Here is a 144,179-nt window from a genome sequence, read left to right as displayed (position 1 = left end):
TATTCATGACATATTGCTGTTTGGTCAGCTACCTTGGATAAAATGGTGCCAATTGACAGTTCATTGACTTCTGCTCCTCCTAGTTCTTTAAAGAAAACAGGATCCCTATTGTAAAGAGCCAGCTGAGGCTGAAGCTCACTTGGGTCTAGTGAGGGGCTGTCTATAACCAGTGCAGAATTGCAGGCATCTATGGAGTGATAGTTATCCAACCTGAAGCAGAGGATATAAGTCACACTCTGGAGATGTTTTTCTTCTCCTCAGAGGGAGTCTACCCAACTGGTTTCATCACCTCACTTGTAGGTGGCTGAAGTGTTGTGAAAGTTGGTACCTAAAGCCAACAAGGTGGATTAAGATTATCAATGAGGAGTTTCCTCTGTAAATAAACCTGAAGCAGTGTTAACAGAATATTTAGATGTGGATTCTCCATCACAAGCATGGATCTATCCAGGTCCTGCATCACTACCAGCTACATGGTCTTCACACCACTTCAAGGCTATCAGCTGTGGATGACACAGCATTGTGCAGCTCTGCAGGTTCCCTGGCTCAGTGTGACACAAAAAGGACCTGCAGCTACCATTTGGCACCGGGATTTTGGAGAACATCAGTGAAGCTTCTCTGTGCCGCAGTTTCTCCAGCTATCAAGTGCACTGACCTCCTTCACAAAATGCTTTGAGCTCTGTGGCTGTTGAGTGCAGCGTAAGAGCTAGGTACTAGCCTCGCAGAGCAGTTACTGAGCATCTCCAGTTTGTACCATTTTAATTTCCAGTATGTCTCTGGGCCTCATTAGCAGGCTGGCATGCATGCCTGCCTGAAGCTCCTTTTCTTTCTTTGTATCAAGATGATCGTAGCACAAAGGCTGCAGGTTGTAGATGCCCTCTCATGCCATTTCCCACTATCACTCTTCATGAACTGTCATCCTTGCCTTAACAGTGGTGCGGAGCAAAAAGAATTGCCAGATGCAGTCAGCAAGCCCAGTAAATGCATTTATAGGTGAATTCCTCTCCTGGTGCACACTACTTTGCTTAATCCTCCAGGAGCACTTAAAACTCAGAGAGACAGAAGGTAACTGTGCATTTGTAAGCTGGACCAGCAGCAGTAGGCGGTACCAGAGTCTTCTGCATCCCTGCATCACCAAGATGCCCCAGCACAACATACTCTCAAGCTGGTTGTGCTGCCCTTTCCATAACTTACTCATGTTTGGCTTTCTTCCCTTAATTGTGCTGGGCAAAGCTGTGTGTGGCCAGTCAGGGAGCTAGCTAATATCATAATACAGAAAAGGGAGTTGGAGAGCAAAGTTGTTGAAATTAACCCCACAGCCAAAGAGGTGCACAGTGTGCTGCAGCCCATGCAGGTGTTTTCTAGGTCTTTGTTGTTTCCTGAAACTAACAACTTCTGGCCGCTGCCTCTGATAGTTTTCAGTTCCTTTGGCTGGACTGTGGTTCCACACAGATCTTTTAATTTCCTTCTACCGAAGATGTCTGAGACAAATTGCAGCTTCTCTTTCGTGGGCATATTAAAGGAGAAAGCAGGCACAGGGAATGCTCTTCCCAGCCCACCTGCACTGAATCTCCTACTGATGGCAGGTGCAAAGCATCCCCCAGCAGGATGCACCTTGGGGCAGGAGAACAGGAGGGGATGGAGATGACTCCCCCAGCAGTTAGAAATGCTACCAGGTTACCTTTCCTACAGCTACAGCTCTAGCCACTGCACAACAGGCAGGCAGCATTAAATGTTTGAAAAAGCGATTTCCTCCTGTCCCTAGCTGTTGAGTGTGCTCCAACATATACCCAAAGCACCCGCATCCGCATCAGCCGGCTGGCTGGGAGCAGAGGCTTAATGCTGCTTGTGCCTCATCTGCATGGTCCCCCTTGCAGGGGATGTTACCAAAATGCTGTCACCCCTGGCTGTATGACCTGTTTGGGTGGATGCCACTACAGTAAATAGCACCTGTCTTGGAAATGAACCATTTGTGCACAGTTTGCTGGTAGACATTAGCACATTCCCTAATATAACATTTTTGAAAAGCCTCAACCTATATGTTACATTTTCCACAGACAACTTAAATTCATATTCACAGCCTATGTTTTCCACAGACAACTTTAATTCATATTCATTCATAGCCTTCTTGTACTATTTGATTGACTGCAGCTGGATAAAAAGAAAAATGTTTGCTAACTCCTTTTTAGACAAATATGCAACAGATATAAGAAGTGTTTCAATTTTAACAAGCAAGCATATCTTTAGAGGGCATCTTTTTGTTAAGCAAATTATTGTAGATTTTTCCCAATCTATAAAAGAGCAGTTTCACTGTTCTTCTGATTCTCTTTTACTTTTATGATAATCTAAACATTTATAAGAAAAGATATCATTTAGATTTCAAAATAGAATCATATTTTTGGACCATGACATCAGTTTTTTATGCCATTTCACTCTATTTTGAGCTACAATTAAAAGTTCTTTTTAAAACAAACTGTATCTAATTTCTGTGCTAAATCAAACCAGGCAGCAGGGAATGTTTTTACTTTTAACTAGAATGTCATTAGAGTCAAGACATGCAAGTACAATGCAGGATTGTAAGACATCTCTAAAAAAAAAAAATCACTGCAAAGTCTTTGTCTACCCCAGAAGTGGTTTGTGTTTTCTTTTTTTTTTTTTTACTTTTTATTTTTTATTTTTGGTAGAGACATGCCGGCAAACTCTCAAGAAAAACCACCACTTGCACCAAAATAAAGTGATTTCCCAATAGAGCTTGTCTCAGTTTTCTGAGCAGAAGCAGCAATACCAAGAATGATTTTGCCAGCCTAGCAGCATTCGCTAGCACAACTGTACTGCTGAGGACTGTGCATTATTGACTCCTCCTTGACATAATTATTCCAGCAAAAATTTTGGACCCAGATAAATCCTGCAATTAGTAGCTTAAACTGACAGAATTATTGAGTAACTGATATTCATTTTACACATGGAGTGAGTATGCAGAAAATGGGCAACAAGAATATTTTTCTTTAGGATATTAAGTTTGTAGATAGACTGTTGTTCCAGTTATTTTTGCAAAATTACATGCTGGGCCTGAATTCCTTTACAGTATGCCTTTACAGAGCCACACATTGCATATATATAACTTCAGTATTGCTTCAAACATAGCGTTGTTCTCTGAGAACATAGCCTGTGGCAAAATTGAAGTTCTGAAAAGCAACTTGCTTCTTGGGTTTTCTAGACAAAAAAACAACATATGACCAGTGTCTCTTGTTGTAAACAGTGCTGCAGTATTCCCACTCAACTAGCACAGCTAAAGCTTAAACCACATCTAGCTAAAAATCCACCAAAATAGTTTGTGCAAAATTTCTCAGCCATTGATGACCCAGGTCAAAAATTCATCCCCTGTGGAATTGTTGTCTTCAGGGTGATGCTAATACCTCAGGGCCCCAAAAAAGGTTCAGTGTTGAATTCCTCCCCCACATGGTAATAACGAGATGGAGCATTACCTATGACCCAGGGGAAGGCTGCAGTATCTGGGACTTTGATGTCTCTGGCACTAGTCAGCGTTGATTAAAGACTGGATATGAGCTAAACGAGAGGCACATGACTGTGCTTGGTTAGCTGTAGAAAGAGACAAATAATCAGAGCCTAAAATTATACCCTTAGATCTCTACCTTTAATACGACCCATGACTCACGGGGAGGCTCGCAGGATCATTCAAATCCCTCTTGCATTACTGCAGGTCTTGCATTACTTTGGGTCTCTGCAGCTCCTGCTGCCAAAACATCTCTTACTGAGTCTGTCTCGGGTTGCTGGGCACACCCTGCTCTGACTCGTGCCAACCCCGGGCAAACAAGACCTGAATTTGATTAGGCAAACATAGGTGTCAACAGTCTGGTCACAGAAGTGCATTGTTCCTGACATGAAAAGCTATAGCAACGTAGTTACCAGCTACCAGCATCAAAATAGAAGGTCATCATAATCAGTAACTTTCAGGAGCTAAAAGCAGCAATGGCTTTTCCCAGGTTATTTCAACAGCTGATAAATAAGAACAGCTCTGTGGGCATTCAGGGCAGGATGCTCCTCTGAGCAGCATGGGAGAAACGGCTCCCCATCCTGCCTTGCAATGTACATTCAGTTTGGAGAAAGTTGTTCCCTGTTTCCAGTACTCCTAGCAAATCTGCATCTCTGCTAACCCTAGGAAATCTTTCCCAGACACACATGAATTGCCTGCTTTGTTTGACCTCTTTCTTATCTGTTAAGGAGAGTAGACTTCCCCCAGTTGCTTCTTGGTTTCTTTCATCTGTTGGTTTGTTGTTGTTGATTATTTTTTGTTTTGCTTCTCTACTCCATTATAAACAAGAATTTCCTAATTATTTCTCATATAACCTTTTAAAAGTTTCATGTGATGATGACACAGTAAGGAAATGAAAAAAGGAAGATATATTTGTAAATTGATCTGGTCACCCTCCGGCTTTGAAGTGGGAAAAATTTAGTTCTAGGCAATCCATTTCTGAAGCAAATGCTTCAGCCATATATCTGGAGCCCCCATTAGCAAAGGGACAATCTGTCATAGACTCTGTCTAGATGAGATGCTTTGTTCTATGAGGAAAGAGTTGTAAACACAGGAGGTGACTATTACATTGAGGGATTGAAAACACCACTAATAATGATCATTAACAGAAAGAGAATTACTTTTTTTTTTTTTTTTAAATGTAAAAGGGAAACAGAGATTTGTTTTTATTGATATCTACGAGATTAAAAAAAATAATAAACATCTATTAAGTCTACAGATAAATAAATTTCCTTGCAACATGAGATGTGTAATTCCATGGAAACAAACACATAGACATAAACTGCAGAATGCTTGGGGGCATTTTTAACTTATCAGCATAGGAAAAAGGGAAAGTAAGTATAAATGTCACAGAAGCTATAACCAAAATTAAAAGGGCATGCATGGTGTTTAAATCTTATGGATAATGTGCTAAATATTAAGTTGCATACTAACAACACAGCACACATTTTAAAGTGGCAACACAAAATCAGGTGAAAAGGACAAACACTTAGTAACATGATATGTATTATGATCATGCTAATATGGATTTGTAGGTGGTGAAATTCCTGCTCACATTTTTAGGAGGCTGTTAATTAAGAAACTATGGCATTGCACGCTTTTATAAACTGCAAACAAAAGCCAAGGCCACAGTTGTGTGTGAGAAGGATTTAACCTCTGCAAAATCCCGCTGGGCACATTAGACAGACAAAGTTTACTAAAACTGATGTCAGATTATAGAAATAACGATTCTAGCAGATACTCTTCTGGCTGATGCACTTTGGCAGCATTGTTTCATTGTTAATATCGTAGGACAGAGCTGCAGGAGCTTCCCCATGGGAATCCCACTGCAACTTCAAATATTAGCATAAACAGCTGAGTTTTTGCCAGGCTTGGCGACCCCGCGAAGAGCTGCTGCAAGCTCGTTCAAGCTTGGAAAGCAGCAGAGTACTATAAATGAGACACTGATCGTTTGTCCTGACCTCTCATACTGCTCGCGCAAGGTTGGAATAAAGCAGGCTAATAACTACATGTATTTCTCCAGATGAAATAGAGGAGCCTGTGGGCAGGTATATTGCCTGAATCCCATTTATTCAAGTGGATTCGAATTTTATGGGGTCATTTTAATGAGTAGGACTGTGGCTGGTGGCAGGAACATGGATGTATACACGGAAAGGTGGCATTAATTTGTACATGCGAACTGCACATGGTCTTTCCTCACTTTTCTGTTAACTCCTATACCACAAAGCCTGCATTTTGAGAGAATTTCCATAATTCTTGGATAGAAAGTAGAGAGGAGAGCCTTTCTCTGAGCTTCAGCACAGGTCAATCCATGCTATGCTGTGCAAGGCTGGCCTTGACCACCTGAGCCCTGAAAGCAAGGCAGCAGGATCTGAGTACAACATTTTCTTCCAGCAAAAACAAGGACCTAAGTAAAGCTTGGTTAGCTTCCAGATTCCAACATCTTCCTGTCTATTAAGCTGTCATACATCAGTGGCAAGTGGATTCTGCAGCGTGTATTTCCTGCAGAAAAATTTTTGCAAAGAAATGTGAACATGAAGTTCCCTTTCTCTCCCAGGTGTCTGGAAAAGGCACTAAACTTCTGATATGTCCAATATGCCCAGCACCATAACATGCAGTGGAAGCTCCGCTGGGCACTTGCAGCTTCTTCAGACATTGCCGGTCGCTTTTGGATTCAGATATGATATAATTTATTAACTTTCTCTCTGCATATGTTGTATGTCTCCAGCAGACCTAGTTTTGGAGGAAAGCTTTATAATATTGGTTTTACGGAATGCTTTTTACAGACATCTCTAAAATGATGAGGCTTTAAACCAAAGGGAAGTGATTGTGAAGGAAAAGGTGGGAGAAGAGTGAAATTGCTGCAAAGTTCAAAATGTTTCCAACAATTACTAGCAGTTTTCCAATGCATGTGAGTGTTGTAGCATGAATTATGTCTTCAAGCAGTTCTTGAAGCCTTCACAATACAGATTTTCAGATATATTTGTTTATGACTGTGGCTTACTGCATAATGCAAATAATGTAGCAATACAGCAAGCGTGAAGCATGACAGAAAAAATACGATTAATGTCAAGCTTGCAGATCCAATGTCTGCGTGATGCGTCCTCAAAGCGCCCTTCGCCTCTGAGCTACCCATTTGAAATCAGGAAGACATAGCCTAATTTTTCATTATCTTTGGATGCTCAACAGTACTTAATAAGAATGAGACTTGTGCAGGCATTTTCTCATAAAGATCAAATTTTACTTGGGAAACTTGATAGCTATTCTTCGGAGGCTCTCAATTCTTTTGGTAAATTAACAACTGCAGAAAACCTGGTAGTTTGTAATTTGAATTAAAAACAACAACAACAGCAACATTTGATACAGCACCTTACAAAGTCTCACTCTTAAAATGAATTCAGATTAGCTTGGGCATAAAAAATGCTATGCAAATTGAAAACTGAAAGCCTTAAGCATAACCTAACTGGACATTTATAACGTTTTCACAACCAGCAAGCCTTTCTTCCTCCATGGGAAAAACTTTCCAAAACACAATCATTCCTTGTTTGTAGATCTGTGGTCATGACACGAGAACCCAAGTTTTCTTCTAAAGCTTATGAACTGTAACTGTTCTGTACAAGCAATCACAGTATGCTTTCCTATTCTGATGACTTCAGCCAAATCAATATTAGCTGACCCCTTGGGAGATCTAGATTTACCAGGATTCTGTTATTTGGAACTCCTTCAGGTCTCTGACTGACACAAGCCTTATTTCCATTAATTTTTCTTGCTGTTTCAGGGTTCCCTCCATCAGATTGCTCTATTTGATCCCTCATGAATTGAATACAATTATTGTTGGTACCATGATGAGTATACCAGGATGAGTATAAATAAATAAATAAATGTCATGCTTAGCATACCAAGTTTTTAGACATAGTCTTCTGTTTCTGTCCACTTGTCTGAAAAGGAAATTTAGTTTTCAAAGGAAGGGTCTTTCTGGCACCCCCTTTGAAGTATGTTAAAGATACTTTAGAAATGCAGGCGTTATTAATCACTATTATGTCACTGGACTGCTGAGCATTTTCTGCATCTCTAGAGCCTGTGGCAATAAGTCTCAGATGTTCTTCCAGTAACAATTATACCTTCAGACATACATTTCTTTCTAGTTAAATGCACTTGATTATGGACATATATCAAATTAAATATGTACTTTCAGGTGCAGTTTTTCTGGTCAGCTATACATGTATATGGTAGTGTGGCAATCAGGACAAGCAAATAAAAGAGAGAATCTTCACCACTGAAAGAATTGCTTGATCTTTTCTGTAATGTAAATAAACAAGGCAGGAGGTTATAAGGACAGTCAACACTCCAGGCTGATGTAGTTGAGGTACAACAGGAGAGAACTTCCCAGTGGCAGGTAAAGAGCAGGTTACTTCTAACAGGGGTGCAATGATTGATGTTAACCGCTTGCAATTAAAGACGGTTTACCTAGAGGAAACGGCTCACTTCTTTGTCTGTAGAGGTGAGAAAACAAACATTGTGCTCCTAAATAAATGTCCTCCCAGGAAAAAAAAAAAAGAGAGAGAGAGAGAGAAAAAGGAAGGGAAGCTGTCAGGAGTAAATACTTTTGCCCTTCCATTGTAAGACACAGAGGCCAAAGATGTCAGCTCATCCTGAAACTGGGGATTGACTCTGTGACCTTCAGAAGCAGTTCAGAGAAGAGTTTTAGCTCATCTGGGGACTTGTCATTCAGATACAGGACAAGTTTGGTGTAGGGATGGACATGGAACTACATCAGCACCTCAGCACACCTGGAGACCTTGCTGCAAGCTGACTGATAATGCTAAAATTACAGATGAGAGAACCATAGAATCATAGAGTAACCTGAGTTGGAAGGAACTCACAGGGGTCATCAAGTCCAGGTCCCTGGCTCCACACAGGACCACCCCAAAAACGCAGTCTATATATAGAATCATAAAATGTTCTGAGTTGGAAAGGACCCATAAGTAGTCAATGATGCCCAGGAACATCTCAGGGGTTAGGGATGTCTCAGGAAGTGAGGGTTTGCTGTGACTGAGTGATTTTTGAATGGGGACAGGCATTTACTAGCACCTTTATTAAAAAAATATATATATTTGTCAGCAATGAGACAAGAGCCTACTGTGAGAAAAGTTACCACTATGTTTTATCCATGTTTCTATAGAGAAAGAAACTTGTTTGGATCAAGATCCCATAAACCTGCAGCCTCATTGCTTCTTATTCCAGAAGTCTTTGATACAAAGCTTGGAGGAAAACTTTGAAGATGGATTTTTCCACGGCTTTAGCATTTATCAGAAGGGACTCATTACACAGATTCCCTTTGATGAAAATGTGAGGGCTTGCCAGCTTGGTGAGGGAACCGTCACACATTAGCTGTGTCTGTACCCAAAGTTGGCCGGACACAACCCGGATCTCTCAGAGGTCCTTCCAGGCCCTTCAGGCCCTGCTGGGCCCTTCAGTGGACTCACTTGCTCAGACATGGTCTGGGTCATGCTTCCAGGGCTCTGCCACCTCCATGGCTGGAGCAGCGTGCGTGACAGGAGCCTGGCTGGAGAAGAAGCTTGCTTTGATGAGACACAGCAAAATCAGAGCACACTACTTCCTGCCCCCCTGCCCACAGCCTCTGTGGCGATGTGAAATTTTAGGTCTCTTTATGAACACTTTCAGTCACACTCTAGTGATTCTGGCTCTTAAGCTCGGTAATGCACAGCCTCTTTGATGTGCTATAATGGCATGTGGCTGAGTAACTTGCAAATGTGGACAAGGAAAGCATTACTCCTTTATTGCAGGTGACAAATGTTATTTGGCATGGTAAATTTCCCTAGCCAGGATAAGGCCAACAGCTTATCCACTGCAAAAGCTCCGTAATACTCACTATCACCAGAATTCAGCTGTCAGACCCAGAAATTTACCCAGAGCTGATCAGCAATATCTGCAGCCAGTTCTGTACTGAAAAACTTCACCTGTATCTAATACTTTAACTGCCATTTTCAAGCATTCAGTGAGCACTTGGCTGTGCTGGCTCTGCCTGAGTGTGTTTCATTGCCTGAGATGCACTGCTGAGATCATGTGAAAGACATTTATATCTCCCATCCAAACTAGCCCTTCAGCCACTTGTGGGGTTCTCCCTCTGACACAGGATTTCTATATTGGTCCTAAATGATTTTCTTTCCCTGTGTATTTCGATGAAAAAAAATCCATGTTTATGAATCTTCATTTTCTCAGGAGAAAATTTCCCATCAAAACATTCTCTATCAGCTGCAGTTATATTCCACTTCAAAAACAAATGCTATGGCAAGACCTAGCATTTCTATCTATTCATCTATTTCTAGCATTTCATATTTCTAGACCTATGGCTAGAAAATTTTAAGTCAGACGTCTTGTCCTGAATTGTTCTGAATGAAATAAGCTTTTTTTTTTTTTCCTTTTTTTTTTTTTTTTCCTTGTGTGGTATGTCTGTGTGTGTAACACATAATGCCCAGCATTAAGTATTTGAGGTAAACCACATTAAACTAGAATAGCATCGACAGCATGCAACATTTGTCATTACCTGATCGGTGACCCAGAGCACTCTCTTTTTTTTTTTTCCCATCATAAACTGTGGTGTCAACACATTGTTGATGGTTTATAATAATGATTAAACTGATATACTTACTGAATTCTCATTTGCTTGCAAATAAAAAAATGTGGGGGAGGTCAGTGGGGAAAGGGGGCATTGTTATCTGTTGAAATGCTGGCTTGTAAGTGCATTTGTCTGAGTAGGGGCAGTACAGAAGCTATCTGAGTCTGAATATGGCTCTTGGTTTGGACACATGCTGACTCCCACTTTGGGTTGCAGATAGGGACCTGGCCAGTCTGACTGGAGAGGCAAACACAGCTATGTGCAAGGTTACCCATGTCTTCTCTGTGTCTTGGAGGAAAATATACCTGTCAAGGCAAGTGGAAAGCAAAAGTGGAAGCACAGCACCACTGAAGAAGTTACTAAGGGTCTAGATCTCAGAGATAGTGCTAAGACTTTTATCTTGATATTGGGCTATCTCTGATATAGCATTTTGGTCCAGTGTGCATGCAAATTTGCACTACTTTAAATCTGGTGATATTGCAGCTCTATGTGTGGACTAGCATTCCAGGCATGAAGCTAGAAGAAGTCAAGCAGCAGCTACAAAGATTAAACATCTAAAATCAGCAGGTCTGGATAACCTACACCTGTGATTTTTAAGACAGATGAGTGAAGAGATCTAAGGAGCAGAAATGGTGATTTTCAGCATGCTGGAAAACTTCCAGTGATTTCCAGAAGACTGGAAGAAAGTCAATGGCATGTCAGTATTTTAAAAACCCCATAGCAGGAAGCTTTGATATCACAAGCATGTCAGAACTATTTGGAAGCAAAACAAAATGTTGCATTGTGAGTATAGGACTTGATTTTAAGGATAAAAATAAAACTGATTCCAGTCCAAATTAGTTTATGGAAAACAAACCTTGTCAAACTAAAATAATATATTTCTGGAACTAGACTACAGACTATTGTTGGAGGCAAGATTTTTTTTGTCTCAGACTGTATGGCTATTCTTAAGATCTCAGTTATCATACAACAACATACATTTGTTGTTGTTTCCTTTGTTTGTTTTTCTTTTTGAGCTTCTTGTTCTTGTTAGCAGTGAAGGTGCGAATGATATCTTCTAGGTGATTATTGTTTTGTAGGCTATATGTGTTCACCATTCCATATGGCATGAATGCTAGGACTGCATTCACCGATACAAGCAAACTGTTTCATATCAGCCCCCAAATGCAAACATCCACAGAACTGTTACCTGCTCACTGATACTCCCATTCAGATAAAATATATCTTTAAAGTACACATGCATTAGAACAATCAATTACAAAAGTCATTAAAATAAAAGGAAAAGACATAGTAGTACTATTTTTCCAGAAACTATAAAGCATCAAAAATTTCATGTTTAGACTGAAACTGAAAAAGATGTATAAATACTTAAATTGCTTAGCCAAAATTTATAGAAATAGTTCTCAGGTTCCAAAATGACTAAACACTTCTGACAAAACCTCCCCTCCTTTGCAAGCACTTTTGAAATAGTAAGTTTCATCCATACTGCTCACCCATATAAATGGAGTTTTTGCATAAATGAGGCAAAAACTAATGATAGCAGGATGCTGATGGCTTTGATTGTTGTTGAGCAGATCAACTTATGCAAATATGTACATACTGTTTCAACAGATGAATAAAGGGCAGTGGCAGGTAAGTTCACCAATAAGCCTTTGTTTGGGATGTTCTCTCTCATATATTCTCTCTTAAATAGTCAGGCTGTGGCATTATGCTCCAAAATAAATAAAACTTAGTCGTCTGCTGCACATCAGCAATATGCACCAGATGTTTGAAAGCTGTGAATACATTTAAAGTGCCATTTTACAGTGTCTGATTATTAAATAGGATGAAAATTTTGGGCTCCATGCAGGAAGCTGCAATGACTGCCTTATCTATGAAGAACGCGTTTAATTTGTGACAGAATGGCTGAATTTCCCCACTGCCAGAGAAAGTGGAGGAAATTAGTGCAATCACACTGGTACTGAGTGAAGGGGAAGGGAGCTAGTCTGCATGTACACACATAGAGATGTAGGATTTACCTTGGTCTGAACTCACCAGACCTGTAAATTGAGAAAAGGTGAAGGAATCCCTGTTAAAATCCTGTATAGTCATTCCTGTGTGGAATGAAATTGATTTTATTGCTTCTTAATTTAATTCACTGTCAGATGAAGCAGTCACCCCTCAGACTCAGCTGAGAGTTGGCACTAGCTGATGTCCATTTTTGCCATTGCAGGTGACCCCACAAAACAAAACAAAACAAAACAAAACAAAACAAAACAAAACAAAACAAAACAAAACAAAAATACGGTCCAGTGAACACAAAGGATGAAATAAGTACATTTCAAAAAGTTGCTGCTTCTTGGCTGTGGATTGCCATCATGAACAGGAGATGTGGGGAGCTGATTCCGCTTTTTAGTGGCCTGAGAAGCCCAGGTTTAGGGTGATTTTATCTCCAATTCTCTGACCACCACCTGCCACCATCTTACCGCACCCAAAAGGTCCACATCTGAGATCCATGAAGATACTTGGCCACAGGACTCTTCTGGTGGCCTTGCAACTTCTGCATTGAAGTGTACCCCAATCCAGCTCGGGATGCCACAGCACCAGTGTTTCTGTTCAGATCAGAAATTCCTTTTTGATCTGAAAGTCCCTGTTTGGCATGCTTTCTGAAGCTGCATTGGAAAGCACAAACTGGTTTCTTCTGGGATCGATCTAAACCAGATTTTGATGGCCAGGAGCATTGCCACTGGGAAACAAAAGCCACAAAAGAAGGAGAGGGCCACACTAGAGCTAGTCTGAAGTAAAACTTCCATAACCATCTATATCATGAACGTCAGGTCCTCTGCACCAAAACTAAAATGCTTTGCTGTTCACCCTTAGTTTCTGTGTAAAACAAAACTGGACTTTCTGTCTTCCAGCTGCATACGCACACAAACCATATACTATGGATGAAAACTGTTCATTTATTTGAGACAAAAAAAAAAAAACTCCTCAAAAAAAAAAAAAAACCTGTAATAAAATAAGGGAGATTTAGTGAAGAGACACAGGAGAGAGCAAGAAAACACCATGAAGCATTCCTCAGAGAGAAGTCTTGAGTCTCAGCCCATAGAGTGTTTTCTGCTATGGGCTTGCTTATTCCTCTCCAAGCCCCCCAGCATCTGTGGCTAAAAGGAATAACTTTCTAAGGCACCCTAAGGAACTGGTTAGGTAGGTGTCAAGTGTAGTGTCCAAATCTTTTTCATCAGGAAAATGGAATTTTACACTGTTTTTTTTTTTTTTTTTTTTTTTTTTTTTTTTTTTTACAAGAATTGACTGCTTCAAAAAATAGCAACATTTTTTGGAAGGCTGTAAGTTTGACAAAACTCATGAGATTTTTTTTTTTCAGAAGTTTTCAGCCTATGATCAGTTTAGTGCTTAAAATCTGGGGGAATTTTTAACCAAAAAACCTAGCAAGACTTTCTCTCTTGCTTATGCATAAATCTTACTGGGAACAAGATCTATGTTAAAAGAAAACACAGAAGGTCTTTTCTAAAGTGCTATAGTTTACTACAACTGTCACAAAGTAAATTTATGGATTTTTTTCAAGAGCAAAAGAGTGTGAATTTCAATTCAAAGGTGAAACAAAAATGGAGGACAATGTTAGCAATTTTTATTCCACTTGTAAGGTAAAAAAGGAGTGATTTTTAATTCACACATTTAACATATCTAGGTTTTTATGTGTGTGTGTGTGGTTTTTTTAATACATTGAAAATCAGAGAGAAAATATGATGCGCTTTCAGTGTGATAGAGCTAGCTAAAATCTAGATGCATAAATGCAGAAGCAGATGTAGAAATTTACCATTTGAAAAAGCTAATTGTTGGAAACCTGTAAGGATATCCACGTGACATTTGCATTCACTTACTTTTTATTCACTAATAGATACATAATGAACATTCAGATAAGAAGAGAGCACTAAAAAACCAAAGCTGTCATTTCTGACTCTGCTGCCTACCTTTTCAGCAGCCAGGATTTTGCGCATGGACTGTTCCCTTGGCAGACACAGAAATCCTTTTTGTTATATTTTCTCTCTCGCCTGCTTGCTGCTTCCTGTCTGCATGTGATGACGAGATGTCATTTCGGCACAGAGCGCTGAGACGTCTGACAACAGCCACCAAGCCGCCCTAGTCTGCACTGCTTTTACTGCCAGAACCGGGACACCTTGAGCATGAAGACGTTCAACCTGGGGTATAGCACAGAAAAATATCAGCCTGGGTGCTGCAGGTGTGGAAAAGCACCATGCTTGGCTCAGGGAAGAAGCAGGCTCAGGCTGCCAGCTGATGCTGTCCATGGAGCCGCACTGATGCCATAAAGCACGTAGGTATTGAAGTGTTCCCAGCAGAAATGTTGTGTGAAAATTTCAGAGAGGACTCTGGTACCATGCAGGGCTGGGATTGTCCAACGTGGAAAGTGAGGATCCTCTTATCTGGCTGACCATGAAAGTAGACTCCCACTATATTCCTTGTCCTGTGCCCATAAAACTTGATAGTAAAATGCCATATTTAGGATGTTCCTAAGAGTTTCATGCTCCAGGCAAATCTCCCTTGAAAAAAAAAAAAAAAAAAGTAAAAAAAAAAGTTGTCCTGACTTGTACTGCTTAATTAAATTAATTACTTCTATTCTTTCATTAACCCATGGTATTTATTTGGAGTTTGCTGAATGGTCTAGTGGCATTACTTGTGTTTTTTTTATCTATAGCATTGGCCAGTGCAGGAAGGTTGCCTGCTTCTGTAGCATGCATAGCACATGGACATCAAAATGTCCCACCTGTGCCCAACAAAGGCAGCAGCCCCAGCGGTGAGGTTGCATGGCAGGATGTATACATGCAGTGGTACTGCAGCTCCAAAGGGGTGGTAGTGGGGGTGAGGCTGGATTTGGGTTGAGGGCAGATGGAATATACAGTGCAAGAATGGGAGCCAAGAAAGGGCTGGAAAGGGGAATGGTGGTGGAAACTTGCAGCCACCTCTTTTCCTTCCTGCCTGCCAGTGCTACCCCAATGGTACCTCCACAAAATCCGTCTGCCCCTAGGTGATCACAGCAAGCTATGCCCATTTTGACAGTGACTTGTAGTGGAGCCTCAGGAGAGTCCAAGTATGGAGCCCATCTCCCACAGGACACCAGGGCTTGGAAAGAAAACTGAGAGTCTCTCAGCTCTCTCTGGTGTCCTTAGACACTTATATCTTTCCCTAAGCAATTTGCTAGAGAGAATTGTCTGGGCCCGTTTTAAAGACCACCAATGCTAAGGAACTTTTGCCCCCTTTAGCAATGTCTTCCAGTGCTTCATCACTGAGAACAGTCTTGCTGTTGGCTAACATAACCACTCTTGCTGCAATTTAAGCCCCTAAACCATTTGCCCAGCCCACCAGGGATGAGAGGAAGTGTTTTCTCTGTCCTCCTTCCAGCTACTTCTTACATATCTGAAGACAGTTTTATTATGTCTCCCTTCCATCTTCTCTTACTGAGGCAACCATGACAATAGCAATGTTCCTTAAAGTTTGTAATCAATAGACACGGAAAGAAAAATCAATCAGATTGACTTCTCAAGGAAAGTGAATTCTTTGGCCTACTTTGTAACAATGAGATTTCTGACTGACCACAGCATTGCTCTGTGTGCAGGGAAAGGAGAGATGGAAATAGTTCTGGGCTGAGCAAATTGGGAGGGAAGTGAACACTGGTGTGAAAATATCTATTTACCTGCTGGGTATGTTTTATGGTACTTATCTATGGCAATCGAAGAAACAATTTTCAAAAGTACTTTGTTATTAAGTTCATAAAAAAAGACAAACCCAACCTCACACAGGACTTAAAGTGCTCCCTCGTCTTTCAAATTCTTTCTCTGTGTGCTTTTATCAGGGACTCCAGAGTGGAGCCATGAGTCCTGTTCATGCAAGACAATGCATGAAGAAGAACATGGTAATGGTATGTTTCAAAAGGTCTGCTTCCCCCAAATGAAGCCAAAAGAAGCACACTGAGTGTCACCAGGGCCAAGTTTCTGGTGAAATCAAGGCCCTCTGCGTTTCACACATCATGTCCTACCAGCACAGGCTCTTCCATGGTCAGCTCTCAGAAGCAGTTTTTCAACAGAAAAAAAAAAAAAAAAAAGCAGCACAAAGTAATTATCAAGTGGTTTTAGTTTATGCACTCATCATTTCATGCTTTAAATGACAGCTTAACTGGAATAGGATCAGGCAGCAACAAAAGCTGCAATGGTAAGTGCCATGAAGGGCTACAGTACATATACAGTGTTAGGTTGTGTTTAATTAGATAATTTTATTATAATACCATTGATCGATAAAATGTTCAGAGATTTTATAAGAATTAAACCTTCAAAATTTCACTTCAGTATTGGTTTCGTTTTTTAATTCAGTAATTGATGAAGATGGCATATGCTGCCATTCTAATCAATTCATTATTCCATGCAACTACCAGCAAATGTATTAAAATATGATTAATTGAATTATGTTAATACTAACACAGATGTATTCACTTCCATTAATTTGAAATAAGGTACAATCAAGTAATTAAAAAATAGCCTCTGGATATTATGAGATTTTACAAGAACACAAAAACAGTACAATTCTGGGGACTGAGCAATAACAGCACTGCTCACAAGTACAACAGATCTATTAGCAAAACAACCAGACTTTCAACTTACTGTTGGCTATAACCAATGTGCTCCTCAACTGTAATGCAAGATAAGACACGACAGTTATTAATTTCAATGACTCATTAAATAATACAGAACAAGTGCATATAGCTTTACCTCATCTCTATAACCACCATAATCAATGTTCCCACAACTTGAAGGAACACTGTGTTGTCATTGGCTGTCAAAATAAGCTACAGCTGAGAACTGGCTAGGTTTCTGATTATAATAATCTGGCAAACTGAAGCAAGTTAACCCCATAGTGAAAATGATGCAGTCACTTCAGTGGATAAGAGGGGCTTATTATGTGCTATGCTCTGGTCAGTGCTTCGACCAGATTCTGCAGAGCAATGCAAGAGGAAGGGTCACAGCCTGTCACCTTCCTGATGCTTTGAGGAATTGCAGGGCATGTGATTTTGTTTGCTTTTCCACACACCCTCGCAAATAATTCGAGAAATGCTCACTGGATCTATTTCAAAATTATTTTTTGCTGGATGCTGTAACAATGTTTTAATTGGTTTCACTGAAAAATACGTACATCCCATACTGCAACAAATTCTATTTGTGAAGCTTATGGCCCACTAAAGCAATTTGTTAGTATGATTTGTCACAACAATAGCATAATTTGCCTGTTTTAGCAAGGAAAACAGTCTTCTGGAAACGTGCACAATATTTTGTTTTCCCTATGACAATTAAGACTGCATAATGAAGAAGAAATGTATCCCAATAGCTAGGTCCCTAGCCAGAGATTTGTGCCTAGTTTCACCTTTGACGAGTTCTTCCTTAATCTTGCTGTATCTGTAAAATTGTGGTAATGCTACTTTCCACCACTCTTTGTCTCAGGTTTGGACTGTAGCTCTTCAAGGCAAGAGCTGTCTCTTTTTATGTGCAGTACTGCCAACTTAAGATGTTTTTCACATGTCTCATGATATTTGATGTTTTCCCCAGCTCTTGTCATTATGTGAGAATCTTATCATTCATTTAAAAGAGGAAAGTTCCAGTCCTAATGGCTGTAGATAAAAGCTCAGATATGTGCCACACATATACTACAAGCCTCAAAGAGCAGGAAAAAAAAAAAAAAAGAAAGAAAGAAAAAAAAAACAGCAAACAACAGGAACCCTGTGTTTTTATAAATACTGGTAGATCAATGTTGGCTTGTCTGCTTTCAGTTGCTTATTTGTGAACCCCCCATTTTGGGGTTGCTTCCTCGGTAGGTACAGCACAGAAACCAAGGGTGTTCTCACCTTCAGAGACTGATGCAGCAATAGGAGAAAACCCCCACATTGTGAAAAAGCTGGGACCTCAGTCCTACCTCTGGACTTGAGAACATGGACCCCTCCTCCTGGGGTTGAGGCTGCTGGAGTCAGTTTGGTTCCTGATGTCTCCCCAGGGCTTGAGAAAGGGTTTATCCTGTGTAATCAAATGTGCCATATAGTAAAGACTGCATGTCACTGCTTTACTGGGACATGGGGCTCAGAGCTAGCAGCTGATCAGCATCTTTTTTGTTTTCTTTAGAGCAATTCTTTTTCTCTTTGAGTGCAGATTATGATTATGTTTTGGGGGAGTAAGATTTGACACCATATTCATTGTCTGCAAGCACCTACTTCTACTGTTGGTCCACTCAGACCAACTGAGTGGTGTTCAGCTGATAGGAGAGCTGTTTGGTCTGAAGTGAATCTCTCATGTCAAGATTCCCTTGTCATGTTAGTCTTGCAAGGGCTGTATCTGTAAATCAGTGGACATTGCTCTCAGGTGGTGCCATCTTACCTGTGGGGGGAAAAAAAAAAAAGAAAAAAAAAAAACCTCACTTTCTATACTTTAAGAAGCACTTATCCAGCAACACCATACTTTGAAGAAAAATAGTTTAAGGTGCAAAGGAAAAAGACATTTTTGCTCAAAGACAACTACCTTTCACCACCTGCCTGCTGCATCCACACAAAATGAAAGACGTGAAAAATATAATTTTGTTTTCCCTTGAACTCCACTTTAGCTACTCCACAGTAGCTGTTTCCTTTTTCCCTATCTGTGACAAAAGCATATATGTGTATATATACTATTTGGACACTCATTCAGTTACAGCTAGTATTTTTCAGTGTGGATTTCTCTTGTGGTGGTTTATCTTTCTCGTCATGCCCCAGTGAAATTGTTTTTGACAGAAGACGTGTATTCTTTTCCCTTCTGCTGGTTTCTGCACAGAGGCCACGGCAAATTCCAAGCAGTTGCAATACCTGCAATAACAGCATTTTTAGACTGCAGTGTTAACAGTTGACTGTAGTCTGCTGAGGAGCATAACTATTTCTCTCCTTTCTGCTGCAGGAATGTAACTTAATCTTTTCATGCAATTTTTTATGGCAGATTTGCACTGTCACTGTAGCTGAGGAATATGCTTATACATCTTCTGTGACTCCAGTGCAGTACTTCTGCTCCGTGCAAGGTACAAGCTCAAGCTGGCATGGTAATAATATCTTTAACCTCAGTTTCCAAAATACTCTTGATCTATTTTGATTTTAATTAGCATAAACTGCTTTTTGTCTTTCTCCAATTCTCCGTTCCTTTGCTGCAATGTAACTTTTATGTTACTATCTGGGTGAAGAATAAGAAAGTTTGTTGGGTACAATGCACTAGTAATTTAGATTGCAGTACCCAATAACTTGTAGCACATCTGTGCCTTTGTAGGAGAAGCTGAATCATTGGAAAGATCCTGCACAAGTCCCAAGGTCTTATTGTTCACAAGATAGATAGTATAGGAGATTATTTGTTGAACAGCAATAACTATTCCAGGTTTCCCAAACTGTCAATGAGCTGCAGGCAACAGGATAAACTCATCTCATATATCTTTATATCTACAATACAGATGTGTTCCTCCTGGCTACCAATTTTAGAACCCCTAAAAGTCAATAGAAACAGGTATTTTTAGGGAATAATTTTAGAGAATAATCAATATTGTAGACATTTGCTTTAGGATCAAATGAATCATAACCCCAAAAATGTTTCTTTTCTTCCAATGAATATGCTAAACAACCAGCTCAGATGCAGATATTTGCACTGTAGCCATCCACATATGATCAGATAAACTCCACACCAGTGGACTCATTTTTGATCTAGAAGCTACTTTAGACCTGGCGAATGGGCTTTTCCATCCATCAGCCCATTTCAAAGTGGCCTTCCCATCAAGCTCATTATCTTCCCTAAAACTCATGCTTGGCATTGCTTCAGGTGGAAGGCATTATCATTTCCATTTTATCATTGCTGTCTTTCTAATGGCTGGGTAAAGAAGACATTATAAAAAACAGGTAACAGCTATTCCTTTGAGATTTGCACTTTGGACTGTGGTTATAGCCTGCTTCAGTTACAGCTCACCATGATTTATGCTGAAGGAATTTGAGTTTATTTTCTTCATTAACATTTTGCAGCCTCCACCATGTGTGCAGTTAACTACAAGTCACCAACCTGGTTTGCATTACTCTGTCAGCTAGATCTGACTTTTCCCTGACTGCCACTAGGACTGGACTAGATGCCAGAGACTTGCTCTAAATAACAATCCTAGAAGAAATGCTGGACATTTTCCAATGTATAATAACCGTCTCCTTATTTCTTAAGAATCATCACCTCTTTTGTAATAAAAACATGGTAGCAGAACAGCAGGAGCAAGGAAGGATGATAACAGGAAATCTTCTCAAACATATTTCAACTACCAAGTATCTACCACTTGCAGTTCCAGGAGCACTGCCTTTGGATTTTTAACAGGGAGAGGGGCTGCATGCACATTTTATTAAACAATATGAACACTCTTTGTGAAAGTTGTATCAGGCAGCATGATTCAGGCAGTAAGAAGAAGGTTGTACCAGCAACTGCCTTCTTACTAGTGCCTTATCGTCAAGAACTCCTCCGTCCTTCTTAGTCTAGTGACAGCTGTCATTCCCAAAGTCCCAGACATCCCCACTGGCATCTTAAGTGCCAGTACAACTTGTGAAAAGACCAGTAGAGCACAATACTACATCATGTTGTGTTCTTCATGGTCCTGTATCTGTTCTTCTGTAGATACATGTGGCTCAGAAGTACTGTTTTGAGTAAAGGGATTGCAGCTCTTACCAGTTTGCAATTCTCCCCTTGTGAAAGTTAAATGAAGCCTGGCTGACCTCCATGGTTCCTCATAATAGACCTTTTTTCACTCATAACACCAAAACTCCTCTTTGAGTTACATTAAGACCCAAAGCCACAAAGACAAACCAGGGACAAGAGTGCTCAGGGCTAGATGATCTGTTGTGATGCAGACAGAAAAATACAGAAGAAATTGTGGGGTGCATCATGTTGGTATTTCTTGTAGGTGGAGATGTGTTCATGCTATTGTACAAATGACTGCGACAGTCTGATCTACGCCACTCCACACAAGTCCATACTCAAAAACGTAAATTTGAAGTGGGAGAAGAGCAAAGAAGGGTCATTAAAAAGAAGAGAGAAATGGAGAACTCATCACACAAGAACAGAATAAAGAAGTGTGGGCGGCTTAGACTGGAAAATGGAGTTATGATTGCTCTGTATAAATCTGTTAAATGACTAATCACCAGGTAGTCATTAAAAGATTAAGAACTATTTAAGTAAGATGGCAACACTGGCACAGGGACAAATGAGAGTAAAGTGATGATGAATAATTCTGAATGGGAATTTGAAAGCAAGTCCTCATTCTCAGAAGAAATTTCTTGAATATAGGCAAAAGAGAAAAGTCAACATTTTGTTGTTAAGAAGATATTTGTCAATAATGGAGAGAGTAACCTGTTGCTAAAAGATCAGTTCTTCATATTTACAGCCTTGTGACAGACACACTCCTCTACCTGGACCCTAAAGTTTTTGGTTGTTTTTTTTTTGTTTGTTTGTTTGTTTGTTTGTTTTTAAACCCAAAGACCATTGAAGAACCATTTGAAGCTAGAAAATTCCTTTCTGCCTGCTTCTCATAGATAGTCTTTGCCATTTGTAAAATCTGGAGAAAGTAATCTAGAGCAATTAGTTGATGACATGAGCACCCAGGGTACATGAAGGGTTGTGCTGTGTTCAGTAATCTTATTCCCTAGATAAAATTCTGGCTTCAGTGAAGGCAAGGCAGGGTGGGTAGTGTCCTTGAGTTCAAGTTATTTTTTTCCAATGTTTCTGATATCCACACTATTTTGTTTTATGTGACCACATCTCAGAGAAACAGACAGAATCCGGTGGGATGGTCAAAGTCTATTAATGCCCTAAAAGAGAAAAAACCTGCCAAAACAAAGATGATGGCATTAGAATGGAGCTCAAAGAAACAAATTCTCCATCTAACCATGACACAGTAAATGTAATTTTCCTGTGAGTAATGCTTGCTCTCTAAGGGGTGGTTTTCTTGTTTTTGTTTGTCTGTTGTTTGTTTTTTTGTTTGTCTTGTTATTGTTGTTGTTGTTTAAGCTTGTAGTTCTTCATTCTTCTTTTATGTCATTTCTCCTTCAAGCACTCTGCTTGCTTTTTTTTTCTTTTTTTTTGCTTTTTTTTGCAATCTTCCTCCATTCCTTTTACCCAGCTGGAGAAAGATGCCTCTGGAAAGATGAAATATAGAGAAAAGCACCTGCCATTTCTGATGAGTCTGGGTAGTTTAATGTCCCTTCTAGTTTTATATTCTTTAGGGTCTAGCCTCGTTCTTAAATCACACTTCTGATTCACTTACCTTAGGTTATGCAAAACTCTGCTGGACAAAGAGCAGCAAGGATTATTTCCCTGAGTAAAATTAGCAGACATTTATTAGTAAGACACATTTACATCCATGCAGCTCTGGATCCCAAAGCACTGCTGAAATGTAGTAGGACTTTGAAACTGAGGAACATTGTAAAAGCACTAATTCTTCTCCTGTTTTCACTAATTTAGCCCACTGACATTGGTGGGCTACATTTCTACTTCATACCAGTGGAAATCAGAGTAGAACCAACCCATAACTTCTACCAGTCATTTACCAAAGTTATTTCATTCATCCTGGACCTTCCATTACCTGATCATGAAAGATTTCTGCATGTTTTCTACAATTGACTTCCTCTACATATTCACCAAAAAAAAAAAACCACCATGTGATTAAAAAAGAGGGCTTTGAAACTCCAGCCTTTTTTACGTAGCTGGCAGGATATAACTGTTCATCCTGGATTTGGTTTACAGCCTGCCTGAAGTGTGTCCTTCGGAAGTCCGTACTTCCTACTGCCTCAAGATTCTGAATGTGTTCAGCCTGCTTTGTCCCTCCCTGTTTATTCCATTCTTTCACGAGGCTCATCTGAACCTGTCCTCAGCTATCCTCCTGCCCTGCTATCCCTGCTTTTATACTCTACGCTTCACGTTGACCGATAGAGAGACTTATGACATACACACACCTTCATCTACTAGCCGTATACCTAGATCTATGTGATGATATATGCACTAATACAATACTTTTATACAATTCAAATCTATGCTTAAAAGAAAGACAACAGGTACAGCAGAAGCTGTTTGGCACTCTGCAATGGAGGTAAATATTTCTAGCAGACTCAGAAGAAAATGCTGCACCTTGAGTAACTATGGCCATTTCTTGGTGAGATCTTGCTTTTGTTTAACAACAGCTCATTTCATCGCCGGATCAGCCTGGGGTCCCAGTGACAACACAGACATTTTCCAAGTAGTTATCTTTCTTACAAGCAACAATATATCCTGTAGCCTAGAAATAAATGCTAATGCCGTCGTGATGTCTACAAAATCGGCCAAATTTTAAATCTGTTTTTCTGAGAGTTCAGAGAAAAGGAGAATATCTGTTGTGATAGAGCCTATTGTGCCAAATATTAATCTAAAAAGACTTAAACTGGATTATTGATATACCTGTCTGGTTTCATTAACATGCTTTTTGTAGCTGTCCCTGCATTTTCCTGAATATGTGCATTAGACTCCAAAAATTGGCAGACAGCAGAGCTTTCTGATAAAGATGTAAGCCTTGAGTCGAAGCCAAATGTCAGCAGGGGCCTTTTTTATGGTCTTCAGTAGGAACTGGATCACGCCTCACTGGCATGAAAATGTCATGTATCACCCAGCGTATTTGGAGCTCTTACATTAAGAGGCCCTGAACAGAAAAATCTCCAAACGCTCTTTGTTCCGTGCATCACATAGTAGTTCTGTATGTGCAGCCTTTGTTGCTGGTACGTTCACGAGAGACACCTAATTAGATTAGGAGGGCTTTAAATAAGATAGTATTAATTGGCTCGGAGAACCCTGTGCAGACTTGCCAGCGGTGGGGAAGAGCAACTTCTCCAGTTACCAAGACTACGAGGAGCTTTAGCGGGTGAAACAGGAGCAGAAACCAAAGCACAGAGTTTAGGGCTGAGGTGGGAACCAATGCCTCACAGGACAATGTGTTGAGGCATCAAGTATGGGCTTTTCATGGTGGCACATCTTCCCTGCTGTATAACCACAGACAACTGCCCCCTGCCTCAGTTTACCCCCCTGGAGAAAGAAGACAGGTCACTCTGCAGCATTCACTGCTTAATGACCCTTATCAGAGCACTTTGTAAGGAATCTCATATAAAGCTGAATGTTTTCAAGATGTCTGGGGAAATGTTGTCTTGCCATACAACATGAAGCTGTCCCAGTGGCCTTGGAGCCGTGTGGGAGGTGAGCATGGAAGAGAAGGCCCCAGGTTGGGTGCCAGTGGATGGGGTGGGAGCAGAAAGGAGAATGAAACAGAACAGTTTAAAGCACTGTTCATCATAAACACCCTTTGTATTCAGTCACAGCAGATAGGAGACAATAAACTTGAAATGCTAATGCCATTTGTAAAGCGTGAGAAAAATAAATACTCTGCTATTTGACTGCAGCTAAACACACGTCTAATTAATTAACATGGCAGTTAATTAACAGGACAGTTTTGATCTGCTGTAGCAAAGCTTTGAAATGCAGTGGCTCACTAAGTCATTTATTTCAGTCAAAATTAAAAGCAAATATTATTTTATTGGCCCGTTTGCAGTGCTCTATATTACCCTGATGGCATCAGCCTGGTGTCCCAGTCATCTGAATCCAGCCAGAATTAATCCAAGATTATAGAAGGTAAATAAAGGTTGATGTGGGTCAGGGAACACAAAAGTGGCCAGGAGACATCCCCAGATAAGAAGCTGGGTGCCTGGTGATGTGCAACCAGCCTCTGTCAGCCTGTTGTGAGCTGTCCTGGATTGTTCCCCTCTCAGAAGCCAGACCAAGACTCAACAAACAGAAGACGTTGGAATAATTTTTTCTCACTCAGCAATGTGTCATCTATCTTGGGATATTGTATGTTAAAGGAATCACCACTAACGTGGACAAAATCCTTGGAGAGCCCAATTTCCCACAACCTTGCGTGGTAATACTGGGGTGGTCGGAAGAGCTGGAAGAGAAAGAAAAAAAAAAAGGTGGATAAAAGTACCTTTGACTTTTCAAGGGTTTTGTGCTGCACCCACCAGAGACACAGAACGGAAACTCACCTTACGTTTTAATCAGTCTTTCCCTCACTTAATTTTAATCTGACCCTGAGTAATGCCCCTGAGAAGATTCATTTAGAAGCAGATTACAACATCTAATTTGCTAATGATGAGACATCATCCTCAGAATCACAATCTTCTGTCAGGACTTAGTAGGTGCATCAGGAAATAAGATTAAAATGCCATGCCCTTCTTAGCATTGTCTTGCAGCTGGAACACTCATCACCAGCCCAGGCTTCATCCACAGCTCAGGTGCCTTGGCATATACACAACAGATTGACCGGACTGCAGGAAATAAGAAGGAAAAGCCTGGATAAGACAATGCTTTGGTCACCTGGGGAGAAAAAGGTGGTTCCTGTAGCTTCACGCTCCAAGTCCAGCACACTCGTGTGTACAGGTCACAGCAACCAGGTGCAGCTGGCCCATGCAACTGGGAAACGTCTTACCAAGAGATCCTGATTTCCTGCAGGGAGATTAGAGATCAGATGCTCCCTGTTTAGAGGGAGAGGGAAGGACAGCAGGTTCTTCACCTGGTTTTGTGGTCAGGCATATGAGCAGGATTTTCTGGGAAAGGCAAAGAGTAATCACAGGACACCCCTGGGGAGTGAAATGCAGGAGAGCCTTGTCTACTTGCACTGGGGCAAGGAAGTGAGAAGAGGTGCTCTAGGGAAGTGATCAGAAAAAGTGCTTAGATAATAAAGAAGTCATCAGAAAATGTAGATTATACTCTATATATTCTGGTTATAAAAAGTGGCTCGTGATTACAACCTGATTCAGCTTAAATTCAGTGGAGGACTTAAAAGTTTTTCAATTTCTAAAAGGTACCTTTTGTGGAATGAAATTAATTCAACTGACTGAAGAAATAGATGACAGGAATGGAAAGTAGCTCACATTTAAACCAAAGTTGCTGTAGTATCTGCGACTTTTATTCTAAGCAAAAGAAAATCTTTTATGAAGGACTCCAGACTAAGCAAACTGAGTCAGCATCTCAGCAGTCATATTAAGAGTAGCAGAGAGCTCAGAAGTATTGCAAAAGGATTTGATCAGCAAAGAAATCTGTGTTCAATAAAAGGAGTATTGCCAAAAGTCAAGCTGAGTCAGACCTGTGGAGAATATTAAAAGAAACAGCAAAAGGTTCTCCAGCTGCTTGAAAGAAAGAGGAACAGGTAAAGAAGAAAGTTGTAAGAGTAAAGTGAAGATCAAGAATCAGCTTCCCAGTATTTCCTGGACCAAGCCCTGCATACCCATTCACTATCCAAAATCCAAAAATATTCAGAGAGACATCCATAGACAACCATAGACATCCCATCTCATGGCAGACCCAGCCCACAGGTTGGGTCTCCAGCTCCCTTCTGGTCTTCCCCACCACAGACATGCAAGCAAGGAGGGCACATAGCATTAAGCTAAAATGCAAATAGCATTAAGCTAAACATGACATTTTATGTAATAAACTTCAGAATTGCATTACTGAAAAAAAAAAAAATCTAAAAATAATCGCACTCAGAATTCACCAAAATAATAGATGTGAGTTGATATGGTATCTTTCATATTCAGGAAATTCCTCACGGGCTTCTGTGATGACACATGGTTGCCTGATCCGTTGGTCTGTAGCAAATTCAGTTATAACATAGTTACCTGTACTCGCAGAGACATTTCAATATACAGCTAAGGGAAGAAATACAAAAGTGGGCAGCATATTAAATTTAAATCTCTGTCTGCAATATTTCTTTGCCTAAAGAAAGTCACAAGCTCTTTAATATTAACTTTTTGTGACTTCCTTTTGAAGGAAGAAGGAAGTTATGGCACAAGGTTTGACTAAACTGGAACTGGGATTGAGGAAACAGGGTAAGCCAGATGGGTTGGGGCAAGAGGAAAAAGTGTTCTCTATTGTAATGAAATGAGATCTACTTTGACTAGCAAGATCTGAACTAAATGTGTATGGTGTAACTGGTGGCAGATGATAGCTGTCTACCTTAAGGGAAGGACATTCAAAATGAAGTGATGAAGAATTTCCAGGAAGATACAAGCACATGGTTTCTAGTGGTTAATCACTTTCACCTTTAAAAACCTTCTCATTTCAAGACTTATCAAGTTGATCATCGATTTCCTGCCACTGGATCTTATTACATATGTATCTATTGGGTTGAAACCCGCTGGTGAACATCAAAAGCCACATCCAGCTTTTGCAAAGACCACATTTCCCAGTGACCACGCACAATTTTCCAGAAGTTGCTCAGAATCAGCCCTAGTTCACAGTGAAGTCCTGACAAGTTTCTGCACAGCCTCTCCTACCTTGTCTTTCCTTGTGAGTAAGGGGTGTGTAACCATTCAATGAAAGGCAGCAAGGAAGGCAGCTGTATCTTCAGGTCGTTGATGGATGAACCCCTATAGCACTGAGGCACTAGCTTTGAATGCCCACCTTGCTTGGGATGAAGGAGAGACATGAACCAACATCTCCCGCACTAACCACTAGCGAAGTGTGGCTGGAGTAGGCACGGCTCAGCCTCTTCCACCAGAACAACTGTAATTTAACACAGAGGAGCGTGCAGCCCCTGGGAAGGGTTCAGCCTCCGGCGAGGAAGCTGGCTCAGCTCCTAGCATCAAGGATACAATAAAGTACATTTTCCACAACTGCTCAGGGGTACTCATGCCAAGCCTTGCAGCTGCAGCTAAGGTTTTACACATACTGTGGCACTGAGATGAGCACTGGGAGGAGGTTTAGCTCCTGGTCCTCTTGGCAGTAGCCCTGGAGGACCCCAGCTACAACTGAAACACATGACCAAGCGAAAAACTGCTAGGACAGGAGAGAGAAAGGAAGTACCAAACACCCATGTGCAGCAGCTTTGAGGAGCTCAGGCCCCAACTGTGCTCCTAAAGAGCAAAAACCACAAGAAAATACATCTCCAGTACCATTATCTACCAAGAGCAAGAAGCATGAACTTTCCCAAGCGAGGATCAATCTGTGGTGTTTCTGCCTCCTGTTGATGCACACTTTTGGGTGGTGTAAATGTCCGTGACACCCTATAAAGCCTCCTGTGTGCTCGTGTTGGGTAGAAGAGGTGACCTGTCCTTGCTGCGGGGCTGCCATCGGTGTGATTCCAAGCAAGTATGAGCTCAGTCTCAGAGCATGACAGGCTGTGAAAACAGTTTGGATGGTTGTTCTGGGTCTCGGGGAGGGTCTGTGACTTGGTTAGTCATTACAACAATGAGCGTTGTGGAGCTCCAGTCTCATTATGGATCTCACCCCCTGTTAATTCAATATTAAATTTGCCGTAGGAAATGTGCTTCTGGAGCAAACATTGCATTTCTCTTGCCAAGCCAACAACGTAACATTGTAAAGACAACAGCAGCCTAACAAACAGTCTTTTCTCAACATGTGGCACAAAATCTTTCCTCACACATGCAACAAAAATTATTAGAGCAATTTAACCAGGAACAACATTAATCAAAACCCTTTCTATCCTGACTCCTATTTATCTGCTGCCATCGCATTACCCACACATGCTGCTGCAATACTCATTGCTACATCTTTTCAGATAAAAGATTTCCTTTATATCCTGAACATTTTGTATTTGTAAGGGCTGAACCTCTTGGAAGAGGCCAAGGTAGGAACAGCATTTGGTGGAAGGGAAGGGGGACAGAAAGTGCTGTGGATGGGCAAAGAAAAGTGCAGGCAAAAAACAGAGCCAGAAAATCAGAGAAAATAATAGAAAGCAGCAGCTAACATGGGAGGGGGCAGAAACAGTGAAAGAAGTGTGCACGAGTGGAAGATAAGATGGGGAGGAGGAGGAAATGCAGAGATCATGGGGCCATTGGACCACATCACCCTCCTGGACAGGTCTTGAATCTTTTCTTGTCTCAGAGGTGTGCATAAAAAGCATGCCTTTCTTAACCTTAATGTAAAAGCAAAAAAAAACAGAGGATAGAGAATTTGTTATGGATTCAAAATGTCCCAACCCCACTAGTATGAGTCAAGATAGAGTCACGTAATGGATCATGGAATATTTTTTTTTTTCTGTGGTTTGTCTGGATTATTTTTTTTTTTTTTCCAAGAGAGAAAATAGGAAATGGCATTTTCTTCCCAAATGCCACATTTCAAGAATTTTAAATTAATAAATTAGGAAATGGCAAAGTTAAGAGTTCCTGGACAGCTTTCATCTGACTGGCTTTACTAACATACTTCATACCTCAGTCTGTACAACACTTTCTTTTCACCCCACAGGATCTATTCCATTTATTGAAGGTGCTGGAATGACATAATTTGAAGGAGACAGTGGTTTGCAGGAAAGAGGGACAGACACATAGCTGAAGCAGTTGAGTGTTGTCCCAGAGGGCAACTGTGTCTGATTTGTCTGGACTGTGTCTGAAAGGATTTAAGCCTGGTTCTGCTCAGCACCATAGCGTCTGGCTGGACTGCAATACTCCAGCCAGGCCCTCAGTGCAGGGATGGCTGGTGAAGCCATCATGATGGTCATCACGATTATTAGCCAAAGAGTAAAAACTCAGAAAAAAACATGGAGGAGGCATGTTACAGACCTCTAATGACTAACCTCATCAGTCCCCTCTGGACCTGATGCTTGTGGCATCTCAGGGTTTGCCCAGAGTCTTGCAGAACATCTCTGTGGCTGCAGGGACTGTGTGGGAGCATCCTTCCCAGGCAGGATTGCCTGTTTCACCAGCAAACGGCTCTACTGGCCTCTTGCATGCCATCAGCACTCAGTCCTCTCTCCTGCTCCCTTCTGCTGAGCTGCAGCAGCGAGCAGCACTTCAGCTTCTTCTTCTCTGCTCATTCACTGCTGCTTCTGAGACATTGCACCCCATTGCACCACTGCCCATTTTCCAGGGGCTAACCCTGCCTTTTTAGTATAGGACATATTTTAGGCTTGGATTCTAGGACTGATTATATTAATATCAGGAACAGAGATTCTGTGATCAAATAAAACATAAACCATGGAGCTTTTCTGCACTGCAGAAGGCTCCGTGACATTTCAGTGTGTCTCCTCGAGAAGTCCTCCAGCAAGTCCTGGCTGCGAAGATGAGAAGTGAGCGTCCCCGCAGACATCCATCTTCTGTCCTCCCCTTTCCCTTCCTACCTCTTCTCGGCTGAATCATTTGTCTCCATTTCATCTCTTATACAACACTAATTTGTCTTCCTGCTCCTAATTTGCTTACACTGCAAATGTAAACGTAGTGACTTGAACTTTATAATCCCCTTTTATTAGTATCCTTCCCCACAATAAGGTGTTATAACACATTTTTTGTAATCTTTATTAATTTGCCATGGCTTGCAGCAGGCAACTCTGAAACATATTAATAGGTCAAACCTGTTGATTCATGATGATCTTGAAGTTTTTCCAATGTAGATGATTTTCTGAACTCAGCTTACTAGAGACTTGTGTGAACATGACACAGGTGCAGCATCAAGGTGTTTTGTCCACACTAACTATCCCTGTTTTTGGTTTAAGCATTTTGATATCACAGCTGTTCCAGTAACTGAGAACTGAGGTCTTTTTTTTTTTTAGGGAGAGCTACTGTAAAGCTGTATTCATTAATATTCATTAATAATTTTGCACAAGGAAATTAATAATTTTATATTCACTGCAGCGTCTGAAAGGTACACAGTAATTAAGAGATGGGAAGGTTTGAGTGAGTGTCTACCTTTCAAAGACTGAACGAGACGTGGGTTTTGTAGCAAAATGTAAGTGCTATCATAAGGACTGTGTCAAGATGCACACTTGCAAGAAGACATGTTAAGACTGCCTGAGGTGACTTCTTTCAGTCGCTTTCCGATCTGTATTTGATTACACAGTTTTACCATTCCTGTAACTTAGAAGCAACGTTGAATGGATTTTAAAACATTTATTTCCAAGAAAGGAACATTTAGAGAGATTCAGGTGCCTAAATATAAGAGCTGTCTAATGTCATTTGAGATGTTCTGAGCAGCCCGTCTGGCTTGCAGCTGCTGCTCCAGCAGGGCACAAATCCTTCCATAAAACCCATGTCAAAACTGCCAACACATTTAGATGTCTCCAGCAACTGCCGTCATCTCCAAAGGCATTATGTTTAGGTACCTGAATTTCCCCATTTAAATTACATTTGAACAGTGAAAACAGAGAGTCATCAGATAAACTTGGGAATAACTTCAGCCAGGATTTCCTAGCCACAGTGCACATTGCTCCCATTTCTCTATTTCAGTCATTCTTGCTTAGTTTCAAATTTATTGCCTCTTGGGGTCTCCGGTCAATTTTGGTGAAATGGCTGACAAATCAGAAGTGCACAGTCTGAGGAAATGCTTGTCTGCCTTCAGAAACTGGCAGACGTGGCATTTCCAGGCAGCCCGCTAATCCTCGTATAGCAGGGTTTTAAAGTTATAAACATGCAAGCGCTGCCTCCTCTTACCCTGTTTCCTGTTTTATGTGGGTTTGGGGATTTTTTATTTATTTTGGACAGAAATTCATTTCTGAACTAGATGCTACTCGGAGAAGAGACAATGTTTCGGGAGTCTTAAGGCAGGATTGGGAACACAAAGAAGAGACAAAATGACGATGCCAAGGTTACACAGGTACCTGCGATTTTATTCCCATCTGGTGAATCTGGTCTGTAATGTTATCTCTGAGGGGTTAATTTTCCTGTCCAAGCAAGACTAGGCAGGTACTGCAAGAATATTGAAAGCTCAAAAGCTCGCAAGATATACATAGTCAGATTTAAGGTCTCCCAGTGAATTTTGTTCCATCTGTATACATCTGCAATCTTTATATTAACTTCATTTTGAGGCTGCAAAAATAAGGTTTGCCATGTCTTCCTTAGCTCATACATGAGAGTTTATGGAGAGAAACTATGCTAAGGCCTGATCTGCTAAACAGTGTTTCCACCTAACTTCAGTGGATTTACATACCTGGATATCTTTGTGAATTTGGCCTCCAAACCCCGTTTACATTAGACAAAGTTTGCTGTTGTTTTATGAGAACTGCACACCTTTCTTGCTTTGAATCAGCTCATGTTCAGAAAAGAGGTTTTGTGTCAGTGCAGTTTGTATTATTTTGCCAATCAAAATATGCTGTATAACAAAAAGTTGTTTTATTTGTGGTCTTTCTTCTACAATACAGTTTTCAGCAGTTTGCTATGTCAGGATCCGATTTTATTATTTACTCACATTGCTAGCTGCCATCCATGCTGGCAGCACCTTATAAGTGCAGCACAGGCCAAACCAAAGGGTGAACTTTACTCAGAAAAGCGTTAATGTCATCAGTAGCAACAGGCATGAGAAGGATATCTGTAATGTTCGTAGACATCAGAAAGCTGGTGAAACACGCTGAGCTGTTCTAGGTGCTTACCTGGGGACATGTTCATGCCACTCTAACCATTGATACTTGGTGAAAATCAGGTTTACTTACAGTATCTCTGTGTGGATATTCCAGTGGAGAGACACACAACATTTCCAACCCCATTGCAAAGTACGGGTCAAATAAATCTTAAAGAAAGAAACACCATATTCTGAAATTCACTGACTTGGAAGTGTATTCCCCATGAATATGCTTATGTGGTCTGTGTAACGATGATGCTTTCTTCCTCCTTTGTTTTGGTTGCCTTGTGTGTTTAGACTGTGGGATCCTTAGAGCAGGGTCGATTTTTGTATTTTTTGTGCAGCATGACCTTTAACTTTAGCTGTAGCTCTTACAGCCCAAGATAAAGTGAACTGCGGCCAAGAATATCAGTGTAAACAAGGAAGACAATCTCTGCATGTAGGATCTTCCTCTCCCTGTCTCAAAAACATAGTGCATACCCCAAACACACCACCAAATGCAAATAGCAAACACATGCACTGAAGCTGAAAAAAAAAAAAAAAAAAGGAAGAAAAAAAAAAAAAGGTCAGTTCCTAACTAGTTCTGTTACAAATTTCTACTCGTGGTTGCCATGGTAATTATACACTGAGCAAGCTAGGTTATAGCCCAGGAAGTTATGTTCCGGCTGAAAAAGGCAGCACCCCGAAGTCACAGAATAAAATGAAGCCGGAGGACATAGGTGCAAAGGTTCATTTCTTTTTTCATTTGTATATTCTCTGATATGTTTTCAAACTAGCTTTATAAACTCTCATAAACAATATCAAACCACGTTCTTTCTCGTGTCTATCGTTGTACGGTTGCTGTGGGAGCTCAGAAATTAGGGGAAGGCCTCAGGAACCCCATAGGCCTCCTGCTCCAGATGGTGAGAGGACACCAGAAGAAAGAGCTCCGCTCTGACTGCCCTCGCAGGACTCCCTCAGACTTCTAAGAAACCTCGCTAGGCTGCATGAAGCTTAGGTTATTCTGAGAAATGATATAAAAAGATAACTTTTCATATCTGCACATCAGATAGTGTTATTTGTGTATCTGTTATCTGGCGTGTTTTCCCCTGTTGCTCTGTGCGGGTCGTTCACACAACAAAGAGGGGAGCTGAAAAAGAGACCTCAAAGAAAGGAAAATATAAAGCCTCGTAATTTCACAGAGGGGTTCAGAAGGAGGTGAGAAGACAACATGCTTAAAATGTGTTTGCTTTAATACTGCTAGCTTTCATGACACGGACCTTTAAATATCTGCGAGTTTGGGGACGTTTTTATTCCAAGGGCCTGGATTTGGTGACCCTGCAGATGTGGCAGAAACCCTTGTGCCTGTTTTGAAGGGAGGGATCTTTATTTTCATGTGATCATGAACCTTATGTATTCTGACTTCAGTATTTACACTATTTCACCACATTATCTTACAGTATGTAATAGCTTTTCTTTCAAGTCCCAAATTTCACAAATCACAAATAAATTTTGTAAGAAAAGCCCTAAGCCTGTAGCCTCCAGAACATGCCTGACAGCATGGCAAAATAAAACTCTTAACAGCAAATGACCAAATCTGTCCACATAATATCCTTTTTGCTTTGGTCATCCCTAATGGAAGGAGGACTTGGATTTTGCTTTTTTGTAACTGCTTGCCAACTGCGTTTCTTGTATCATAATCCTGCTTTACCTACACCACAAGCTCTTGGGAACAAGAATCACGTTATATCATATGCTTTCACAGCACCCAGCTTGAGGGCTAGCACACTATTGCTATGGAAAAAAATGTTAGAAAGTTAGACGAAAAGCTCACTGAAATAGATATGAAAGGGGAGGTAGCAGAACAGCCTCTTTTTATACTAAGGACGTGGGGAAGCAAAGCATGCAGTATCTGTATCTGACCTTTAAGAATAAAGAGAAAAAAAAAATCTGAGCTTGTTTGCATGACCAATCAACACCAATCTAGAGAAAAACAACGGTTGGAAACCAAGGATTTGACCTCAGCCTGACATGCAGTGGAGAAATTTGCAACACCAACAGTCATTTGACTCATAAAACACACCACACAATCAGCACAGATAAGAGGACAGTCTTCCCCTTCTTATTTCTTCCCTTTAATTCATTCCTTTCATCTTATTTTTTTGCAAATGTCTCTAGCGCCTTGGCATATTGCACTCTAAATGCGCTTCTACCTTTAATGAAATGGGAAAGGGAACTGCAAGAAATTGGGAATGACCTGAAAATGCTGTTTCTATTAACTTGTTTAGCCTTTCCAGGGCTGAATAGAATAGTCCTGCGGCAATGAACTCTTTAATCTGCATTAATTTCTTCAGTTATGCTGTAATGGCTGATGCACTGTAGTAATCACTGATAAATAGGCTTGGTTGGTGTAGGCAAATTGGAGCTGTAGCAGCAGAAGAAAAGAAATCTCGGCTTCACAGAAAATAAAATCACAATTCCTATCTATGCCTCAACGGGATGAACCTGTGTTCTGATCAAAAACATTTCTGTGAACAGGCCATTTTTACAGGAATACAGGCAACGGGAAACCAGCTGAATAATGTTGGCAGAATGAAACTTCATAAAATTTGTCTGCCCAACATCACCAGTCCGTGGAAAAGCCAACTGAACTTGTTGAAGTGCTTCTCTCTGGCGCTCTCAAATCCCTTCCTTCAGACAGCTCAACATAGTAAAGAAAAGGACAATTGGGAGCTAACTGAAATGGACTGTATGAAAATGTAAAACAAACAACAACTGTGTTACACTTGTCATTGCAAATTTTTCTCTTTGGTTGACTACCACAACTGGCTTTGAAAAAGTACCTGTACACATGATGCATTATTTTTCATATGAATAAAGCACGAAGTTTCCTTAAAGACTCAGGAGACTCAGGAATCATGCCTCCCAGGTCCAATCAGACTAACCTAAAATCATGAAGCATGCTTCAAGTAACATATTTTGGATTTTTTTTTTCCTTTTAGAACTTCTAGGTGAAATTGCTTCATGTTTTACATTTTAAAAAAGCTGGAAATGTTACAGAGTCTTTATTCCAAGAATATAAGTTTTAAGAAATGCATCAAAAATCATGAAACTTGAAATTAAAACATGAGACTTGGCAGCAGTGGTGAACAGTAATTCACTCTTCCAAGCACTTCCTCACCCTTTCAAATAGAAATTGCTAATCGTTAGAAAAAAATTCATAAACGCAAATTTATAAAGCACAGATCCAGCCAGCAACATATAATTAGTTCTTCACTTTTCTTTTTTTTTTTTTTTTTTTTTTTTTCACATTTAAAACCAAATGCAACATTAATTTCACTCGTCTAGATCCAGTTTCCCAGCACTGGTCTGAAAATACATGTAAGGAACAAGCCCAGCTTAGCACCACGATGCCCTTGCCTTGTACAAATCTGTGTACACGCAGCAACAAGGGATCACCTGGCTGTTTGCATACAAATCGACCCAAGTCTATTGACTTCCTCTTCTGTAGTTCTCTCACATGTACTATGCAAAATTCAACAAGCAGATATTATAATCAGCACATTAGTCACCAAGCAGACACCTCCAAGTTCCTTGTAGCCCCCCAAAGTCACATTCTGAGCCTTGGGCATTTCGGGGAGTTGACATCTCATTGAGGGCACACTGAACCAGAACAAAATGGACATGCAACAGACAACTCCTGCTGGTCCTTGGGTGCACATACATACACCAGTTTTTTTGACCCTTTGCCACCTGCAACAGGGAAGAAAGTTGCAGGAGTCCTGCAAAGGTTGAAAGGACTATAAAATTCTGGTACAATCTTGATGGAGGAAGCTCGTCTGTGAGCTCTTCTGGAGACGCGAGCTCTTCTGGAGAAAGACCACAGGAAAGGAGACTTCTGGCACAGTTGAAAGCAGTTGAACAAATATTTTATATTAGCAGACAGACATCCTTTCATGGGCAGTGCAATTCAGTCCTCCTAATGGAATTCAGCCTTGTATTAGAAAGTCTGAACTGTGCTGAGTAATATCTTTTTCTTGCTGATGTGCTCCTAAAATTGCTGGCAAAGTGAGAACTCAGAGCCTACCCACAGTTTTCACTGAAGAGCTTCTTTCTGACACAGCTTAGGAACGGCTGTAGCTGAAGCTCCAGTGCATTTGCTACTGCAAGATGTAAGCACAGCGCTCACCAGTGACTTCCCAAATTATTGTGCTTCAATAATCCTGGAGTAGCCAGAAGAAATGCAGGCTGAGGGAAGGAGGTACAGTGCTGCAAAGTCAGAGGCTGAGCACTCCGGAAATTTGGAGAAGTCTCTTCCTGCCTTCTGGCATCAGATGCTGATCCTTCTCCCAGGCACAGCAGAAATCTTCTTCCCATCATCTGCTTTTGGTGCTCACCCAGGGGAAGCCAGGCAACAGACCTACAGCTAAAGCTTTTGGCTGTCAGCAGTAAAACATCATCCAATGGTTGCCCCTGCTTCTTGCATTAATTCAGCTGCTCTTCTCTTTACGGAGGTACTCCCCAGATGTTACTGGAGTGCCACTTCCCATGCCTTGGGGACGCTTTTCCTCATCTCCAGCTGTGAGCATGCTTGCCAAGGAGAGAACAAGAGCTGAGCACTCCCCTCCTTCTGTCTGCTTTGAGAAGCATCCTGGGAAATGGTGCCACATTCCTGAATTTGATGGATTTGCATGAAGGATCCTGGCAAAGTGACGAAGCTCCTCAGGGCTTCTAGAAGCACCTAGCTTGCTTTCTCTAGTTTTTAATGCTTGAGAGCTGTGCTCAGGGCATGTAGGCAGCACAGGACCAGGACAGCCGCCCCCTGCTCCAGCAGTGATGCTGACAGCAAAATTTCTCTGCAAAAGCAGAGAAATGCTATTAAAATAGCAACAAGTATACCCTTCGTGCTGTTTAAGACAGCTCCAAGTCTTTTTTCCAATAGTTATTCTCCAGTACAGAGTTCAATTCAAAGCAGGTCAAAAGCTCCATTCAGTTTTAATGGTACAGGTTATAGACTTTATCTTCTCAGACAAGCTGAAATATTTATCTTAAGGTTAGCCACACTGATCTGAAACTTCAGACTTGAGAAATCTGTCTGAAAATCTCTTGTATTCAGGCTTTATTTTTTATCTAGATTTGTGGCACTTCCCGGTCTGTTCTGAGCAAAAGACCATAAAAACCACTTCTCTTCTCTCAGGATGCCCCTTCCATTGCTAGTCAAAACCAGGAAGCATAGAAATGAGAAAATTGCAGTGTGGGGACAGTGAAAGGTTAAATTCTTCTGGGTGTGTTTTGGTCAAAGATTCAGACCTGTTCCTTCATTAACCCAACTAATTATTTTGTTTTTCCAACGCCACTTACAAATGTGCACAACCTTGTCCTCGAGAAAACTTAGAATCAAAGAATGATCTTTTTTGTTGTTAAAATGATCCTTTGACATCTTTGCTCTAAAGCTGACTTTGAACAACTTAAGAACATGTGAGCCTTTTTCCAATCTGGTTTGCACTTAGCTGTAATTACTACTAAACATTTTAGATTCTGATAAAGATTTGTGTATTTTCTTTTGACTTCTGCAATATTTTGATAGCATAAATGGCAAAATGTTTTACTGCAGATAAATGTGACTGTGGGTTTGTGACTTTACTAATGATCATGAGTCAATAAGTCTCATGATACCTACAGTAGCTTGTTAGATAAAGGACTATACTGGTGCTTATCTCCAGAGAGATATAATATTTAGAAAAGCTTAGTAATGCTGACTGTCCCTCAGCCATGCATTGCTTAAGCTTATAGTAGGTCAGTCTATAACTAAATGCAAGTCCAGCTGCCAATATCTGCAAATTCCTTCCATACTCTCCGCCCAAAAAATCCCTTTCTGAAATGTCTCATGCTACTGTCTCAGCAGACTAAATATTGTCTGCTAGCTTAATCCTAGAGAGAAGCAGAAAAGGAGTGTAATATTAAGTTTTTAAAGAATGTTCCCTTTGATTTTCACTTTTAAGGGGCAAACTGTTAGCTCTGAAAATGTGCAGAGATGGACTACATAAGAACTAGAAGTGTGCTTTGTTTTATGGATCATCTGGAGGAGAATTAGCTTTTAGCTGAGAGTTTGAAGGTAGCTGGGAGGAGAAGGTATGGGACATTAAGTAACCCTAAACAGCTTATACTACTGTGGGCTTATTTAGGCATGGATGGGATTAGCTGTGGGCTGGTTCGAGGAGATTTTAGAGAAGGAGGCAATGGGGGAGTGTGTGGGGTAAAGGAAGCAGTGCCGCCTGTCCAGCCACGCTGCAGGGGATTCAAGCAGCACAGTGCTGTGGCAGAAGGGCTGTGCATTAACAGACCTGCAATAGTGCATGTTGGTGGGGTTGGGGCATTGCGCACCATTTGGCCATTGGGAATTAGAGCTGAGAGGCTGATTCATATGGATTTCCTTGAACAACTTGAGGAGGGGGGCTGGGAAGAGAGCCTGCAAAGAAACCTGGAGGGCTGGTGGCCTGGAGCTGAGCCACCTTACAATAACTCACCGGCAACATACCCCTAAAAAAATTACATCTGCAGCAGTTGCTCAGGTCCCTCCTCTGTGATGGCTTCCTAAGGCTTTTGGCCTCCTGCAGTCCAGGGATTTGCATACAGCCCGTTTTGGTCCACAGTAACCATCTCTCCAGCTATTATGCAAATCAGATACCATGAAGCAAAGGGTACACTATTGCTGTTGGGGAGTTACAACTACTGTTAGGAGTCCAGGAAAGAGCCCTCCCCACATACGATCCCTGCTGTGACAGGAAGGCAAGGTGTGCCAAAAGCCCTGGCAGCCCATGCAGAAGAAGTACAGATCACTGCAGAGATACGCAATGCCCATCCACAGCAGGGACAGTCCAGCTTCTGCTGGACCACATCCTGACTCTCCCAAGAAATTCAGCAGGAGTGTGTTGCGAATTGAGCCACTTAAAAGCATTAAGGGAAAAAAAAAAAGAAGAAAAAAAAAAAAAAGAAAAAAAAAAAGAAAAAAAAAAAGCAAGGAGCTTCTGAGCTGACCAGGAAGAAAACGAGCTGTCTTTAAATTGAGATTTTAAATGAAATTTTACAAGGACTTGCTGGAATACCCTTACTTTTGGTTCACTCTTGAAAACAGCGTTGTGTTGTTTATTTAAACTGCTCTATCTCAGCCTTGTTCAAAATGCTTAGACTGGGGAGCTGACAGGGCTGTGCCATGGATTTCTTTTTCCTAAATTGTCTCTTCTTGAAGATACACGGTTGAAACATGTCAAACTGCAGAAATGTGACTGGCAGCTGAGCTCTTGCACATTTTCCAGGAGCTCTGTTAGTGGCTGTCAAAAGGAAATCACCTGTGAGCCAGGGAAGCTGTGGAGGGGAACTACCAACAATTTCAGAAAGGACATCTTGGGGCTCAACAGGGCTTGGAGAAGATCTCTTATCCTGCAATTTCTTTTGGTTATGCTTACTACAGGTCAACCCTGCTTTGGGTATTAATGAGAAAAAAACTGGTTGGACGCTTTTGTCTAGAAACACCAGAGGTGTTTTCCTCTTGGAGACCACCTTGGTGAATTTCTGAGGAGTTTTAAAAATGCCTTCTCCTTTGGATGTTGCATGCTGGCTTTCTGCTGCTGATAAATTTTCCATTGGAAGCACAGAGGTCTCAACAGGCTGAGCATGCTCAGGTCCATAACCACCTCATAGGAACTACCTTTTCCCAGACACCTTGGAAATATTTTAGTGATATCCAGGGGCCCTCTACCACAAGGTGAGCTCCTCCACAGAGAAACGACACGGGTTTGGGTTTGCCCATGGGTGCCAGGCATCTCACCCAATATAAGCGTGGGTTTGAGGGAGTGATTTGCTTCCCAAACACTAGATGGAGCTGGGTAACTGAGGTTCATTTCCAGCCCTTTTGCAAGCAAAGGTTTCAGGAGGAGGTGATGGAGGCGGCGGGGTGGGTGTGCATCCCCCTCCTGGGAGCTGGCAAGGGGCTGCCAGAATAGGGCTTGCTTTTTTATCGGCCACAATAGCCTCATACAGCAAGGCTAGCCTCATCCCGACGTTACATGAAATAGGTCAGTATTTGGATAGACAGATTTATTGTGCAGTTTGCATTTAGGCTTAACGGTTAAAATAAATAGTTCTTTTCTTCCCTTGGGAGCTGATGAGCCAGACTCACTTCCAAACCACTGAAGACTTCTGTACTTTTTGACAAACACAGTTCTCCAATTAAGAACAGTAAATAGGATTATACAGTCTGAAAAGGCTCTTTATCACTAGAAAGTTTGTATGTGGGAAGTGGGGTCTCTCGTTAGTGTTCATTGTAATACTTTACAATACAAACTAATGATTTTGTCACATCCAGAGTTTGGGGGTTTCAAAGGCAAAAGCTTCTTAAAGGCGGCCAGACTTCTGAGGGAAGAGATCTGCATCCGTATCATTAATTCTGTATAATATATGCAAAATTAATATATAGTTTTTAATCAAAGTCTTTAAAATGCAATATTTGCATTAAACCAAATGAAGAATTAAGTCATATTTATTTTTCTTTCAGGAGAGTGCTTTATCATGTGAGGTTGACAAATATATATATATATATATATATATATATATATATACATTTTTTTCTTTAAGACAAAGTATAATAAATCACAAGGTCAGAAAAGGCCAAATAGTTTAGCACATCAGAAACTCGGTGTGACAGCTGCCTGCCAGCTGCTTTAAAGATATTGCAAACCCATTGCAGAAGAGGTGTAAAATAACCTGTCACTAACAGAAGTGTTACCCAAAACTCTAGCAGTGAGTACCTGGGTGATGCCATACAACGTGAGGGCTTCCACCCTATATCACATAGCTGCAGATGTTCATATTATGTATGTAACAGTCTAATCTCTCTTGACTCTAGAACATCTGTGACATAGATTAATTATGCATTGTGTAAAGACAAAGCGTGGTGATTTAATTAGGTTTGTGATTACTGATTTTCAGTTCCATTGGCTCCCTCTCTTGTCCTTGTAATACAAAACAGGATTTACCAGTTTGTTTTCCATATTTTTTTCTTCCCTTATAACACAGCTTTCCTACCAGGGCAGTTTTCCCTGTGCTCTTCTCAATTTTGTCACTTCCATATGCCCCTTCCATTTCAGCTATATTTCTTCAAGATTAAATGGCTAGAAATGTAAATATTAATCTAGGTGGAGGGAATGCCATCTGTTTCCATATCGGCATCCTTGGCTTTTTTTCATTCCAGATGCAGAATGATGACATGAATTGCAATATGCGGAGAATACAGTGATGATGATATTGTAAGACAGACAAATGATGCCCTGGACTTGCTGATTTACACTGATGTGGATTGCATTTACGTAATTCTATTGGCAGCAGATATATATATATAAAGGTTTCCTTAAAAGCTCAAATAATGTTTATAACTTTGTCATTTAGCTACAGTTTTGCAAGACTTCTTTTATCCCCCAGCCAGTTCTGTTTTTCTCCAGGGACAGGTACACCTCTCAGAGCCTGTTATTAGCTGGGTTTGCAGCCTCCCACACTTCTAATTTAGAGCCAAATTTGGGCTGTTTTCTTCTGCTTGCAAGGTGCCTCAGGTCTGCTGAGCATTGAGATGGCATGGGTAATTCCTCACTTTTCCTTACAGCATGATGTGGAGCTATCTCATCTGTTCTCAATTTCTCCTCTCAGAACATTTTGACAAGCATCACTCCAGTCGAATGATGGGGAATAAAAAGTGACAAATAGGAAGAATCAACATGGATTTAAGAAATGTCCAAGTCCAGTCACTGTTTAATTCTGGTGTCTGCGTACTGCTCCTTGCCTTCTCTGCACTTCCACACTAGCAGGGAGAGATCTGATGAAAAATACTCAGGTCTGAGAACTTTCACAGCTCATTTCACACGTGGGAATACACAGGTTCTCAGCACCAAGCAAAGTACCTGCATATACATTAAATTGCATTTTGCCTTTTCACTGTAATTTCCCCATTCGCTTCTACTTGAAACCTGTCACCTTTCTCAGATAGAGGAGAGCTGAACCAGACAGGGTAGGAGAGTCAAGCTCAGTGTGGAACAAGGCGCGTTGCAGCTGCATTTGTTGGAAATACTCTTGTAACGTCCTGGCTTGATGCCCCTGTTTTCTTGGTGCCCAAGGCAGTTTCACACATTTCCTAGCAATCCATCTGTGGAAGATGGAAACGCAGCAACAATGCTCAATGCACAAGCATCAGTCAGGACAGAGGAAGAGCCTTCACTCTCAATGGCCGAGCCCAATGAGACACTGAGAGATTCATTCAGTTCGGCTGATGCAAGCTGCAGAGCAAAAGGACGTTTAGGAAGAAAGCTTTACAACACACTATAAAGCGCACAGCTGCTAGTGACAGTAATTGCTAATGTACCTCTGCACCAATACAGATGTGTAGAAAATTAAGATTTTGAAAGAAGAAAAAGTTCTGGTTGACTGCAGGACAGGTTTTTCTTTATAAGTATCAGTTGTGATTAGAAAATAACAAAATTGAGTCTAAACACCATGAAAAGCCACTGCTACTCTCTTGGAAGGTGAATTTTCAATAGATGTGTCCTCAGTGACTTTCAATTACAGCATTTCAATTTCTCCTAAAGTCTGTGTGGTAAAATATTTATTCTCACCCTCAGGGACATAGGATCTTGCTATTTTAAATAAATAAAAAATGTGGCATGTTTGCTTAGCACCCAGTGCTTTTATAGATGAGATATATATCCTTTTCATCTATAATTAATTCCACCAGTGCCTTTCAGTTTTGAGAAGCACCATGTGTAGAAGAACTGGATGCTTACTTTTGCTAGGGGATTTTCATGGAAACAGGGATTGTCCTAACCAGTATAGGAACGATTTAAAACTATATGCATAGCCTATCTATATATAAAAGCCAGACTTTTGCTTTTTTTTTTCTTTTGAGAGTTTCGTCTTTTGAAACTCTACCTCAAAAACCATTCTTGGTACATCTATCTGTTCAACAGTATTGACTATTCATTAAGCATTTGGTATATTCTAGTAAATGCATACTAAGGCAAAGAGCCTGTGTAACACCTCAGTGGTTACATCGGGCCTTTTCGCCACGTGGAATGTGACACAACATCTGAATTCTCTTCCCAAAGAGAAAGCTTTGCCAGGAGGGGGTTTCTGCACGAGCCACCATTAATGTAAACCTGTGGTGTAAGCCTGCAAAGAGGTGCCTTCTGGTGCAGCTCAGAAGGGAGGTGATACTGAATTGCTGAAGCATCTTTTATGGTGCTTTTCCAGTCCTGGGAAGGTTAAGCAGGGCTCTTGGCAGAAAGAGCTCAGGCAGCTGGATGAAAGATGGAGAGTCTGCCCAGTCACAGGAGCAGGAGCATTTGACCTAAATCATGTGGCTGGTTTTTGAAACTGAAAAAAAAAAAAAAAAAAAAAAAAAATTGGCTGAAATAAGCCTGATGTGATGCACTTATAACATCTGAGCTGAGTGGAAGTGAATTCAAAGTGCCTGTCTCTGTCTGGATCCAGATACTGCCTCAAGCTTGAACTCAAGCTGGTGTCTGAGGGATGCTATTCATGATGAGCTAGATGTACATCCAGATAGGATTCAAGATGTGTCTGAATTTTGTATAGCAAATACAGAGCATACACGAAGCAGATTTCTGAATAGGCTTCTCAAGTCTTTCACACTTCCATAGGCTCAAGAAAGTGCTTTCTGTGCACAGAGAGTCAGATCATCACTTGGACTGTATGCACCCAGGATGGGGCTTGCTGACGTCAGTGCTGTTTGGTAAAGAGTTTTACTGGGCAAAGGACAAAGCTGTGCAACTCACCTGCATCATTTGCAAAATCCTGTCACTATTGATACAAAAATCACACTTTCCATAAACCAGAAAAATGTTTTTTTTGTTTTGTTTTGTTTTGTTTTGTTTTTTTTGTGTTTTCTTGGAAGTGCATGGAAACAGATATAATCAACCTCACACCCTTGCCACTTTCTAAAATCTGAGCAATGTTGAGGAAAAAAAAAAAAATCCACAAAGATCCCCTTCATCTGTTTTAATTAATTTGAAAGCCCATCCATGATGGGCATCTTCTGATGCATCTAGAAGCTTTGTGCTTAAAGAGCATGGAAATTCAGCCAGGACATTCTGGTCCCTTTGTGGAAAAATGCTCTTAAATAGCACCCAGCACAAAAATGTGACTGAGACTTTGGAGCCATAAGCAAGAAGTGGTATTAATATTGGTGCACAGAATGCATGTTAATGTTGCTTCACATCAAAGGACCTTGTTTAGATATTTGCTACTTGACCATGAAGATCCAGGAATGAGCAGAGCATACAAAATTATTAACTCCAGTGAACCCTGAAATGAAAAGATATTACCTAGCTTACAGTCACTGACTGAACCCGTAGCTCTTATTTCCCTTATAAATCTTTCCCTTCCTCTTTTTTTTTTTTTCCCCTTGTTTCTTTTCTTCTCCTTTTTGCCCCTTCAGGTTTTCCTTTTTTATGCAATTCTGCTGTACCAGTAATTAAAACTGTTCTTGACAAAGGTATTTACTTATTGATGTGTTGTACTTGGTTGTAAATCAGTCTGCATTCACATTTTTACACTTGCTATGATAGGATGCTTTTGAGCAGAAGCAATAAAGTCATTAACATTATCACCTGGAGTTCCTGAAATGTCCATTTGCCTCCCAGTTCAAAAGTTCTTTGCCATCTGGGGAAGGGAGATGGGAGGAACTTCTTTTTTCTCATTTGTATTTTTAATGGGCTAGAAAAGCCCAGTGGGTTTATTATAATTGCAATGCATTTAGGGTTCCACAGAATTATGACTAATGCCACAAGTTGATTTAAATTAGAACTATGTGACTGGATTTTGTATGCCTTTCAGACCAAGAGTTCACGCAGGTACAAAGCCCCCAGCAGAACTTCTAATATTAAAACACTTTAAATTTAAAGTCGATTTGACTGTGAGCAGGAATATTGGACTATGAAGTATCGTATGGATCCCCTGAGCCTGCTTATGTGTCCTCCTCTTAAGCAAGCTTCTTAGCATGCCTGTTCCTGGCTATCATTATAGACAAATCTGCCAATGAAGTCAGAGCAGAATGCCAAACTAACAGCTAACACTGTCATTAACTCGAGCATTTGCTGTGATTTCCTCATTGACAAACATGTTTGTTAGAACACATACCAGGCGGAGACATCTTAGAAGCAAAGCAAGAACAAGGAAATTAAGACAGTTTGCTTGACATGCAAATTATCATCTCAGCTCTAACTGGATTCTGAAAAAGATGTACTCTATAAAAATGACACACACAGGAGAATATACAGCGGCCTCATTTTATTTTCAGACAACTGCTGTTCCATTTTCTTCACAGTATTTAAGGTAAAAATCCTCCTTTGCTAAGTATATTCAGGATTCTCTTTAAACACAAAAGCTTTTCTCTCCACGGCTGCAAGTTTCCATCTTATTCACCTTTCCCTCCTCATGCTTTAATTGAATCTGTAAGGCATACTTCTTCTAGTACTATAATCGGGTGTCATGGAAACTTTGGAGTCAGCATAAAGGAAAGGGATTGGAAGACTGATAGTCATTAAATAGCAAGAGGGATATTTTTTGAAAACAAAGGTTTAGAAATTTGGGACTTACACCAACATATAGGAACAAGTCTCTTTAAATCATTTCCCTAGCATGCTGATGTCTTCTCTCAGGGTTGGTAAAAGTGTTCCCATAAACTAATATTTCATATCGTCTAACACTTAAACAGCCACGACTATTCAGGGTTAGCAAAAATTTGTCTGAAAAAATATTTTTACAGAGTTAAACTCTTCATTACTCAAGAAAACGAAAAAAGCTTGGAAGATGAATTTCTAAAGTAAATCTATAATTTCTATGAAATGGAACTGTAATAAAAATGCCATACACGTGTATAAAAGCTATTGTTTCACAAAGAAAGTGATTTGATTTGCATTAGTACAATGGGTGAGAGTACGGCAGAAGAAAAGAGTCACAAATCAATGGCTATGCTTTTCAACAAATTGAATCTTCCATAGCGGCGCTTTTCATACATACATATTAGGTATGGAAACTTCTCTACTGGGAAGTAGAACTGAACACAGGTGAGGAAAAATCCCATACCCTCACGCTATAATCTTGGTTTTACATTGTTGAAATTGAATGGCACAAATAAAGCAAACAAATATGTCCCCTGAAGAATAAGAATAAGAAACACCAATTGCAAGTACAAAATTGGTGTGCATATCAAAATAATATATTTTGTGGTGGAAAGAAGACACTAGAAGTTAGTATGTCAAAGCTAGTTTTTCTGGGAGATTGCTTTGTACTGAATAAAATTTCCATTTTAGGCCTTTTCCAGCTAAAAGAGCATTCCTGATTCTCTGTGTCCTGGAGACCCAAAACTGCAAAACCCGAATACCTCTTAACACAGGTTTCAGCTCTGAACCTAAGGAAAATGTTATCAGTATCTCACTGTGGTAGCAGACAATTCTGGGAGAACAGGGCTTATTCTGGAAAGAGCTTCATTTCCGCCAGCGTGGTGTCAATGCTGAACCTCTGGAGTGATATCTGGGCCTGATAGCTGAGGTCAAAGTGGGATTGTGGTGATTTTCTTGGGTTTTACTGTGACCTTCAAGCAGCAATGGCCCCAGGGTCATCCATGACCTTTCTCTGACCAGCCCACAAGACCTAGACTGAGTCACCTTAACCCACCCATGAGATCCAGAATGAGTCAGCTTGACCCACCACTGCTCCAGTCTGCTGTAGAGGGCTTGGGAAGGCTTGGAGAGGGGGAAACATCTCTTACCCCAGTTGGGTCCAACTCTCCTGCATCTTTCAAGCTCCCTACAAGCATCTCTCAGTCAAAGCAACAAGGCCAAGATAAAAAGATATTGACATCTGTATTAATATTTTAAAGGAGGGGAAAAAAAAAAAAAAAAAAGAAAAGAAAAAAAAAGGCCTGTGGGATCCTCTTTCATTTCTATTCAAAAGGATTAGTAGAGGCTAAGTCCATTTTTTTGTTTTCTCGCTTTGACTTAAACAACGGCCTTGCGTTTAATAACTAGAAGGACATTGCAAATGGGTGGAAAGCAAATCTGAACAGCTTTGTAATGCTAAATAAAAGCTACTGGAAAGCCTATATCTGCCCTTGTAGTCTCCATTTGAAAAAGAAAATTAAAGCTTGATTTTCCTTGCAAGTAAACTGAAAAGTTTAATTATTCAAATTGGTATCCCACAGGCACCCCTGTGAAAATATGGCTAGTTCAACAGGTGAGCAGAAGCTTACCTGGTAATCATTTAGCAAGACCAAACCCAGCTCTGTCCCACCCAGCATAGCCCTCTTGGCTGGCAGTGAGGAGCAGAGCTCCCCCTTGCAATGTTCACGTTACTTTTAGTAGCTCTACAGCAGTTTTGGGATCCTCTTGTTCCATTAATGATCTTAGTGCGAGTTTTTACTCTATCTCAGTGTAAGCAGCATGTTTTTTGTGATGTGTCTGGTGGTAGATACCACTCTGAAATTTCAGTTTATGTTTGTGTGCTTCTGCCTAGTGTCTTCTTCTTGGTGGTGATGACCCAAGTTTGCTGCACGCAACAAACTGTCACTGATGTGGCATTTTTTCACTTGTTGCTCTGAAATAGTTATGACATGCTTTTAGGCCACCATTATATCAACATCTCTTTTGTTTTTGTCATTTTAAACACTGAAATGTGATTCTCACAGCTGATGTTTATGACCAATTGATATGAAGTAACCATCAATCATCAGGTAATACACGCATATCCAGCACTAATGTGGCTAAATGGAATTAACTCTTCAACAATTAGTTGTGGACATACCTTTAATGCCTACAATGCATTTCTCTACAAATTCTATACAGGGGGTAGATTCTCAGAATTAAAGGTTCATGTTTTACTCTTTCCTATTTTTTTTCTTCTTTCAACTTTCTTTTTTGCTATTTCCTGTTCAGACCCAGGAGTATTTTCATAAGGCCAAACTAGCTTTGCAATTGTTGCTCATGTCAATAATTTCTGCACAACACCATATTTGTTTGAGCGTTACTCACAGGTGTATGGCTTTAACGGTTTGGGCTCCTTTTCAATGGAAGATGAGGTACCAGCCACCAGTAATCATTTTTTCCAGTGCATGATGAAAACCAAGCACTGTCAGGAAGAACACATTTGCTTTGGAATACAGCAAATAATAAAATTGAATGAAGAGGCATTGAGGCATCCATGAGACAACAGCAGGCAAATGTTTTATTCCTCTTTCAAAGCATAAAGAAAATGTCCAGGAGAAACAAAACCATGATGCCAAGTGTTCTCTTAGGTAGCTGTGCTTGTCTGATGCTCCAGTCAGCACAAGGGATGACCTGCAACAGTAATGCCCTGTTTTTTCCCACTAATGATTTGTTATAAGCATTCATATCAAAGGAGAAAAAAAAAAAAAAAAAAAAAAAAACACATAAAAAGATTGTTATTAAAACAACGGGTTATCTCTAATACCTGCACTATTAAAATTATTCTCCTTTTTCTACTAAAGAAACAGTGGTGTGCTTTATATTTTGATGTGAATTGAATGTAAATATTTTCCCCAAATTAGGCCAGCTGCATCGCAGAGATATGCTCGATATGGTTACCTGGCTTGTCAGTGGATTCACAGCTTCTTTTTAATTTCTTTTCTGCTGTGGCACCATGCAATTCAGTGCTTCCTCTCTCATTTCCCTGGCAAGCAAACCAGTGCCTTAGGGCTTTTAGGGATAGTCACAGCCCTGTGCAACACAGGCTGGCTCGCTTGTCCCTGCATGCTGGCTTAAAGTCACTCTGACAACGTTACTGTGCATCGTGTATACCAGCACAACATCACCCTATTAGAGCATTTGAAAGTAATTGTATCTGCCAAGGGAAGGCTCTGCAACATGCAAACTAAAGCATACTTCATTTAAAGTACTTTCTCTAATTGCTCTGTGTGGCCAAAATTCAGTTACAGATGCTGTGAAGCCTGGACTCGTTCCTGCAGTCCATATGCAAACAAAACTAACTGCTCACTGGTGAGGAAGGAATTATTCAGTGCAAGGAAATTCACCGAGAGTATTTAATTCCAGCTTAAATAAATGAACGGCTTGCAAAACACTTCCCTGTTTCCCTTGAGCTCCGGGCAGCTTTTGGGCAGCCAGGTCAGCTTCACTGCTTCTCCTGGTGCCTGGTGGGGTGATGGGATCAAATTGATGTGAGACCCACACGTGGAAAACTGCCTTCACCAAGGTGGCCAGCCTGCTTTCTCGGTACTTAGGAAAGCTCTGTATTGCCTTCCTAAGTGTAATACTAAAAGAAATAGTTTCCTACCATTTGAAGAGGAAAAATTTCTCAGCAATGAATAATGAATACCTAATACATTTCAGATTTGCTTTTCAACCACCTATAACTTGTCCCTAAGGATAAGTAGCCATCCACTTATCTTAGACTTCATGCTGTCCACATCAATTCTGTAGCATGTAGGGTAAAGCCCTGCAGAAACAGCATGGCTTCAAGTTGGCTTTGCTGGGTGCAGAAGGGATGCTGAGGACACTAGTGCAGGATTTGTTTGTGTTTTGTGTATGCTTGGAGCAATGGCTGAGAAATAAGTGATGAGTAACAAACCGCCTACTCTGGATGTCAGCCTCTCTAGATGGATCCACCTAACTTTAAATAATGCAGTGTGGGGAAAAAAAAAAAAAGAAAAGAAAAGTTTATTCACCAAATACCGTTTCCAAGTGAGTCTGTCTGGTGGATCTGCTTTTTTACACACACTCTAAATCATTCAGGTTTTGTTAGGCAGTATTATTTTTACTAAAATGATATTTTGCATTCCACAGCTTCCCATTTCCTGGAAAGGAAAGCAAACTTAAAATATATACCTAAACCACTAAGCCATAGGCAGAGAGTAATAAGCCAATGCACAGAGTGTCTCCACCTGTATAAGCAAAATTTTAAAAATAAATAAAAAAAATCCAAACAAATAAAAAGAAAAAGCTGGAGTTAGAGCAGACAGCCTCCCTTCATAAACTTTAACATTATTTTCAGTTCCAAGTGTCAGGATGCACACAAACTCTGTGTTAAGTTTCTAGCTCATTCCTTGTGAACTTCACACCTTCCTTGTGAACCTCTTACTCCTTCCACTGATTTCCTCTCCCCAGAATAATTTCTCCTGGAAAAGTGGTGGCTGGCATAGGGAAACATCCTACTAGAGAATCTCAGAGGCTACAAGAAAAAATAAACACCCATGGACAAGCATATTCCAGAGCATGAGAGCCTGTTTTTGTCTTTTGCCTTCACTGATTACAGAATCAGCCTCTTGATTTTTCTGACATTTAGATGTTGTTTTCTTTGTTTGCAGCTCCTTACACATGGTTCTCAGTTCTGAATTTGTTGAGCCAAGCATATCAGAAATCTTTTTTTAACGTCAATTGTAATTCGTACTTTGCTGGCAATTCTCTTCTGGATTTTTGTACTTCCAGCTTTTGCCCATGCCCCAGGATGACAAGAATCTGAGCAGTGTCCTCATTTCCTATCTCTCAGGCATTTGTTTATGAGGGGTCTCTCTAGTCAGAGGGAATATCTTCCCCGCTTTATGAAAAGGAGATAAAAATGTTGTATTGTGCTTTAGAAGGCAGTGGATGCAACAAAAATGCTGCCCTATGAATTGAACATGCAGGCGTGCAGAGACAGCGAGACCTCCAAGCCCTTTGGTGTGATGGCAGTCACCTTACAATTGCTGAATTCCCTAGAAATGCTTACAGGAAACCTAGAAAGTGACAGGTCCTCTGAGAGTTTTGCAGCTACATCTCTCCAGCGACCTCCCAAGTTAATGGGGGCTCTGCAAAATCAGCTGCCTTTGGATCAGGCCCTGCTGCCTTCCTGCTGGCAAAGGGTGGTGAGAAACAAAACCCCACATTCACAGCGGGGGTCTGCTTACAAGAAGCACACAGTTTTTTTGTGTGTGTGAGCATGTGTGATATGCTCTGCTATGGGAAGTTAGCTTAAACTGGCTTTTTTTTTTTTAACAGAATTAAAAACAGAAGGTTTTTCCAACTTCAAATATTTATATGAACAGGAGTACTGTACTATATCAATCAAATACTTGTGGACCAAAGATGTGTTGAAATCTATGTACCTGATCTCATGGAGAGCCTTGCGAACTGCTCTGAGCTAGTTTATATTTAAAAAAAAAAAAAAAAAAGGAAAAAAAAAAAAAGAAACTAACCCAAATGACAATACCAGAGCTTGTTAGTGCTGTGTTTACACTGTGTGAACTTAAGTTACCAGCACGACAGGAGAGGATGTATATTTTAGATAACACAATCTGGTTTCTATCTTTTGTATTTTTAGATTTTAATCCTATCAGTCTCTTAGCCAAGCAAATGAGTATTGAGTTTAAATATTGTTGTATAGAGGGAAAAATCCCAGCTTATCTTAGAAAACAACTGGTTTGAGTATTAAAAAAAAAAAAAAAAAAGTCGAACTTAATAATTCCACTTAGAAACTAAGTCACATTTCTCCAACTGCTCTTTCAGTTCATGAACCTCACTGTGATAGAGTAAAAGGAATTTTTGATTCTGTTGCCTGTCTTTTTGTCCTGGGTGAACAGAAATAGACTCTGAGAACTGACTTCTGCAGGCATTATTTCTCAACCATTTTCATAACATTTGAAGTAAAACATCCACTTTTCCTCTGCCTGCCCTGTAAACACCAACCTGAGAGGCAAGCCAGATCCTCGGCTCCTTCTGGCTCCTTCTGCGTGGCCACGGGGCTCTGTCTCCAGCGGCTGTGGGACCTTCTGGGAGCACAAACAGGACTCTGTCATCTGCTACCTTGCCCGCCTGCTCCCCAAAATGGCATTTCAAACTAATAAGTTGTGAAGTCCACTTTTGGAGTTGGGTTTTGCTCTTTACAAGCAGCAGAGAGAGGTCATAGTGCTAATTACTTGTGGAAACTCATTGGCACCATATGGCAGTAATTATGCCCCCAACCCCCTTGACACAAAGATAATAAGGAATTGGCAAAGTGCTCTCTTTGGCTGGGACAAAATATATTGCTCGGGAGAGGTGTATCACTTTGTGATCCTAAGGTCACCTCTGCACCCTTGAAAACCAGCCTGCCATCTCAGGAGAAGAGGCAGGCTCCAGAGAGGACCTTACCTGGTTGCACCTCATTCAGGGGCTGGCCGTGGCCAGGCAGCTTTCCAGAGCCCTCCCTGCTTCCATATCTGCCGTGATAACCACTGCTGGGCGAGCTGTTTGAAGAAGGTTAGTGTTGCACTGTAAGTGCAGCCTGGGATAGTGCCCAAGTTGATTTCCACCAAGTGAAACCAGGAAGCAATAGGAGCCAAAGTGAGCCATAACGCCTGGTTAAAATAAAAGGGAATTTTGCCCGAGTAAGGCTTGTAGCTCAAGCCTTTCATACAAACCAACTCAAGGAAAATACTTTTGATTCAGCACTAAGCTAGCTATTTTAAAAGCTTTGAACAACACCTCTGATGTGGGTGACCTTGAAGAAAGTTGTTATTTATGGTACCATCAGCCCAAAATGTTTGAATTCCTACAGAGGCTTTACAGGGTGGTTTCCTAGGAAATTTATAGCAATGGAAGCAAAATCAGCAAAAGCAATTCAGATAAGCAAATAAGTAGATCCAGACTTGCATTTTTTTCAGTGGATGTAAAACATAGAGACAGAGAAGGAGAGGAAAACTTCTGTTTTACATGAAGATTTGTGCTCATTAATAAATAATATATCATTAACTCATGCTTAATTTCCAAGGGACAATAGATAGCAAATAACTATAGTGAATAACATCCCCAGCACTTTTAACTGATGGGCTTCAAATTGCCAGGAGTATAGCACCTTTCGGTGCTGTGTGGTCTCTCCCCTTGCCAGCACGTTCCTCGAGCAGATTGCCTCCCCCTTCCACACCAATGCACACCAGTCCTCTCCCTCCTCACTACCACAGCCTCCTTCTCTGCTCCTGCATATTGAACCAGCAATGTATTTATTTCTGGCACGACTGCACAAGAGTATCAAACGTTGGTAGTGCCTTAGAAATCACAGGGAGGTTTCTGAATGTGTGCTTTTCCCCTCTCCCTCTTCTTCTGCGGCACCACCACAGCCTGATGGGCTGATAGGCAGTGCAGGAAGCTGTGATGGAGACTGAATTCATGCTGATTCTGGGACATCTGGCCACGTCAGATAATCTCACCGGACGTCTGAGCTGACTTTCACTTCGGCGCTTGCAGTGCTCTGTGTTGCTCATGGGCTGGCTGCTTTCAGCCCTCTTACTTAATCTGTGGGTTGATTTACGATCTTTGCTCTGTTCAGCCTGATGAGCACTACTGATAAAAAAGTAGGGCTTTTAAAGAGATGGGTGACTACAGCTGGGGCACTCTGACAAGTGTTTGAAGACGTTTTGAGACTTCTCTTGAGAACAGTTGAGGGATAGATGCCATGCTGAGAACACATTGACCTAATCACTTCAAACTGTGCTATCAAAGAAAATAACTACCTGATGCTTTTCCTCATAGAGCATTATAAATGTTTTGCATTCACGTTTCCATAGTTTCATATTTTCCCATAATCGCATATAATCTTCTTGGCAATAATAAATATAGTACTTGTTGCAACCACGGCTACGAGGCCTGGGAGCATTTTCCAGGACTGATATTTTGGCTGATCTTTGAAATCCCACAGGCACAGGGTCTGCCTGTGGCCTGCTCTGGTTTAGCATGTCAAGTAAGGTGAGGCAATGAATGGAAGCTGGAAAGTCAGCTATGGGGGTGCCCGATCTCTCCTTTCAGCACTTAAACACCTCTTGGGTTCAGCAGGAGTTCAGACAATGTTATTTTACCTCTCTTCATGAATCCTGATGGTGGCAGTGTGCTGGGCTTGGAGAGGGCCACGTCCTCAGCTCATGCTGAGCCAAGGGGCTCATCTTCAGCATTCTTAATTTTCTGCCAGTTTTCAAGCACATCACCCCCAGTTGGGGTGCTGCAGCATTCCTATCGACTGCAACAGCTCCCGAGGGCCAGCAGAGCCCCAGAGCAGTGCTCAGGGAGGTGCCCAAAGCCAGCCTGGATGCACTTGGGTGCAGGTGTGCCCAAGGCATGGGAGACAAAGGCAGCTGGAAACAGAGAAAAATAATGGGGTTAAAAGAGAAGAAAAGCAAGAGAAATTAATCTTTACATGAACACCAGTGTCCCTCTTTTCATACCCCACTTACAAAAGGATGTGATTTTCTGGTGAGCGATCATGGGACAGATCAGAGGCTAGCCAACGAGTGGATTACATAATAAGCTTATGCTAAAGTCTGTGATGCCAAAACACCCTGTAACAAGGATACTGGAGAACAGTTTTAATAACATATTCCAAACTTCCTGAGGTTGTTTATACCATACTTCAGACTGATGAAAAGCTTTTTCTTACATGTGGACTAGTGTGAAATACCTTGTAACTAGTGCTAAAAGATCTGGGGGTAGCACATAGCACATGGTTTCTCAGCTAGGGACAGAAGAATTGCTTATATACCTCAAGAAAAAAAAAAGCCAATCACATAATTACACGATTTGGGGTTTATTCCAAAGCCTTTCCTCCTATAAATTAACATCTCAAACAGGAGATTAGCTGCTATTTTTAGAGTAATGTTATGGTGTAGATGTTTTTCTGCAGCTTTTTCTTTCTCAGACATCAGAATGGCTCAGAGCATTGATGGTGCGAGGTGAAACATCACATGAGAATCATTAGTCTGATCAGAAACAGGGTCACATCCACTTCTGCACCACAGATGTATGCTCGTGCAAACCCCACCGGCAATGGTACAACACTCAACAGATACAGGCATGAATCACACCCAAAGTCATTACAGATTGAAGCTAGTTACTAATGAAGGGCTTGTTTGGTGAGCCATATGAAAAAAGATGGTGTTTTCAGTACAAATCCCAGAAGACAGATGTCCACATTTCAGAAATTACTTCCAAACTGGCACTACTTGGCACTCTCAGAAGAGAGGGGGGGGGGGAAAGATTTAAAAGAACACTCTAAGTCTAAAAACATATTTGTGTCTGAACTATATTTACCCACTATGGCCTGTGAGCTTTTGAAGGAAAAACTCAATCCTGAAGTTATGTTGTTGATTGTGGCAGTCTCTAGACCTCAGAAATACTTTAATATGGCCAAAAAGCATCTATTTCATCTTCTTTTATTGCATATTGCGCCCTTCTACACAATCATCTCCTCTGCTTGTTTCCAGCTCCGCTGCTTTACTGAAATCTCCCCAAGCTGCCAGGTAGAAAGTATTTAAGATCTCCACTGCAGGCTCAGGCTTCTTAGTCAGTTTTCACCATCCCTTACACAGAGACAGAAATCTCCATGCCCTACAAGGAACCCCACAGAGCTATGGGCTCAGCACATAATGAGGCCACAAGAAATCCCAGTTCTGCCCTGTCCTGCTGCCGAGCACAGCCCCGCAGGCACTGCCCGTGTCTCCCCACAGCCTCTTCCTTCTGCTGTCAGCACACATCCTTTAGACACCGGCAGGAAATACAGCACAAAAGTGGAGACGGGAAATTGTTTAATGACAGAAATTGGCAAAGACAGGTGTAATCCTCAAGCTACTTTTAACTCGTTTTAGGTCTTCCTAGACTGGGCAAGGAAACCCAGTCTCCCTTCTGCTGGAAAATGAAGGTTCCAGCTTCTTCACAGCTGGGGTGGCAGTTTCTGCAAAATCAGTCCAGGAAAGTGTTTTAAATTTAGCTTTCAGTGCCATTTAAAATCATTGTTAAATGACAGCTATGGTGTAGCACAAATTGAAGGAAGTCTATTAGTATCTGCCCTTGGTTTTGCAGCTGCTGTTTAGACACCAGCTTTGCCATTTTCATACCTACAGCTGCTCTTTTGCTGCAGACTTTGGGCCGGGATTAACTTTGATTTATCTCCAGCATCTTCCCTACCTAGGGATTTGTCTCTGCTCTTTTCCTGCCTCTTCTAATTAGCCTAAAACATACATTTTTTTCTTCCCATATCTCTATTCCCCTCTCTCTCTTCTCTCTCCCTGTCTCTCTCTCTTTCTTTTTTTTTTTTTCTTTTCCACCCCCTAAGAAGCAAATAGTGAAAGCAATCATACACGTCGAATTCCTGAAAGTACCACTTTTAAACCAGGGAGGCAACTTGTGTCCTGGGAAGAGTTCGAGGTCCCACTCCTCTGCTGCTCCTCATTTTTTGAGACCCCCACAGCCTTGCTGACAGCTTCCATGCACAGACATAGGGTGGCTGTAGGGAAAAAAATAAAAATAAAAAAGGACAAACCACCCCCCTTCCCAGCTGTGCATTCACACACACAGGCAAATCCTGCTGGGAAATAACAAGGAGCAGCGAGAGGAAATGGATCTCAGAGATACTAAACGCTCATCGCCGCCTCCCCAGGAATGGATGGGATGGAAGAGGAAGTGTCAAATCCCAAACAGACCCCGCATGTACACCTGTGGCTGTGTACACACGGCCGTTTGAACCTGCAGGAGACAAAAAGCAGGCGAACAGCTCAACTTGATAAGGCAATCTGGATATTTACGTTACTGCATGCTAATGACTGCACATAAGCCAGAGCACAAACCTGGCCTCTGTGAAAATGGAGGAGATAAATAGGAGTTAATCATAGTTTTCCTGCAGTTGTGTTTTAGGAACGTGAATGCTTGAAGGCAGTGTCTGGATATCTTATTGAGCATAGTCCTTGAGCTTCAGTTTTAGTCAAATTACTGCTAATTATTAAAGCTCATCAAGGCAAACTGTAGTATTGTTTAGCAACACCTCTCAAGGAGATACTACTAATCTGAAAAAAAAGATGAGAGGAAGGAATATTTTTTCCTGTCAAAACAAGTAGCCATGCACAAAATACCACAAAGTCAGCAGAATATTGGTGCTTTTCCCAGAGAACTAAGCTCTGGAGAAGGAGCCCCAAAATCTTCAGTGAACCCCTGTGGCGCTCCTGTGCTTCCAGCAGAGCCAGGCTGGTGACGTGCTGGGCTGCCAGGGCAGTGTGCTGGGTAAGGCTGCTCTGCCATGGCTTTGAGATTTATGGTGTGGCCCCAGCTGCTGGAATCCCACCTTTTCCACTGTCATTTGTGCACAGTGCATTGCTCATTCTTGTAGATTCAGATAAACATCATACTGTGAAGCAAGAACAACTCGAAAGTTCACCAGATGGAAGTGAAACAACCCAGCATGGTTTGCCTTGTTGTTAAACCATGCCTTGTACAGCAGTACTTCAGTTTTTACCTGAGTACCATAATCATTTTGCCCCCTAGACAACTACCAGGGCTAATACCTTCAGCCAGCAAGGAGTACATTGCACACTATGTAAACAAGACAGACTCTGAGTCAAAATCCTTCTTCTCCAGCAGGAATCTTTCCAAACTTGTACCAGAAGATGTATAGGGATGAAACAGCACAAGGACATTTTTGATAACTCTTTGGTAATATACTAGAAGCAGAGACAGGAGCAGACCTTCATTTACAAAGGGCTGAGGAGTCATGGATTCAAGATCTGGAGATGGTAGCATGGAGCTTGTGCATCTTTCCTGTTTATTGTTCATATACTACCATTTTTTCCTGATTTTTATTTATCTTCTTCAATGGGCAGCCTTTACATATAAATACAAATATTATTATTTTTTTTAAGAGTGGACCTATCTATGTCCCCGGACAGTCACTTACATGCATGTCCCTTCAAAATCCATAGGTTTAAAACCTAAGACCAAGCTGTGATTCAAAGTTTTGCAGCGAGCGTAAAGCAAAACATCTGTGTCCTCCAGAGCAATGTGAATGAGTCACAGCACCTGCAGGGAGGGAAGAAGGAGTCAAACTGATTTTCCAAAGTACTGACCACTGACATATCATAGGGGCGATGTGGCCTTCAGTGAGGAGAAGGACAAGAAAGGAGAATGGCATAGCTTTTCTGTGTCTTCCTTAATGAGATGTTTGCAGAATTAAGAGGGAGGGAAGCAGGAAATGCAAGTATTTATCAGTTGCCATTTTCAGTTTGTTGCATGCTATAGGACTTTTCTGCTACTCTCTTTACCAAAAAAAAAAAAAAAAAGAGAGAGAGAGAGGAAAAAAAAAGAGCTTGTTGAATCCTAATCTGAAGGCTTGGACTGGAAACAGGACACACTGATGGCAGAACACAGACAAGCACAGTCCACAGATAGTTCCTGCTCCCTCTGCTCCCCCTTGGACCCTTTTATTTCCTAGTACCCCTTGCTTCTACTAATCCATCTAGAGCAATAATTTATTCTCATTTCTATGAGAAGTTTTCTCTCCAGAGAGAAACTGTGGCCCTTTCAGAAGGAGTTGAGCAGATGTATAGTTGCACATCTATGCATTTAGCAGAACCAATTCTACAGAACTACGTACAACAGAGGTTGCATGCAAAGGGTGATATGCTGACTCTGTATGTCTAGATTTTAGACAAAATTTCAACAGATCTTTTTGATGTAGTCATGTTAACATACTGAAAAGTTCGGAATATGTATAACTTTTGCAATAAGGAAATATTCTTTCATGATTTCGGGTATTAGTACTAAAGTTCAGTCTTTGAGCACTTCTAATCACAGAACTACTAAAACCAGAAGAAATCAGATGGTTAGCAAAAATGGTATGTCTTCAAGATGTGTCTCCTGCACTAAAATGATTTGATCCTAGCTTTGGCTCTGCATCAGATAAGGTAGGTAATATTTGTTTTCCAATTGCTGTTGTTAAAATGTTTTATGTAAAGCATTTTTTCACTAAATTAAACTTCTTCCATCTTTTCACACTGTTTTTCCAGATTCATTTAAAACAAACAAACAAAATTTCTGAACATTTCAAAAACTTTTTGGTAGGTATTTTAATGGGGAAGAAAAGGCAAAAAGATGCAGAGTGTATATTTCAATGTACAAGATGCCCAATATCTGGAGTGCTTGATCATTCAAAGACAGGAGAAGATACAGTTCTGTACATGTTTTCAGAAATATAAACAACTTAATCTCATGTCACCACATCAGTTTCAACAAGGTAAGAATATAACAACTCCATAATTTGTCAGGATTTTAGCTCCTGCATGGCTTCGTGACATAAAACTCAAGCTAAATGGAAGAATGGGTGGGTTTGGGTGTTGATAGGAGGATCACTTGTCAGCTGCTCAAGTTCAGCCCAGGTGGCCAAGAGAAACAATGACGGTAATGGAACCACCATCACTATTACACCTGACAGCTGCTTGGCTTATGTGAAATGAGGCAGTGGACTAATTTGAAATTTTTAGGTTAACTGTCACTCTGGTATCCAGGCAGTACCATACCATACCATACCATTCCCTAAAAGAGAGGGGTCAATGCACAGATACCAGTGAGGGTGTCTTTAGTGATGGTGAACACACCTCACACTCAGAAACATCAAGACAGAACCAAAAAACCCTCCGAGCTCCAAAAGAGCCTCTTTCTGAGCAGGCCTGGGACAAAGTGGCTGCTTTTACAGTTTTCTGGAGTTCTGGTGATTTCCTCAAGGCCCAATGCTCAATTGTCCCTGTGTCCCTCTAGGTGGTCCAGAAACATCACATTTTGGCCAGATCCTTCTGCTGTGCTCCCATGTGAATGAGAACAGAGCTGTTTTGTCCTAGGTCATAGTGACAGGGTCTGGTTCTTGCTGGGATGTAGGATGTGTTATAGGACGACATTTACCCCATGACAGTGCTTATTCCCATGGTCTATTTCCCCTCCCACCACATTCACCCATACGGGGGTTTATCTTCCGTCCCTTGCCCACCCCCAGATCCAAACTGCTCCCCCTCGCCTCCCCAAAGAGACATCAGCATTTTTTTGGGAAGCTGTCAGGATAACGTATCCTGATCAATATTCCCTGTGGCTGAGCCTCTAGCAGCTGTTCCTGTGACAGGTTCCTGTAGCGGCGCAGTCTCGGTCTCAGCGCAAGGTGTCGAAACAGGCGAACAGCTCAGTACAGGAGGTGGGAAGGGGGCCTCTTCTGGAGGGAGGGGGGAAGAGTGGATTACAACAGGGGGAAAAAAAAAGGCAAGCTTTCTGTCTACGTTTTCCATAGCAAGCATGGCATTTTCAAGAGAAAATCTGAATACCAAAATACTCGAGCCAAAATATAAAGTTTTTGAATTTTGGCAGCTCAGGACAGGTTTGGGCTGCTCAGTTTTTGACAGTAAAGCAACATATATTCGCACCATTTTTTTTCTTCTTCTTTTACAGAATGCTGACATTTCCAAACCCATTTTCTCTCGAAACGCATCTTCACTGAACATTTTCAACAGCGCTCCTCATGGTATTTAGTTCTGAGGGTTTCTCACTCCTGGGAGTGACTTCGAGCAGTGTTTGGCCTCCTGTGGACCCTGCCTCTGCCAAACAGCAGAAAAAGCAGAATAAGCCATGGCCCAGCATCTTCTCAGCAGCAGAGCCAAGGCTTAAGCCAGACACCTTGCAGCTCTCCCATCCAGCCTGTGGGATGACAACAGCCCCCGTCCCTGCAGCCAAAGGCAGTGGTGCAGACCTCTGTGCTGCTACAAACCTACGTTGTAGCTGGGATTGGTGTAACAAGTGTCCTCTGTCCAGTCCTGCTGTTCCATATGTAAAGGACAAAGGCAGGCAGCTGTCACCAAAGCCCTGTGCATACATAAACCAGGCACAGAGCTCTGCCCTGTGCCTCCTGCGTGGGCTCACCAGCAGCATCCCTCCTGCTCTGCTCAGAGAAGCACAGCTCAGAAAAGCCTGAGAAGCTCCTGGGAAAGAGAGAGAAAACCTTAATGTTTAACTGACTTCACCTATGGCAAAAACACCACACCATTTTTATTTTTGGCTACAGGCACCCTTCCTTTTTCAGGCCAGCCTGCCTCCATTAACTTCCAGCCAGAGGAGCTCCTGTTGCATACACAGAGCATCAGAGTACACACATAGCCAGAACTGCCAAAGACAGAAATGAGGAACTAAACTGAAAGTGATGGAAATGTGTTGACGAAATCCTACGCCCTGGCTCACCCAGCCGATCAGGCTTGGGATGGTGGCTAACGGCTTCCTGAGCTCCTCTGAGCAAACAGCACAGAAATGTAAGTCGTGGTTTGGTGCATGCCCAGCGTGCTGAACTAATAACATTTGTCTCACATGTAAGCAGCTGCAAAACCTGATATTTACACAAGGATTCACAGAGATGAGAAAAGACTGCTTTTTTTGCCTTTTTTTTTTTTTTTTAAAGATTCTTTTTTTAGTCTCTGGTTCAGATGGGAATTAATTTGGGAAAACCCTCTGGTCTGTGTCATACAGCATGCCAGGTTAAATGACGGCAGCAGACTTTTTTTATCATTGAAGATTGGCTTTAAATCATTGCCATCGTTCCCACATCAATACAGCAGTGTTTTTACCTACCAAAGCACCCAGCATTTTGCATGCCAAATAGATTGTGAGCAAAACAAAATTCTACCTTTTAAAGCAACCAGCCAAAGACCTCACAAAGGCACTTTGTATAAATACAAACACACACAAATGTGAAAAGAAAATGCTGTGAAGGTCTGGGAATGTCTTTTGTTAGCCCAATTAGCAGAGCTGGAAAATACATTCCAGCTTTAAATGGTCAGACCCTACCTCAGGTCCTGACACAAGTTACTTTTTTTTCTTTCTATCAGCTGGTCTAATAAATCACATCCCTCTTTTTACAAACCTTGTGTCACTTCCATGGAGAAACGATAGAGCAGGTGAAGCTCCTGCTGGCAGACCGCAGCAGTGCTAATGGCAGGGTGGAGATTGAAATGTGTGATACATGAGATTGCTGCAGGATTTAAAATTGTTTGCAAACTCAAAACACTTGAACATGGATGCCTGCTGAGCGGTTAGACTTTGGGGGTTCTGGCTTTGTGCATTAGACTGGTTCCACCAGTTTGTTTTAATATAATTTAATTTAATTATTATTTTTTGAAGTAAAAATCAGAGTGCCCAACAGAGCCATCAGGGCAGCAGGACAGCATGGCAGTTGCCCAAGAAGTTTCCAGCTTTGCAGAGAACTGGGGTTATATGTTTTAACACAAAGTGTATAATTTTGGCCCAAATATATCCCGTGCATTTCCTTCTCTTCCATAATGCTTTTTCAGTTTTTCCTTTGGTATGAATAGACTTGAGTTCATGTATTACTCTTGGACAGGAACTTCTTCCACAGGTCTTACCCTACAGAAAAATACGGCTATCATACCCAGGTTAAAAGTCCTTCAAAACAAAACATTTGGAGCTGAGGGACAACAAATGTGTTCCTTTACCTCCTATTTCTCTAAAGGCTCCAGCTGCTCTGCCTCTACCGTGGCAGCACATCTGTGCTGCTGTTGAAACCAAAAGGGGAAAAAAAGATGAGGGAAAGAGGAACTATTTAACAGATTTTTGTCTGATGCTTCCATCTTGTGGCCAACTCAGAAAAGAAAACTTTTGCTCATTATTTCAGTATAGGTAAAGCTAATGCAAGGAAACATCAGAACTTTTAAAGGGGTCTCCTCCAGTTATGTGGGTGGGATGAACTTAAATTAAGTTCTCTGTTTGGAGGGCACCAACAACAAATGCTGTCAGAGGAAGGGACTGGGTGCCTCCTTTATCACCCACTGTGTTTTGGACTAATGAAGGCTGGCCGTGCTGAAGGGTGAAGGACAGAGGGCTGATGAGCCCATGGGTGCTAAGCCTTTGCCTTGCTGTGGTCATCAGTGCCAGGACTCCTGTCACGTATGGGCTTTTTTTCACCTAATGTCTTCATGGGCCAGCCCAGCTCCACAATATGGCTTTCCTTCTTCATCATGTATGAGCATATGAAAGGCTAACCTTTCATTTTCTCTGATCTCTCCCAGGGGTGACCTCAACACACAGCTCCCACACCACCAGGTGATGGGATGTGGCCACCTCACTGAGACAGCTGCGAGCTCACCCTGCCTCAGGTGCCACCAGGAGCTTCCCAGGATGTCTGGGTGACTGCTGTTCCCAAGGGAACTGCTGTTCCCTTTTAGCACGGCAAGCCAGAAGGTTAGCCAAATGCCTTTTCACCTGCATACACTGAAGTCTCCCACCTAGGGTCCATGTAAAAGGCTTTCCCATCCCATTCTGGCCAGGAACCCACCCTTCTTCTGTCTCCAGGAGCCCACCCAGCTCCTGTCTCCTTGGCAAACATCTCTTCCACAGGCCAGCAAGCTCCCTTGGTGGATTTTCAGCCAAATATGTGCAGAGATCTTGAGAGAGGGAGTGGGAACATTAACACAACTGCTGGGGAAACCTTGGCTGTGGTCTCCAGTGCAGCAAGAGTCTGGGCTTTTGTGCAGGATGGGTATACTTCAGCAGGAGTGCTCCCAGCATGAACACATGAATGCAGTCATACTTGACACAGTGGTGAGTGTGTTCCTGCTCTGCAATGGGAAAGAAGGGGGCAGAAAGGGATTTGTGCATCACCCCCTTAATGGGGCATCAGGATTAATAAGTGTGTCACTCCCCATGCCTCACAGATGATGACGTTGCAGACCAGCAAGCACACAGCTGAGAAGGACAGAAGATGTAAGGTCACAGCACTGCCATGACTCTCTCCCCATCCCCTGATGTGGTGACAACTGTTGTGTGTCCACACAGTGCTGTGGGATAAAGAATCCACTTTGGCAAGAGTGCAAAAAAGAAGTAATCTGCTGAGCCCAAGGCAAGGGCTCAGGCTGTTGCACCCTGCTTGATGTGAGGAGGAGCTTTGCTTTGTGAGGAACTGGTGAAGGAGAAGATGTTAGATGGAGAGTTCACCTCAAAGAGTGTTTGAACAAAAGTGACTGCTCCCTGGACAGGAGGCTGCTAACGTGCCCCTTCTCAGAGCTTCCCCACTGCAAGCCTTTCCCAGCTCCTGCTGGCAAACAGGGGCAGTTTCCAGAGCAGGGAGCTCATCAGATGAGTTTAATTCAGTTTTCAGGCTGATATCACGCAATTCTTCTCAAATTCTCATTCAGCTATATTAATTCCTGTGGGATCTCAGCACCATAGAGCAAAATTTGTTTGGATTCGTAAATAAGGTTTGCTCAGGTTTAAAAAAATACCTACATCCATGGCTAGAGGAAGAGAAACCATGGCCATGTAAAAACAGGATCATCTAATCCTCTACATTCATCAAGAGCTTCAGACCAAAGAAAAAACAAACAAACGAAAAAAGAAAGACTGACTCCTTATAACCACCTTTCAATAAGTGAGTGAGACCCCTCACATATCCTTAAATTATATATCATTTATTGAAATATAGAGATCTTAATTTACAGGATTTTTTTTTTTTTCAAAGACAAAATATCAACAGGGGCATTTTGTAATACATTTTGTGCCTACCATCACTCAGGCCAGTTTGCCCTTCTTCAAACATTTCACAACAGCCACCATTTTGGAAACACTTCCTTTTTTATTATTCTAAAATATAACTTTTGGACATTCAAAGTGCAACAGTTAACGTGCCTGTGGAATATATCACAGTAAAAAAAAAATATAAACAAAGGCAGTGATATAGCTGTCATAAATGTTTTGGCAGTATTCTAAAAGTCTATATAAAAATACTTATATACATATTGATGTATAACATCACCATATCTCACGTCCTTCATCATGAAATAGGACCTTTTTGTACAAGTTGAAGACCACACTGTAAGGAATTGGTTGGCCATTCCAAATCAAAAGCTGTGTTTCATAGGCTAACGCTGATTGTCATTATACAATTACCCTAGAAAAAGGTTTGGGAATATCTCTTCCAGTGGCTTCTCAAAAATTAAGCCATAAAAGAAAAAGTCGGTAGTACTGAAAATGTTGTAAAACTAAAAGAATCATCCTCCACCTCTCATTCTAGTTTCCAGGCCAGCTTATCTGATTCCACTCTGAAGTGAGCTGGGTTTGGCTAGACCTCTGCCACAGATGAAATTCATGTACAATATTCATGAGAGGATGGAAAATTGTCATTCCCAGGCATTGGAAAGTGAGCTGGCTCTGGTTCACATCCACTGTTTGGGTCTAGCCCCAAGATGTGTTGTGCGGTACGGAATGAAACCAGTGAGGGGAAGGGGAGACTACTTGAAAATGTCCTTTGTATTCCAGTAACTGGTAAATAAAACGTGCTGGGCCTGATTTTCAAACCCTGAAGAACACTAGGCCATGTGCAAAAATGCAGGTGAAATTGCTTGCCTAATTTGAGCATGTAGTTGTAATGATTACACATGCAAATTAAGGCACTTGTGTGGTCTCAAGTGGCCATTCAGATATCTGGGATATCCAATAGACAATTTGTGTTTCCTCAATTCATAGTTCATAGCTGGAGGGGGGATTTACATCACCTTGTGTGTCCTGGCTATATTAAGAGTCTTTATATTTCACAGTTGTCCCCATACAGAGCTCAGTGGCGTGTTTGGCTAAAGCACAGCTTCCAGAAAGATGCTCGGTCTTGATCTGTTGACTGCAGGAAATGGAGGATGCACCGTTGCTCTTGGTTCACTCTGATTGTCAGCCATCACCAGGGCTGGAAATGCAGGTGCCTTGCTTCAGGTTGTGTTTCCACATTTGCAGAGCATTTGTATGTGGCCTCAGCCAGGTGACATTTTGAAACCCAGATCCAGAATTATTTGCCTGTAACACTGACAATATTAAATTTGCTTTCATTTGATCCACAACCATTCACTAGTGAAGCCAAGGGGAGTTGTGTAGCTTTCCTTAGAGCCATTTCAAGCTAAACTTTAGTTGTTCAGATCCAGGTAGCATGTGCTGTAGTTACTGCTGGTCCATCTTCATACTTCCTAGGAAAAATACTGCAACACAGGGATGAACTTACACCACGTTTGCATTGATTGTGTCATGCCAGATGCTGAGCGCTCCTGCGAGGTGCTCATCACACTGAATTAGGGTTAAGTTTGAAAGCTGAGCACCAGAAATTATGGGGCCCTTTGCAGTGATGTACCTTTTTTCACATGTAAGTCTTCCAAAACATCATATATCAATAACACATTGTATAGTGATAGCAGTAATCATAATACTTTGTTCATATAAGTGGTGTCAAAAATAACTATTGGAGGCTGAGATCAGGTTCATTTTCATGCACCTTCTTCCAAAAAGCACACTTGGAAGCAATTACCATTTGTAATTAGTCTGCAAAGATAATAAGTCAGAGATTTCTGCTCTTGTTTAAACCTGAAAACTAAGACAAGGATACTTGTTGCAGAATTATTTCTGCTTATTTAATCTGGAGCTCGAGGCTGGGAGAGATGTCTTTGTTCCTTGAGCAGTTCAAATATCAAATTGATTCTTTACAGCTAAACCCAGGGTAAGATTTCTTTTGAGTACAAATGAAATACTAAACAATGGATGTTGCTGGTGGTTTACGATAATTTCCATCCTAGAAATCTGACATAAATTTAAATTTAAAAAAAATTTAACTTCACTTAATTGCAGGACAATAACTGCTTCTAGTATATCTGATTAGAAAAGCTACTCCGTCCGTGATAAAAAACTAAATCTTAGTGTATTATAAGATCCAAATTTTTCTCCGTATTGAAGTAGTTTTAGCTAATCAGAGCAATTACCATACTCTGCACAGCCAGATAAAAGGATTATTTCTTAAAATTTTTCAGGTCAGATTTTTTTTATCGCACTTTATATAATTTCTTGAGACTGTGCTTTTACTGAAGGACAATGAATTATAAAATATACACTTAGTGTTACTGAAAACAGTAGTAGTATTATCATGAAAACAGCTATCTTCTATAGTTAATAAAGACTTGCTAGGTTTCTAACACCTATTATAGACTGTTTTTTTATTAATTATTATTATTATTATTATTCCCCTTGCATTAATGGTTAAAAGTAACATGGTTTTTTAGTACCGGTCAGTTTTTTTGTGGTTTCAGACCCTTTTGGTCCAAAAGTGGTTTTTGCATGTTCTTCAATTCACATGATAGTTCAACAGCAGCTGACATTGAGATTGAGGGAGGAAGTACACAAAATTCATGAGCAATCTCTTCTAAAATCCATGGAGTGTGTTCAATGTGCACCTCAGAAGATCCTTGAGTAGACAGTTATTTACATAATTACAATGGTGAAGTATTGCTGCAGTGGAAATTCTATACATCAAAGTCATAGGAATGCCCTTGAAACACGAAACTGGTCTGTTTGTGGCCTTTTCCTTCTCCCTCCTATCAGTTTGAATGGCAAACAACACTGAGATGCTAATGAAGTACTGCAAGAAGCAACACTAAAAAAATCCATCTTCGACACGTCTCTCTCATTCACACTCAGGTTGATTCCCGTGCCCATCACTGGGATTTCTCTGTACAAATCCATCTTCTCTTCACATCCTTGACATTGCAATAAAGTGGTTTTCTCTGTGGAGCAGAAGTCTGTAGACAGCACGGCAAGCTTCCCCATGTGCAGAGCTAGAAGGTGTCCGTGGGGTTACAGGAAGCTGTCCTCTACCAGGTCTGAGGAGTCAATCCCGATGTCATCCATCATGTCAATGTCCTCAATGGTTTCATCCTCCCTCTTGATAAAAGTAGAGCTACTGGAACCAGTTTCAATGGCACTTTCTTCAGATGTCTGGGAACTGGAAGAGACAAACATCTCAGAGTTAAAATGTGCAACAAATGTGGCCAGGTAAGTGCCCCAGTTTCTAGCAGAACTGAACACCACCTCCCCATGTGCTTTCTGATGCATGACACAATCTTAGGTGGTTCTGACCACCTGTTTCCTAGGTTGTGACACACCTTATATCTCAAGAGTAATGAACCACCTTGGCATTCAGTGGAGGAGGTTGTTAGTATGCTCCTCCAAGCACTTTCTCTCTCGTTATGAAAATATCATTATGATGGTGCTGGGACAATTAGGTAAATCTAGAGAGGTTGGGTGAGAATGAGATAATAACAAATAGATTAATACGGAGTATAAAAGATGGACTTAATAAATCTTAATCTCATTGGCGCTTCATTTGCCCTGTTACTGAAAACAGTGCAAAAATGTCTAAAAAATAAGTTTCTAGGTTGCTAATTCTGTATGCAATGCTGCTGAAAAGGCAGTGGTGCATTAAGTTATTGCCATTCACAGTAAGGGTTAGACAATGCTGTGCTTTAGTGGAGTCATTCGTATACATGGATTAGGAAGCAGTAAAAGGTCCTGGACAGACTGCTGTCAATGAAAAAATATTCTAAAAAAAAATGACAAAAAAATCTGAATTTTGGAGTTGGTCTCACAGAGAACTAACCAGTCCCTTGAGACCTGAAAGGCAGCTCCAAAACATTGAGTTGTAAGGACAAAAATGTGCCCACAGAGCACTCAGACAGCTGCTGTGACCTTGGCCAAGCTAGCAAGAGAGTCCCAGTGACACACAGGAGCACCCTGTGTCCCTGGCAGTCACAAAAGCACCAAAATAAGGTATTTCCCATTGAAGATATTGTGGCTAGTCATATTGACATAGTTACAAGGGACCTTCCTAGTCAGTAACTCCAACAGAGCCAAGGAAACTATTTATGGAACAGGATGCTAAAAAGCATTAATGCACATCACCAAAGAGGACCCAGAATGGTGACGATGGGCCACCTGATCTGAAAATCACACCCACCTGTGCCGGTTCCTCTTGCCAAGCTCATCTTCAGAAACAGGGTCAATATCAGGCAGGGGGATGATGTACCCGCTGTCAGCACTCAGCCTCTGCTCATCAAATCCACTCTCCCTGTCCTTTAACTTGTCTTCGTTCTTGTAGGTGACACCGATGTAAGCATTGTCACAGTCCCCTCTCATGCGTGTGACAGCTGGGTGATCACTTTTCAGGAAGTCCAGGTGAATCTTCTCATAGCTCTGAAAATATTCATTTCAAACCCCTCATTAGATGTTATTCACTAAGACTGCTTTTCTTCAGCTGTGTAACTGTGATTCATTAACCCATTCATTAATTCATTATTTGCACTTTGAGCCTGCAACACTGTATGGAGAAGCCCAGCCTCTTTAAGTGACTGGGAGTTTGAAGTGACAAGTTGGCTTTAGAAGATGTTGGAGTGAGTGTGGCAGAACAAAGCAGTCAAGTAGGTGTGACAGAGGGGTAGGGAGAGAGGGAATGGATTGAAGGCAGGTTGGGAAATGAAATTAGGAAATGAAGCACTAAATGATGGAGCAGGAAAAGCTTTTACAGAGGTGTTAGGAGATTGAGAGGAAAACTTGGTGGTGAATGGTGGCAGGGTCCAAAGAGGGAGAGAGTAAGATTGTACATAGGGGCCAAGTAATTCCTTTTCTGGAATACTTTCACTACCTGGAAAATCCCATGAAAATACGTGAAAAAAAAATCCTCCACTAAAAACCTTGAGTCAGTAGGATTTCATTGGAAATAGAGAGTTCTGCTTCTCTGCTTCCCACCTAAAACTGTAGAATTGCTTCTTTTGATAACCTCAGCTTTGTGTCCCCAGGATATGCAATGCCCCTGCCTGATTCATGTAATTCGTGCAGGTTAGGATGTGTCAGTCCAGTGGTTCTGATGGCTGAACAACAGTCACAACTCCCTCTAAAAATGTATGCAGAAAAAAAAACAAACCTTTTTGTACTCTCCAGGCAACAAGCTCTCCACGATTTCACTCAAGTGGTAAAAAGAGGGTCTTTTCTCTGGTTCACTGTTCCAGCATTTCACCATGATCTCATACCTGTGGATAAGATGGAAAACAATTTAATTAACTGGGAGAGAAAATGAGTTATCAAGTGAAGACTGAAACCAAAACTGTCCAGGCTGTCCAGACATGGGAAAGCCAAACACACACTTACACTTCATTGGTAGCATGATCAGGTTTTGCCATTCGGTAGCCACTCTTTATCTTATTGTAGAAAGTAGAATCAACCATCATGCCCGGATATGGTGTGCCACCTGCAGATAAAACAGAAGAAACAATACTATTCTACACTGTGTTAATACTTGCAACCTTGCAATAAATCGCAGCTTGTGATATTAAAAATGTTCACAAATCCACAAATACCAATTAGCAGGTGTTTGCTGAACTATATAAAGATGCTGACTTGGGGAAAACCGCGCGATTCATATGTCTGGTTAATACTCCACTAGGGTGTATTTTAAATTTTAGAGAGTGCTGAGGACACACAAGAGTTTAGATGAGTGAGAAGCAGCTTGGTTTTAAAGGCTTTTTAAGAACTGCTCAGAGGCCAATATATCTATTCCAGTTATTGATCATTTTATATTTCGTGATGTGAGATAAGAACTGTTAATAAAAATGATAGTTAACAAGCCTGGAAGCTGTGTGCAGGCTTGTGTGCCTACATGGGCAAAATATTCTTTCCTCTCTGCAAGGGTGTGATTGCATAGAACTGAAGCTTTTTAATTCATTACTTGCAATGTTAAGTGGCTCTAAAGTGGAACCTGCTTATAGAACTGAAACATTGACCTTTTCTCTAAATACTGACTTGCTGTTAATGCCATGGTTTGACATGCCATTAAAATTAATGAAAGTAAACTGAAGTAGACAAAAAAAGAATAACCGAAGTACATTGTGTTGCATCAGCTGCAATTTCTTTCTGAAATGGTCTGATGTGAAACATTGGCTGGGAAATTTTGAAGTGGGAACCACTTTAAAAAAATACCTTTGCAGTGTTTCTAAAGTGTATTGACTGGGCACAGAGTCTGGATGACACCCAGACTGGGTCATCAACCTGCATTTGACAGACCTAAGGTCACTGCTCTGCTCTGCTGCTGGCTTTCTGTGTGACTTTGGACAAGTCCCTTGCTTGTGACTGTGTTTTGCTTTCCAAGAAAGAACAACTTTCTTGGGTGCAGGCATGCATGCTGTAATATTTCCTCCAAAGACCTCATCCCTTTCAAAAGCAAGGTTTTCACCTCAAACTAGGCTTCAGACCCTACCTTACAAGCAGGACAATGAAGCACAGACAAATGTGCCTCGGTTCCCAATCTATACAGTGGCACTTCTGTGTTTCCCAGGGATGCTGGTGAATGGATAGTACAATGCCCAGAGATTACAGTAATTAATACCATAAGTAGTGGTGCAATTGCTTTGTTTTGTTGGTTTTTGTTGGTGGTGTTTGTTTGTTGTTGTTTTTTTGAGAAGCGGCTACATGACAGCTTATTCTAGAAAATAGCATTAAGCTTGGGGTTGCCATGGGGCAGTAGTAGATACCATACAGGCACGATTAATTCTGCTCTGAGTAAATCTGGGCAAAGCATGCTTGCTGAAGCAGGCCAGCCACCCACCCGGGAGGCTAATTAATCAGCCTGAGTCAAGAGCCAGGCTGTTCCCAGCTGGGAACTGTACATTGTCTCTAACTGCTATATGTTGTCATAACCACTTTACACTGCCATAAACCAACTGTGTGAACAGTGCTGACCTGGAAATGAGAAATCAGTGTCCCAGAAGATTGACATTTGTTTCTGTTCAGTAATGGGGCTAAGACAGGATCTTTTGAAACATACATGAAGAGACTGCTTCAAAACAGCCACTCGGCTGGGATGCTGCCGAGTCTCCCCGATGCATGGGGAAAGCTTGTTCCTCTGCGTTTTGGCCAGAAATTTCATCTTGGCCTGGAGACACCAATATTTTTCCACAAAAGCTTTCCAGTCAGTGCTTTCAGTTTTCTAGCAAAAAAATGTTAAAATGTATCTTGAAAAAAAAAATAGAGAAAGTATGGACTTCTTACTTCACACCTAATTCTGGGACCTGAAACCCCATATAGAAGAATAATTAAAAGTTGATTTCATGCATATATTTCTACTGTAGAATTGGAAGTGTTTTATGTGGAACAGCTTGGACTGAAAAAGCTTAATTATGGCACGAAAGAAAGTGTTCACAGTACATACCAAGAGAAAATATTTCCCACAGCAGAATGCCATAAGACCAGACATCACTTAATGTTGTGTACAGATTGTCAAAAATGCTTTCAGGTGCCATCCATTTTACTGGGAGAAAAGTCTGTAGCAAAAAGAAATAGACCCCAAAGCACACAGGTTAGTTATTAAAGAAATACTTCCCATTACAGTTGTTGTTTGACAGCCAGGATTAGTTCATTGTTTTTAAGAAAATTTGTGTTAACATGGCTGGTATTTATTTTTAATTCCATGTCACACAGAGGTGCTAGGATTAGAAGCAATTAGAGCTACTCTTTGCTCCCCAAAAGAACTGATTAAGCTGTAACTGTATTCATGTTACTAGCAAATGACTAGGCTGATTGGAGATACAGTGCAAAGGGTGGCACTGATGATCTAGATTTGATATGTCATTGACTGATGTGTTACTACTCTACATATCACAGTAACAGTTCCTTAATCTACCCAGTCACAAAACTTGCCAGTTAAAATTTAAGCCTGTGAAGCACTAAGTGTGGCCAAGAGCTTTCCAGCTTTCAAGCAGACTTAGGAAAGTTCTGTGAATTAATGAACTGAAGAAAAATTGTTCTCAGGAGTGCTCATCGCAACAGTCAATTAGTGTAACCACCACTGCTAACCAACATTTAAGGCTGACACTTCTCATTGCCATTAAAACAGAGCTCAGGAGATTAAGAAGTACATACGCTGCCCTTGGAGACGTAGTTGGAATCATGCATGATGTCTCTAGCCAACCCAAAGTCACAGATCTTCACGATTTTTCCTTGAGCCAGAAGGACATTACGAGCTGCCAAGTCACGGTGTACGCACTGCACGGAGAGAAATTAAGTAGTTCAAGGACGTGATAATTCCAGGAGGGCCACTTCCCCTGCAGAGCCCTCTGAAAACATCCAGTTCTGTTGGCTTTCTGGGCACAGTCTTTACAAGATCTTCTAATGTACAGTCACCAGTCCTGCCCTCTAACAGGGGCATGGAGGCATGAGTCCCCAGAGACAGCAGAGGCTCAAAGTGGGGTTACTGCAGTGGGGAGGATGCCACTCTTTCCCCCTCCACCCATCATGTGCTGGTGATATGTCTGTGCTTCTAAGCACGCTGGCCCGTGGCTGCACAGACCCTCCACCCAGTCTCTACCTAGGTCCCCCACCTTCTCCAGGACCCTGACTCCACAAATGCCACGGGCTACAAAGGAGAAAGAAGATGCTGCTTTGATTTTTCTAATCATGGTGATCTCAATTTCCAGGTGAGTGAGAGAGCTGCCCAAAACCCCAGAAGAATATTATACTGTGTCATGTTTTCAGAATCTAAACTGAAACTCACAGCTGAAGACATTTTGACACTTTCTTACATGTTTTATTTACTTACATTTTTAGAAGCCAAGAATTCCATTCCCCGTGCGACCTGGTAGGTGAAGCTCAGCAAATCCAGTAGGCTGAGGCCCTCCGAACTGTCATCTGAAAGAAGGTTTTTGACTTCTGATTCTATTGAAAAAGAGAGAAAAAAATATGTTTGTGCTGTAGAGTGTGAAAGCAACATCCATTTTCCCCTACCTATCATGATTCTGAGCTGATGACTTTAACAGAGTACCATGACCAAAGGCTTTTTATAATAACTAAACACTTTTAACATCTTCATCAGCCACTCACGCTGCACTGTGTTAAATATAGGGTTTGTTTTTTCTCCTGTCTGCATTTTTTCCACCACAGAATGGCAGAAAAGGGAGAAATTAAAAAGGCCCAACAAAGTGTTATACAAGTTGTTTGCAATACTGAGTGTGTGGTTCAAAAATATTTATTTAGGGGTGGTACCTCTGTCAGGTTTTTGTGCTTTCTTATCCATTTACTGTCGCTGAACACTGTTATGTTTTCCAGAAAGTATTCACTGGGACAAATCCAATACCAGCAAAATGGGTCAGGAATTTTATGGCAACAAATTTATTTTTTTATGAAAGATGTCAGCAAAAAAAAAACAGTCAAAACTTAGTGATTCATTTATCCCTACTGTCCGAGAGCACAATATGAGTGCATTAGTCTGCCCGGTAAATCTGGGACTGGATATGCTTCAGTTCCTAAGGCCTAGGGCCAGAACTGACTGTGCCTATTTTTAAAGCAAAGCATATTTAGTTTCTGAGAACAGGGACAGGGAATGGGATGCATTCATTATCTTCATTACATAATTCAGGAAAGTATTTGGGAGTGTTCTGCATTCGGTAAGTGTCAGCTAATGTGAAATGTAAGTGGAAACAGAGCGATATAAATTACTATTATTATTGTTCATTCCTATTGCTCAAAATCTTGCAGACTACATGACTAATGAAATCATTGCCTCCAAAGACTGTCTATAGCCCTGCTGCAGAACACGTCCCCTCAGCAATTCAGCACAGAAGGAAATTTGCAGCTTCACCCTTCTGCCCCAGGAGCATGCGCTCCTGCCACCAACACTGACAGTCCTACCACCAGCTTTTAGCTTACAGCTGATACTCACACGCTGACAGAACACAGCTGAGTGGTTTACGTCCATATCATAAATGGCAAAAATAAGACACATTTATGCAAAAGTTGTTTAACAGTGCATTCAGAAGGAACAATTCTACATTACCTGACAAAGATTTCTTCTTATATGAAGCTGGTCGATCATACACAGATCTCTGAATATCAGAATATTTAGATCCCTCCTTCCTTTCCAGCATTGGCACGTACTGGGTAGTATCAGCTTGTTTCATGTCCATGTATTCTCCAGTGTTTTCAAATGATAAAATCACATAACTGAAATTAAAAATAAAATAAAATAAAATAAAATAAAATAAAATAAAATAAAATAAAATAAAATAAAATAAAATAAAATAAAATAAAATAAAATAAAATAAAATAAAATAATAGTAATAATACAGTTGTAACAGTTAGTATTGCCCAGTCTTCCCCACCAGATCCTATGCATCTGACAGTTCTTATGGCATACAACTTTATTGCTGTGAAATACAAGGCTGTAAGAGCTGACTTCTTGACAGATAATACATAGGGATCCTGTATTACAACACAGCCATGTATTGCCACACATGCATTACCACATATTACTTATCACGTTACCATGGATTACAGTAGTGAAACAAAAGTGCCTCAAACTTATTCTTTTGTCAACAGTCAGGTATGCAAACATATATTGTCTAACTTCCAAAAATCCCACTGAATTCATCTATTTCTGCCTCAGCTGTTTAGTTCAAGGATTTCCAAAGGATAGATGTAGTTAATTCATTCAGTTTGCATCAAATCCAGTCCAGCTGAGCAACCCCATGCTCAGATTAATGTTTCTGGCTACATTTGGCTACCAAGTTGGTCTATTTGCCTGCATGATTTTTTGAGGGAGTCTCTGACACCTTCTAAATCCTGGCTAATGTTATAACATTGCTTGATTGTTGAAAGTACAATGAAAAGCTTCCTCCACCGTCATCTGGAAAAAGCTATTTGAAATTATTGAGACTAGCTGGGCCTTTGGTAGGTAAAGGAGATACCTGGAGAGCAAACTCTGCCAGGTTGTTTGAAGGGAAGGAGTTTTAGACAGTGGAAATTCCACAAACAAGGAAACAAACCAAGTAGTGGTGCTTTACTTCAAAAACTTGGATGTGTAGAGGCAAAAGAACATCTATAGAGAAAGAAGGAACACTGGACCATGCTTTCTTAATGGAGATGTTCTTTGGTACCTCGGGATCAGGTAGGGAAGAGAGAATGGGTCTTGAGGAGACAGGAGATTGACTGCAATACTCCAGAGACGATGCTGTAACAAGGCAGGTATGAGACTGCTGGGGACTTGTAAGGATGTTAGCTGTTTCTCTAGATCCATATATCTCTCACACTACCTTGGGCACAGCAGAACTTGTTTAAAAGGTTTGCAAAATCTGTACGTTGTGCTCTCCCTTGAGTACATGGAAGGCTCTAAGTTGCTGGTGTCTGTGGAGAACCCACAGCAAATATGAATCTCGGATGCATGTCAGGGAAGCCAAAGAAAAGGTGCTGAAACCTTCCCAGATCTATGAAAACTGATAAATGAAGATCCATTGAGAAGAATTAGGGAGAACACTGAGTCATGGAATGAGAGGAAAGGAATAAGGGTTAGTAATCACATTCCCTTATGTTGCAGGTCATACATTTTTCCCTCTTTTTCCTACCTTCTTGTGCTTTCATCAGCTGGGTTCATCCCAAAGATATCCAAATCTTTCTTGGGCTTCTCTGGGTGGCGGCTCAGGAAGTTGTCCCTGTTCTTGTGCAGATAGTTCACCAAATCACCATAAAAGCAATATTCAGTGATGATGTAAATAGGACCTGATGAAATAAGGCAAATTAATGCATTTGGAGTCTTTCAAAAATGAACGATTTCAAAGACAGCAGAAAATCCATTCTAACATAAAAAGTACTGGGAATTAATGCATTTCAATTTACTAAGTTATGATGTAACTTCTGACAAATAATAAGTAGGTGTATTAAAACTTTCATTTATTTATATTTTATGTTAAAGTCCTTTACTTGACATTGGTGCATTTTTTACAGAGCAGCAAACCTCTGCTGTGTCAGCCAAACTCACCTGATTTTGTACAAGCTCCAAGCAGGTTCACAATATTCAGGTGGGGCCCTAGATGTGTCATTATCTTCAGTTCAGACATGAGCGCCTGTTTTTCACTGGATCTAGCTGTAGCTGTTGAAAGAGCACACCAACCCCTTAGCGAGAACAGTCACCTTCTTCACAATAGCAGCCCATCTTTCTTTGCTTGCCTCAGTAGGACATTTCTCCCATGGTGTCTTGGAGAAGACTGTATACTTTGCTTTACAAGGAGATCTCTTAAGGATTGGAGAAGAGTCATAAATCACTAATAAAGGATTCATTTGATCCATCTCAAGAGCTGACCCAGTCTGTTTGCCCTTTTCCAGGGGTACAGTGGATTGCATGGGTGGCACAGAGGCACTTTACAAGCTGCTCTTTTCAACACAAGAAAGCTCCTCTTGGTTCCTGGGCAAGTTATCGAAACCATCTCTACCCACACTGTAGGTAGATTTGCAGCTTCAGACGTGGAGGAACTATTTATATACAAGCAGCGTTTAAATAACCCCATAGGAACATGCACTGCCTAGCATGGGAAATGAAACGGTGATAACTTACGTTTCAGCATTTTCACAGCTACTTTCATCACCGGTTGAGAACGGCTCAATCCATATGCAGTCCCTTCAACCACTTTTCCAAATGCACCAGAACCAAGGATTCGACCTGAACACAAGGGAAACAATTATTTAATTCACAGCAAAACAGCAATTAGCCTCTTTTCCTGCTGCCGTTCCACTTTGGGCTGTGATTCTTATGTGGAATGAGCACACTCACTTAGCCAGACCACTGGCATTATTATTATCAGCCTTGTTAAGCAGAAAAGGCAAAAGTATTTTTAAAGAAATGTTGTAATTAAGAACAATTCCTAAATGAAAGCAAGCAAGCAAACATCAGGAGCACATCTGTACATGGGCACTTGTAGGAAAGGAGCTCTGAGGAATTTCATTTCATTCAAACTTGTCTCCTAACCTGCTCTGCCACCCTCACTTTACCCTTTCTAAACATTGAACTTCCAATGTCTAAACTGACTTCCTTGCCTCAGTCAGTATCCGACTACAATACAATTGTGCTTTTTACTTCACATCTGAACTGGACTCACTAGCTGTAGTTTCAGGCTGCTATATCAGTGCTGGATACATCTAGCAGCAAGACAGGCTGAGGAGAATCAGCAGCATGTTTAGGAATAGACATGCAGGGCCATCAGTGATCTGAAGGAAGATGAAATACATGTTGATCACATATGAGGGGAAACTCCTCTGAAGTTTAATGTACAAGTGTGCTTCACATGTTTGAATAAATTTTATTGCAAATTTCCAAATGCTATAATGAAACAGCTAATGTTTATACACACTTTACTCTTCCCGCAAATCATTTTAGACCAAAATTTTGGATTATCATATCCTGTCTTCTGTTATGGATATAGTGTGCAGAAGAATTGTATACAGATTGAGCAAGATTTTAGAGAAATATAAACTGCACAAACATGATCCAAAATACTATATTTCATAGCTTCCATATTGGACAGCAAGCTCATTAAGGCAACGTTTATTCAGTGAACAAACACGTATATGAACTCCAGATGACAGGACATTTTAATATTCCCAGTGAGCTTGCCGTTTCATTTCATGTTATTTTTTAACTTCCAACACTGGCAGACTAAGTAGTGGCTTTTACTATGGAGATATATGGCATCTTGTCTTTGACGTTCACTTGCAGTTTGAACTTGCCGCCTTTTACACTTCTGAAGGTGTTATCTGGCATGCAATACCATATGTTTCTGTTATCCTGTGGCTACAGCCCACACTTTTATTGTATACACACTTTTAGAAGAAAGTTTTCGGCCAAAAATAAAATTAACTATCAGCATCATTAACAAGCATGAGAAATGGTTAAAGCATGAGTTACCACTGAAGAACTTCTCCAAGATCATGACAGTGTAGTTTGTCATGCACACAAAAACTGTCCAATTTCTTTTCAAAATTCCTGTGCTCCAAAGGTTATTTTTCCCAGTCAGGATGTGAGAAAGCTTCCCACTAAATTTCAAACTAATTCAAACAACCTGAGTCTGAAATTTGGCCCCTGAAATTTTTCAGCCCAAAGGTCTGGGAGCCACATGGCAGGATGCAGCCCTTCAGAAAGTGATGGCACTCACTGATGGTCCTTGATCTTCTTGTCTTCACAAGCCAATTCCTCCCCAGACCATATTGTCGACTGAGCACGAGACACACATCTCCCTCCCCTGCACCTCAGCTAAGCCTGAGCGCATGTGGAGGCAGTGAGAGCGCTGCTGGAGCAGCAGGGAGCTATTGCTGTTATTTCCCCTTTTCACCCCTTTCCATATACGTCCCATGTGTCTTACACTTGGAACTTGGAGCCAGGTGGGAGCTGACTGCTTACAAGTTGGCAGCATCTGTAATGCAACCAGCTCCATCACTTTCTGGATGCCAAGGCCTGCACTGGAGCCCAAAATTATATCATGGATTTATTTTTTTAGTATAAAGGCATGATGGGGATCTGCCCACTGGAGGAACAGGAATACTTCCCTGCAACAGAGGGACTGTGCAGACAGCAGCAGCTCAAGGCTCCGCAGACTGGTGGAGGAACAGTACTTGGGGGTGAGAGCTAACTTCAGTTCAACCTCTGCACCCACTCACAGAGCTCATCTGCTGAGACCAGTGGAGAGGTGCCATGTTCTGCTCTAGGGGACACGACTACAAAGGTGAAGTCCCAGACACAGCCCTGGGCTCCCCTTTGGCTGAAATTGCACTGGAAGGATCATCTCACCCCAAATTGAACAATTACTTTCTTGGCATATACAAAAAGCCAAAGGACAAGCTTTATAATCTATATCCAGCTTCTAGACTCGTAAGAAACTAGGTACCACATCCCTAAGTGCTGAAAAGCTTGAACCTTAACTTGTTTTTTGCAAGCTGCAAGTGGGGATGGGTCTGATTCTACATGTCAGACCAGCATTCCATTTATTAACTCCCCAGCTTCAAACGGGTGGGCTTTGGGGAAGCAATGGGAGCAACTCTGCAACCTCTACAACCATCCCAAAATCCTGAGATCCAGCAGCACTCAAAGCCCTCTCTTTTAAGGGCCCTGCCCTCTACCATCTCAGGATGTCCTGCAAGGACAGCTTCTCAGCAGTGCCAAGAGAAAACTGGTGCACAAACAGCTCACTGTGTTATCCAATTTCTCATTCTGTTGCTCATCCCCTAGTCCTGTGCTGGCTGCTGGCTGCTTTAAACAGAGCACTACCCATATTGTGGAGCGGGGATCACAAAGGGAAATGTGCAGTGTAACCCAAATTTATCAATTGAAACTCCAGCCAACAAATGTTCAGAGTTGGCATTTAACATAGTTCTGCACTCCAGGCATTACTAGCTCAGGAAAAAAAAAAAAAAAAAGAGAAAAAAAGAGAGAGAGAGAGAGAAAAAAAAATGAATGCCAGCTGGCTTACTCAGCTAGGGCGGGAAGTGCTCATCTGAATGAGCCAAAAAGTTTTTGCATCCTCTTTCAGAGCCTCCCTGAACTAAAGGTGCAATTCCTTTGCTGCCATCTCCCACTTCAATAAGAGAAAACACACAGACCCAGAAACAAAACGGTCCATGTCAGCCGGAGAGGAAGCATTTAATATGGCAAAACGGCCAGCAGGGAAACGTTAACTGTGTCAAGAAGAATGCTTTGCGCAATCCTGTTTGCTAAAAGGACATGTAGCACCCGTGTTTAAAGCGCTGACTGTCGTGAATGTACTTGTAAACAGGAAAGCACTGAAGTAGACTGGTGCTCATGAGTCAGAGGAAGACAAAGTCACAGTGGTGGTCTATTAACTCAGATCTGACAAATCCTATTTGGGCATATAATTAAAGTCGGGGCTGTTATAAAATAATTCCATTAAATATCCACCCTCGCTAAGTTTTCAATTAGCAAGATGAATTTAATTAAAGGATATCATTCCTGAACCAGAAATTTTTTGTGCCTCTTCTTTCAAGAATTAGTATCAATTCTTTACCCACAGTGGGGGTAGAAGAACTACACTGGGGAATGCGTTCCTTGAACAGTATCAAACAAACAAAAAAAAAAAACACCTTTCAGTTTTCTTCTGAATTTTTGTATACAGCTTGGTGCACTGATACATCCAAGAAAGGGATGTCTTGTGCATTTAAAGCAGTACCTGGACAGAATATTAAAGTTGTTTATAATCACTACAATTTCAACTGATATAAATGACAAATTGGGCCAGCCCTGAAGAAGTAATTGCTAATTGAATTCTGTATGAATGCCAATGCAGGGAAAACACAGCAAGAAAGCAAAGGGGGAAGGAAGAAGGGCAGTAGCCACAAAAATAAATTACTCAGTTACTCAGCAATGATATATGCACATCGTGGATTAATAATTTGAAAAATATTTTAATAAAACTACATAACTACTTGCAGGTTTCCCTTGGCCTCTCCACATAAATATATAAATGTCTTGCAAATTAAAACTGCTGATTTGCTCCTTGTGAATGCCTTAGCAGAAGTGACTGTTGGAACTGGAATTTAATGCTGGTGGGGGCCAATTAAGCCACATTGAGGTGGGCATTGCACACAGAACATTCAGAGCTGAAATGAAGGCGTGGGAGACACTAACATGAGTTGCTTGAGGCTAACACCACTGCAGGAGAAGAGGATGTGGAAGGAGAATTAAAGAGAGCACGTAAAGAAAGAGTTCATGGCCGTGAATTACATCACAAATGCTGGTATTAGAGACCTTAAAGTTGTCCTTAATTGTCCTTTTCCCAGGAGAAGGACTGGGTTAGCCCCATAGAGGAAACTTACCAAGCACTAACCCGTCTCGAGGAAACTCCCATCTGGAGTCATAAGGCAGTTGCATGGGGTCCACATAAATGTACTCATGTCCGTCGGGGCTGATAGACTCAATGACTCTCCATCTTATCTCATACCTTGGCTTCTGCAGAACATATTGAAGGCAAAACCAATCATTAGTCCTGTGCCTGACTTGAGATCAAAACCCAGCAGGGCTCAGCATTCGAAGTGAAATATTTCTTTCTAGGTTACCTGTTTCCAGATGATGACCAGAACAATCAGTGAAATTATCACAATCACTAGCAGTACTAGGACTGCAGCAGCCACCGTCAGTTCTGATCGCAAGGCTGTGGAGTAACAAAACAGACCATATTTTCCTCCTGAGACATGAGGAACATGACACATGCACAAGACAACCATCTCCCGCACCGCCACAGTTCCCATGTCCTGCAGATGTGGCAGGAGCGCTCCCTGGGGCTGGTGACTGTAAAGCCTTTCCAAGCCCAGAGCTACACTGCCTTCCTGTTTCAAGACCAAATGTGAAGATTGTCTGGAATAACATCCCATAACCAGTGGTAATAAAATGATTAAATGAATCGCAGAACCACGTAATAAGTGAAAAACAGATGCACCATAAAGACCTGTAAAATGCCTCATCCTCAGATGTCCCAGGGTGAATAAAATCTATTTTCATTTATCTTTATTTGCAGTCATTTATGTTTTTATCTATTAAGCATTTTTCCAAACTGAACTGATGTGTGTTAAAGAGAGTTCAGACTGGCTGCTGTAATCTCTCAAAAGGACAAAGCAAACTCACTGGGAGCCACAAGTTTCAGTTCCCGTGTAACAGCACCGAGGTCATTTCTTGCCACGCATCGCACAGCCAGGGTTTCCTCTACTTTCTGGAAGGTCACCTGGCTTTCCACCATGTTCTTCTCATCCAGATGGGCTTCCATGTGTATATCGGAGATATTGTTAGTCAGAAGAGTCCATGAAGTGTCATTGCTGCATCTGCAGAGAAGAGTAACAGTGGAAACGGGGGCTGGGCGTAGGTGTGGATAAAGAAGAGCGAACACAACAGGAATCACCTTTCCCTATAATCTTCTTCTGGCAATGATCATTTTAAAGACCAGAAGTACTTAAGACCACCTCAGTGAAAAGCCTGCATCTTTCCTCCATCAGAATAATTGGCCTTCTGATCCTCATTACTGCTGCCACTTTGAAGGCCTGATAATGCAGCCCAGCAGGTCCGGTGTAGATAGATCCTGGTGCTGCTAAGTATCATGCATAGTTATAGTAGTGGATGGATTTCTACTTCTCCCCGAATCCTTCATGGCTTACAAGGCTTCTTGGGCAGGGCTGAGAGGACAACCATCCCACGAGGCAGGAGGAGACTTTACCACAAGGAGAGCAGAGCACAGCTGGGCTGTGCCCAGTGCTCCTAGCCTCCTTCCATGTGTGGTCTCCTTATGCCTGGTGTACAACCTCCCAGGAACAGCCTGGGCGGAACAACACTTATTGAACACAAAGCTTTTATCAGAGCTAATTCAAGGCATCACGTATTCTCCTACAGGATATGATCACTAGGAAAGATATGGACAACCTGTCAAAATATAAGCAATATGCTTCTGAAAAGATAAATCAGATTTATAGCTTACTGGGCCTTGATGAGGAAAGTGTGGTATAGTAACTAGCAATGTTAAGCTAGTCAGCGAGAAAAACAGACATATTTTAGATCACAAAGCACCCCTTCTTACTTTTTAATGTCCTTGCAAACCAGCCATTCCACATCAGGAAGTGGGGTCCCCTCTGCCAAGCACCTCACTGTCTGTCCCCCTGCAGAGCCGTGGTGGTCATCCACAAGGTCTAAGATCAAGGCTGGAACTAGAAAGGAGTCATGAGTTTGTTAAAATATTAAGCAAGGTCTAGAAAACAGTTTAAAATCTCAAATAAAGCAGGACAGGTATTATTTAGCCAACAGTTTACTGGCAGCTAGAGACTAGGACTTGGCCAGGAGTTCCTTGTCTCCTGCAGAGCAGAAGGGATCCTATGCTAAAGCCACGAAAAGGAAGTGCAGCGGGTATGCCACGTCCTCATGTCATGCTAAATGAGCTATCGTCCCTGCTGTCAGCTGGAATAACTTAGGAGGGAGGATAAAGTTTCTTTCTGGCACAATGCCAGTGCAGAAGTCAAAGCCAGGATCAGTGTACAAGAGCTCCAAGGACTCGGCATGCACGCACTCCTCTGGACACCCTAATTCATGCTTTTCTTATCTCAATAGTCCAGGCAATCCAGTGCTCAGTTTTGACCCTGTGTGTAAGTGGATCAAATCTTTGCTGTGGGTCACCAGTTGCGGTAAGCTAGGTTTTGGGACTCCTTACCTTGTATTAGCAATGAGAAGGTGTATCTTTTAATCTCATCTTCATTTTCAGCAACCAGAGTATAATATCCACTATCTTCTTCCTTCGCCCGGATCAATTTTAGTATACTTTGAAACCTGCAGAAATGGGAGGTGTGGTTTGTAATTTTCTGTTTATATTTTGTTTGTATTTTTAAAGGAAGCATAAAAAAAAAATCTGCTTCTATGCAACATGTAATCTGGGTATGTGGAGATTATAATGTGCTGACATTTGGCATGTCTAGCATGCCTTTGCACTAAAATCATTTTTCAAACAACAAATATCTACCAAAATACAACTGAGTAACATGTGGACATTATTATATTCTACATGGCTCTGACAAAGACTCTGATGTTATTGGAAGTAGCTAGAGATTACTGGAGTGAAGATTTCCTGGAGGGACTGAAGAGGGCGAGTGCCCAGAAACCAAGGTTTGTATGTTTTGGAGATGTTAATGTTATCAAGGGAACAAAAAAAGGCAGACTAGGCATCACCCTTTAGAGTAGATAACAAAGGCTTTTTAAACATTACTTTAGAAGAAGCAACAAAATGAAGTAGATAGAGCAGGAGTAGTTCTCAAGTTTCTAGGGGAGATGGCAAAGTAAGATTCATGAGAGTATTTTTACCTTGTTTCCTGGACTCTGCTTGAACTAGTAACAATTTCAGTAAGGTTTTCAATCAGAGTCACATTATCCTTCAACCAGTACATTTTTGGAGCTGGGTACGCCTGCACATCTACGACAAAATTTTTGACTTCATGTAGATTGACAGCTTCCAAAGGGCTGAACTGAGGCTCTAGATGAATGAACCCTTTGTCTGCAAATGAAAAAGCCATGCGTGAACAATGCTGTGCAGCATTTTTCAAGAGTAGTGTTTTTGAACACATTAATAATTTTTGGACACTGAAATCAGACTATACCATGAACTGTAATGACTACTTTCTTATTTTCCTTAACCTCCTTGGTTGCATGCCGAGCAGTACATTCATAATCCCCTGTGTCTTTCACTGATGCCTCAGGAATGGTCAAGGTGTAAACCAGCTTCTGCGATGGGACTTTGATATCATCAAGTTTTATCACACCTTTTTCTTTCTGTAGTTTGGAGAAGGAAAAAAAAACCTTACTTAAGTAACTAAGCTGAAAGTAGACCATTGAGGATTTATGATGCCACTGGAATGAGAGTAACCATCTAAACCCTGTATGGCAGAAGACTTGTTTATTCAGTTAAGGATATATTTTCAAGCCACAGGCACAAAAGATGTGTCTATAAAAATACATCCTTCTGGGGGCAGTCACAGAAGGGTGAGGAGATTTAGAGCTCATATTTTGTTCACTTGAAACAAAATGCCATTCAAAACTTGGGTAAGCAGTCTGAAAGTGCATTTCACTGCTTCACCTTCTCCTCAGACAGAAAACCTCTGGGGTTTTATTTTGAATTTTCTTTGTTTAGTTCCCATGAAGTTTAGGGTGAATTTTTATCCCCTACACCAAACAAAAAGTAACTGGTTACTACATGATTTGTTCTGTGTGCTCTAAAACAAGAATAATTTATCAGCAAGGAGAAGACTCTTGCAAAAGTAAGGATGGTGAGAATGGTCAACCATGTTATAAGAAGCTGGAATAAAAAATACGTTGGAGATAGTTTGGAAAGATGGCATATAGCAGGGGCTTTAATGCATAAAATGGAAAATAGAACAAAATCTCAAATCATTTTTTCTCTTGGGGTCTTAATTTACTTAAATAAAAGCTGCAATATGGGGTCACAATTGGGCAGTCATTTAACTACTCCATGCCCTCAGTTACCAGGCATTTTAGATGGGATATTCTGAAATTTTGTTTTGTCAGGATGCTAACCTATTTTCACTGATTTTTATTTTTTATTTTTTTTATTTTTTTTTTACTGCAGAAGGATGTTATGCAGGTTTGAAAAGTTCTAAGGTTCTCTGAAAGTTTTAAGGTTTTCTTACAACTTTTTTTTTTCTTATATGTTCTTTTTTTTTTTTTGCTTTGATGTTCTCATTAGTGAGTAATTATATTGACTGCAAGAGTCACTTTAATTTACACCTGCACATCTAGGAACAACTAAGACTCTGAACCTCATTCTCCATCATCCTTTATTATACCCAAGAAGCCAGGGTTTGAGAGCCATCTTTGAGGTTCATACCCTCAGCAGTAGCACTATGCACAGATGTCCAACACATTCCTAGATCTTTCTATTTCCACAGCATTTCTTTTTTTGAACTGGCACAAGACCTGAGAGGCAGCATTCCTCCCTCAGTGCATGGACTCCCAGTCACACCTCACCTTCCTCTCATGCTTTGCATACTTACTAACAACAAAGTCTAACTTTTGGTACTGACTTTCTTTTGTGCTACCTTAGAAGAAAAAGAAATTACTTTGGTTTCTCTCCTCAGCTGTCCTCATTCAGAGAAGAGATGAATATTTCACAACCCCACCTTCTTCCCCAACAAATAACTACAAACATGCAGAATGAGAAAAAGAGAGAGACATTTACCACTTTCCCAGGATAATTCCACTGTAAATTAACCACCTCGTTGTCAAAGACCACACAAGTTACTACGATGGTCTCGCCTGTTTTGTAGACAGTTTTAAGAGCTTCAATTTCAACTGGCAGCTGTGAAGTAGCTAAAGAGAGAGAGAGAAAGAGAGAGAAAGAATACAGATTTAGTTTAAAAGTGTATGCGATTTTCACATTGTCTAATTTCAGGGGGAGATTTCTATTTCACTTCCTCTGTTGAGGAATTACCTGGAAAATTCAGTGAAAGTACTGCTGATTTATACTGATGTAAACATTATGTATTTAAAAGATGAAGTGTGCAGGCGTTGTGTTTAATCAATTCAATTAAGAAAAGAACCAAGCATAAAATTTCAATTAACAGTTCCTATCTCAAATGCCCCTATGAGATATTTTACTCACTGCACTTGGGATAAAAGTAATTATCCATTTTGCTAATCAGTGGCTGTCTTTGAAAATCCACTACTGGTCAATACAACCTTGTTCTCAAAATACTTGAATTGTGTTGTTTTTTCCAACTAACCAAAGTTCTATCATTTGAGTCCACTGGGGAACACCAGGCTTTTAAGTTCTGTTTCAACAAACAGGATGAAAACAAATGGATTACAAAAGACTTTTGCAATCATTTGAGAGAGGAGGTAAAGTTAAGGGCATTTTATTCTCATCAAAATTGTATACAAGGTAGTTTGCTAGGCAAATTAGCAACTAAGTGACTAGTAATATTGCCACAGGATCAAGGAGCTCATCATTGGGGTAATATCTGTAATATCATGGGGTATAACCCCATGATGCTGGTGCTAATATGACTCTACAGTGTGAGAAAAGAACTGGGCTGCACATTACTGTTTTTTTTTTTTAATTATTATTATTAATGAAAATAAATAAATACCTCTTAAAATATAGATGAGGAACACATCAGACTTGAACTCCACGCCTTTAACCATTGTTTTGCATGTGTATGATCCCGCAGGGAAGTTTCCTATGAAACCTCGTTTGTTGTCATAGGCAGCATAGACAGCCTTGTCTAAACTGTTAATTAAAGTCACTTGAGCATTTGGGTCACTTGTCCGACATGGGATAGTGGTGGAATCACCTTCTTCTACTAGGATGAACTGGTCTTCTGGTATAGACGGAACAAAAGGCACATCTGGGTCTGTAAAAAACAAGAGGTACATTTATACTACCTTGTTTGTAGGAAGTCCATATGCAAGAACTGGTTATCAATGACCACCTATAGGTCTTAACTGAAATCAGTACAGTTCAGGACTCCGGTTGTTCAGAGACTGCGGGTGAGGCATGCTAACAGCATCTCAGTTTTGCTTTCTGGTGTGTCATGTAGTGAGACATTTGACCTAAGCACAAAAGAGTAAAGGTCTCGGGCTCCTTCCTGAAAAATCAGGATGCAGAATTGGAAATGCAAAGGACTCCAAGAGAAAAAAAAGTTAATTATTATTCTTCCCATTAGACCTGGTTCTGATATATTCCTACAGTTAGGGCAAAAGGCTATTAAGTGACACAAAGCATGAAAAATAACTAATGGGTATGAGAACATTTATGCAGTTTCTGGGGATTAAATTAAACATGACTTCTCTTTCTCTGTCATAAACAACTCTATCAAAACATATATACAGCGATGAATCTGGACTTACACATCTAATTTTTAGGAAAAAAGATTTTGTGCTCAAGTGTAACTTTCACTGCAATAAAAAGAACTGTAATAAAAATAAAGTAAAATTAATGTATCAACAATATTTTATTGGAATGAATCACTCATCTTTTTCAGTTGGATTTTTTTCCTTCTGTAATAGTAGCTGCCCCATAACCAACACACAAAGAAAAGAAAAAAGAAAAAAAAAAAAAAAAGAAAAAAAAACTCTTAATAGCAAAAAGTAGAAATAAATTTTGGTGTTGCTTATGGCTAACACCATTAAAGCCACATTTCATCCAAAATAATTCAGGATACTTATCTTTGTGCATATCTAACATGTCCAACATTGCAGTTATGAGACATAGTTAATTATGGTCATAGCATGTGGTTTCCAGACTATGGTATTTGACCATAAAAAAGCAAACAAACACCTGGTAGTTTTAGTTCTTCAAAGTCAACAAAATGCTTGCCAACTTTCCTATCCAGCCAATCCAAAGTCTGAGTTCAAAACATAATTGCATAACATATCAAACATAAAAAGCAAAGCCCTTAAATTATCTACACTTGGCCATTCAGAATAAACAAATAATCTCTGCTAGCCTGAAGCTTCTGTGCAAAGCTTTATAATGAAATTTAATAAATAGCAATACAAATCCCTCCAACAATAGAATTTATGCTGCACTGGCAGGCTCTTTGTAGCAATAGTCCAAACACAGCCCTCTATCCCAAACACACTGCCAACTCCATGTATTCATTTTCTCGATGTAATTTAAAACAGAAATGGGATTCACCTAGTTTGGTTTTCTCTGTGCTTTTAGTGAAACTGGGATATTGCGTGAAGTCTCAGAGTAACCCTCCTTGGCCAAAGTGGGTTGCTGCCACCCATTGCCCTCCTAATTCATTGCAGGAAAAACAATTGTAAAGACAAAATTTATAGTGGAAACAGAAACATTCTCTATAATTTGGAGAAAAGGATATGTTTCTGCATTTATGACATCCTAATGTTTACTGAGTGGAAAAAATTACAGGGTGTCTCTGCTTTGCAAATGTGGTAGGCTGAAATCTAGAGGCATTTCAAAATCAAAACAAAATGCCCACTTCTTGAAGAAATCTTCCGTCTTTTGCCCTTCTATTCTTTTACTGCACGAGTTATAAGCACACTTAACAGCAAGAAAATCTTTTGGTGATTTGGCTAAAGCTGGTTGGAAATTGAGATACATGTGCCAAACCCCGCAGCCTCTGCTGAAACCTCTTAGTGCTTCAAGAATGAATACAAATGCATTAAGTTTGTTGTGGGAAATGTAGAGAAAGTCTTGGAAGAATCGCTGCACTTGAATCACACATCATGAACTGCAAAGAATTAATAACACTGTAAAATAGCCTTTAAAAAAGCCTCATTAGTCCTTCCTGCCCTTTTCCCCTTCCACAATCCTCCTTGCAGTTTCAGACATCATCTCCTTCACAATTTATTTTAGTTTTGCAGGATGATTTACAATCCCTTCTTTTCTCCTTCATTTCCTGCTCAGACTATTTACTGCAAATGTCATGGCTTGGTCTTCTCTGGCCCTGCTGTTCTGCCACTTATCCTCTGAACACCAAGGAAACATCCAGACAGCACTTTGCCAACGCAGCCAGCTGTGGCTCAGTCTGTGGTGCCTATTTCAGCCACAGAAAAATAAATAAATAAATAAATAAATAACTTGATGGATAACATGGGAATCCTTTAAAGGAATTGTCAGCCAGAACAAGGGGGTGGGAGGGCAAAGCTGGTGATAGGAACTTCTGAAGAGAAGGGATATCATTTCTTCTGTGTCCAGCACATTTTCCACCACTACAGAGAAAGGTGGCACGGGGACTGGGAAGGCTGTGTTTGCTTTGAAAATTATAGGGCACTGCAAGAAATGCTGTGTAGAAACACCATATTTTTAATCTTGCCTCAGACTGGTCAGCAGTAGCATTTCTCATTTCATCCTCCCTTGTAACAACTCCTTGTAACAGGACAACTCTGCTGCTTCCTGGGCCCTCTGCATATGTGAGCTTTTCCCCATTCTCTTTAAATCAGGTTAAAAACAAGACCTGGCCTTCCCCACCTGGCGACTGCTTTAGTGTCAGATGTGGCACTGGTTTGGGCAACACATGTCCCAAAATGCAGTCACCTCGGAAAGTGGGTCAGTCACCCTGTGGCACCCCCGCTTACCAGGCACATAGATGTAGATGTTCCTCCCCTCCACTTCCCCATCCTCCACTTGCGTGTGGTTGTAATAGCAAACATACAGGCCCGTGTGAGCGGCTGAGGCATTTCCTACTTCCAGCACTGTCACGAAGAGGCCACTGTTGTTCTCTTCATGTCTGATGTCTATCCTGTGGCTTCCCTCGGTCACTGGGTACTGCCAGCTCACTTCGCTGTCTCCAGAGCATTTGAGTGTGAAATTGGAATTGAGCTGTACAACCATTTCATTTCTGTTGGGAACAATAGTCGGCAGAGGAAGCTGGCAAAATGTTAGGAGCGGGCCTGGAAAAAGACACAAATAAAGAGCACATGAACACACAGCCCCTCCTCAGCACAGGGATGGGAGAGGGTGCAGAGTGGATGAAGAGCAGGCATCTTTATGGCCATTTCAGATGTGCTGACATCCCAGGAAATTTACCCTTGTTAAAAGCCAGAGCTGTTCCCTGTGGTGGGCAAATGGCCTCCCTTTGAAATGCTAAGCAGAGGAGTGTTTGCTCGCTGAGCCCTGTTTGACAACTCCAGAGGTGAAAGACAGAGGTGAAGTTAGGGATGGCTCCCAATCCACACCTCAGCTTCGCAGCCCCAAGTCCCAGCCCCAGTCCCTGGCTCCCAGTTCATGGGTACCCTACAAGCCGCGCTGCAGGTCCTTGCAGCAATGGTCAGGAAATCAGCAGGCCCATCAATTTTCAAGGAAGCCCACCGCTGAAAGTTGGAAAACACTTCCCAAGGCCAACACCTGCACTTTACATCTGGCTTCTATTTCGGCAAAGGGCCGGGGAAGGGGCCTACATCCAAAATTTGTGCATTGGGTCTACCTCTGGCCAAAATGTACAGAAAGTTTATAGCCAAATAAAACCGTAATTCACTGAACTAGATGTTGTAGATGGCACCAGTTTTCAGATGCAATCTACATTTATGGGGTCAGATTTGCAAGCCTAGGTAATTTGTAGGTGGGCTGGTGCAGGTCCAAGTCCCAGAAAGAAAATGAGAGGGCCCACACCCTAAGCTCCTGAAGAAGAAAATGGGGAATTCACCAGGAAAACAGTGTGAAAGTGGGCCCTGCACGATGAAACAGCAGTAGGAGCCCAGACTTTCTTTGAAACCAGTTTCTCACGTCTGCACGTGTTATCTCAGCCTGCAGGGCCCTTTCTATATTTGGCAGCCCTGTGGCAAACCCTGCCCTCCCCTCCCAGCGCCATTCGCTCTGCAGATGTGGGCAGCCCGGCGAGTGTGGTTATGTGGTGGGAAGGGGGAGGATGCTGGAGCCCACACAGGCAGCCCGGCTTGCTCCATGCTGCTGGAGGTGCTCCAGCGTGCCAAGGGTGGGACAGCTGTAGGTAGACCTTGTCTTGGCCTACCAAAGGGGAGGACAGAAAAAACAGAGGCTGGAGACAGCAGGCCAACCATTTGTTATTGTGGACACAACAAAAGGAAACTTAAATACAGGTTTTTGAAGGAGCAGGGATGGGGAGGCTTAGAGGACTGAGGAATATTACCTGTAAGGAAACATCCCAGGATCAAGTATGTCCTTGGGGAAGTGCCCATCGCTACCGACAACTGAAACAGAAAGAGGGCAACACGGAGCCAGTTAATAAGCTGACAACAGATACAAGAGCTCACAGGACCACTCTCCAACAGTGCCCTTTGCTTGCACCCTGCCGAGGGCAGGAGTACCCCCAGGACCCCATCTCACACCCTCATCCTGGTGAGACACCCACCCACACCACCCACATGGCACGTGAAGCCGCAGGCAGACCACCAGCACGGGGAACACAGCCAAAGGTCCACAACCTCTTCTCCTCGCTAAGTTCTGGCCCACCCAGCTTTTGAATTTTGGAAGTTACGCAGAGCACAAAGCTGGCACTTGCAGCAAAGAGCCTGCAAACAGCCCTGGTGCCCACTGAAGCACCCAGGACTGAGCCCATGCTCCTACTTGGATGCTGTATTGAAGTCAGTGGGGATGCAATGGCTATATGCAGTAAGTTCTGACCTTTTAGTGGCTTGCAGCATTTTTTTATTTTTTTTTTTTGGGGGGGGGGAGAAACAGCATATTTAAAAGCTACTTTTATTATACATCACACAATTGTGAGTGATATTTTTGTTTTGCCATTGTACGTATGTATATATATAGCTTACTGAGCACAATACAATACAATAGTGTTTATTGCTTATTTAGCAAGAATTCCCTTGATCAAGAGACATGATATTTAAAACATATGCTGAAATTTTCTAATGGAATAAATACATGACAAACTGTAGGCCAGCCATGCTATTCACTGAGCGCCTCTTCTCTCCAACAGTGTGAAAATCATAGGCTATTTGTGATAATTTAAGCTTTCAAACAAATAATCAGAAGGCATCAGTTGTGAAGAGGCAACAATGGCGATAAACAACTCTGAATCTTTATGCTATCTAATCACATTTCTACTTAAACCCCTCAAGCAGCCTGCTAGGTAATTTCCAAAAGAGGAGCTCCTACAACCTCTGCTCCCATTGAGATCAATGGACATTTTTTGTTGACTTTAATAGCAACTGGATTTGGCCCAGAGCCAACATAGACTAAAAAAGGACCATACAGAAGAACCCGTAATCTGAAACACAGGCTAAAGAGTAAAATAAAGAATGATGTGCCAAAACAGAGACTAGTTTTTCAAAGGTTCTGGAGAATTTCTATTCACTCTCTGCTCCTGATTCCGAGATAGGAAAGCACGTAGGTGCATCCAGTTATGAAGACTATGCCGATGCCATATGGGAGCTAAATGATTACAACATGCCATGGGGTGCTTCTGAACCCGTCCCTCTGTCCTCCTGCGACATGTGGAACAGACGGTGCTCCTTTGCAAAGCAAAAAGTATTTGATACTCCAATCAAACAAAAGGTCTCAGAAGCAGGATTAGGAGACTTACAAACTACCAGCCCCAAAACTTGTACAAACAACCTCGGAAATTCAGCTGACAACTTTCCAGCAGAGACAAACCATTTCGCCTGATTCTTCAATTAGCAATAATTGCCACGTGTTTATGTATCTGTCTCCTGTTGATAACAGACTCTCAGACATCAAAGAAGTCCATTTGTTTCAGCCTCCTTATTCATTTTTATCACATTTATATCCTGCAATATTTTTTCTGATAAAGTGACCCACACTGTGTATCTTTAAAGAATTCCCATCATCTGAATCCTAAGCTCCCAAGATCCACAAGACAATGTTACCCCACTGCCCACCAAATTTCTTTCAGCCTTTTCCATTTGAAAATAGGGTCTCTACCCCTACTGTGTTGTTTTCCAGACTATTCAATGCAAGTGATGCAACACAAAGAGAAAACACAAAGCTAATATCTTTTACACACCAGACTGCAGAAGCTCTGCTGAAGCGAACTTACACTGCTGCAAAACTGTGTGAGGACTGAAGCCTGGTAAATAAACTGATGTAAATAGAGGTGATGGCATTTCCAAAGTGGTATTTGGAATTTGTTGCCTTATTTGGGCTGCCATAGCAATCAGTAAGAACTGAGTGCCTCAGTCTACCCTTGCAGTTTAAAAAATCACAAGGATTTTCTAAACCTGCATTTCCCAACTGGCTACTCTTTCAGACTCCATAGCTTTGATCTTTCCTCAATGACCTGTTAATCTCAGCAAGACCCAGAGCAACATTTACGCACTGTGAAAAACAGAATAATGTACTAAGGACTCATCATCATTCATACTCAAAATCTGTTTGAACTGGATTTAATTACATCATGCATCTGACTTTGGCATGCTGGAGTCAAGGTTTAACACAGAATTTAACACCTCTGTTCTGGGCAAAAGACAGTTTACTCATTCCCAAAACACCAAGCGTTTGCTGTTTATTTACCATCACTTTTTTTTTTTTTTTTTTTTAATACACTTATTTTGCTTTTTAACCTTCTTTGTGGCAGAGGAGCACTCTTTGTCCTAAAACACCCACATCTCAGCCCTGAATAAATACAGCAGGTTCAGTTTCTAGCATCACTACATTAAACCGAAAATTGGTGTAACCTTTGTGAAGCCAGTAGCTTTATGCAAGTATTGGTAGCACTCATACAACGTAAGTTGGAGCCAACCTTAATTCCTTGCATACCTTGAACAGTGCTAGTTAAAATAGAAACATGGGAGTGCATAGTGAAAGCTAAATGATGCCACAGGGGTGTTGCCAAACTCTCTGCAGTGGAGGTTGATTGCCCAGGGTAAAACAATCATCACATCTGCTCTAATCACTAGGTTTTGAAAGGAACTGACTGAAAATTTGGTATCTCTGTTGTGTGCTTTAATGATAAAAAAAATCAGGAAAAGAACATCAGAAGAACTTTTATCAGCAAGGAGCCAATCTTCCAAACACTCACTGCCAAGCGTTGGCTTCCAACCAAGAGGGGTTTCATTGACTGCAAAGCAGAAGAGACAAAGTAAAATCAATATCCAAAAAGCTGATGGAAATGTGTGTTTAGAAGATATTCCTAGGCGATTGCATGACCTAGACAGAAAGCATGGTGGCGGGGTAGAAAGAGCCATCCGTATATGTTTTTCATACTGCTGTAAATCAAACAAAGAACTCTTTCAAGATAGAAAACCGTCCCATCTACCAGCAGCCCGGAGACTGACAAACTCGTTTCCTGCCAGCTAAGTAGTCACTGCACTTCATGCTCTTGGCCACAGGATGGCAATGTTGATCCACAGCAATGAGCCAGCTCTCTTGTCCAGCAGAAGGAAAGGCTGGTCTCCAGCGCGGCAGCTGGAAACTAAGCTAGGTCTCCTAAATCAACTTAAAATTAAATTTCTTATGTCTTAACTTCATGCGAATTTTCTGGGTTTTCTTCTTTGGAGAACAAAAAAAAAATTAAAAAAGTTCCTATTGCTCTGTATTTATATAAATTATACGATAGTAGATGGATTGCAAATCTTGGCACGTAATGATGTGATTATCCTTGTTATGAGAGGGCTGGATAATTTCAGTGGAGGTTTTGTCTGAGTGGCAATCCGTCCTTCTGGGAAAGCTGATCTTTTTCAGCAAGAGCAAAGGCTAGCCCAAGACAGAGAACAACTTTTCTTCGTTGTGGTACATGTCACCGGTTGAATGCAAAGGTTCAGTCAGGATCTCCTGAAACATTTCTTGGTTTGCAGTTCCCAAATTACAAACTCAGTTCTCCACAAGAACAAAGTAAACAGGAGAGCATCTGATGGTTTCGCTGGGGAAAGGCACAAGTGACACAAGAAAATTTCTTCTTTGAAAAGTCCAGCATAAATGTTCTCCTAAAGAGTGGTTTGTTCCATGTCCCTTTGAGAGTTTTTGCATCTAGCATAGCCTGTGCATCTCTTCTGGGCTGTGCAGGAATAACTACGCAGTAAGCTGAGTCTGTTTGGGGCTCCTGCAGCGGCTTCAGGCTCTGCAGGACACCTAGTGATGGCTGCCACAAGTCCGCCTTCCAGTCAGCTCCAATTCTTCAGCCTAAGCCATCAGGACAGACCATAGGACTAGGAAACAGAGGTAGAGGGCAATTTACAAAGTCTAAATTTACTTAAAGGACTTTCAGGTCTATCCCAGCAGACAGACAACACAACGGGTACTTCCAAGGGTACATCTCACTTAGGTTCTCAGGATCAGGTCAGGAACTTCAGAGAACACCTCAAATCCCAACTTAGGTGTTCAGAAGTGGTGGATGGAAAAAAACACTCCATTTCTGTTGACCGCAGGAGCTAGGAAGCTCAGCCATTGCAATCTGTTCCCTTGGGTGTCTACGTGAAGCTTTATTGACTTGAAAGAGATGAGTCAAGCAGGAGAGCAAGGCAAGAGGGAGAGAAAGGATCACTTGCTTACTTGCTTCCTTCTTTTAAATTATCAACAATTCTTGCCAGCACCAAAAAAATGACCTCTCAGAAATCATTCTAGTTTTTAAAACGAGTGAAGCAAACATGTTCTAACAGAATTTTCAGCATTCACAGGCAAGGGTAACACCACTGCAGCCATCATGATGTAAGGATACAAGCGAGGTGAAATTTCTATAGGGTTATCCATTTCACCCCTTTTCAGACCAATTGCTGATGTTGGAAATAGCCAACAGTAGGTCGGTTACAAAAAAAAATAAAGGATATGCAAGTCTTTTCTCTCTATATGAATTGGACTCAAATCCTAGCTTGATACTGCAGTACTGCGGAGAGGTATTTTATTAAAATATTTATTACTTCCTGCTTTCTTGAAACCTAATACCTATGTATTTGTCTCCCAGCCCCATGAAGATCCCCCATACATCAAGGAGCAAATAAAAGCAGGGATGCCCATTGCAGTCCTGCTGGCACACCTTCTGCTGTCCCCGCCTGGGGAGTACCAGAACAAGGGGGCTCATTTCTAGGCAGCGGGAGACCGCCTGCAGGCTGGGAGAGCTGCTTTGCTTGCAGACTCCTATGTCCCAGTGCTTTGTGCGGTCTCATTTTTCTTCAAACTTTTTTTTTTCCCCCAAGCTTTGAGGTTGGCTAAACTGCTGTTTAGCCGAGGGCTTCACAATGCTCTTTGTTAAGTGGAAACTGAAAATGAAGAGCCTTGCTGCGAGATCTTCCTCTATCTCTTCTAGAAGTAAAAGGCAGATATCCACAGCTCAGAGTTTGAGCCGCTGATGGTGGAGGGACCTTTGACGCCTCTCTCCTTGCTTTGATCCTGTCTCTGGCCCCGTCCGGGAACACTGAGTTAATGCAGCCTAGCTGGGCCCCCGGCTGGGCCCTGCCCCAGCCCTGGGAGATGCTGAGGGCAGCACCCCCGGCATCCCCCTGCTGGCTGCCCCCGCCTCAGCTCTTCCCCAGGCAGCAAAAACCAGCGGGGGAGCGTTAGCGAAAGGAGGCACAGCGGGGACCCCGTCGGGGATGCAGTGGGGACCCCATAACCAGACGGGGCGTGGGTGGGGATGGAGCGGGAGCCACTCTCCAGCCCCCATCTTTGGGGTTTTCCTCCCTGCTGCAGGATGCCTGAGTGGGTGGCCCCCAGGGAGAAGGAAGAGGGGCGACCCCGAAGCCCCCCCCCAGCTCGGTTTACGTCTGTTAGAAGCGCTGCGGATCAGAGGCTGCCCGGGACACCGAGCAAACCTAGCAGAGACGGCAGCTCCCAGCCACTCCGCTGTTTGTCTAGGAAACAATAGAAAAGCCTTTGCCAAACTGGAGCATTTTTTTTTAAACGCGAGGTAACCAGAAAAAAAAAAAAAAAAAAAAAAAAGCGGGATGGGAGGGGATGGGGCAAAGCAAAGCCATGTTTCTCTCCAGGGCTGCTCCCCGACGTGAGCTCCGGGCTTCTTCTCCTGCCCGCTCCTCCGGGAGAGGCACGGAGCGCTCTGTGCCCTCCGAGGGGGCGGCCACCCGCGGGGGGACAGGAGCTGTGCCCCATCCGGGGCTGTGACAGCGACGTGCCCGCAGCCCCGGGGACGGTTCCGTCTGTCCCAAATACCCTGGGCGTGTGGTTTCGGGTCCCGGAGGCTCGCCGGGAAGCCGGAGCGTTTGCGAGATGCCGAACTGCCGTCGAGGGGCGCTGGGTGCGTGCTCCCGGCGAGGGAGGGGGCCGGGGCAGCGGCCCCCGCAGCCCGTCGGGACGTGGGCAAGCCCCCGGGGGCGGCTGCTGCTGCCTCGCTGGATCCGCCGCTGCTCGCACAGAAAAAAGCTGTCCAAGTCCTGTTCTCTGGAACGGCTCCTGGGCCGCTGGGTCCCCGTCCAAAAATGTTGAGCAATGCCGCAGCCAGCCAAAAAGCCATTTCCTACTTGCTCCTAGGACTTTTCCAGGGGACTCCAGCCTGGCAGAGGCTGGCGAGTTTGCAGCCTCCGCTCTTGACCAAATCCAAACGGTGGCCGCGAAGACTTCAGCCCCCACCTCCGGGGGGCGAGGCGGCGGGCTCCAGCCGTCCGGCGGGGCGGGCGGCGCTCCCGGTGCGAGAAGGGGGCTGTAAGCTGGAGAGGCTCCAGGTACCAGTCCTGCCCGAGTTCAGCATCTTCTCTTTCCGCTGAGACGTGGAAATAAAGCAAAAGAGCGGGGCGGGGGGGCGCGCAGGGATGGAGATGGGGTCGCCCGCGCAAAGCGGGGGTCGTGCGTGTCCCGCCTGGGCTCCCGGGGGGGGTGATAAGGTGGGGAAGGGGACCTGAAAAAGGGAAGGTGGCGAAAAACAAAGGATGGGGGAAGGGAGCGGAGAGCGGCGGGGTGAAGGAAGCGAGGACAGAAGGTGGGGATGCGAGAAGAGGGGGAGCCGCCGGGTGCCACCCTGCCCTGCTTCCCATCCTCGCTGCGCGTCCCCCCTGCGCCCTCCGGGCGGGCACCGGCGCTGCCCTCGGAGCCCCGGCGGGGCAGGAATGCGGCCCGGTGGCCCCCGCGGTCCCAATGTGTTTGTCATTAGCGCTGCCCGAGCTGCTCCCCGCCGCCGCCGCCGCCGCCGCCGCGCCCCGACGGCCCGCGGAGAGCCCGCTCCCAGCTCCCCGCCGCCCCCGGGGGCCGCCAGCCCCCGGCACCCCCGCGGGAAGGCGCCCCCGGAGCGGCTCAGCCGAGGAAAAAAAAAAGAAAAAAAAAAGAAAAAAAAAAGAAAGAAAAAGAAAAGAAATACCAACAAATGGATAAAGGGAGGGAAAATTTAAAAAAAAAAAAATGGGAAAAGAAAAAAATTGTGAAAAATGGGAAAAAGAAACGGGGGAAAAGGAAGGAAAAAAAATGGGGAAAGTGCCCCTCACCTCTTACCTTCTCCTCTCCAATCCGCAGCTATAGTCCCGCAGATCGTAAAATATCCAAAATATGTCCACGTCTTTTGTGACTTTCCCCGCTCAGCCGCGCTCCTTCCCTCCCGCTCGCCCTCCCTCCAGCCCCGACTGCAGCGGGCTCACAACCCGCGCCCCGTAATTGATTCAATGTTATAGTCCATCCTTCCAAAACTAATCATTTGCTTTAAGTAAATAGCTGTCAGGAAATGAAGCCCCCCTCCGGCCCCTTCGCAATAAGAGCCGCCCTGGCTCGCCCGGCGCCCCCAGCCCCGCGGCCGGAGGCGGGCGCAGGAGGGAGGCTCTTACGGAGGCAGGGGGGCCAGTCTCAGCCTCCAGATTTCGGCAGCCTCGCAGGGGAGGGGGAGGCTGGCCATATGGCAGGGGGGGAGGAAAAGGGGGGAATTGGAGAGTTTTGCACTGCGGGGGGAAGGAAAAAAAAATATAAAGGGGAAAAAAAAAAAAAACTTTGGTGAAAAGTCACAGGGCTCCCAATTTCGTGAATGAGCCTCTTCCCTCAGCCCCTCCAGGACGGTGGGTCACGGTGTGGGGTTACGGACGGGGAGCTGGAGCTGGAAACGAATTGGCGGCTTCCTCGTGTCCTTTGTGCGCTCCTGAGCGCGGGCAGGGGACGCAGAGCAGCACGGAGGGCTGCGAGGCAGCCAGAAGCAGGAGGCAGCGGGCGAGAGGGGCAGAGCCGCACCGCTCGGCTTTATGAATGAAAGCCACAACGAAAGGCAGCCGTCGCCGGGAGCCGGCCGCCCCAAACCCTGCTGCTGTGCCGGGACCGGGGAAGCTCTTCTCATCCTCTGTGCCCTCGGCCCGGCCCGTCTGAGCTCGCCCGGAGCCCCGACGGCTTTAGCCGGGGACCTCCGCCTCGCCGCGGCGCCCAGCGGTGGCCGGGGAGGTGGCGGGGGCTGCCCCCGTCGCCTCGCTGCGGGGTCCCGGAGCCGAGCCCGGCGAGCGGGGCGATGCTGCGGCCGCGGGAGAGGGGGCAGTGCAGCCCCAGGAACCGAGCGGGGACGGAGGCCCCTGCCTCCCGGGAGGGCTCCGGCCTCGGAGCCGAGCCCCCGGGCTTCTCCCCGCTTCCTCCCTTCCCGCTCTGGCCCGCCTCGCTCCTTTTTTTTTTTTTTTTTTCTCGTCTTTATTATTATTTTTTTCCGTTTAGCGCCAAACAAAAGTTTTGTCCTCAAAGTCAAGCGGCAGGATGCGGTGGTTTTTTCTCCCTCCCCAAACCAAGGAGAGCTAAGGCTCCGGAGCGAAGATGCCCCGAAGAGAGTGGGGGCAGGCAGGAGAAGAACAGCGTGCTCAGGCTGAGGGCCCTGTGGCGAGGCTCGCAGGGTCCCCAGGCTTTTTGCACGCTCTCCACTAGTGCATCCTCAGCTCGGGTGAGTGCACAACCCCGCTATTGCTTCCACATGTTCCTGCAGGAAACCAGCGGAGTCAGATCCCTGGTCGGAATGCTAACAGGATACCGTAATGCTTGTGAATAAACAACAGGCTGCGAGTGAGTCAAAAGCACAATGAGGAAAAAAATAATAATAATAATAAAAAAAATGAGTACACCCGGGTGTTCTCCACCTGGGGGGCGAGCACAGGCAGCAGCCCGGCCCCCCCGAGGTTGTGCAGGACGAGCCCCGACGGGACGGGAGGGCTCCGGGCAGGGTTCAGCTCCGCGAAGATGTGCGGGAGCCGAAAATGCGTGAGCTTGAGGCCGTGCGGGGCTCGGGCTGGCACCCAGGAGCCTGCTTTGACGGGTTTAAGGATGGAGGTGATGCCTGGCGAGGGACCGCCAGCATCAGCCGTGGCGCCCGCTCAAGGAAAAGAGCAAAAGGAAGGGGAGAAGGCGCTCTCTGTTTGCAATTACCTGCCTCATTTGAATAATGCCTTCGTCGTGATCATTATCGAGCATTCGTTAACGGCTTCCACGTGGGATCTCACAAAAACGAGCACAGAATAAAACCAAATCGCGGAGTCGGGACGGGCAAAAAGCTGCGGGCGGGGACCCCGGCGGCTCCTGCGGGGCCGGGCCGGGGGCAGCGGGGCCGCTTTCCCCGACGTGGCTCCCCCTTCCCCGCCCCGACGGCAGGAGACGAGGGGCCCCCTGCCCGCGGGAGGAGCCCGGGAGCCTTCTCGGGGCCTGTCCCCCCCCTCCCGGTGCCGGCGGTGCCTGGGGGGTGTTTGAAATAACCCCTCCGGGACAGCTCCCGAGCGCTGCCCCCGCCCCGTGTGGCGCAGGGGGGTCCCGTCCAGGGGCTTGGGGTTAGCGAGAGGACAGGCGGGGGGTGGGGGGATTTACACCACGGCAGCCCCCTCCCCTCCCAGTCCTTCTCCCCTCCCCCGGAGTGCTGCAGCATAAGGCATCCTGCATGTTTATGTGGCAACAGATGGAAGCCGCACGTCTTAAACAACCCGGGCTGGAGCCTCTGCCGCCTGTTTACTCTCCCAATCTGCAGCCCCCCAACGCCCCCCAACACCCCCGGGGGGGCGGTCGCGGTCCCGGCTCCCTCCCCGGTTCTGTAGCGCCCGCAGGCTCCGGGCGGCGGGCACCGAGGGGGCGGCTCGCTCCGGCCCCGGGAGCTTGCGGGGGGGCTGGGAGCTGAGATTTTGGGCTGGGAGGGAAGGCAGGGATGGGGCTGAGAGCCGTCAGCCACGTTTTAGGGATGCCCGGTGCCGGCTGAGCTCTCCCGTAGGCACAGCGCCGCTCAGGAGGACCGCGACACCCCTGGATGCACACCTCTCCGCTCATTAGTATTTTTCTATTTTTCTAAAATTTTAATTTATTTTTTAAATTTATTTTTCTAAATATCCATTCAATGCACAGCTCTCAGGCCCGGCCATTTCCCGAGCAAAACACCGGCCTAAGCCACAACCCTAGCATCGAGAAGGGCAGCGCCGGCCAGGAGCAGAGCAACGACAAACCCCGAGAGAGGGAGAAAACCGAGCGGGCTCTCCTTGCTTATATCTGTAAATCTGTGCCCCCGTCTGTCGCGGAGAGAGGAGAACACAGCAGCGGGACAGACGGGGACAGACGGGGGGCACAGCCGGGCTCCACCGAGCCCAGCCCCACCGAGGGAGATGCTCGGCCTTTGCAGACGTGTCGCGTTTACAGCCACGGCGGGGATTTTTGGAATTTCCCCTTTTTCCACAACTCCTTCGTTCTGTTTGTCCAACATCGGCTGTCCCCGAGTAGCAGGGATCCCGTGTCGGTGGGCGAGCAGGGAGCCAGACAAAAGAAATAGACGGCTGCTCCCCGCCGCCAGCCTCCCCTCCCCTCCCTTTATTTTCATTCACCCCGGGGTGGTTTAAGGCAGTGCCCCGTGCCCGTCGGGTTCCCTCTGAGGCCTCTGCTGCTTCGACGTCGAATTGTTTTGTTTTCACTGTCACATTTGGCTCTTGACGTTCAAAGATGCCAGAACAAGCGTGGCAGCCTTATTCTTTGCGGTGGATCAAAAAAAAAAAAAAAAAAAAAAAAAAGAAGCTTTGTTTTCCCTGCTTTTTTTTTTTTTTTTTTTTTTTCTTCTTCTTTTTTTGGGGGATTGGGGCAGCACAAACAGGCTGCTCCGGTCCTAACCCGGTTTAGGGGTGGGGTAATGGGCCGGGAGCGGAGGCAGCGGGCGGGACGCTAGAGGGCACCGCAGCCCGCGGGAGGAGCGGCCGGGCAGCGCCAGCCACCGGGGGCACACGGCTCCCCCCCCTGCACCGGAGGAGCGCTCCTTACACAGATTCCCCCTCCAAAAAATAATAATTAGCAGCCGCCCTCCCCGTTAGCCCACAGGAGAGGGCAGCGCTGGGTGCGCGCCTGTGTCTTGCAGCCCTGGGGGGGGGATGGTTTTCTATCCTAAATATAACCCGCGAGCCCTAGGAGGAGTTCAGTGGGGCACGGCACACCCCGCAGACGCTTGGTTTCGCTGTTCGCAGTTAAAGGACGGGCAGGGTTTTGGAGATGGGGAAGCGAGGATCCGAGCACTGCATCCCTGCGGGTCCAGCAGCAGCCCCGCGGCGAGAGCAGGTCCTCCCTGCCACAGACGTGGGGTTTTCCCCCCAGAAAATCAAAGGACCTCCTCCTTCTCCAGCCCAGGTTTGATTTCGATCCGTAACTCCTTAGGCCATTATCTTTGCCTTTGTTCTTTCAAACCGCAGCAATTAATGGATTACAGCAGGACACAGACACAGCCAAGCCAGGCGGCTCTGTTTCTCTGCCTAGTTACTGTTGGTGCCAGCTTTACCCCTTCGGGCTGGTACCCTGAGATCTGCACAGGACAGCTGGCTGGTCCCTGGGCCACCCAGGACACAGAGGTCACCATCCCCCGTGGTGTGGTGAGCACAGCCAGCCCAGGTCCATGCCAATGTCAGTCCCCACATATGCACGGGCTGGCCATGTCCACAACACATCACTGCCACGGGCAAGGAAGAGCCAAGGTAGGCTGAGCATCATGAGGTGCCCAGCTCTGGAGGGACCCCACAGGTCTGTCCAGTGACTTGAATCACCCATGCAGCAGACACAGGTTGTCATTTTTCTGCTTCATCCTGTGATAGGTTTTCCTCTGGTGCTTAATGTTTTGACAACACATCCCTTTGGAACAATGTGCTGTAGAATAACTGAAGCTAAGGACAAGGTTTTGGAGATATAACTGACTTTACAAAAGGATCCATCTCTTCTCTGTATGTTTTTTTTTTTTTTTTTTTTTTTTGCCCTGAAATACCACGACAAACAAAGCACTGTCCCTGTTTTCGTGGCACGGAGAGATCCTGAGCAGGGGTCTCACTCATCCCGCGATTCAACTCGTGTCATCAGTTGCTTTCTTTAGTCGGGAGATAGGAGGGACCGACACACTGAACAGCCAGGGGAAATTGTTCTTCTCTTTTCTGTCGCTTCTATAAATGACTAATTGGGCTTTTCCTTTTGTCTGAGGTCAACAGGTTTTAGCCTGTACCTCATCTCATTCTCCAGGGAGTACTTGCTGCTTCAGTTACATGTTTATTTGCCTGTCCATTGTCGAGAGTCCTTTAGGGTACTCAGTTATTTGCACTTCACTTGAGTGGGGTGGCCGCAGAGGGAGAAACGAGAAAGTGAAATGAGAGGAAAATACAGGCACAGGTCAGTTCCCGGCAGCTGTGGACAAGAAATGACGGCTCAGGCTCGGCTCAGACCGGGGAGATCCAGCATGACTCAAGAACAGGGCTCATGGGGTGGGTTTGGGTCCTTGGACCGCTGGCTGTTGTACTCAGACAGCCCTGGTCTTAACCTAAATTATCTTACAAAAAAAGGGTCTAATGTGGAAACCGGGACAGATTCTGCATCGTGTAAATCTGGTGTAATTCCAACTTCAAGGGAAATATTCCAGATTGAATCTGGGATAATTAAGATTAAAAATTGGCTCTGGAAGTCTTTTCTTTGGCAATAAAGTTAGAGAAGTACTGTGAAGAAAAATAATTCAAACCAGAACATTGTTTCAGTGCTCTTTTAAATAACATATGCTATAGGCGCTTTGAAGGCATTTGTTCTCCATGGCAGCAGTATTTTAAAACTTTCACTTTGGCTCCACTAACCGAGTTAACCCTTGAGAACCAAGTGTGTTTAAAATAGGCTACATACACAGACACCATTTTGCAGGACATTCTCCAAATAACAGTAATTTAAAAATATCTTTTAGAGTGATATGATTGCTGCTGTGGCAGTGGCAAGCTTCCTAGTGAGGATGAAGCCATACATTCACAAAGCAGCCAATGCAATGAGTTTGTATTTATACCTTACTTGTCATAGTGTTATTTTTTCTTCTTTCCTGGTGAAAACTTTGCTATCTGAATGCTAAACTCAACACTTCAAGAAGGAGCAATTTCAGAAGGCAGTTGTTTAGTGTCTCTGGGAAGCAAACTCTGAACGGAGTCCCTAAAGGAATGGAGGAAAACTGAAGAGCCATAAATTACGCGGCATTTTTCTAGCTCCCATGAATAAGATGACAAGCTCTCCTCTAATAGTCACTGTGTCCAATGCCACTTCATTTGTGGGGCCTGTGTCCCCTGTAGAAATGATTTCACCATAACTTTATTGCAATTGCTGAGGAGGTGCTGGTGCTTGCTTTGTGTAGCTGGGCAATTTTTCCAGGTCTGGCGTTCAGCCCCAATGAAATCACGAGGTCTGTCATTCCTATAGTGGTCCCAGATTTTCACCACAGGTTAATCAGATCTTTCTTCAGGGTGTGGAAAAAAAAAAAAAAAAAAGAGGGGAAAAATAAGAATCAGCTGTGTCTTTGATTCCTTGTGGCATATAAATAATATGTCTTTGGAAAACGTGTTTTCCACTTTTTAAGCGGGGTGGGGAAGTAGGAGGGGTTAAATCTTTCAAAAGCACAGGAACACTGAGCCTTGTCACCCCTGTTTTTTTGCCAGAGGACCCCTTGTTGAACCAGCAAACGAGGATCTCACAATAACACTAACTCTTTCTCTGGGCAATCTTTCAAGCCACTTGATGAGCAGGTTCATAGGGCTAGGGAGCAGAGAGACATGTCCTGCCCCAAACCTGCTGCTGCAAGGAACTGAGCTGCCGTCCTCCCACCATCCCGCATGGGTGCCCCAGAGGGAGGCAGGGAGATGGAAAACAAGCACAGAAGAGACCAGACGCAGCCCCGAATGGACCTGCAGACGGAGCCCATCTGAGGTTTCTTTCAGAGAAAGTGAATTGTGGGATAATCCCTCACCTTTCTGGCCCCTACTCCCATCTGTGTTTTGCTTCCTTTGTCCCAAGATAACAGGCTAAGTGCTGAAGGAATAGTGGTAAGGACACAAAAAAATGTCTAAATTAGAGCAGTGCTCTTTGCTGGCTCTTTTTGCTAGTTGAGGACACCACAGAAAAGGAGTAGTGTAGGAACAGGTCACTTCACCCCTATTTTCTATTTTCACAGTCAAAGGGAATAGAAACGTGTTCTCCTCAGTGTCAAGAGAATTCAGAATTTCCTTTCCCTCTCGTTTTGTGATGGGAGAAAACATTTGTGCAGCCAAAGTAAATCCAAATAAATTCTTGCAATTCCTATCCGTCACCGAACTTCTATTTTCTCTTCTTAGTTATTTTTCTCCCAATGTGCTCTACACTACTACAAGAAAAAAGGTGTTATTTAAATCCACACCTCTATGAAACCTTGTGGGGATCACCTCATTAAGAAAGCTGCAAGCAGAGTCTCAGGAGGTCCGAGTGAATCTATGATGCCTGCTATGATTACTCTTTTCTGAAACATAGTAGGGTTTAGTCAACTTGACAATGTGAAGGGTTCGAGGAAATTCTTTCCCCCAGAAACATCAGCAGCTGTACGGCTGGGGGCTGATCAAAACAGCACTCGGAAGTGTTGCTGCAGCCTCTGCCGTGAACGGGGAAGTCAGAGGCACACCGTTCTTATGGGAGGTTAAAATATATAGGTAGTTAGACAGCTTGGGTGGACAGAAGCCATTGTAAATATCTGAGGAGTCGAGTGCCTTTTTTTTTCTGGGAGACAAATGGTCCCACAGCCCACTTAGCACCTGCCAGTGCCCCTCGGCTGCCCTTTGCCCCGTGGGGCTGCTTGTTCTGACGGCTTCTAAAGCTCTCCCGGCTTCAAATTCCTTCTCCGTATGTTGGCTTTTTTCATTGCTGCCTATCCCAATATTGACTTAGGAAAGAAGGGGAGTTAAAAGTAGCCAGCTCCTGTGCTGCCTACAAGACCTTCTGCCTAGCTTTGCTTTAGGCCCCTGAATCACAAACATTGGCTTAAGCTACCATTAGCATCTGAATGGAGATAAAGGTCGCAGGAGAAGCTAGGGTAGGCAGCTACCTTGAGCAAGCATCACCCCTCAGTTATTTTGAGGAGTAGAAGAGAAGCAGGATCACAGCAGAGAATGTTTGCGTCCCATTTCAGCAGCAAGGGATTATTTGGAATTAAGGAAGTAACAAATTTGCTTTAAAAAAAAAAAAAAAAGTTGCATTCCTGAAGGAGACCACTGGAGCCTGAGCGAAGCCTGCTGTCAGTGACGGGTGGCTTCAGCTCCTCACTTCTCCTTGTCCTTGCCCCTGTGCTGCTCTGCCTGGCCAAGCCCAGGGAATGGGGGGAAAGGGAAATGTGGGGCATGCACGGGTGGCACAGGTTTACAAAGGTCAGTAAACTTGGGCTCCATCAGACCACCAGAGAGAGTGGGTTTCCCAGCTGGAAGCACTCAAACATGTGGCCCTGCACGGAAAAACACCCTCGCTCCAGCCTCCAGGAATGCATCTCTGCCACGGTTAGTAAAAGTGTCCCAGAATATCTCAGCGTCGTAGCGTTACACAAGAAGACAGCCAGACTCCGCGTTCAGATTCGGGATTAAAAACAACTGCTGGATTCCCACCCAGAAGCAAAAATAAAACAAGTGGAGGCTGAGAGCACAGGCACCGTGGGCTCCCTCAGCTCAGCTCCGCAGCTTCTGTGGCATCTGCTGGAACCACAGCAGAAAGGAGACACGGCAAAAGCCAAACCCAAAGTAGACTGCAGTGACGTGTCCTCCAGGCAGACAAGTTTCTGGATCTCTACAAAGACTAAAACATGCCAGGAATGGTTGTTTTGACCCTGCTTTGATTCTAAGAGCAGGTGGTGGATCCCAAAATATCCTGGTGCTGTGGCTTTCTTTGGCAAGGCATCAGCACCGAGAGAGATCTGATGTCATCTTGATGTCAGAGCTTGAGTGTGATACATGGATATGTCAACACGATGACCCACCCCCTGGGACGTGGGCCTCTCCCGTTTGCAGAGGAGAGCTGAGGACCAGCCCGGCCACGCAGTGAGCCCGCAGAGGTGGCCATGGAGACAGGCTCAGGACAGTGACAGGCTCAGGCACGTGCTTGATGGCATACCCTGGCAGCAGATGGGCAGTTCCTGAGGAAACACACAAGTGGAAGGCATGCAGCCATCAAACATGCCCTGTAACCAGAGAGGCATGTCCAAAGGCTAGCTCTGGTGGGGAAGACCTGGGTACAGTCTGGGCTCCTGACTCCAGGAATTACATAGGTACCTGGAACCTGAACAGGACCACAAGAGATGCTGTGTGCTGAGGGTACAAGCAGAACTTGTACGGTCTGAGTGGTAAAGACCACTTGTTCGGTTTTCACGGTGGTGGTGACAGGTCTCCAGACTTATTAAAATGTGCCATCAGTCCTCAAGTTCTTTGGACAGGTGGGGGGTAGTTTTGCCGACAATTAGAGAAAACACAGTGATCAGGTCTGTGTTAGGAGGAGGATTTTGTCAGGGGAAGAGAAACCTGAGGGCAGAAGGAAGGGTTAAGCCTATGAGGAAAGCATAGGCAGAGGCTTGGGTTCTCTTTCAGGGATTGAAGTTAATTATGCACTCAGTAATTTGTTAAAGCAGATACAAGGCTACAAAGGTGCAAATTTAGACTACCTGCTGTTGTGTTCATAGTAGGCTAGAAAACCTTCAGCTGTCTGAGAATTCAGGAGACTGGGTCTGACCAACTAGATGAAATCAATCAGCTAACTATGTAGGGAAAAGAAGACCACATGCTCCAAAAATGCAGTGAATTCACTATGATGTGTAAATGAGGGGCAACTGTTGAAATCTACAGCATTACAGTGTTGTGTTACAGGGATGAGAACTGCACCAAGAAGATTAATGTTTTCCTTGAGGCCACCGTGATCACCAATGATGTTTGTCACATTTGGAAAATGAAAGAAAACATAAAATCCTTAAGGATAATATTACGTGCAACAAGCTGTTATCTGCAGGAGTCTGCTAGATGTCTCTGAGAAAAATCTGCATCCAAAAGGTGGAATTCTAAGGAAAGTTTCTAATGTTTTCATTTCACTCATTCGATCTACACCACTGAAAGGGCTTTGCTTTGGAAACACAGAAAACAGAGCCAACTTTCCACTTCTAGCATCTCCCATTCAGAAGGAATGTGCAGAAGACCTTGATATGATATGAATTAAAATGATTATGTCTTTGCCAGCCCTAAATTCCAGGAAGCGAAGCACACCATCCTCATCTGCCGTTCCAGGCAACATTTGCTTTTACTCTAGCCTAAATACCAGACTGTTTCCTAAATCCCCAGAAGCTGACCGTTCACTCAGATTCCTCAAGCTCTCCCAGCAGAGCAGTGTGCTCTCCAGGCATTTCAGGCACTCTTGCATGCCATCCAAAATCGTCTCCTGCCCCCTGGGGTTTTAGAGACGCCTTTGGAAGAAAAACAATGGGCTTCCATGGTATGTGGGGCTGGTAGGACACACTGCCCGCACAGGGGCCCCTTGGTGATACCTCTTGGTAGGGCCAGGAGAGCATTTGTTCTTTGAACCCATGCTAGCTTGCAAACCTGTAGGCTAGTGGGTTTCATAAAGGAGATTCAGAGCTTCATGAAACCTTTCCATAGGATAACTGTGCTATTATTGCTTCTTTGATTCCTCTCTAACATCTTCCATTACACTACTTTCTATGCATAGGCAGTGGGTATCTTATCCCCCAGCACATGTCCTCCCAAAGAGATGTAGAAATCCTCTGGCCTTGAGTAGATGTTTCTTGTGTAGATTTGGGTGCTTGGCCACCTCTGTGACACCATGGATGCCTCACCTTCAAATCTTACTTCTTGGTCCAGGGAAGCTGTAGGGAAGATGATAGGCATTGGAAGGACTGAAGCAAAGCGATAGGGTTTGTAGAAGATGAGAAAAAGCATGTCTCATCTGACTGCCATAGTAACCATGCAACATGAGTATCCCAGGAGGATCTTCTTTTCCTCAAAACCCCAGGAAATCTCTATGTAGAGGCAGGACAATCTCTCAGCACACACTCCTACTATGTTTCACCTGGCCAGGGAGTCAGGAAGGGGAAGGGTGACAAGGTCCTGGGGTTAGCCCCAGGGGTATGAAGCTCTGTCGCAGACAAAGCAACAGGTTTGGTGAAATGACCCATTTGGGGATTTCCTCTTTCCCAGCCCTCAGCCCTGGTGGGTATTGCCTAGCCAGTCCCTGGCTCTGCAGAGGAACTGGGCTGATGTTTTCCGAGTGTGGAACGCATCATGCCAGCAACATCTGACGCTCTTCAAAGAGATTACAGACTACATCTGGCGGAGGCGCTGGATTTGCTGCTGTCATGTAGAGGAAGGATGTAGATAGAGAGGCTCATGCAGTAGCCAGACAGCTATTAAAATGTACAGATTTTGATCCAGGGGACAATAAGGTCAATCAAAACCTTAAATTTGTTGGGATTCCTATGCCTGCTGTATGCTGGTAAATCACCACTCGGCCTGCTTCCCCCTCCTGTCACCAAAATCTGATGACTTTGGTGTCCCAGAAGTGCAGGGCTGTAGCAGAGCGAACAGCAAAGCATGACAAAGAGTGTGGTGTTCCTACTAGTTTCTACTGAATTAAGATTAAAAAAAAAATACAGAAAGCTGCAGCATTAAGTACTTTACTAGGTATTTTCTGAAGTTTCTGAGGGATTTACGTACTGAATAACCAATGATGTCACTCAGGGGTAGTATAGTAGCTTTTAATCTTGAAAAAATAATTAATTAGACACAATAGCATATTTTGACAAGCACTGTTCTTTCCAAAATACAAAAATAATGTTATTATTGCACTAACTACATAAGAAATAATCAAGGACTCGGTAAGCATTTGGTCAAAAACTGTCCCTCTGTATATAGTAAGTAAAAGTTTTTCCATAAAAGACCATACTGCCTGGGTTAATATCCATGTTCCCAAATTCTGTATAAGGTGATTAAAAAATTTCAGCATGGTATATGTATATGTACATCACCTCATGTCAGAGGTCCTCTTTCTGCATCACAGTGGGAGGAACTCAGGACAGGGAGTGCAGCTGAACAGGGCGGCTTCAGCACAACATCTCTCTGCAGCCAAGCATCACGAAATCACTGCTTGAAGCGGGCTCCTGGCAGCTGCTAATGCAAATGGAAAAACTTCAACTAACCAAAACAGGTCACTGCTTTCTCCTGGAGATTTATAAAAAGACTTTAGTAGGAGTTTTTAGTTTTCTCTGAGAAATCTCTCTTTTCCCCTGAACATACAGAAAAAGAAGGAAAAACAACAAAGAATGACAGAAGTCCCCCCGGAGGTGTGACTCTCCCCACAAATGCCAGGGCGATCCGAGCCCCGTGCTCTGGCTGTGCCTGTTTACTTCTTTGTGCAGTGATGAAGTCCTGCTGGCTCACCTTCCAGCTGTTGCAACAGACAGCCACATCCTGAGACTCTTCCTCTGTCCGTCTTACTTCAGAGTGAAGCACTTTCCCGCTTACTGAAGTGGGGATGGGGGAAAACTGGGTCAAGAGAAAGTGCAGAGGCTTCAAGCTGTGCTGGCGACACGGGCGGACCAAATGCTGGGTGTAGCTCTGGACTGAGGCAGGGGTATACACCCGAGAGAGAAGGAGATCATGATGGGTTTGGTCAATATACGGGTCCAAGACTTCTCTAAGCAGTTTTGAAAACAGAGAATGGTGAAACATAGGGATGAGGCCAAAGAAATGCAAGTAGCTCCTTTCCAGCTCCTCTTCCTTCTGACACCTCCTCGTCTGGTTAAATCCGATGTGTAGGACAAGGCTTCAACAGGCAGTGACTGTAATCCTAAGTATTTCTAAGGTGCATCAAAAGAGAGGAGAATTTGAAAAACAACAACAACAACACACATAATTTCATTAAAATATTGAGGAGTGCATGGTATGCTGTCTCAAGAAAATGAGATATGCAGTATTTCCAGTAAATCAGATAACATTCATACAAGAACAAGAATGTGACTACACTAGATATTTAGGCTGATTTTTACTATATTTGACAACTGCTTTGAAGAGAAATCAGCATTTTAGAAAGATTTTTCGTTTCCTATATGCATAGCAAAAGGATTTAGAGGTGCAGAGGTCAGTTATTTTTTTAAAGGGCATGGTTCTATAGATCAAAATGTTATATCATGGCATTAAATTTGTTTCATTACAAACTTTAATTTGTAAAAATTAAAATTAAAAAAATTTAAAATTAAAACTCCCTACCAGGTTGTTATGATTCCTACTGGAGAAAAACTTTGAAAAATAAACCAAGTCCTGATAGCACAGTTTTGAAACACTATCTCTGGCATTACTTTTGAAATCCTTTTGAAATGGTTTTTTTTTTTTTTTTTTTTTTTTTTTTTTTTTTGTCACATTATTTGCTTTTACTAGCTTGCTTTCCTAATCTGTGAGTTTTATATTATAATTAGTGTCTTCTTCTTTTTTTTTTTTTGGCAAAGAAAAATCTGAATAGTTTCCTCAGAGAAAATAATACACCAAGTTTCTATAGCATACTATATACTGCTTGTCACTCTGCTGATGACATGTTTTGCAGGCACAGGTATAATTTCAAGTTGGCAGTGCAACCTTAAACTTCAATTTCAAGAATGCTACTTTATTAGCATGACCTGCCAGATTCCCATAAACTAACAATGTTGTGCAATGCTTCTCCCATGCTGCCATCCCTTAGCACAGATCTATTTTTTCTTTCCTTTTTTTTTTTTTTTTTTTTTTTTCCAGAACAGAAGAGCATTGCAGCATTACTGGGGCAGCGTAGGCAATTTTACAAAACACATCTTCTAGAGAAAGATTACCATAATCCATTATTTCCTCCTATAGCTAATCCAGGAAGTGTCAAGAGCAGCTTGATTTACCGTCTAGAACAAATGAATGTAAAAATAAAACTTAGAGAACCATATGAGTAAGCTACATACAGAAGTCAGTCATTATTGTACTTTCTGTACACTATGTGAAAGAATACTTTTTCCTGCAACTTTCTTAATTTCTTTGTACTTTCATTTACAATTGTTTTGTTGATTGTTTGTTTACAACAATTGTTTGTTTGTTATTAATATTTTGTCATTATTTTTTTTTACTCCGGTAAGTACCAAGATTAGGGCTATGTGGTGATGGATGCTTTGTATACACACATGGATGGATAGATAGATACCTATAGATATAGATATAGATAGATAGATGTAGATAGATAGATAGATAGATAGACAGATAGATAGATAGATAGAAATAGATAGATAGATATTAGATAGAGCCTGTTCCACAGCCTGCAGACACATGCTCCCCCATCTCCTGTCTCAATCCTTGGTCTCAGGAGAAGACAGTAGATCTAGGTCTGGTTCAATCACTGTGCAGAGGTGAAGTTGCTCTGGCCCTGGATTTGGTTAAGGATTGGGTGCTGCTGGACCATGAGAATCGAGGAACTCTGCTCATGCAGTGGTGGTGGGTCTGCACCAGAGGATGCTACAAAGGACACGACGGGATTCACAAGGAGACATCTCATTTAAATGAGAAAATTTTTCAAAATGTTCAAATTAAAAAGGAAAGGGAAAAGGAAAATCGGGGTTTTGTGGCCGAGATAAGAATGGAAGAACAGCTGTACTGAGTCAGACCATAGGCCCATCTTGTCTTTGACCATGTCCACTAACAAGTAACAGACTAGTAAAGGCAAATATGTAAAGCTGTTTTCTCAGAGTATCAATCTAGACTTCAATGATTTGCATCTCAGAGACCACTGGAGCCAAGGGTTTGTTTCTTCATGTTTAATAGTTCTCCATGTCCATGAATTTTTCCAGTTGCACTTTGAACCCAAGCAGTTTTTTAGCCTCTGGCACCAAAGATTTCCCTGGACATAAGCATCAGCAGACCCTTAGGAGAGACAAATACCACTGACAACAGTATGGACACTAGCAAGGTTGGAGAGGTCCAAAGACAAAGTCAAAATGGGGAAATCAGGCTTTAGAGATTCCACTAAAGAGAAGCATAAATTAGAGCAGGCAATAAATAACAGGGAAATTAATAGGAAGGATCATCATAAATTTTATTAAGTGAAGTGCAAAAAGTTTAAAACAAACAGCAAGGGATTCTTTACCTAAAGAAAGAGGGTTCTGTAGAAAGAATTGGGGGCCCACTGGATCATGAGGAATGAAAAGGAATATTCAAAATAAACACACTATTGAGAAGCTGAGTACTTTTCCTTCATATTTGTCTATCAACAAAAATGTGGAAATATGCCTGCCCTGAACTCAGTCACTTCCTTTAAGAAATACGAGATCTTCTTGGAAATGAAAATCTCAGAAGAAACCAGAGTTTGGAGGGAGTAACTTCTGCAGGGAGTTTACTTCTGCAGTAAATATATAGAAGTAAATATTGATCATGCACATATTCCGTGATATTTTGGCTGGTAGTCAAAAGGTTTCCAACCACCAGAAAGAAGGGGTCAGCCCTCTCAGATAGTGGGCTGGTCAAACTAGGTGACAGCCCAAGAGGTGAGGACAAAAGAACACCTAACTTTGCCATGGGAAGAAAGGACCTCTCATGGTCTTCGTCTCGAAAGACCATGCTCCGTATAATCCTGAAGACCGTGTATTTTACCAGAAAGCTGGGATAGCAGAGACAAGTAGACATTGGAGCTGTTATATCCTATTCCCAGCTTGTGGAACCAAACTATGAGACATTGGCTTCTGTTATGGGGTGGAAGCATATCCTTCACCAGTAACATCCGCTCTACAGGTACTGGTTCTTTCCTTGATGGTGGGAACTGAAGTCTGACTTTCCAGAGCTTTTGGGTCCATGGAACAGGCAGAGATTTGGCCATACTGGGAATTAACGTTGAATTCTGACACTTCAAAATAACCACTGCAGTTCAGAAAAAAAAAGTAATTTCTTTGTTATAACGTCTAAAGATCTTGAATAAAAGGAAACCATTAATTACCCCAGTGGTTCATCAGTTGGTTTGTTAGAAGTCCAGGGTTTGAAAGACTGAGGGAAGGGGCAGAAAAAGAACAGGATTGCAACCAAGACTGCAACCTGTTAACTTCACTGAGACCTGGCACGCTTCACCAAGAGCAGCTCAGCACAGTGTTAGGGTGTCAGCTTGTGAATCCTCCCTTCTCACCACACAACCCTCCAGAAGTTGGCTGGAGATGACAGCATAACACAAAATACCTTGGCTACGTGCTGAATTGTCTTATTACGCTACCAAGAGTAAAGGGAAGACATTAAGGCAGGCATAGCTGGAAGCTGTATTTGTGAGAGTGATCTGGACCTCATGTTATTTATATCTGTAAAGCGATTAACCCTTGCACTCTTCTTTCAACACTTCAGCTCTATTTTCTTTTTAAAATGATACAGAGAACTAAGTCTGGGGGTATTTCCTAAGTAACTCTGTATGTGGCTGCCATCGTTGCTTGCTCTTGGGGGTTTCTCTCTCTTCAGCACTCACATCTAAGTTTCTTCAAATAAGTGCATATAGGGGCTGGGGCTGTGCCAATCTCCTCTCACTTGTGTATGCTCGCTGCCTCTTGGTTGCTGAGAGACACAGAAGTGAGATTTCCCCAAGGTGCTGGGAAATATTTCCTTCTGCTTGCTCAGACACACAGGGCAAATGCCACCCTTACTCTGTGAGTTTACCTTCTTGTCTCTGCATCCTTTTTCCCTGCTGCTTCCACAAATCAAAATGTTTTGCTGTATCCTGAACTTTTTGCTATCCACTGTTACTTCTTGCAAATGCTGTAAGGGAAATGCCTGTTTTTCTTTTTTCTAGCAATCAGCCAAATTATTTTTTTTTATAAAGCTTTGGTACCTGGACTGGGATGCTGGTTCACATTTGTGGGTGTGTGTTCACCCCCCCAAATCTGGGGAGACAGTCTGTGGTTCAGGGGGCACAGACCTGTATTTTGAAGCTGAAGGAAGAGATGATTTCTAAACCTCAGTTCTGTGGGGTTTAGAAATAATTTATGTTAACTGTGTCCTCAGTCTGTGCCGCATGGCTCTGCTAACACCCCCCAAAATCTATTAGAAAAATACACTGGTTGATTGCATCAATTTAAAATGTTGCATGTTTCCTGTGGAGTGACAAATTCCAGCATGAACCAATGGAAAATGAGGTCTCTGTATCAGCACACATGGAGGCAGGAGGGGATTAGAGTCCTTTCAATAATCAAAAATGTATAAAGTTGGGGCTTGGTTCAAAGCCTGAATCAGAACCTATTGAATTGGCTGGAACGTTTCCAAAGGCTGCACTCGGCTTTGGACCAATTCCAGGCTGCAGAAAATAAATAGGTGAAATGTAATATCCCGAGATATATGGGAGCACACTTTGGATGAGTTTGTAATTTCATTTTGGACTTCATCTCTGTGCTTCTTGTCAAGTCTGGGGCTTTTTTAGCCACTTAAAAACAGCTCTAGCGTGAAGAAAACACAAAGTAGACATCTACACTAAGCAGCAGGGCATGATACAGGGATCCCAGAGCCACTGCTGCCTGCACGCCGTCCCTTCAGCTGCATGGCACTGTGCCCAGGCTAATAAGACCTGCTGAGCAACAGAATTTGTTAGCATCAGAGTAGCTTGGCCTTTAGAGCTTCTCATCTCCTCTGCTCCTTGCACCCATCTCCACATGGCCACTCCATTAGTTTCTGTCCTGTCTGCTGAGCTGCTTGTAGGGTTCTGATTTTTCTCACAAATTGGGCCAGGTTAGCAAAATTAATGTTCTATAAATCAATTAAGTTAACCTGGTCCACCTCTTCCAACTATAAAAAGGGAAGGGTTTTGTGGCAACAGCTCCAGGGACAGACACAAGCAGCAGGGAGATGGTGGTAGGGTAAGAACAAAAGCTGCACCAAGACCTCTTCAGTCACCCTGATGCCACCAAAGTGTTGACCCCAAAGAGAGTACCCAGAAAGAATCACTGTGATCGGTTGTCTGAAAATGTCTGTGCCTTTTACTCTTTCAAAAACACTATCTCAAAACTTAAATATCTTATTCTGTAACTCTTATATCTATTACCTTTGCTGAATTCTTGTTATTCTTTACCTTTTACAGGAGAGAGAGCAAATGTAGAAAGAGAATAGCATTGTTCCACCTGTTACTGGTTTTAAAAGTAAAACTTCCCTATCATCATAAACACACAGACAATAACACATTTTCCCCAGACTTCTGTTTTGTCGAGAGCCTTATTCCCTCTTGAGACAGTACATTATGTTTCTATAAAAAAAAAAAAAAGGGCTATGACTGCATCATTTCTGCTAGTGTTGCACATTCTAAATATTAAAAGCCAGCAGTGGCAATCTCACTCTGCAAGGAGATGTGGTATGTAAGATTTTCCCATCATACATTAAAGCTGCTTTTAAAGGGGAACGAATCAGCACTGTTTTCCAAATTATGCCAGAAAGAGACTATAACTCTTAAGAACTCTGGAGGAATGGAAAAAACAGTTGGTCTTTTTACTGAAGAAAACAGTATTACTCCAATAATGAATCATTTGAAACATTCGCACAGCCTATTATAACAATATTTTAAATCAAGCTGTAAGGGAGTTAACCCCATAAATCTGAAAACAGGGTAAGCCCTCTGGGAACTACATTACTGTCTTGATAGGCCAGATTCTGCATGACTGAAAGCAAGAAATAGTTTTACTTCCCTGGGAAAAAAAGATATGAAGAATTTATGTTGTGGAAGTTTACCCTATTGTTTCAGATGGTAGCAACCCCAGCTGAACATACTGAGAATTGTATTATAGGCATTTTCTCTCATCAGTCAAAATATTTTCCTGAGCAGTTTAACAAAATATTTTTCACCTCTGTATAAAGAGGTCCCACTGTTACCTACAGAGGTGCAAATCAGGAGGTGTGCCGTGGCACTAGTACCACATCACTGCATGTCTGCCATAGGAGAGGAGAATCAGATAATAGAATGAAGCAGGTGTATTTTACCTGCTATGTAACATAAACTGCTCCAAGAAATTCTTATTCATTCAAGAGACCTCTTAAAATTAACATCTGTTCACATTAATTTTATTCAGTCATATTATATATGGTTGAAAAAAATACACACATATATATATATTTATATGCTTGTGCATTTGGCATTTTAAAATACAATTTCCTTTCCATTTAAGAAGGCACTGGTCTTTCTTAACCATCACAAGAAAGGTTCTCTCATCATTCCAGCCCTGATTTCTGGTGCACAATATGGGTTTCCCAACCCTGCAGTACTGCAGAAGTGCTACATGAATTAGCAGTGTTTAGGAAGAGGAAGCAAAGAAAGCCAAGAAATCTACCTAGTCTGGAAAATACACCAATAGAGTAACTCTAGGACCTCGTACAGAAACCTACAAAGATGACCTTACACTGAGGTCAATATGAACATAAAGAAGCACTGACACTAATAAAACTGCATTTAGTATTTTATGCCGTGTGCTACCTCCATCTAGAGCTGCTCTGTATCATGTGAGAAGGTAAAACCTCACAGAAGTTAATGTGTAGTTATAAATATTACATTATTATGGTACTACCCCCCCCTCTTTTTTTTCGTATAAAGCTGTCAAAGTAATATAATAGATATAAATCAAATTTCTATGGTTTTAGCCCAGTTCTGGCCTCTTTGCTGAGGCTGCTTGAGCAGTGTTCCTGCTGCAGTGCTTGCTTCCTTGACAGGGTGAGCAGAAAATCCCATCTACTACTCTTCCATCACACACCTGCCATACAGCAACCTAACATAGCTGCCCTATGAACTTGCTCTGAAGCACACCCCACCTTCTGACAGGCACTGCAGAGGTGGGGCAGGGAGGGAAGAACTGGAAAGAGCAAGGGGCTTCACCTCATAGTTCCCATGTTTTCCTATGAGTTCATTTATTTTTTGTCTATACGAGGACTAATGTCAAGTTATGCCTATGCATCTGTCCAGATTTGCTATTCTTAAGTCAAAAGTGTTTCTGACTTCATGTTAGAACCCCTGATTCAAAACAAAGCCCCTGTCCACTCTAAGGAATAATCTTTCCCAAGAAGAACCATAAAAAGTTAATGAGCAGAGGTGAAGATAAAGATGTGGAACAAAGTGAGGGCAGGATTAGGAATTGGGACTTCTATCCGCATAAAAAAAAATAAAATAAATAAAATAAAAATCAGTCCATTCACATTTTAGAGCTATTTCTAGCAAGAAGGAATTTAGAGCTGCCCCTCAATACATCTACATGCAGGTACCCAGGCACAGCCAGCTGCCTCTCCATCCGATGGAAAGGGAGAGGTGTCTCCAGGGAGTGATTTAGGAAAACACTTAATCAAATGCTTAACCTTTGAAGTGTGTATTGAATTCTGTAATTAAAAGCCTGGGTACTTTTCAAGTGTATAGCCACAGTGATGAGAGACAAATCAATGAACATGAAATACTAGGAGCATCAATCTAGCCTTCCCTTATGTTGTGAATTCTTTGAAGACTTCTCTTGAGAGCAAATGCATGCAGAGTTCAGCTAAACAGACTGTTTCTGGACTACTGCTGAAGTGGCAGGCAGGGCATCTCACGAAGGAGAAGAAGGATCAGGTCTGCACAGAAGAATTTAGCCCAGAAAGTCTTCTGATTCAAAGTAATGTTGGACTTGGTTCCCAAGGAGAAATCCCTGTCTACTGACGAGTGGCATTACCAATACCATCAAGCTTTCTTTTTTCAAAATGCTTCACTTAAAACACTACAAATGAGATGGCTCTTTGTGCTCCAAGCAAGAGAAATGTTCGCTTATTGTGGAGTATGTGTGTGTGTGATGTCTCCCTCTCTCCCTTTTTGGAGTACTTCAAGCTGAAATCTCTATGGACCATAGCAATAGTGTTGCTCAAATAATATGAGTACACTGCTGGGTATTCTAGGCACCTTCAAAAATAGTATAGTCCTTTGGCAATGTCATACACTTGATTGTAATACCTATATATTTTATATAATATATATATATATTTAAAAGTTACTTGTAGATGCTTATATTTAATAATCATTATTTGGAGCAGAGGATGAGAGGTTGCCTTGTCTTTTCTGGGTCTCATTTTTCTGTAATCTGGGTAAATGTGAAGCAACAGGAAGCTCTGACACTCTGTAAAATACACAGCACAGCCAATTCTTGAACTTTTGTTTTCTTCTGGCCAGGGAGGGATTCATCTTGCCTTGCCTCAGGCATGCAGTCTAAGCTATTTATTTAAGTAAGCTATGATACAGTCCATGGAGGAAGATAAGTGTGCTGAAGTGGCTAGAGACTGTATTTCATATGTTATTTCACTTGTCCTTGAGACGTCGTGCTTACAGCAAAATTGTTTTCAGATGTGTGCTTTAATTATTACCATTAAATATTAACCAAAAATAGTGCACATACATATCTTCAGCTGGATAAAAAGGAAAAAAAAGTGCAAGGTGGTGGAAAGTCTGCATTACTTTCACTGTTGGGTTGCCCACAACATTGCTGCTGACACGATGTAGCTGGACTATGAATACTATAGCTCCATTACCTGCAGGCAGCTAAAAGCAATGCAAGCATCAACCTCTTCATATTTGCGTTTGAGTATAAACTTCACAGAGAATTCATTTCAGTTAGACAACAAATTGACACCTCCCACCATTTTATAATCTGTGTATGGAGAATTATTTTGCCCTAATGTTGCTGAACAGCATGAATGCATTATGATCCGTTCAAATAAACAGCTGCATTTTTTTTTTTCAGTCCGTAGCTATTCCTTTTATTCCAAATCTATTCCTTTAACCCAGAATACTGATAATAGATTGAAGATGAGATCACTGACTATACATACATGGTGGGCGGCTTCCAAATACCACACTAGCAGAAGGACAATAGGGTCCTAAAAAAGGCAGCATTTTTTGTTTATTAAGTACCAGAAAGTATTAAAAAATGCAAATGAGGGAAAATAGCTAATTCCTCTGGTATGGATAATTAAAACAGAAATATACAAATAGCTTTGAAGTTTGATGGAAAACTTAATTAAGCCTTAAATTTGAAGCCATCACCCACCCCATTTTCTTATCTATACTATGAATCTTTATTAAAAACAGCATATATTACTCTAGAAACTTAGTCTGGCCATATTTCCTCACAAAAGTGTCTCTCAAAGTTGTCATTTATTTAATAAATGGCACGTCATGTGGGGATTCCCTAAGCACCCTGTTAAGGTGCCAAATGCACCTATACAAATCACCTCTTTTAAACAGATTTTGACAACCTGTTTACAAATTTAAATGTGCTACAAAAATATACCATAAAGAGCTAGAAAATCACCTAACTGGAGAGCCTTGGCTTGCATCCTAGCTCCTACTTTCTCCCAGTGCTGTTCCAGTCCTACTCTGTCTTTGGCTTTGAGACTTTACAGCCCTCTAATAGTCCCCAGGAGCTTTTCCCACACGGACCTATCTGACTCTCGCTGTCACTTACTCCTGGATTCGCGTCCCGCTTGTCTTCCAGCTGGATGCAAAACAAGCAGGCTCTATCTACAGACCAACAAGCCCTTCCCAGTGCTTTCCCAGGAGGGTGGGAAGTGGATAACAGCATGAGATGTTCCAGGCAAATATTACCATCCTGCTTCACTTTCTACGACAATTAAAACAACATTTTCATGCTGTTTTCTGCTCCAGCTAGGCAGCGTGTGTGAGCAAACTACGGTTTTCACATACAGATCCTGCATTGCATGTGCAAACACACGGCTGCTTGGAGACTCTAGGGTTTGTTTATTTGTTTGTGGGTACAATTGTGTTTGCACTACTCTTAGCTAAGGCACAGTTTGATGAATTTGTCCCCAGACTTTTTCCGCTGAGAATAAACACAACACTTCTTAGACAAAAGTCTACTTTTTAGAGAGCTCAAAGCAACTGGAAGAGGCTGATAGAGCAAACGTTTCCTTAACCACTGCCACATCACTTTCATGATGCTATAGAACAGCTCAAAGATGTTTATTGATCAGCCTCAATGTAATTACAATGGAAACTTCTGCTCTTCAAAAATTAATAAGTATTTGTTAACACGCTGCTCCGCAGCTATGAGCATGTAGTCAGTCCAGCAAGGAAATCATCAAATTGCACAAAGTAAAGAGCCAAAGGGTGTTAGGACCACACAAGTGTGCCTTGTTAAGACTGCAATGAGTCACCTGTGTGCCATTCCCATTTTCATATACAACCATTTCCACTGGGATGTATTCATGGTGTGCCATTTGCTGTTCTGGCTACAATAAGAGTCAAGTTTTCAAATCCCCATCAATTCTTTGACTCAATGACTATTCCTCTTCCCCTTGTTATACAGCTTGAACAGTAAAATTGCCAATGAATCCACATACTCCCACTTGCAGGGAAAGCTTTTGTTCTCCACTTTGTCTTCATAAATTTCACCTTGTGCCTTCACCACACCTTCTAGAGAAGGTCTGAAGGGAAACAACACCCAGCTGCTCTGCCCTAACCTTTAACACCGATCCTCTCTGGGGGTGACCTGGGCTGTGGTTGGGTTTCTCCATCAGGTGGCATTCATTCAAGGTCCCTCTTGCATGGCCAATTGTTCCAATGGCTGTGCTCCTCACCCACGTCCCCCCTGGAGCTGGCCAGACCATGGCTCCTCTCACTCTTCATCCCAGCCCTGGATGTCTCCCACCCCCAGAGCTGTAATTCTGTAATTCTTGCCAGCACCCCATGCCAAAAACTTGTCATTTACAAATGTGTACATTTTTTATGTGTAAATAATCTTTTAAAGCACACAATTTGCTGTGATTTGCTATAACTACTTACTGGGTGTAGAAAGAACTGTGCATGCACTTCTGCATTTAATAGAAAGCACATGTACAAAACCAACCAGTGAGCTATAAACCAAAGTGTCCAGCATTATTCTGCTTGCTTTCAAAGGGGAAAAGTGTTAGGAGGTGAAAGGGAAACAAGTGCTTCCTTATCTCCTTCCTAAATGACTTCCTAAAACCCCCAAACAGCAAAAGGGAATAAAGCAAATCAGTAAAACATTTTTTTCCCCGTTGTAGAGTGCTGTTAGTCGTATGAAAGGCAGTGTTACATAGCAGAAAGGCTAGGCTATACGGCAGCCTGCTTTCTCCTGAAAAAAAAATATCCATATTTTCTTTCTGCAAAAGATGACCTGGGGGATTCTCAAGTTCCCTCAAGATAAACTGAAATGGGAAGTGTGAGGTGTGTGAAGACAGACAGACGTGCTGGCAAGGAGTGTAGCTTGCCACAGCGCCTGGGGAAGCTGAGTGTTCAAAATCAATGCAAAACAGGAATAACTCTCTAACATTTGTGTCTCATGTTTATTTTTTACACAGAAATTGCTCCTTAATTTCAAGCATCAGATTTCTTCATATACCCTTGAACTTGCCTTCAGGGCAAAACTTTTAAAGAGGGGAAAAAAACAAAAAACAGTAGATCTCTTCCACTTCCATTCAGAGTTACAGGAAGAACTAAACACAAAGTTAACAGGGGAAAAAAGTTATGAAAACAGCAGATCTGTGCTGTTGTTTGCTCTAAACAAGCACTGTGTTTACTTTCTCCTCTTCCTGAAGTTTTTATACAAATTTTTTATTTGCAGGTCAGAACCCCCTAGCTCTATGGGCAAAGGACCCACAAGGTTTTTCAACTTTATGGCTTCAGGCACGGCACGTATCTGCTGGTATTCCTGTACCTCCAGTGCAGTAAAAGTCTTCTTCCAGTAAAGCCTCTTACAAAAGCTGCATTAACCATGAAGATTTTTTAAGTGATTTCAACTTTGACCTAGCAATTCTGGGAGTGCAGCTTCTGCCAGCAGCTGATACTGTAAACCTCATTTTCTAGGGAGGTTAAATTTATGAGAGCAGTCTGCCCGTCCCTCCCTCCGTCTATCTGTCTCGCAGGCTTGTCCCACCCACTCAGCTCCTCAGTGAGTTCTGGATCTGTTAGCCAACATCAGGAAAGGAGCAGAAGTCTTAAGGAGATGCTGATGTTCTGTCTTCCCCTGTGGGTGCAGAGCTGTAAAGAGGATGACTCGGCTGCAGCCTCTGTTTTCATGTGCTTCTCAGGAAAACAAATGAGGACAAGGGCACCAGTTTCCATAGAAAAGAAACAGGAATAAAGGATTGGACAGTCCAGAGAGTAAGAGATGGGAAATGATGGGAGTCAAGAGCCATCTTTGCCAGCAACTACACTGCCTTCCTTCACAAGCCTCCAACATAAACAACCTATGCTGCTCATGATTTACTTTCACAGGTTTGTCCTCAAAACAAGAAGTAGCATTTTCCACTTTGCTTTTCTGGCCAGTGCCCTCAGGATGGGGAGCCCCAGCACTGCTGGTCCCATCTCAGCAGCATCCATGTGGCCATTGAAGTCAGCCCCAGGTAGGATCCACGTGGAGACAAACATCCCTTGTTCCTGTATATACCAACAGCATATGGCATACAGATGCACTCCGAGTAGTAAGGTGACTTTCTCAGTCTTGTTCCCACGTGTTTCTAAGAGCACGAAGTCAGGAATCGAGCTGTTCAAAGGACTCCGGTCCCAATTTTGAAAAATCAAAACTTGAGAGCTACCTCCTGTCCAGGCAAGCACTTGTTACATTTAATAGTAGTTGTGAAAGAGGGGGGCAAAATCCCACCTTGACAACTTTACTGTAATTTGACTGCTTTTACTGAAAACCCAATGGACTGAACTGCCACAGTCTATTAAACTGTACCTTGCCTAAAACCACTCGGTCTTGCATTAATTACAAAAGACAAATCTGACTTTGAAAAACATTTTATGACAAGAAAAAACATGGCAACAAACAGAACAAAAGAAAACAACAACAAAAAACACTTATGTCTTGTGATCTTTCCTAAAAGGCATTTTAATATAATGAGGTTAGAGATGGTGTCTTTTGTCTGTGAAAAACTTCCAGGTAGCAGGAACTATCAAAAAAAAAAATAAAAAAATTAGGAATTAATTAGGAATTCCTGATTGCTGTTCATTCCCTCATTAAAACCTGACTTTCAGTTGACCAAATAAAACATTGCAATAAAAAAAAAAAAGTAGGAAAAGAGGAAAAAGATAACAGCAAAATGAAAACCAATGCTGTTTGCATCAGTGATGATTCCTTTTCCCTGCTACTGTCCCAGCTGCCCCTTGAAGGTATTGCAATTTTTACAGAGAAACGACTGACTTACAGTCACAGTTCACCTGAACTTGCTGGAGTCACCCATATGTCTAAGGGCTTCACCATTACCAGCTTAACTAAAGGCAGCATAGTAACCCTGTCCATACATTCAGAAATATGCCTCAAAAGGTAGGCCTGGTCTTTTAGGGGAACTGAATTACAGAGCATCTTGTTTACAGTACCCACTGGAGGTACCTACTTGCTTTTCTGCAGCCACTCTGAGAATCTTAAGCCACACCTCATCTGACTACTGCTCTAGGAGAATGGGATAACGATGGTAGATTAGTTAAAATCCAAGGCTAATAGTGAAAAAATAGAATACCAAATTTTCTTTCAAATGCCCCATGCATGTCTTATGCTAAGTGTGCTTCTTGGCTCTATGCAATTTGCATCTTCCACATCCCTGGCTGACCATGTTCTGGCCTAAACTTCTTGCTATTTTGAGAAGAGTGGTAGCACTTGCAGCATGAAGACATCTTGAATTTTCTCCACCACTACAGCTTTCTACAGAAAAGGAGGAAAGCTCTTGGGTTTGTGGCCAGGGTTGCTTTGCTGGTGTCTTAAGCCAGAGTTTCTATCGGTTACCTACAGCCTGGCAGGGCTGGGGCTGTGACACCTACATAAATAAGTAACAGGGACCAACACACACCAACCAACCAACCCAAACCCATGTACAGTCCCCAAAAGCGTTAGTTGCTTTTTTTTTGTTGTTGTTGCATTTCCTCCCCCTCTTCTCTTCTCACCGCCCCTTCGCATAATTAATATATTCGCGTTTCCTCCCATCCTCCCAATGGGCTTACCAGCTGCAGGGCCCCTGAATAGCAAGCTTAATTGTGCTTTGTCATGCAGAAGACCTCCCTTTTCTATAGCAGGTTACAAAGGGGGCCCGGCGGCGGCCGGGCGGCCCCGCACCGCGCAGGTAGCGCCCTCCGCCCGGGGACCTCCACCAGGACGCAGGATCCGACCCGGGGCCTCGCTCCTGCTCGGGAGCAAATGGGGGTGATGGGGGTTAATTGGCACCGCCCGGGCTCAAAGGGGCTTTGCCATTATAGGCTAATCAGGCGCCCTCCACCCGGTACAAATAGCAGGGGCCGGGGGGTGTAGATATTCACCGCGAATTACGGCTAATTATTATTTGGGTCCTGAGCTGCTACTTCTGCCCGTTGATTGGCACCGTTGCCTTCAGAGTATCTTCCCCCCCTCCTCTTGTTTCTTGTTTTGACAGTTTAAATCCAGGTCTACGCGACATAGAAAGCTAATAAAATCCTCATTTCATTGTTAATCTGATTTCATCGCAGCGTAGGTTTTTTACCCTCACACCTGCGTGGCAGGGTGTAATTCCATTAATAATAATAAAAAAAAAAAATCAACATATTCATTGCGTGTCTTTTCCCCGATGATATATTGTGAGCAGTGTGAGTTGAAAAAGAGCCATTTATTCTCACCGTGAATGAGTCTGCCTGGAACTGAAGACTTCACCTGCCTCCTCAGTCAATTAGGAATGTATCGAAAATTCTACCAGAAAACGAGTTAAATTAACCGTTAGCTAATTTCCTTGTGTCCCTCCTACATAATCCCCCCTTTTCAGCTTGCCCCAGAAATTACCACATGTTGCAAGGTTCAAATAGTGCCTAATGAAACAGTGACTAAATGGTGCGCTCCAACCCACAGCGAAGCCCTTTCGCTGTGCCTTCAAAGCCTGGGGGTCTGCAACGGTCGGGGGTCCCTAGCTTAAAAAAAAGACAGAGAGACTGGGAAGAAAAAAAAAAAAAAAAAAAAAAAAAGGCAAAATCCTTGATTTTGGCAGAAAACCCTGCCCCGGGAACGCTTGGGACGGGCTGCAGCATCCTGGGCTGGGGACATGGGGACATGGGGAAGGTGTCGCCCCCCCGGCGGAGCGCAGCAAGGTGGGGAGCGCCGGGGGAGTCCCAAATCTGTCGCCCTGCGTGGGCACGGACACGCGTGGCACCTGTCGGGGGGGGGCAGGCAGCTGTGCGTGAACGCCCGGGGCTGGAAACCTCCCCATGGGTGCGTGCGGGTCCCCTCGGGGCAATTCTTCCCCTTGTGGCACGGAGCACAGCCGGTCTTTTTTGAGCTGAGGGGCCAAGAAAATGGTAAACCTGGATATTTTTTTGGAGCTTGTTTAGCTGAAAAGCAAGCCTGGAGCCCAGGAGCTCCGTGCCGGGAGTTTTGCCCCGTGGTTACGGGCTGTAGTCACCGCCCAAAGCAGCCCCAGTGAAGTGTCAGCTACTCAACCCCGGTGAATTCCGTAAAGGGAGCAGAGTCACTTATTTGAAACGGTGAGGCTAATACAAAGTCATCAAAGCACTATGGTTCTTGTCTTTAAGTGACAACCCTCTTTATTGAACTGTTTGAAATACGCCTCCCGCTTTTCAATGTCTCTCTATCCATCTTTGTCTGCCCCGCAGAAAAGCAGACAATATAAAGCAAAGCCTGGCGAGCTCCCCACGCTCTGGCTTGGGCAGTGCCAACGTTAGCCTTGAAATTGTCACTCCTTCATTAATCTGCAACTACTTCTTTTTTTTTTTTTTTCTTGCAGAGCACACAGCGCACGCTTCCCATCCCATCCCTCGGGGCTCCCCGCGGCAGCTGCCCACGGTTTTCCACGAGGGATCCCCGTGGGGCCAGGGCTCCCCATGGGGCTGGGGTCCCTCCACTGGTCTGGGGTCTCCCCACGGGGCCGGGGTCTCCCCTGGTACCTCCAGGACCGGGCTGCGAGCCCTGCCAGGGGGTTCTCCCGAGCATCTCCCCGGGGATGCAAGGAGGCTGGCGCTCCCGCTGAGCCTGAGAAACTCAACCCTTGAATTTAAATCCTTAAAACCGGACTCTTTTAGAGCAGTCTCCAAGGCTTACATAAATAAATAATATCTATATATATATATATATAGATATATTTTTTTTTTCTGGCACCACTGAGCCGCCTCCCGTATCCGTGCCCACGGGGGCACCCGGCCGCCCCCGGGCAATGCCCCAGAGGGGTTGGGGAAGGAAATTACGGGAAATTAAAGACCCACAGACACCTCTTTCAGGGAGCTGTGCCAAGGCAAGGTTTCAGGCTCCTGCCCTGGGGGGCTCGCCTTGTCGCACCCCGCGCAGCCTACACGCGGCTGCCCGCAGCGGGATGCATGTGGTGGGGATGCCGAGCGCCGGATCTGCAGCTGGAGCGTGTCGGGGCCGTGCCGGGCTCGCATCCGGTGCTAAAAAGCGGAATAAGGCTGGAAAATCGTCTTGAGGCTCGCGATGCTGGGGCACAAGCGGTCTGCTCCTTTCTGAGGCTCCGTTCTCGGTTTCTAAAGAGCAGCTAATTCATTGCTCCCACGGGAGCGCTAAAGAGAAGCTCAGTCATGTTTCCAGTGCTCTCAAGCATCGTCGTGACAAGTGCCAAAGGAAAAGAAGAGAGTAGCATTTGTTTCTTATTCACCGCACTTGCAACAAATAAGGCTTGGGATCGCACTGAGGCATAAAAGGGACAAGCTGGTTTCTGGGTGCTGTCCTACGTCCCCCAGCCCTCCAGCCACCTCCATCTCTGCTGTGCCTTCCCCTGTTGCTTTCCCTACCCTCTCTGCTGGGTTATTTCCCCTGTAGCCATCCTCTTGCAGCAGAGGATTCCCTGATTCTTGGCCCCCGTGGATCGCAGCTGAGCTCCCTCCCACACCTTTCCCTCGGTGATAACCCCTCCAGCCTGATGTAAAACTCAGAGGAACTCAATAAATCCGAGACCCGGGCACCCTGGCACAGCCGGCTGGTTGGCTGTGGTCACAGGGTCTAAGAGTGAGGAGGGAATGAGGGGAAGAAACAGGCAGATAAGCAAAGCAGTGCATAATTCTCCCTGCCTTAGAAAGTCTATGGTAAGAAGAATATTAGGTAGGTGGATGAACACTGCTTGTGCACTGAATGGGGCAGGGACTTCGTGGGGAATGAAGGAAGGAAAAAAAGAGAAAAAAAAGAAAAAAGAAAAATAAATAAATCAGAGCACAAGGTGATTAAATTAATTTTAAACGTTGTTCTGTTTTTGTTTTCTCGCTGTTGGGTGCTGGACATTAAAAACCATCCATTAACTAACTGCAGGTTAGGGCACACACAACTTCCAGCACTGCTCCTGTCACACTGGTCCTCTCCTCTCCAGAGCTTTGTTTGGGTCAAGTCTTTTGCCAGCCTTCTGAGATGTGTCGGGCCAAACCATTGTGTTGTACCTCGATTCCTAAATGGGAACGGTGCAACCTTTTAACATGAATTGTTTACCCTGAAAAAAAAATAATAATAATAATAAATCTGGTTATGACACCAACTGCCTCAATGGCATAGCTTGTGTGCTGGAATTGTGTGTCACTACTTCCATTCACCCCTTGAGTGGTGCATACAGGCAAACATTCCTTACTATGAGTAATAACAACTCATTTCACTTCCATTTCACTTTTAGGAAATTGTTAAATCCTACAATGAAGAGATCCCTTCCCACAGATCTCTAGAGGAGGTGAATTCCTGAAGCAGAGAGAAACTCATTTATTCACTGACTTATTTCCACAGCGTTACGCTGAGAACGGATACACTATCAAGCAATGCCTTTGCAGTTTTGGTTGCAGTACCAGCTGGGCTTAGATTTCATAGAATCACAGAATATCCCAAGTTGGAAGGGACCCACAAGGATCATCGAGTCCAAAACGTGGAAAACTTGGAGAAGTGTGATGCCTTTTCCCCCAGCATGGCTCTGCCTCCCCAGGCTGCTGCAGGCCTGTGGACTCACTGCAGTTACTGGACTGGGATGGCACTGCCAAGGGAACAGTTGGGATTTCCATGGTGCTAACTTCTCCTGCCAGAGTTTCCAGAGAGGAAAAGCCTCGGTGGGATTTGAGGAGCCATGAGGTTCTCTATGAGGATGTCACAAAGGCCATGAGCAGGCAGGCAGCTGGGGGCAGCCTGGGCTGTGCAGGGACTGCCACCCGGGGAAGTGATGTCCCCATCTCTCATCCCGGCTGCTGGCCTCTGCTGTGAAATACTTGTGAAACAAGAGAGATTTTGTGGTTGCTTTCCAAGTTCAGGCTAGAAGCTTCCATCCATGCTGTCCCCTCCTGGAACACTCCCAGGCTCTGCCCCAAGCTGGTGCAGGCTGTGGCCCGCTCCAGGTCCTCTCCTTCCCCCCCCCAGCCCTGCCACGGGCCTGGTGTCCCCTCCTGTGGCTGTGCTGGGGCTGCTTGGAGCGAACATCTCTCCCCAGCACCTCAGGCACTGTGGTAGTTGATGTTGAAGAGCAGCAGGCTTATTGCTTGTCTCCTGATGAGGGAAGATACGGGACCGACCAGCTCCATCCCCCTGTGCCTCGGCCCTCTGCAGGGAGCTCAGGCCGTGCTGCTCGAGGCAGAGGCAGGATGGGGTCGCCCACCAGCGACCAACACAAAATTAACATTGAAAAGACTGCACGTATCACCCTGGTGTCCGAGAAAAAAAAATAAAAAAGAGGAAAAAAAGGAAAAAAAACCCTTTTCCCTGCTCTCTGATTGCCACCACCCAGCTCAGTATGGGATAAAATAAGTCGGCTTTCTGCGTGTATGCGGCCACCCTCGGTAGGGAAGGAGGGGGGTGTCCAGAGTGCAGCCCCTCGTCCCGTCCTGTCCCTGTCCCATCCCTGTCCCTGTCCCCGTGGCGGTGTCGCCGGTCGGAAGCCGCCAGCCTGCGCTGCCCCCGGCTGCGGTAACACAAAGCTTCATTTGCATTCCCCGCCCGAGTCGGAGGGGAACAGAAAACGTGTAGGGGCAGGAGCCCATGGCACGGATTTGGGGTCGGTACGGGGGTCGGACACACGAACCAGAGCTTGCCCCGTACAAAGCACCGCGAAGGAGCTCGCCCTGCCCCAGGCTGGGCTGGGCTGGCACTTGGGTCAGAAAAAAAAATAAAGAAGAAAAAAAACACCTAAATTATCGTCTGATCTCATTTATTTAAATAAATATAAATATAAAATTTATATAAAACTATTCACAAACAAACCGACGTCCCAAACCCAAACGACTTGAGCTTTATTGCTTTTCTTATTCGCGTTAAGGAGTCCGTCCGGGCGGCTGTCAGCCCTACAAGTTTCGTGTTTGCTTTTCAGGTCCCGAATACGCTTGTTCCTTCCTTCCTTCTCCCTTCAGACTGCCCCGGGAGGACCCCTGGGCGGTGCGGGTCCCGTCCCGCGGTGCAAGCTCGGAGGAGCAGGTGCCTGCTGCCGGGCTCACGGGGTGCTTGGAGCATCCCCAGGGGAGCACCGGCACCCCAAAAGACGGCTGATGCCGGGGTGGGAGCCCGAGCGGCCCCAGGTGTGCCGCCCTGCACCCCGGGGGCTGCGGGGGGCTCATAGCGGGGAGATCTCCTTCTCCTCGGTAGCCGATGAGGGGGATAAAGACTCCTCGTCCTCCGACCTGGGGTAGTGCCCCTGGCCGGTGCTGCACTTGCAGCCCCCGTGGGAGTTTCGCTGGGTGCCTTTGCCTTCTTTCTTGTGCTTCACCCGCCGGTTCTGGAACCAGATCTTCACCTGCTTCTCGGAGAGGTTCAGGTAGGTGGCTATCTCGATCCGCCGCAGGCGGGACAGGTACATGTTGGAGGAGAACTCCCGCTCCAGCTCCAGGAGCTGGGTGCTGGTGAAAGCCGTCCTCATCCTCTTCCCGTTTTGAATTTGGCTGGCGTCGGACCCTCCTTGACGGGAGAAGAAGCGAGAATTGGGGAAAAGGGGAAAAGAGAGAGACAAGCGGCAAGGCACCCTCGCCGGAGGCGCATCCTACGCCTGGCGACCCGGGGGGCAGCGGGTCCCCCTGGGGACCCCCCCCTCGTCCCACCGCCCCCCTCCCGGCCCTCCCGGCGGCCGCGGGGCCCCTACCCATGCCGAGGCAGTGAAACCTCCGGGGGTCGCTGACGCTGTAGGCGGTGGCGGCGCAGGCAGGTGGGTGATGCGCTGGGTGCCCCAGGGCGGCGGCGGGCACTGCGGGCGGAGGGTGCTGAGGAGGGTGCTGAGCGTGGCCGGCCCTGGGGCAGCACTGCGCCTCGGGGGAGCCGGAGGCGGCGGGGAACTGGCCCTTGAGCAGGGGGATGGCCCCGCCGCCTCCTCCTCCGCCGCCACCACCGCCACCAGCACCGCGGGAGGAGTGCAGGTGCGAGGTGACACAGAGCGGGCAGACGCAGAAAGCGCCGCTCTTGCGGGACGGGCAGCCCGGCCCCGCCACCGACATGACGAGGGGGGAAGGCACGCCGAGGGGGATGAAGAAATCCTGGCCGTGGTGGTGATGCTCGGGCAGGGACGGAGCCGGCCTCGACGAGTCCTTGATGATGAGGGAGTCCACGTAGAAGGAGCGGGACATCGCGGCGGGGCTCGCCGGTGCCGCTCGGCCAAAGTTGCCGCTGAAGTCCCGGCGAGGCGAAGAAGGTGCTTATGTTCGGGAGCCGAACAAAAGGGTCCCTGGAGAGGGCTGGTCTTAAAGTCCCCCCGCCTGGCTCCCCTGCGCTGGGGTTTTATATCAACTATTTAAACACGTGATGGCTGAAAGCCTCGCAGATCTAAATCTCCCCGGCTTCCCAGGCCGGCAGGAGAGGCTGCCGGGGGCGGGGAGGGGGCAGAGAGGGAGGGAGGGGGGGCACAAAATGTGCGTGCTCTTTCGCTGCCCGCCGACCACAGCCCTGAGCCTCGTCCCCAGATAAATCCTAGGAGCGGGGAAGCCGAGGCGGACACGGGGGGGACATCCCAAGGGTGCCCCTACCCCTTAGATGATGCTCTGGAAGAAGCGGGACATCGCAGCGCCCCCCCCATCCCGTGCAAAGCCGGGGGGCTGCAGGGCGCAGGGAGGGGGGGACCCGAGCATCTCCCCGCCGGCGGGGTCCTTTGGCACCACAGGAGCGGATAGAAAGTTATGGCTTGGTTAGGGATGGGGTGCTCGCATCTGTACCTAGGGCTTCTTTCGCCCTCCCCATCCCTGCCGAAGTGGCGATCAGACAGAGGACAAAGCCTCCAAAATCTCTGCGCCCTCCTTACCCAAACGGTGCCGAAACGGCAAAGTTCCCAGGGGACTGCCCCGGCCGCTCCGGGGCTCCGCGCTAATGAAAGGCGAACATGTCAGGGAGGGGTTCTTTGATCTCCACCAAGCCTGCTGAAGCAATCATTCAAAGTAAAATTGGATAAACAGCTAAATACGGTCGGTGGCTCCCGAGCATTGCAGATTGCGTGAAAAAAGCCAAGGTATTTGCAGCACGTTACGCGATTTTCCAGTGACCTGTTTTAGGGCGGTTTAAGAGGAGGCTCGGCGGTCAGAGCAGGGCAGATGCGAATGCGTTTAGAAAGGACGGCGTACCCAGTGCCACTGGACTGGGGAAAGGGAAGCGACAATTGTGCTGCAAAGCAGAAAACACGGAGCACGCCTGATTACCAGGGGCTGAGCGCAAGGCTGGGAAGCGAACCAGGAGCCTTACCGCGGCTAAAAGCGGCTGTGGCGCACAAGGGCCGGCCCGGGACACCGTCAGCCCCCAGTTCCCCCTCTCGCACTCAATCCCCTGCTGTTTAAAGCCAAAAAAAAAAAAAAAAAAAAAAAAAAAAAAAAAAAAAAAAAAAAAAAAAAAAAAAAACCACGAAAACACGAATGGTGCCCGACTTCTGGCGCTTCCTCGCTGCAGCCCGGCCGGGCGCCGGGCCCCCAGCTCCCCCCGACGGCCCTGGCCGGGCACGATGCATCCCAGTTTTAGGGACACCCCGTAGCCGGCGAACTGAGGATTTATGGACGGCAATTAAAGTTTTATGAATTGCAGCTGAGGCTGGTTATGGAGCTATTTGAATGTGATTAGAATTCAATTAGAAAGTGTTTACCGGACGGCGGGGCTCCGGAGTGTAAACAGACAGCTATTCCAGCAATGCGCTAATCCCGCGTCTTGTGACAACAATTAGGGCTTTAGGCGGGTCAGCTCCCACCTCACCTACTTTTCCCCCAAACTGCTGCCGAAACCCCAGCCAAGGCCCCGGAGCACAGGCCCTGAACCTCGGGAATGGGACCGGGATCGGGAATGGGGCCGGGGTCCCGGGACATGAGGGCTGCCCCTCCTTGGGTCTCTGCCTCTCGGCGACACCTAAATCACGGTCGTGGTACTCAGCAGTGGGATTTCACCCAGCTCCCCCCTCCCCGTTAAAACGCAGTTCGTCCGGCCGAGATTTGAGTTCACCTCTTTTTCTTCCTTTAATTAATTTATTTTTATTTCTTTTCTCCTGTAAGAGGCCCGCCGGCCCGGGTGGAAAACCCGCCGTCTGCAGCGATAGAAGCGGATCTGGGAAGAAGCTGTCGGACGGGAAAGCAGACAGAGCGAGAGTCGGATCAAAATTGCGATTTGTAATTGTTATAATAAACCAAGCGCAGTGATAAAAGAAAAAAAAAAAAAAAAAAGGCAAAAGAAAAACCCACCCCGGAAAGCGGGAGCAAGAAAAGAAGTCATTTGAAAGCAAAGATATCCCAAACCAGGCGGAATGATGCAAGGCGTGCGCCCACATCACATCGGCCTCGTTACAATTTTATTTTTCAATAATTCTGTCCGATAAAATTTCATTGTCCATTAAGTAATCCCCGAAATGAGAGCTCTTATGAGCCTATAATGAGCTCTAATTGCTACGACTGGGAGAGCCACGTGGAAGGATTTAGAAGGTATTAAGCAGTTGGGTACAGAGCACAGGCTGTTACCTAGCCATTACTTTCATAATTCAAGGAGAAAATTAGTCCTTTTAAGGGAAAATCCTTTGATTCCCTTCATTCTGCTCGGGGTGACAGAGTATAGCTTTGTCTGCCTTTAGTTCAAGACAGTGTAACAAATGAGAATGTAACGAAATTGCCCCCTTTTCAAAGTGGAGCGCTTCAAAAAGAACAGCAGAGCCGCTCCCCCGGGCTGCGGAGCGCAGGACTGGGTGCTGGTTCCTCTTTTCTTCCAGATGTCTCGAACACCTTTATGTAGGGGAGATTCACGGCTTAAACGACAAAAGCAACGCTTTCCTTTCCCTTCCCTCCCCCCCCCCAGTCTTCGCTCGGCTCCCGGCCGCCCGGCGAAGCTCCCAGGCGCGCATCTCCGCCCCGATGCGGGCAGGATGCGGCCCCGCCGAAAGGAACGCACCTCGGGGAAGCGCTCCCAGGCGGAAAAAAAATAAATAAAAATAAATAAAAAGAAAAAAAAGAAGAAAGGGAAAGGGAAAGAGAAAGGGGAAAAGAATAGAAAAAAAAAACTTCACAGGGCAGCCGCGATTTTGCCAGCATCCCGCGGGGGCCGTGCGGTGGCTCCGGGCAGGATGCTCCGAGGAGACCCACGCGTGGGTAGCCCAGGGGCCAAGGGCTCTCTTGCTCTTTCTTCGCTAACCTACCATCGATTTCGGATTAGTTTCCAAAGCAATCGGCGGTGTTGGAGCCGGGTTTTGTGAAGGGAGCGCAGGCAAAAGACAGGACTTGCCCCCAGCTCCCGTTAATGAGGTCATTATAAAAGCGTGAACAAGTCTATTAATGTTTTATTGAAAGCGCATCGTTAACTTGTATCCATCCTTTTCTGAAAGTGGCATTGTGATATTGCTGTCTGTGGCACATCTTACCCAATATAGCCCGAGATTTCTCCATTATCTGTAACCAAGCAACACTTTCTGAATACCAAAAATTGAAAAGAACCGCTTAGTCTTCAAGAAAGTCCTCAATAATAGTGGAAAAGAACAAAGATCCAGGAGACAACAAAATGCCACAGGGGTGACTTTTCATGAGCAATTATCTCTCATTAATCAGCAGAACAGCTGCAATATTAATTTCCTCTCTTTCTTCCTCTCTTTTCACAGTCCCCACCATTTGAATAATCATAAATTTTGATTTCATGGAGCACCAACATCGCCGGCGACTCCGGGACACAAGCTACCTACGCGGGGCGGGCGCTTTGCAAAACAGCTTCTATTTTTAAGGCTGCCAAAGGGATAAAAAAAAAAAAAAAAAGTGAAGAAAAGAAAAGAGAGGGAAAGTTGGGGCCGGGCTGCTTGCCCCCCTTCCCCCGGAGCAGGGATTAAGGCCGGGAGCCCCGGCAGCCCCAGCCCTGCCTCTTTCACCCGCGGCCAGGAGCGGGGAGCGCACCGAGCGCTGCCTTCAGGCGTGGGAGTTTCAACAACCTCGCTGTCCATTTAACTTCCAAACATGAAGCCAAGCGTTGTAGATCTGTCCAAAGAGACAATCTTGGGGCGTAACGCGCATTGTGCGACATCAAAAGGCCCTGGCGTTATAGGCACTCAGAAGTGCTTTCAGGGAGGAGGGTGCGATGCCTTCGCTTTTCAGGGGCTCCGCCGCTGATTGTTTAACAAGCGACGTCGCCGAGGCAAGAAACCCGCGCTCCTTCCAAAGATAAGGATGTAATGTTCAAACTCCCTTTTTTCCTCTCTTTTTTTTTTTTTTTTTGGAAGGATTTCAAAGAATCTCATTAGCCGCGCTTTGGGGAAGGGAGCGCGCAGCGCTGCCCGCCCGGCTCCCCGCTGCCCGGGGGCCAGATCAGAGCCCCGGCTGCGACCCCGGTGCCCCCCGAGCTCTGCCCACCCCCAGGCACCCGCATGTCCCCGCCCGGCCCCGGGGGACCAGCAGGGAGCAGGCAGGGGGCTCGCCCGAGGCGTGCGGGCTGGCTGCGAGCTGAGCAGGGGAAGCCTGTTCCCCAGGGGCCCTTCCCTTCTCTGCGGGAGTTTCTTCACCCACAGCCCCCGGCAAAGATGAGGCAGCCTTCAGCACACTCTCTTCCTTTGTGGCTTGATCCCGCATCTTCTACTTTTATTTATTTATTTTTTTCATTATTCATTTTGCAAGGTTCTTCCTAAGTGAAGCAGGTCTTCTCCCTCTTCAGCCCTCTTAGAAAGTGTTAGCTCATTGCTGGGTTCCCTTCAGCATCAGGATGCAAAGGAAGATTCTTGTTTGTGCCTTCTTGCCATGGTGAAGTCAACACCGGTGGTTTTGCACTGTCATACAGAGGAGCCAAGGGAGGAAATGCCCCATGAGATTACTGTTATCTGCAGCCTTGCCTGGTATCTCTGAGCCTGGTTTTGCCACATCCCTCATGCTCTGCAAATATAGGACAACCTTGTACCAGACACTCCAGTCTGGGCCCTGGTTTCAGTTAATGACCTTTGTTTTGAGCTCTAGCAGCTAAAATTGTTGCCATGCACAGATGATGACACATATGAGGGGAAAATGTGCTGATGTGTTCTTAATGCGGATAAAGCTAAATTTCTGCAACAGCCTCAGAGGAGGTTTATGGGGAAAGATGGAGCCGAAACCCCAAGCTCATGTGAGTGAGCACAAGGATTCGAAGTGCTGCTGTGGGCTGTGGACCACACCAACCGTGGCCAGTTTCGTTTTTACACTGAGATATCACAAAGCCACACAGGAGCATAACACCTTGTAGTAACACAGGTACTGATCCAGAAAAGAACAGTAACATTAAACATCTTATTTCATTTCCAGCCTTGAAATTCCACTGTCACACATTTTGGAGGTCATGCTTAGTTTGAAGTGTTCTGCTTGGCAGTGACCAAAAAGCAGAAAAGCAGTCTTTTGAATTTGCTACCAAAGGAAATGCTGTTTTTTTTTTTTTTTTTTTTTAGACACATTGACAGGAATGGGCATTAAACATGGCTTGTAAGAAAAGTGAAGAGGTTACTAAACATCTCACAGCAGTGCAGGAGCTGCCAGTTTTCCAGACTGAATATTGTATGAGTTTTGAGTCCTTATCCAGACTAAATAAATAAAAGAGTTTGTGTTTGTTTGCATTATTCTGGAATGAAAGTGTAGCTGTGGGATAGTCCAAGAGCAGCAGAGGAATGAAGGAACTTCCTAAGAGAGATGATGCTACTCTTGCAGGCACAGGAAACAGATACGAATACAGTTAATGATGGAGTTCCTCAAAATTAGTCTCAAGGGCAGTTGAATTAGTTTGTATCTTGCCACGGTCAATAGGAGTTTGCTATTCACAGCAAAGAGTATAACTACTGATACTCGTGCATATTCTCCTTCCTATACTCTTTCCCATACACTACAAATTGCAAAGAGAAGTCAGGATCTGTGGAGATTGGTGTGCTGTACTGGAAAAAGTGGATGCTCTGAGGAGAGGAGCAATAGCAGTGCAATGACAAAGCCAGTATAAGCACTGGCACATTAATCCCAGAATATGAAACATCACTGTGGCATGGCAAGTGACAGGTGAATGCAGTCACTGAGCACAACAGGCAAGGTCATTCCACTAAGGAGATGGAAATATTTAAAGCCACTGTTCTGGGGAGACCTTGTCTAGGGTAGTGTGCAGCTTTGGATCTCCGCACTCCAAAAATACTAAACCAGAGCAGGTCTAGAGAGCAGCATTAGGAGTTTGAGAGGAACATGGACCCTTAGGAGAATATAAGACCCAAAGAGACTGGCTTATTTGCTCTAAGAAAACGCTGGGTTATTTACTCTAAGAAAATGAAGACTGGCAGGAGGCATGCCTGTTGATTGTAGCAGAGATATATATCCATGAGAGAGAAGAACTATTCCACCTGAAGAAGAGTATCACCTCAAGATCAAATGGATAAACTTGGTCATGCATAAATTTAGCCTGTAAATTATTATTTATTATTATTATTATTATAGTCTATAAGTATAAGAGAAGTGAAGTTCTGAAACTCTTTGTGGGAATTACTAGTAGGAACATGAAAGTTTAAGAGAAAACTTGATACATTTCTGACAGGGTTATACAACAGTGGTTGAAATTATGGGACTTATTCTGGAGTGATAACATACATAAAGAATGCTTAATAGCTATTTTGACATGGTAAGTACTGACTTAAAATTGAGTAAACTGTTGATTATTTGAGTGAGCTGTTGATTATTTTCTAAAAAATGTTGCTGGATTGGTATTGCTGGAATCTAAGGTCTACTGAGCAGCTAGAGCATGGGTGGAAGCAGCATCCTGTTGCATCTTCCCTGCCTGTACATCTGTGTTCATTGTTCTGGGTACTGCCCCTCATCCAATATAAACCAATGACATAGTTTTTTTTTTTTTTTCTTCTTTCTTTTTTCTCCTTTTAACATTTGTTGTTAAGATAATGGAAGGCAGAACCACGTGTGCTAAAAGGATACTTTTTTTTTTTTTTCAGTTGTCAAATTAATGATCAGTCTGAATTTTGGTATGAACTTTAAACCTGTACAAGAAAAAACATACCATCTCATTTCTTCAGCTCCCTTTTCACAAAATAGACTTAGCTTTGCCTAAGCAGCTGATATGTGAAAACAAATCTCTAATGCATGTGGCTGGCAGCAACCCTTTTACAGTTTCATCCTTTTGATATGCATTTGTAACCTACCTTTTAGAAAAAGTAACAAAACCATGTATTTTAGGAAGAACAGTGTCAGTAAAGTACAGGCTGAAATCACTCAATGTATCACTCAGCTAGGAAGAAAATATTTTTTAATAGTTTTTTAATATTACAGAGCTGAAATGGAAACAAAATTCAGACTTTTTAAAAACAATATTGAAAAGTTTTGCATAGCTTGCCCTTTCTTATTTATAATTAATATATTGTCTGAGCTTGTGTTTCAAGGTTTCTCTTTGAAAAATCATAGTAATAAAGTAAGAACAAAATAAAATCTTTTTTTTTTTTTTTTTTTTTTTTTTGTAAGTATATTATTTCAAAGCTTGTTTATTCTGCTGTAGCATTGAGGCTATACCAAAATCTAATGGAAAAAGAAAGACAGAAGTCCTGACAACTATTTTATAAGGTTCAGAGCACTACTCTAGTGGAAAGGAAAGAGACTGAAATGGAAAAAAATACAACGTCAATCTTCTGAAGGAGGAAGAATTACTGGAACCTATACCACCAGAAGATGTGACTAGGAAGGTATAAATCATGATTTTAATTTGCTCAGAAAATCTAATGACCATTATAGATTGACCAGGTGAAGAAAACATCAGCCAAAAAGGAGTCCGATGCTTGAAGAGCAGCTCAGACATCTCCAGCAGTCCAGGTCCTCTCTGCTAGCTGCAGCTTAGCGAAAGAACTAATATTCCCATTAAAACACCTGTACAGCTAGAATACAGCTAATGCTGTGGTGTGAAAGAAGTAAGACTATCTGCATCCTCAAGAGTACTGAAACATAGACTTGTAACATGTCAGAAGGCGGAAAGGTTTGGTTAAAACACTACTCTCAGTTATGCGGCTGTAAGACTGAGTTACTCTGCAGCTATTCTGAATGGTGCAGGGGGAGTAGAATTTGGCCTGGTGTTTTCAAAGGTTAGTTAAACAAAATATGACCTTTTTCAGGCAAGGGGAACAAAAGAGGTCAGCTCATTCTCCAGAGCTACAAAAGGTCTTTCAAGGGTACCAAAGAAATAAAAATAAAAGCCACGATCACACTTCCTAGATGCACACATAGAAACAACGCCTGTACGTTAAGGTATAGCCCAGTGGGGAAAACCCTAGGAGCTTGCCTGTCAATGAGAGCTGTGCCAAAAACTCACCTGCTACAAGAAAGGTGTACAAATTCAGACAGTTTTGTCCAAGGGCACAGAGCAAGATCATTTCAGGACTGGGGTTAGATTCAGCATCTCCTATCTTTCCTGTCCATTGGGAAAGAATTTGTACAGCTTGTTCTCCTGCTCTCAAGGAGATTCTGATACAAGCTGTCTATGCTGTACAAACAGATCAGTTACCCAAATTTACCAGTTGATTCTCTGCTGCAGGCTAGAATTTTTAGTCTCATCTCTTCAAGGAGAGAAAACAACTCTACTCCAGAGTCTGACCAAGCTGCAACAAGATTTACAAATCTGGTCACCAAGTACCTTCAAATTACATGAACAATTTTTTTTCTCTTATACATGTACTTGTTCACACATGTGCCAAGGAACTCTATCCTTTGTATGGTGATGGGATAATGCATAGATTTTTACTCTGCTACTCAGGCCTGATGGTCCAGGCAAGACTGCCAGCAGCTGGAGTCAAAGAAGGAACCAGATCTGGAAGAAAGACAATTCCTTTTCCAATATCTCTCTTGCGTTGAAAGGAAAATACTTTTTTTTTTTTTTTTTTTTTTTTTTCTTTTCAGGCTGCAAATTGTTCAAATCTTTCATGCTTTACCACAGAGGTTGGAACTGTTAATTGTTCTTTACCTCCCTCGAGGACCTCACACTCTAGGAACATAATGTATTCCTCTGTAAGTACTTTTGGCATACTTTAAACAATTCCCAGAACAAGAGCATCTATTTTTTTCACGGTGTTAGATCAATTATTGGTCAAGACTCATGCTATCAGAAAGAAAAATATTTCATTAGAAGTGGGAAAGATGTAATGTAAAGACGATGAGAAAGAAACAAAGTTGTTCTATCTGAAAGAGATGTGTTAGAAATACCTCTTTGCTTATATGCAGTAGATATGAGCATGTTAGCATACCCAAACATTAATGAAGATTGGAGAAATTTTGGGAGAAACTTTAGTTGTTCGTGTTTTGATGATTTTACATGAAAGCCATCCTTTCTTATTTTCTTTAGATCAACATTTGTCACAGTAATTAATGAGGAAGTAATTATAATGTAATTTGTCAGAATAATCTGACAGGCAAAGAATTATGTTCTCAATCCTAAAGGAATACATAGTTCTAGTTTTCCGACTGATTGGGTAGATGTGGGTGGCATAGCAGAGGGTATTTGCCTTTAAGCAGGATAAAAACTTTGGCACTCTATATTCTTAAGCAAAAATAGACAGAAGCATTGTCTAATTCTCTCAAATATGTTACATGAAAACATTTTATCTTAATTTATATTTCACTTATTAGTAAATTTGTTTCTTAACACTTGCTTCATATGAAAGCTACTTCATGTTACAGTGAAGATTTGCAATTCACTTGCAGTAGTTACAGTCATCAATATTCATCTCAGTCACTCACTATTTCTTTGAGATGGTGAGTAAACAACTTAGTCATTCAGTCATTTTTCCCATGAGAAATAAAATACCTTGAAATAAATACAAACTATCAGGTGAGGCATTAAAGGAGGTAAAAACAATGAAACAAGGAAAAATAAAGATATGGAATTTAAATCCCATTTAAATCCCTGCTGATGTTCAAAGGGGTATGATTGTTCACATCAACAGCAGCTGGAATAGCTTCTTTTTTATTTTTATTTTTATATTTATATTTTTTTGTTTTTAAGGAAAGAAGTCATCTACAGTTCTACCCAACTACCAATGTCTACGTCTCTAACAGCAGAGAATTCAGCCACAATACTCTTTGGTTCTTTTATTTAGCACTTCCAACAGATATTTTTCTTAAAAGTGATCTTCTGAAGAAAATTTAAAAATTGTACTTTTGCCATTCTAAGAACATCTTAAAAACCTTGAGCCTGTAGTTCTGACTGAATGTTTATACGGTTTTGTTTTACTTTTATTTTTAGTGGACTTCATACTTCAGTACTTTCAGCATGGAAAACCCCCATCAACTTCAATGTTACATTCACTTCACAAAATGACAAATGGAGACTTCTTGTGTATTTCTGTTTAACTGTTGAGATTATAGAAAAAAAAAGCAGCAAGAATTGTGCTGCATTCGATTCTCTTATTTATGGGAAGGGATGAAACAGGTCACCAAACACATTTCCTTTGTCAGCAAGTCCTATTGAAGACAAAGAAAAAGGATGATCTAAAATCATCCAAGAGTTTATTTTGCCTGCAGTTTATGTGGAACACAAGTAGGTGTTTAAGTCTAGCATATTCCAAATTCTTCTTGGATTGGGAGAGTGCCTTCAGTAATGTCTTGTCTTGTGTTCTTTGAAAGAGCAGAAAGTCAACTGCACCCATCCCCAATCTGAGCAGGCTAGAAACAATAGGGTCCTTATTCTTCAAATTTTTTATATGTCCAGGAAATTTTGGGAGGGAATTATCTGCTTTTCTCTTTACATGAGATCTACACTTTCTATAACTTATTTATAGCTTATAAAAAGCCTCTTTCAGAAATCCTATTTTCTATAGAAATATCCTATCCTAATCCTATTTTCTATAGAAATATATTTTTTGAACTCTCCTCACTAGCTTCACATAAATGCAATATAGGAAGTTGGCCCCAAAGGAAAACAAAATAAATTGCTTGACAGGAGGAAAAAAGGCTAATAAAAACAAAAACTGAAGTGGAGCTATTCACCATCTCTTGCTAAGAGCTCACTCAATTCTGTATCATAAAGTCAGTAACAAAACTGTTTCTTATTAGCAAGGTTTGGTGTCAAGCTTTTTCCCTTTGCTTTTCACACAGGAAACCCTCCCTTGTTTACCTGTAGTTTCACAGAGATTTTGCAAAATAATCAGTTCAGAGGAACTGGTGCACTCTCCCAGCTAACCATACGTTCTTTGTTAATTGTGTTGACTCACCCCTCCCCAAGTTCACCTTTCCACATTTCTACCATAACTGAAACCTCATCCTTGCTTTTGTTTTGCTGAAACTCTAGAGGCTGGGATGACTGATACCACAAGCAGAAATGTTTAAATTATAGGTAGCACTTTAGATAGACTTGTGGAGAGCAACGGGACATTTAAGCAGGACAGAGAAGCCAACCTAGAGTTGAGAGGCCGTGTGGCGAGGGAAGGACTGATGTGAGAGAAGTTCTAGGTGGAGAAAAAGCAAAGCACACTCTGATGTGAGTATCCATGGAAGTTTGCTACAGTCCTGTAGCTTTTCCCAACTCTCCCTGTGGCATCAAATAAGTAGTAGTCTACTATTTCTATCTTCCCATCTCTGGCTTCT

General features: G+C 43.2%; 2 protein-coding genes and 2 long non-coding RNA genes across 6 annotated transcripts; 1 reads left to right on the top strand and 3 right to left on the bottom strand.

The window, feature by feature from the left end:
- Positions 1-64,898: 64,898 nt before the first annotated feature.
- PDGFRA (platelet derived growth factor receptor alpha) lies at positions 64,899-101,417 on the bottom strand. Of its 3 annotated transcripts, none has more exons than XM_068680342.1 (23): positions 101,340-101,417; positions 92,242-92,302; positions 90,713-91,027; positions 87,757-88,020; positions 86,847-86,977; positions 85,252-85,423; positions 84,959-85,148; positions 84,315-84,430; positions 83,691-83,817; positions 82,751-82,944; positions 82,186-82,280; positions 81,946-82,078; positions 77,681-77,785; positions 77,108-77,218; positions 76,695-76,848; positions 75,131-75,297; positions 73,898-74,013; positions 73,222-73,344; positions 72,512-72,623; positions 70,456-70,555; positions 70,232-70,337; positions 69,269-69,504; positions 64,899-68,257 (listed from the first exon to the last, which is right to left on the bottom strand). In XM_068680342.1, the coding sequence occupies exons 1-23, from the start codon at positions 101,382-101,384 to the stop codon at positions 68,110-68,112; spliced, it is 3,321 nt and encodes a 1,106-aa protein (XP_068536443.1). In that variant the 5' UTR covers positions 101,385-101,417; the 3' UTR covers positions 64,899-68,109. The 3 variants fall into 3 exon arrangements, with proteins under 3 accessions (XP_068536443.1, XP_068536445.1, XP_068536444.1); XM_068680344.1 differs by lacking the exon at positions 101,340-101,417 and adding an exon at positions 99,449-99,757; XM_068680343.1 differs by lacking the exon at positions 101,340-101,417 and adding an exon at positions 99,456-99,755.
- Positions 101,418-124,122: 22,705 nt separating this feature from the next.
- LOC137855795 (uncharacterized) lies at positions 124,123-126,672 on the bottom strand. Its single transcript, XR_011095946.1, has 2 exons — positions 126,207-126,672; positions 124,123-126,022 (listed from the first exon to the last, which is right to left on the bottom strand). It is a non-coding gene; the product is annotated as an uncharacterized lncRNA (long non-coding RNA).
- Positions 126,673-131,340: 4,668 nt separating this feature from the next.
- GSX2 (GS homeobox 2) lies at positions 131,341-134,140 on the bottom strand. The gene is made up of 2 exons (XM_068680341.1): positions 132,278-134,140; positions 131,341-132,096 (listed from the first exon to the last, which is right to left on the bottom strand). Exons 1-2 carry the CDS (start codon positions 132,753-132,755, stop codon positions 131,756-131,758), a joined length of 819 nt encoding a protein of 272 aa, XP_068536442.1. The 5' UTR covers positions 132,756-134,140; the 3' UTR covers positions 131,341-131,755.
- Positions 134,141-134,344: 204 nt separating this feature from the next.
- Positions 134,345-135,616, top strand: LOC137855792 (uncharacterized). Its single transcript, XR_011095944.1, has 2 exons — positions 134,345-134,521; positions 134,649-135,616. It is a non-coding gene; the product is annotated as an uncharacterized lncRNA (long non-coding RNA).
- Positions 135,617-144,179: the final 8,563 nt, after the last annotated feature.

Source organism: Anas acuta, chromosome 4 (assembly GCF_963932015.1).
Source record: "Anas acuta chromosome 4, bAnaAcu1.1, whole genome shotgun sequence".
Classification (NCBI taxonomy): Eukaryota; Metazoa; Chordata; class Aves; order Anseriformes; family Anatidae; genus Anas; species Anas acuta.
Note: the sequence above shows the minus strand (reverse complement) of the source record. Positions and strands in the feature narration are given on the sequence as shown.

What these genes read in the sequence shown, in the direction of transcription:
- GSX2 (XM_068680341.1), bottom strand. Translation starts at nt 132,755, where the DNA reads ATGTCCCGCTCCTTCTACGTGGACTCCCTCATCATCAAGGACTCGTCG. An exon ending in GTTTCACTGCCTCGGCATGG is followed by an intron (nt 132,097 to 132,277) that starts GTAGGGGCCCCG and finishes TCTCCCGTCAAG; the next exon opens with GAGGGTCCGACGCCAGCCAA.
- PDGFRA (XM_068680342.1), bottom strand. Translation starts at nt 101,384, where the DNA reads ATGCTCGATAATGATCACGACGAAGGCATTATTCAAATGAGGCAG. An exon ending in CATCTACATCTATGTGCCTG is followed by an intron (nt 88,021 to 90,712) that starts GTAAGCGGGGGT and finishes TGTTTTTTACAG; the next exon opens with ACCCAGATGTGCCTTTTGTT. An exon ending in CTTCTCATTGCTAATACAAG is followed by an intron (nt 83,818 to 84,314) that starts GTAAGGAGTCCC and finishes ACTCCTTTCTAG; the next exon opens with TTCCAGCCTTGATCTTAGAC.